At 42.7% G+C, this 144,179-nt stretch overlaps 1 protein-coding gene and 1 pseudogene across 1 annotated transcript; both read left to right on the forward strand.

Moving 5' to 3' along the window:
- Nucleotides 1-19,950: 19,950 nt before the first annotated feature.
- LOC124788003 (probable ATP-dependent RNA helicase pitchoune) lies at nt 19,951-73,601 on the forward strand. The gene is made up of 12 exons (XM_047255049.1): nt 19,951-20,190; nt 20,784-20,891; nt 29,066-29,215; nt 34,337-34,597; nt 40,601-40,750; nt 40,850-41,014; nt 41,153-41,293; nt 58,533-58,693; nt 67,411-67,563; nt 67,649-67,819; nt 70,371-70,548; nt 73,314-73,601. The coding sequence occupies exons 1-12, from the start codon at nt 20,091-20,093 to the stop codon at nt 73,481-73,483; spliced, it is 1,908 nt and encodes a 635-aa protein (XP_047111005.1). The 5' UTR covers nt 19,951-20,090; the 3' UTR covers nt 73,484-73,601.
- A 31,592-nt stretch (nt 73,602-105,193) lies between these two features.
- On the forward strand, nt 105,194-105,311 carry LOC124721890 (annotated as a pseudogene).
- Nucleotides 105,312-144,179: the final 38,868 nt, after the last annotated feature.

The raw sequence follows: 144,179 nt of genomic DNA on the forward strand, positions 1-144,179 counted from the left end.
AACATATTCCACAGTTATGGTTGCAATATGCAAGCTATTGCCGTCAGCCCTGATGAATACAGCTCGTTTCACTCCATATTTCGTCCGCTGTTTCATTTCGGAAAATGTAGACTGGCTGTTCTACAACACTCGTTACCTCTCAGAAAGGAATGTCCTGTGTTAAAGGTGCGAAATTAAGTCATTTCTTAAATGCAAACATTGCACCCATGCCTATATCTCTAACCATCAAGATTTTAATGAAGATCAAAAGCAGTTTTAAATATCTAAAGACACAAATAAATTTCCATTTCACCATAATATTTACACTGAATGACTAAAGCAAAAAAACTATTATCATTATGGTATATTGAAATAAAAAATTGCTTTGCAGTATCGAAGTAACGACTGATCTGCAGTAATATGAACCTTGGCAAATGCACACTCTCAGTCACAATACGTTTTAATCCATTTCGTCACTTCAAACGATTGTGTGTTACTCTATGACAAATAAATGATTATAAGGTACCAATATTACAAAAAGGATAGTTGCTACTCACCATATAGCACAGATGCTGGGTCGAAGATAGGCGCAACAAAAAGGCTCTAGGAAAGCTAATTTTCTGTCAACAAGGCCTTTCCTAAAATAAACAACATACAGACACACACTCATGCAAACACCACTCGCACACACATGACCACAGTCTCTGGCAACCCAACCCAGGCTGCGAGCAGCAGTGCTTGATGGAAGAGGCACCTGGATGAGAGTAAGGAGGCTGGGGCGGGGAGAAGGAGGAATAGCAGAGTAGGGGTGGGGGACGGTAAAGTGCTGGTATTGGAAGTATGCAGGGACAAGATGGAGAGAGGTGAGGCCCTAGGTGTAGTTGGGAGGTTAGACAGGGCTCGGGGGCGAGAGGGAGGGTAGGGGGAAAGGAGATAAATAAAAAGATTGGGTGCATTGGTGGAATAGAAGGCTGTATATGTTCCAGTCCACGTTGTCCCTGCATGCTCCGACTAGCAACACTGTAGCGTCCCCCACTCCTACCCTGCAATACCTCCCCCTCGCCATCCCAACCTCCTCCTTATCCCCACCCAGTTGCACTGCAGCTTGCAGTCTGGCTTCCACTCCGAGAGACTGTGTTTGCACACACGCGCATGCATTTGTGTATTTGTGTGTTATCTATTTTCGAAAAGACCTTGTTGGCTGAAAGCTCACTTGCTGACAGCCGTTTTGTTGTGCCAGTCTGCAACTCATCATCTCAGCTATATGGCGAGTAGTGACCATCCTTTTCATATTATTGTTAAATTCCATCCTGGATTTTCCATTCTGTTCTGGTGAAGGAACCACAGCAGAATGAGACAAGATCCACCTATTGTCGGTTGCTGAAGTTTGTAGGCGATGGTGGCAAAGCTACATCATGCAAGAAAGTTAAACGCTTTTTAACTCCGTAACTTACATTTAAGTTGGCTGATAGTGTGCAAGTAGGGTGTTTGCGTGCAAGTACGGTGTTTGCACTTGGCCGACTTATCAAAAGGGTGGTGAGTGAATGAATGTGTAAATCATGGCTGTGGAGAACAGGCTGTAGATGATACATGTGCTAATTTCCCAAGCTTCAAAACCTTTTTGGGCAAAGATACATGCTGTTGTTATGTGCCAAAGAACTAAAACTGGCTGAATCTCAATTTTAGGGATTCCTTTTCCCAGACGAAGATACTCATTAGGAGGAAAGATTTTGAAATATTTTTCGACCTGACATAGTGGTAAAGACAGACTACACTGTTCTGAGTATACATGTTTGCAACAGAAATTTAATCAGTCCTCTTAGATTCCTGGCATATGAGGAAATAAATAGCCAAATATTTATGACAAGCAATAAACATCTGCCTAACTACATTCTCAGTATCTGTTGTATATTCAGAAATAACTACCGAAATATCTGTGATAAGCAAGAAATATACCTGTCATTCCTGTGCATTTCAGTGGCAGCAATTTAATCTGTCTTAAGTTTCTACCTAACCTTACCCTCAGAAATCGTAAGATATTAGGAAAAAACCACCAAATATTTACGAGAAGCACAAACAGGAATGCCATTCCTGGTCGTTTCATCCAGAGGAATTTCATCCTTCATTTTCTAATCGGACAGAAGTCAGAAAATCGAAGAAATTCATTCCTGAGAGAGTGCATAAATATGTGTGTGTGTTTTATATGTAAAGAACATAGCATATTGCAGAACATACTTCTATTACATAAATAAAAAAATTCCAGCATGCGTTAAAAGCCAAAAATATCAGCACACAGTAGGACAGGAACATTCACTCTAACTGCTCGTAATTTAGATACCTTGAATATTACCCCCAAGCTGGGTTCGCAAACGCAACAAAAGTGTCGTCACAGCTAGTGGCATAGTGCAGTTGGATGGGCGAACACCCAGTTTTTAGTGGCACAACTTAAGAGACGCCACTTGTGTCATGCAACACAAAGTTCAATTTCGTTGCGCCACTTTCCTTCCCTCACTGCGCCCTGGCGGCTTTATTTCGAAACACAAGCATTCAGTAGCAGTTATCGTGGAGTAATAGCTGCTGCCCTCCATTCGGTTTCAGGATGTTTTCATTTTATTACTGAATAAAGTGAAAACAACGATCGACAGGTGCACTTTCGCGGCTTCTGGAAGTACATGAACTTTGTGATTTGTGAGATAGAAAATTGTATAAATTGTGGTTTATATTGTGGATGAAATAGCTACAGAGTGTTATGTGGCAGCTGTTAAACTAAACATGAGTTATTCGAAATGCATGTAGAAACAAATACAATAAGATTCTAAAATCTTGAAAGAGTGGTATTTCTGCAATGATATTTACATTGCAGCTGTCCGTTAGTTTGCGACTGCAGACAACGTTTTCGTGTCTGAGTGTTAATTCTGTTATAAATGTGTCTGTAGCCCTTGACTTATCCATGTGCGAAATCTATTTACGGATTCAACATTTGGGTTTTGTCTTCCTTGTACGTACCTCTTGTCACAGCTCTAATGCCACAACCTGCACTATAAAATTCATACCCTCCCACAACATTTCAACTGACGCCATATTGTAAGCTGTGCAACTATGTAAAACTTGTAGCATCATGTGTGAACGGTATCGCACAATGGAACTACAGAAAGCCACAAGCTGTAGCGCAACATTATTTGCGCTACCTCTGATACTTCGTATTGTTCAAAATGTTTCAAATGGCTCTGAGCACTATGGAACTTAACTTCTGAGGACATCAGACCATTAGAACTTAGAACTACTTAAACCTAACTAACCTAAGGACATCACACACATCCATGCCCTAGGCAGGATTCGAACCTGCGACCGTAGCGGTCGCGCGGTCCACACTGAAGCCCCTAGAACCGCTCGGCCACTATGGCCAGCCCGTATTATTCATCTTGCAGTGGCTTGCGTCGCTGATGTGTCATTATTGATATCTAATTATAAGAAATCGAGCCAAGCTTGACGTTTGTGAATAATCTCCAGTATGCTGTTGCCTTGAAACAGTTTACAAGTCTGTCTGCGAAACATGACAAAAGAAATTCGTCAAATAAATATGGCACCTGTTACAGGGTCGCATCGTGTACACATCATTTTGACCACAGTCTAACATAACAGTCGCGACACTTCGCCTCGATTTTGTTGCCTACCACACCAGCAGCGCCTCAAGCGGCTAGTAACTTAAACTGTGAATTCGATGCTATCGTGAAACCGAATAGTGGTTGTTTATTTTGATTTATACAATGGTTTTTACAAGCGGGAGCGTTTGTTGCGCAATAAATTGCAGCAACAATAGGTAGAAGACACCACAGCTGTCTTTTTTTTAGGTTTCCTAAGGATCCTGAGAGATATATAGTATTATGTTACTAAACTGTATCGTCAGGAATCACTTGCAAAATACATGTGTGTAATGATTAATGTTTCGTTTTAGGAGCAGAAAATGGCTCGTTAATAAGGGACGAGAAAGCCTTTTGAAAAAAGACTGAGTTTACCTGTATAAAAATATTAGGTTTTGTTCGCTACTTAGCGAACAAAACCAGTTCATGAACACAGACAATAATAAACTCGTGTATAATGCAGTACCCACACTGTTTGACATCCCTAATAAGCCACCTCAACTGACGATGAAGGGGAAACTGCCACAAAGATTCGACAATCCATCTAAAGCTGTAAAACAGTCCTACGACACAGAAGCAGCTAGTTCAACTCACCATGTAGCAGTGCCAGATTCGTGTGAATCGTCAACACAGACCTGCTTTGACGATAAAGTGGTTACATTAAGTGCAGTTACTTGTGTCTTACAAAAGTGTAATGTTTAGTATGTATTTCATTCACGTCTGTTGTTGTTGTTGTAGTCTTCAGTCCTGAGACTGGTTTGATGCAGCTCTCCATGCTACTCTATCCTGTGCAAGCTTCTTCATCTCCCAGTACTTACTGCAACCTACATCCTTCTGAATCTGCTTAGTGTATTCATCTCTTGATCTCCCTCTACGACTTTTACCCTCCACGCTGCCCTCCAATGTTAAATTTATGATCCCTTGATGCCTCAGAACATGTTCTACCAACCGGTCCCTTCTTCTTGTCAAGTTGTGCCACAAACTTCTCTTCTCCCCAATTCTATTCAATACCTCCTCATTAGTTATGTGATCTACCCATCTAATCTTCAGCATTCTTCTGTAGCACCACATTTCGAAAGCTTCTATTCTCTGCTTGTCCAAACTAGTTATCGTCCATGTTTCACTTCCATACATGGCTACACTCCATACAAATACTTTCAGAAATGACTTCCTGACACTTAAATCTATACTCAATGTTAACAAATTTCTCTTCTTCAGAAACGCTTTCCTTGCCATTGCCAGTCTACATTTTATATCCTCTCTACTTCAACCATCATCAGTTATTTTGCTCCCCAAATAGCAAAACTCCTTTACTACTTTAAGTGTCTCATTTCCTAATCTAATTCACTCAGCATCACCCGACTTAATTCGACTACATTCCATTATCCTCGTTTTGCTTTTGTTGATGTTCATCTTGTATCCTCCTTTCAAGACACTGTCCATTCCGTTCAACTGCTCTTCCAAGTCCTTTGCTGTCTCTGACAGAATTACAATGTCGGCGGCGAACCTCAAAGTTTTTATTTCTTCTCCATGGATTTTAATTCGTACTCCTAATTTTTCTTTTGTTTCCTTTACTGCTTGCTCAATATACAGATTGAATAACATTGGGAACAGGCTACAACCCTGTCTCGCTCCCTTCCCAACCACTGCTTCCCTTTCATGCCCCTCGACTCTTATAACTGCCATCTGGTTTCTGTACAAATTGTAAATAGCCTTTCGCTCCCTGTATTTTACCCCTGACACCTTCAGAATTTGAAAGAGAGTATTCCAGTCAACATTGTCAAAAGATTTCTCTAAGTCTACAAATGCTAGAAATGTAGGTTTGCTTTTCCTTAATCTATTTTCTAAGACAAGTCGTAGGGTCAGTATTGCCTCACGTGTTCCAACATTTCTGCGGAATCCAAACTGATCTTCGTCGAGGTTGGCTTCTACCAGTTTTTCCATTCGTCTGTAAATAATTCGTGTTAATATTTTGCAGCTGTGACTTATTAAACTGATAGTTCAGTAATTTTCACATCTGTCAACACGTGCCTTCTTTGGGATTGGAATTATTATATTCTTCCAAGTCTGAGGGTATTTCGCCTGTCTCATACATCTTGCTCACCAGATGGTAGAGTTTTGTCAGGACTGGCTCTCCCAAGGCTGTCAGTAGTTCCAATGGAATGTTGTCTACTCGCGGGGCCTTGTTTCGACTCAGGTCTTTCAGTGCTCTGTCAAACTCTTCACGCAGTATTGTATCTCCCATTTCATCTTCATCTACATTCTCTTCCATTTCCATAATATAGTCCTCAAGTACATCGCCCTTGTATAGACCCTCTATATACTCTTTCCACCTTTCTGCTTTCCCTTCTTTGCGTAGAACTGGGTTTCCATCTGAGCTCTTGATATTCATGCAAGTGGCTCTCTTTTCTCCAAAGGTGTCTTTAATTTTCCTGTAGGCAGTATCTATCTTATCGCTAGTGAGATAAGTCTCTACATCTCTACATTTGTCCTCTAGCCATCCCTGCTTAGCCATATTGCACTTCCTGTCGATGTCATTTTTGAGACGTTTGTATTTCCTTTTGCCTGCTTCATTTACTGCGTTTTTATATTTCCTCCTTTCATCAATTAAATTCAATATATCTTCTGTTACCCAAGGATTTCTACTAGCCCGCGTCTATTTACCTACTTGATCCTCTGCTGCCTTCACTACTTCATCCCTCAGAGCTACCCATCCTTCTTCTACTGTATTTCTTTCCCCCATTCCTGTCTATTGTTCCCTTATGCTCTCCCTGAAACTCTGTACAACCTCTGGTTTAGTCAGTTTATCCAGGTCCCATCTCCTTAAATTCCCACCTTTTTGAAGTTTCTTCAATTTTAATCTACAGTTCATAACCAATAGATTGTGTTCAGAGTCCACATCTGCCCCTGGAAATGTCTTACGATTTAGAACATGGTTCCTAAATCTCTGTCTTACCATTATATATTCTATCTGATACCTTCTAGTATCTCCAGGATTCTTCCATGTATACAACCTTCTTTTATGATTCTTGAACCAAGTGTTAGCTATGAAACTTCCTGGCAGATTAAAACTGTGTGCCCGACCGAGACTCGAACTCGGGACCTTTGCCTTTCGCGGGCAAGTGCTCTACCATCTGAGCTACCGAAGCACGACTCACGCCAGGTCCTCACAGCTTTACCACTGTCAGTATCTCGTCTCCTACCTTTCTTTCAGGAGTGCTAGTTCTGCAAGGTTCGCAGGAGAGCTTCTGTAAACTTTGGAAGGTAGGAGACGAGATACTGGCAGAAGTAAAGCTGTGAGGACCGGGCGTGAGTCGTGCTTCGGTAGCTCAGATGATAGAGCACTTGCCCGCGAAAGGCAAAGGTCCCGAGTTCGAGTCTCGGTCGGGCACACAGTTTTAATCTGCCAGGAAGTTTCATATCCGCGCACACTCCGCTGCAGAGTGAAAATCTCATTATGGAAGTGTTAGCTATGATTAAGTTATGCTCTGTGCAAAATTCTACCAGATGGCTTCCTCTTTCATTTATCTCCCCCAATCCATAAAGGACAAGGACAGTGTTCTGCTCATGGGTGATTTTAACGCCAGGATTGGAAATCGAACAGAAGGGTATGAAAAGGTTATGGGTAAATTTGGAGAGGATATGGAGGCCAACAGGAACGGGCAGCAACTCTTGGATTTCTGTGCCAGTTTGGGCTTAGTAATCGCAAACTCCTTTTTTAAACATAAGAACATTCACCGGTATACTTGGGAAAGCAGGGGAACCAGATCTGTCATTGACTATATAATAACAGATCAGGAATTCAGGAAGGTTGTGAGGGACACACGTGTATTCAGGGGATTCTTTGATGACACTGATCATTATTTAATCTGCAGTGAAATTGGGATTGCGAGGCCGAAAGTGCAGGAGGTCAGGTCCATATGTAGGAGGATAAGAGTGGAGAAACTTCAGGATAGGGAAATCAGGCACAAGTACATAACAGCGATCTCAGAAAGGTACCAGTTAGTTGAATGTAGTCAATTACAGTCATTGGAAAAGGAATGGACAAGGTACAGGGACACAGTACTAGAAGTGGCTAAAGAATGTCATGGAACAGTAGTGTGTAAAAGTAGGAGGAAGCAAACAGCTTGGTGGAATGACACAGTCAAGGCAGCCTGTAAAAGGAAAAAGAAGGCGTATAGAAAATGGCTACATACTAGAACTCAGGTAGACAGAGAAAGTTATGTTGAAGAAAGAAACAAAGCCAAACAGATAATTGCAGCATCCAAGAAGAAATCTTGGGAAGACTTTGGAAACAGGTTGGAGACATTGGGTCAAGCTGCTGGAAAACCATTCTGGAGTGTAATTAGCACAGTCTTCGAAAGGGAGGTAAGAAGGAAATGACAAGTATTTTGGACAGGTCAGGAAAACTGCTGATGAATCCTGTGGATGCCTTGGGCAGATGGAGGGAATATTTTGAAGAGTTGCTCAATGTAGGTGAAAATACGATCAGTAATGTTTCAGATTTCGAGGTAGAATGGGATAGGAATGATGATGGAAATAGGATCACGTTTGAGGAAGTGGAGAAAATGGTCAATAGATTGCAGTGCAATAAAGCAGCTGGGGTGGATGAAATTAAGTCGGAACTCATCAAGTACAGTGGAATGTCAGGTCTTAAATGGCTACACAGGATAATTGAAATGGCCTGGGAGTCGGGACAGGTTCCATCAGACTGGACAAAAGCAGTAATCACACCAATCTTTAAACATGGAAACAGAAAAGATTGTAACAACTACAGAGGTATCTCTTTAATCAGCGTTGTGGGTAAAATCTTCTCAGGTATTGTTGAAAGGAAAGTGCGAGTATTAGTTGAGGAGCAATTGGATGAAAATCAGTGTGGGTTTAGGCCTCTTAGACGTTGTCAGGACCAGATCTTTAGCTTACGACAAATAATGGAGAAGTGTTATGAGTGGAACAGGGAATTGTATCTATGCTTTATAGATTTAGAAAAGGCATATGACCGGGTTCCTAGGAGGAAGTTATTGTCTGTTCTACGAGATTATGGAATAGGAGGCAAACTTTTGCAAGCAATTAAAGGTCTTTACATGGATAGTCAGGCAGCAGTTAGAGTTGACGGTAAACTGAGTTCATGGTTCAGAGTAGTTTCAGGGGTAAGACAAGGCTGCAACCTGTCTCCACTGTTGTTCATATTATTTATGGATCATATGTTGAAAACAATAGACTGGCTGAGTGAGATTAAGATATGTGAACACAAAATAAGCAGTCTTGCATATGCGGATGACTTAGTTGTGATGACAGATTCGATTGAAAGTTTGCAGAGTAATATTTCAGAGCTAGATCAGAAACATAAGGACTATGGTATGAAGATTAGCATCTCCAAAACGAAAGTAACGTCAGTGGGAAAGAAATATAAACGGATTGAGTGCCAAATAGGAGGAACAAAGTTAGAACAGGTGGACGGTTTCAAGTACTTAGGATGCATATTCTCACAGGATGGCAACATAGTGAAAGAACTGGAAGCGAGGTGTAGCAAGGCTAATGCAGTGAGCACTCAGCTACGATCTACTCTCTTCTGCAAGAAGGAAGTCAGTACCAAGACTAAGTTATCTGTGCACTGTTCAATCTTTCGACCAACTTTGTTGTATGGGAGCGAAAGCTGGGTGGATTCAGGTTACCTTATCAATAAGGTTGAGGTTACAGATATGAAAGTAGCTAGGATGATTGCAGGTACTAGTAGATGGGAACAATGGCAGGAGGGTGTCCACAATGAGGAAATCAAAGAAAAACTGGGAATGAACTCTACAGATGTAGCAGTCAGGGCGAACAGGCTTAGATGGTGGGGTCATGTTACACGCATGGGAGAAGCAAGGTTACCCAAGAGACTCATGGGTTCAGCAGTAGAGGGTAGGAGGAGTCGGGGCAGACCAAGGAGAAGGTACCTGGATTCGGTTAAGAATGATTTTGAAGAAATAGGTTTAACATCAGAAGAGGCACCAATGTTAGCACTGAATAGGGGATCATGGAGGAATTTTATAAGGGGGGCTATGCTCCAGACTGAACACTGAAAGGCATAATCAGTCTTAAATGATGATGATGATGATCCATTTTCACCCACTATGTTTCCTTCTCTCCCTCTTCCTACTCTCGAATTCCAGTCACCCATGACTATTAAATTTTCGTCTCCCTTCACTACCTGAATAATTTCTTTTATCTCATCATACATTTCATCAATTTCTTCATCATCTGCACGGCTAGTTGGCATATAAATTTGTACTACTGTAGTAGGCATGGGCTTCATGTCTATCTTGGCCACAATAATGCGTTCACTATGCTGTTGGTAGTAGCTTACCCGCACTCCTATTTTTTTTATTCATTATTAAACCTGCTCCTGCATTACCCCTATTTGATTTTGTATTTATAACCCTGTATTCACCTGACCAGAAGTCTTGTTCCTCCTGCCACCAAACTTCACTAATTTCCACCATATCTAACTTCAACCTATCCATTTCCCTTTTTAAATTTTCTAATCTACCTGCCCGATTAAGGGATCTGACATTTCACACTCCGATCCGTAGAACGCCAGTTTTCTTCTCCTGATAACGACGTCCTCCTGAGTAGTCCCCGCCCGGAGATCTGAATGGGGGACTATTTTACCTCCGGAATATTTTACCCAAGAGGACGCCATCATCATTTAACCATACAGTAAAGTTGCATGCCCTCAGGAAAAATTACGGCTGTAGTTTCCCCTTGCTTTAAACCGTTCGCAGTACCAGCACAGCAAGGCCGTTTTGGTTAGTGTTACAAGGCCAGATCAGTCAATCATCCAGACTGTTGCCCGTGCTACTACTGAAAAGGCTGCTGCCCCTCTTCAGGAACCACAGGTTTGTCCGGCCTCTCAACAGATACCCCTCCGTTGTGGTTGCACCTACGGTACGGCCATCTGTATCGCTGAGGCACGCAAGCCTCCCCACCAATGGCAAGGTCCATGGTTCATGGGGGTAGGTGTCTGTTGTTAGTCACCTAATTTTCCTTGCTTCCTTCGTGTGATGACATTATTTTGTTTGCACCTGGTTCACTGACAGATTGTTTGAAAATTATTCAAGTATTTGGTATTGCGTGAAATGTAATGTAATCAGCTTATTATAATGCTTTCAACATATTTCTCCCCCTGTTTGGCAGTTGCTTGTCCCACTTATAATAATATAAAGATGAAGGTCGTACTTGTGGCAACAAGCGACAATGACAAACACAGTAGGCCTACAGAACGATAAATGAGCTGTCGATCGCTTTTGCATATAGAGGAACATGTCTGCACTTCTTATGTGCGAATCTGTGTGTTTATATTCTTTTGATATCAATGTAGTAAGCTGCAACTCTATCCAACGTCACAAGTGTTTCTTCACGAATGTGTTGTAGCTTGCCACTCGATTCATGGTTTTTGTCCATACTTGCGCTTATTTTAGAATCATTTTGAGAAACATATATGCCTTCTGATACTACACAAACCATTGGAGGCAACAAATAACTCAAATATTTCGTAAATTACATAGTAAATGGTTGGAAAACAAACATTATGCTTACGACGTGTATGATGTTCACCTTACTCGTCGCTTGGAGCGCTAGTGTCGCTCCATCTGACAAGCTGTTGGGGATATGTGAACAAACATTTTCCAGCGTCCATATGATGTGCAGAGTGCATTAGACTCTATGGAATATACATGTTCCGTGTTTGTTGATGGGGCAACGCAATATAATTTGGTAGTCAGATGCATTAGTATGTGTTGTGCGAATAAAGCATAAGTTTATTTTGTCCCTTAAGTCGTGTTACCTGTCATTTAGCTGCGTTAACCTGCATAAACTACAACAAGTTATGGGCCCAGGTACTGGATTAAAGAAATAATAAGCTTTAAGGTGACGTGTATTTGCGTAAAAGGTGCGCAGAAGTTCGTATAAACTTGGATGGTGTACGCTATACAAAGAAGAAAATAATTTTAAAATGTGTACAACACAGATACCGCAAATAGAGCCTGGAAATTTGCCGTTGAGGCGTATTTGCACCTGGATGACTTTGGGACTTCGTAAACGGTAAATTTGCACCTACGGAATCAAGTTTTGCTACTAAGGATCGGAAGGCGAAATCAAAACTAATCCTTTTGATTGAGCAAGTGAATTATGTTCACATAGAAAAGGATATGTCAGCTAAGGAGGTATGGGACAAACTGAAAAACGGATTTGAACGTGGTGGTTTAACCAGAAAAGTAGGATTACTCCATGAGCTGATAACCACAAGACTGAATAAGTGTAAAAGCGTCGATGAATATGTGAATAAAATAATTTCAATCTCCAATCGTCTGAGGAATACTGGTTTTGAAATGGCAGATAAATGGATTGGAATTTTATTGTTAGCTGGACTACCTGAGAAATATTCGCCAGTGATTATGGGTTTGGAAAGTTCAGGAATATCCATTACAGCGGACAGTGTGACGGTAAAGATTCTACAGGACGTGAAGAATGAACCAGATTCTAATGCTTCAGAAAAAGAAACAGCGTCGGGTTTATACTCTAAGTACAAGAAGAAGAAGCCAATAAGATGTTTCAGATGCCAGAAAATTGGACATATTGCTTCAAAGTGTAACGAAAAGTTAAGTATAAAAGAAAAGAAGCATGTTAATTCCAGTAGTCCTGAGAGAAAGACTATTGATAAAGGTAAGGCATTTTCTGTTTTTTACTCTTTTAATGAAGCGAGTGACGATCATGCTGAATGGTTTCTAGATTCAGGAGCATCTGTGCACATTAACAAAGCTCCGTCTGATTTGTATGATGTTCAGTCAAGGACTGACGTTGGAATTTCTACAGTTGAGGGATCTAAGGTAAGGTGTGAACTCGCAGGAAAAGTGGAACTTAATTTGCTTGTGAATGGGGAAAAGGAAATTGTTACTGCTCATTATCTACATTATGTAAAGAATATTGCAACTAATTTGTTGTCAGTAAGCGAAATAGTAAAGAAGGGTAATAAAGTTATCTTTGATATAGAGGGAGCCAAAGTGATAGACCCTTGTGGTGACATTGCAGCTGCTGCAAGTAATGTTAGAGGTATTTACAAAGTGAATACAGTTCAAAATACTGCTGAAACAGGAAATCACTCTGTTTATGCTGCAAAAGGTTTTTTGTGGCATAGGTGACTTGGACATTTGAATAGGAAAAGTATGACTTTACTCAAGAATATGGCAGCTGGGGTGGAAAATTATAGAACGAATAATGTTCAAGGTGATGTGTGTTTGTAAGGGAAGCAGGCTAGATTGCCATTTAAATCGAGTCAGAGCAGATCTACCGAAGTCTTGCAACTCACACATTCAGATCTCTGTGGACCTACAGAGAATGAATCCTTAGGGGGTAGCTTTTATTTCCTGACATTCATAGATGATTTTTCTAGATACATGCATGTTTATTTTATAATTAGCAAGGATCAAGTGAATGATGTATTTGTTGTTTATTGCAAAATGGTCGAAAGACAGACTGGGAAGAAAATTAAAATCATTAGATCACACAATGGATCAGAATATGTAAACAGACAGTTTAAGGACCAGTTGAATGGAATGGGTATTAGACATCAGACTGCCATTCGCTACAGTCATTCTCAGAATGGAGTTGCAGAACGAGCCAGAGTTGCAGAAAAGGCAAGAAATATGTTAAGCGATGCTGAACTACCTAAGTGTTTTTGGGCAGAGGCTTTGTCAACAGCAGTGTATTTAATTAACAGATCACCTACCAAAGCTGTGAGACACAAGACACCTTATGAAGTATGGACTGGGAGGAAGCCACATCTAAGTCTTTGGATGTGAAGCCATAGTTCAGATTGCAAAACCAGTAAGAGGAAAGTGGGATGCAAAATCTCAAAAATATATTTTTGTTGGCTACTGTGAGGATTCAAAAGGCTACAGATTTTATAATCCTGTGAATAAGAAGGTAATAAGTAGTAGAGATGTAGTATTTTTGGAGGATTATAGACCTAAAATAAAGGAAAGTAGTCAAAATGACACAGTAATACAACCAAGCATAATGTGTGATAGTGCTGAAACGGAGATGGAAACTGAAACAGAGGAAGACGAGAATAAAGAGGAACCTGATGTGCCACCTGAGAATCAAATTGAGGAAGAAGATTCAACAGAGGAAGTCAGTTTAAGGCGGTCTTCACATATAGCAAAACCAAAAGAATATCCAAATTATGAAATGTATGCTGCCCAAATAATCAACAATGAACCAATCACAGTTGATGAAGCTTTAGCAAGTTCAAATGGTCAAGATTGGAAAAAGGCTATTGAAAAGGAGCTGCAATCTTTTGTGGATAATGATACATATGAATGGGTTGACATGCCTGAAAATAAAAAGCCACTAAGAACAAGATGGGTGTTTGGTGTTAAAATTCCTGAGAGAGCAATACCAAAATTCAAAGCCAGATTAGTAGTTAAAGGATGTTTCCAGAAAGAAGGAATAGATTACAATGAAACTTTCTCACCAGTGGTGAAGTATTTATCATTAAGATACCTTTTAGCTCTGGCTGTAAAGGAAGACTTATTAATCCATCAAGTGGATGTGAAAACAGCCTACCTGAATGGAAGATTGGAAGAGGAAATATATGTGATTCCACCTGATGCTGTTAAGCGACCTTATTAAGGGAAAAGGAGAATTTGGCGTTTGAAGAAAGGCATATATGGATTAAAGCAGTGTGGCCATTGCTGGAATAAAAGTTTGCACAAAAGTTTGATAAAACTAAGCATGTTACAGTCAAAGGCAGATCCCAGTATATATCATAAAAGGAGCAATGAAGAAATTGCAATCATGGCCATATGGGTAGACGATTTTTTAAATTTTAACCAATAGTGAAAGCCAGATGGACTTTTTTAAAGAACAGTTATGGTCAGAATTTAATATGCATGAAGATTCTAAGAAGATCACAGTTGATGAAGGTGGAATCACATATATTTCCTCTTCCAGTCTTCCATTCAGGTAGGCTGTTTTCACATCCACTTGATGGATTAATAAGTCTTCCTTTACATGAAGATTCATATGCATGAAGATTCTAAGAAGTGCCAACAGAGGAGAATTATGGATTGATCAATCTCTGTACACAAGGAAGATCTTAGAAAAGTTCAACATGGAAAATTGTAAACCTGTTTCTTCTCCTATGGAAAACAATGCAAAACTGCTAATAACTGATGATGACAAGAAATGTAAGGAAAGTGTACCCTATTTTGAAGCTGTAGGAAGTCTACTGTACTTAAGCCCGGTCCACACGCAACGATCTGTCTGCGCAGACATCGGCGCAGATGTGTGTACATGCAAAAGATTGCTGCAAATGTGGTGTGTTCACACGACACAAACCCCAATCTACTGCTCGCCCGTCATCTGTCGGTGTAGAAATGAAATATCAGTGGCAAGCGACTACGCTCCCCGTAAACGTCAAAATTTAATTAAGTTATTTTGAAATATAGAAATGGAGGAAGTTCTGTTGTGGTCTGTGGTCGCAATTTGTGTTGCAAAAAACATTCAGACCAACCGCAGGAAACAGAGAAAGCGGTCAAAATGGTGTAGACAGTGGCTGCTAAAGCGAAAGCAGTTTTCTTACGTAAATTTACTGCGAGAGTTGCAGGGCGAACCAGTTTTGTGTTACATTACCTCATGTTCCATTTCCTCGCACATTGGCAATCCAATTTCATCTTCAATTGTACTCCTGCTTGGTCTTGGCGTTTCTTGATCACTAAGAAAGACACGCAGATCAAAATACCATGACGTTGGCTGGTATACTTGATCTACTCCTACACCAGATCTTCTAGATTTCTCAACTTTGGATAACTCTTTTCGGTAAACAATTCGCTGAGAGACTTAATTTACTTGACTTGCCTTCATGAACTCATCCTTCAGGAAAGCGTAAATAGCTTCACATCTGTTGGGTATTATTTCACTCAATGCTTGTTTCGACATTGCAGATGAAAATTCCAAATACTTGTAGCTCCTTCCTGTTGCTAGGAATCTTAATGTTATCGCCAGCCGTTCATGAGGAGAAATTGCCCTTCTCATACAAGTATTTTTTCTTATAATATGAGGGGTTACAAGCTTTAAGAGATAATTTTAAATTTCGACATCCATCCGCAAATAATTTCGCCAGTTCTTAACGAATTTTTTGATTTTTTATTACCGTTTCTCTGTTTGCCGAGACGTCAACTGCCCGCAATTTTTCAATTAGAGCATTGTATGCGGCTGTCTTTTTGTCTCGGTCACTATGTTCTTTACTTTTAATCTTCCACAAACATGGGTGGTTTCTATATATTTCAATGAATTCACTTACAAACTATCGAGAACACTGACGAGTACCAGCCATTTTAATGCCCTGTGCGCACAAATATAAACACTAGACTGAGCAAACAGCTGTTTGTCGCCAGATTTGCGGCGATCTCCTGTCCACACGCTCCAACTTGTCTGCGCAGATGTGGTTTGAACCCACAGATTTGAGAGGTTTCGCTCAAACCTCCAACTCCAACTTCCAGGTTTGCACACACCTCAGTTTGCTGCAAATCTTCTGTCCACACGCAACGATCTGTCTGCGCACATGTGATGTGCGCAGACATTTGCGCAGACAGATCGTTGCGTGTGGACCAGCCTTTAGCACAGACTTCGAGACCAGACATTACATTATCCACAAGTGCAGTAAGCAAGTTTTGCAGTGATCCGAGAGAAAAGCACTGGATGGCAGTTAAGAGAATATTCAGATATTTAAATGGAATTGCTGATTATAAGTTAAAATATTCTAAAACTGGAAATGTAAAGTTGGAAGGATATAGTGATGCTGACTGGGGAAATGAGTTGGAAAGCAGACACTCCATCACTATAAGTTGTTTCAGACTAATGGGAGGATTGATATCATGGTCTTGTAAGAGACAAATAACTGTTGCTTTGAGTACTGTAGAAGCTGAATAGGAAATACAGAAGCGTCCGATCTTACCCGTCGGCTTTGACCCATGACGTCACAAATACCGCGGAAACGACTATAAACAATTCCAATATGGCGGATATAAAAACATTGCATACGTATTGTAAACACTGAAATACACAAGTTTCACAAAAAGCCTAATGACTGTAACGGGACAAGCGTGGGAAATTAGGGGTTTTTGGGTGCGGAGAAACTAAATATACAGAAATGTAGCCACCGACCGCCATTCAAAACCACGCAAAACAACGAAATAAATCAACATCACAAAACTGACCAAATACCAAAAAACACATTCCTATCCATAATCGGACACTTCCCTTAACCTATATAGCTCAACAGAACCTACCGATCACATCCCCCAATAGAAAACTAAGAAACGAAAGCTTCCCTTACACCTACATACATCGGCGCTTATGCAGTTTAGCAGGTACGGAAAAAATTTTTCATTTTTTTTCAAAATTTGATCATCATGTGTCGTTATGCGGTGGGGGGAGTCTGCAGTGCCCCCCCATCCCCCCACAGGCTTCATTAGTGTCAAATCAATATTTTCGAATCATAGGCGGCCGCTGCCGCGGCCGCATTCCAAAAAAAAACTCCCAACCTAACCTCAAGTGGGCTACGCTACAGATCAATATGTTCATCAAATTGCTTCATATTACGTATACATGTTCATTAGTGTCAAATCAATATTTTCGAATCATAGGCGGCCGCTGCCGCGGCCGCATTCCAAAAAAAAAACTCCCAACCTAACCTCAAGTGGGCTACGCTACAGATCAATATGTTCATCAAATTGCTTCATATTACGTATACATGTTCATTAGTGTCAAATCAATATTTTCGAATCATAGGCGGCTGCTGCCGCGGTCGCATTCCAAAAAAAAACTCCCAACCTAACCTCGTATTCAGGGCTACGCTACAGATCAATGTGTAGGTCCCTTACGTCACGGGTCAAAGCCGACGCGTGAGATCGGATGTTTCCAACCTATACCCAATACACAAAACATACATAAATAACCAAAAAAAAAAAAACGGAACTTACCTCAAAAAAGTTCCAGCTCCACAAACTAGATTGGCGACCACAATCACACACAAATGCACACACGCACGCACGCACACACACACACACACACACACACACATACAAAAACACACACACACACACCAACGAAAAAATACTGAACTAAAATAAAAACCCAACCCACCCAAACGTCAACCCCCTCCCCCACAACTCCAAAATACAACACACAAACACTATACAACAAAATAAACCACCCACCCACCTACCCAGCCCACCCTAACTAACCACTTTCGGTCTATACATTTTACCCACAGCCCTTAAAAAAAACCCGAAGAATGCAATAGCCCTCTGGGACACTCTTCCGCCAACAGTACTCATCTAAATGAGACTGAAGGTTGGAAGAGCGCCTCTTCCCCCTCCCAAGAACTGACTTAACCGCTCCCCACATCCCCTCAATTGTGTTAGTGCAAGCCCCAGTATCATAATTCTTAAACTCTAGACTGTGGTTCACTACTAAATGATTAAATCCCCTCTCACCCAACCCCCTATATGAAGAAAACGCATCTGAAACTACTGTGGACCCCGGCTCTACATACTCCTCTATTAACCCCACTAATTCAGGCTTCGACCTCCCCTCCACAACCCTAAAAACACATTCAGTACCCCCACCCCCCTGAACAACAGCCCCCCACACCCAAAGACCAGCCACAGACTTCCCCCTCCCATACTTCCTTTTACCAAACTGCGACTCATCCACCTCCACAAGCACCCCATGCCCACCCAACTTACCCCTGTACTTAATAAATTCGGAACACACCTCACGACAAAAGGAATACCAGTCTAAAACAGTCCTCTCACTCACACCAGTCTCAAACGCGCAAAAACTCTGCCCGCAACTATAACAAAAATAATACGTAATAAGCACAATCTCACGCATGGCCAATCTAGACTTCTCGAACCAGGTACCACGCCTTACAGAACGCCATACGCCATCTTTCCGGCAACACCACATGTATCCGTCCCTGGTCCGAGAGTCCGGAACTTTAACCAATTTCATAGGTTCACGGCACACACCGCACTTCACGACCTCGGCAATTAAGCCAAATAGCTGAAGAAATTTAATCAGCTCTAAAGCTGTCTCCCCCATCATCGCCCTCAACCGAACACTGTTAAGGCGGTCTTTCATATCCATTCCTGAACAAAAAACCACAACCAAATACACTCAATAACAAACTCACCCGACGTACAGCAATGAGCATTAAATTAACCATTAACTCACTAATAGAAATTCCGCTTCAAATCCAACACCTGAGCAACAGAAAACTGACCCCACCACACGAAACAAACGAAACAAACGAAAACCATGAACACACCACCAGAGAGCACGACAAACAAAAACAAGACATCTACAAACACGCCACAATCGCAAATCAAACTCCGCGCCGTAATGACGTCACACACCACAACACGCTTACGTCACGGGTCAAAGCCGACGGGTAAGATCAGACGCTTCTGTTGACCTGCTGAATATATGGCCTTGTCCTACACTATCCAAGAAGCTCTTTGGATCTGTATACTGATGAGTGAAATAGAATCTCCTCCAACATTAAAGCCAACTATGATATTTTGTGACAATATGGGAGCTATTAAACTTGCAAAAAATAGTGTCACCAGCGTAAGATCCAAACATATTGATATAAGGCAACACTTTATAAGACATCATGTGGAACAGGGGAATATAATCCTCAGTTATCTATGCACGGAAGAAGTGTTATCTGATCTCCTAACCAAGCCTCTCAGTAAGGAAAAATTTCAGAAGCTGGTGAAACATTATGGTTTAATCTGGGATGTATAGTGTTGAGAACCTGAAAAATATTTGTTCAAGGGGGAGTGTTGGGGATATGTGAACAAACATTTTCCATCGTGTATAGTGGCGCACAAGATATGATGTGCAGAGTGCATTAGACTCTATGGAATATACATGTTCCGTGTTTGTTAATGGGGCAACGTAATATAATTTGGTAGTCAGATGTATTAATATGTATTGTGCGAATAAAGGATAAGTTTATTTTTTCCCTTAAATCGTGTTACCTGTCATTTGGCTGCGTTAACCTACATAAACTACAACACAAACGGTAACAACTTTTACAGCAGTGAGTGTCGCGACCGTTATGTTAGTGTGTGATTTTGACGTCACTTTCTATTAAGCCGAACGTTATGGAACCTCTTGCTGCTGAAGCTCTTTGGACTTGGAGCCGCTCGTTCTCGTTGGCTAGTAGGACAATAGCATGCGCAGAACCATGGATTCTTACCTCCATGCGCAGAACTCTGCAGCTAACATATCTTTGGTGTAACTTTAAAAAACGTGTGTTCGTGTAGTGGACGTTGCGTGTGTGTGGACTGTGGAGGTTATGTTGTGATTGCGTTGCAGTGTTTAAGTATAAAACCTTACTCAGCAGTCAACATGCCTTTGCCAGAGAAAGTTTTGATGCGTAAGATAAAAAAGCGTGAGAAGAAGAAGAAGCTTAAACTTCTGCAGACGAAGGCACAGGACACCGAAGAAAGTAAGGCGTCGTGTTTACATTCATATCGCGTTTGTTGCTTATGTGCATTTCAAGTTAGGAACTAATTGAAAAGTAAAATATATTTTAGTACTAGGATGTATATTTGATTTTCATGCTGTTTGCATCAGTTAGCCTAACAATTTTTGACATTTGTTGATTGAAAGGTAGTAGTGGAAATACCACACTTACCTTATGTTATTTATTGAACGTACTGTCTGCGTATAACTTTACAGTCAATCTGCGGATTAATAGTACGTTTGTGATATTCAAGACTCCTCATCTTTACTGTATTGTATCCGAAATTATTGTAAAATCAAACGTGTAAATATTGACTTGCCTTTTACTATAAAGTGGAGTACAGTTCCGAATATCATCGGTGAAATAAATCTGTCCAACCCTCATGTTCTCCTTTACATCTGCTACTGGTGAAGTAACTGACAGAAACTACATTTGTTTGTGGAGATGGTTTTATGTGATGTGTGTAATAATGTGAAGGAGTGTGTACAAGAGAGTTCTATATTTGTTGCTTGATGTTCACACCCTACATGATCAGGCCTACTGGAAAAACTATAGTTGTGTAATTACCATTTCAGGCATAGATGAAAGTGCAGAAGATACGTTGCCCACGCTTGTGACAAAAGAATCTCTCCAGAATGATACAGCCAAAAGGAAACACGAAAACGATGAAGAATCCAACAAACGTATGTATTCAACAAGTAGTTTTTTTGCATGATACCGAATGTGTCTATTTTGCGGTATAGTACACACTTATCAGTGAGAAGCATGGCTATGTACTGATCTTTTACATTATCGCTTAAGCTACTTTAAGATGGTTTGAGTCTGCGTTATCACTGTGGTAACTTGGGTTTATTTGACTGTGGGTAGTAAGGTCTGTAATGTGGATTTGGAAGTGTTTTCAGTGAGTTGTTACCTCTTTTTTCTGTTGTTTATGTGTTTAGTCTGAGTAGTTTGGAGGCTTTTGTTGCTAGTTAATTTTTGTTTTGGTTTTATTGTATAGTAATTGTGATGTTCCGTCTGTTTTACATTTCTTGTATTGCAGTTGGATTGTAATTGCTCTAGTGAATACGGGGGTTTTTAGTTTTGGAGTTATTGGGGTTATGGTTTCAGTGGTGTGTTGTGGTTGTGGTTTTTTGTTTGTGGATTGTCATTAGGTGTTGAGAGCTGGTGCTATGCTATATTGGTCAAGGGTAATGTCTGATCCCACTTTTCAGAGTGAAGGTGCCAATTTCCTGGTATTGAGGGCTTCATTTGTGCTATATTGGTCAAAGGAAATAGCAGATTATACTTTTCAGAATTGCTGATATTGATTTTTCGGTATCGTGGGCTTTGTTTGAGCTATAAGCCTACAGGTAGAGTGAAGTGTTCGATTCTGGTTTTGAGTGAAGTGTTCGATTCTGGTTTTGAGTGAAGTGTTCGATTCTGGTTTTGGGATGATGTGATGTTTTGTGTTGTTGTATACTTAGCATGTCCCCACCATCAACTCCCTATTTTCGTAGTTATCTGGTTAGTTTCGTTTTATTGTTGAAGTGAGATGTTCTTGTTTCATTTTTATTTTTGTTGAAGTTTGTTGGAATGGGCATGTAGCGACATCATAATCACCATTTTGTATGGCCTGGAAGTAGGCATTTCCACCATAATAGGTCAAAGCAGATGGGTGGAATTGGACACTTCCCTAATACCTTTGTTGCTTCAAGTCAAATAATTGCAAACTACCCCGTCCAATACAGGGCACTAGGACTCACTACGAATACATGATTTGGTTCTAGACTGAAGTTGCAGAGTTCAGTATGCACTACTTTCATTTCTATGATTTGTTTTTCATTAATACACTTATGAAACTAAATTTAGCACAGTTATTAATGTTGTTGGAATAATTTTTATTATTTAGGATCTCGTAATTCATTTATTTAAATGAGAGTTCCAGTTAACCCTGATATATAGTTCAGTTAACCCAGCCATTTGGGTTAAATGGTCCAAAAGTAGGGTCAAAGTTCTTCTCTAGTTCTGTAAAACCTGTGTGGGGTGATGCAAAAATCACCCCACACTGTCTTCTTCAGTTTCACATCCTGGCGATGATGATCATACAGGTACATTATCACTAAATTTCTTGTTGTAGCGAGTACAGCAATTGCTCCACAATCAGTGTGTTGGTAACACAGCTACTTGAGGGCCAAGATATTTCTGCAATACCTCTGACAGTTTTCCAACAATTGTGAAGTGTGTTCCACTTTTCTTAAACACCACATTCTTATGTCTTTTTTTCATGTCCACACCCCTCACCAAACCAAGCTTTTGGTTTATTAGTTATATTTTTTAGTTCTCTACTGTTTTAAGAGTTACTTACAAAATATACATTTTCAAGTGACTGTATCATTTACAAAAATTAAGATAAAATGAAAATATTTTATTTTTTTAATGCATATGATACAGAGAGGGCTAACATATATTTTTTTCCAGATAAATTCATGATAGTGAATTGACATGCATTGTACGATTTGAGATGAAATTGTGCGATAATCAATTTCTTCACACACTTGATGCAGCATATCAGGCTTATCTTGTGCAACAGCAGCATAGATTCAGTTTTTGCGGTTGGCTAAGTTGTTTGGAGGGGAGGCACATACACACAGTCTTCAATGAAATCCCAGAGAAAGGAATCCAGTGGTGTCAAGTCTGGGGAGCGAGGTGGCCATGCAATCGGACCTTCACAGCAAGTCCACTGACCTGGGAAGCAATTTTTGAGGAAACCTTGAACTTTTGTGAGAAGATGAGGTGATGCACCATCTAGCTGGTGGCAAACCATTCCATCTCAGTCATCTTCATGTTACTGTGTTTCCTCACCAACATTGTATCCGAAGAAGAGTTCAAACCGAGCACAAAACTCATTGCCGTCATGCTTATTTTACACTAGAAATTCGGTGCTATGAAATATGCAGAATGTTGAACACTTTACACAGATAAATATAGCCCACTTTGATTGTAGTAAGTACTAACAAGTACTAACCAGAACAATAAAACAGTTTTCAAACATATCCAGATACACAATACCAGCAACAGTTTTTTCCATGAAGAAGAAAGGACTGTACAGCTTAGATTTGCTAAGGGCACAAAACACATAGACTTCAGGGCTGTCATAAACATATATTTGATGCAAAATTTACACCAAATTTGTTGCAGAGTTTGTTTCCTGAAACCAATAAACACAGGTAGCGTGCACTATGCTGGTGCTCCGGGTGGCAGAGTGGGATACTGAAGCACTATGTGAATCAAGCTTGAGGTTGTTTACTACAAAATGACAAATCTACGGATTCTGTACGCTATCTCAATAAATTTCTGTATCATTCTAAAGTTGTAAAGTCCTTTTTGATTCCCCCTATATTACATCTAAGGGCGACAAATAGACCTGACATCCTTGGGGATGTGCATGTGAGAACTGGTATCAGTTACCATGAGGCAGCTGTAGCAGTAATGATTACCCAAGTACAGAGGGCTCTAAAACAAGTCAAAAGATATATACGCTCAATGACCTAGATAAAAAAGCGGTAGTGTGTAGTGTCGTATCTCAATGAAGGACTTGAAACTTTACAGGATAGAAGTATGTGGAGGAACTGTTGATGAAGTTTCCCAGAACAATTCATAGTGGTAGGGGCCCTCCATAGTATGCAGTCACTGTAAAGAAACTTCTAAAGACAGAGGCAAATGCATAATATGAGGAAAACAAAGCATATGGCTATAGATAGATAGATGCTAAATGAGACACATTTAGCTGTCAAGACAGCAATGCGGCCAACATTCAGTGACCACCATAGCAGAATATTGCCAAATGATCTTTCATAAAAGCTGAATAAGGCTGTTGGTGGCACTAAAGTTAGTGTCCACTCTCTCATGGATGAGGCAAGAACTGAAATGGAGGATAGGAAAGCAGAACTGCTTAACTCCATTTCAAATGTTCCTTTACGAAGGGAAACCCGGGAGAACTGCCTCAATTTAGTCCTCAAATCACTGAAAAGATGTGTGGAATAAGTGTTCATGTCAGTGTGATTGAGAAACATCTGAAGTTGTTAAAACTGAACAAAGCTCCAGGGCCTGCATGCCCCGTAGCTGGAAGAAAGTGCAGGGCACACCTATTTACAAGTGGGCAAGTAACAAGGATTTATTGTAGAATGTTACAACACATTCTGAACACAAATATAATGAGATACCTCGATAAGAATGACCTCCTCCATGGGTTCCAAAAACATCGATCTTGTGAAACCCAACTTTCACATTTCTTGTATGATATACTGAAAGCTTTCTATCAAGGCAGTATTATCAAAATTACAGTCATATATAGTATCAAGTGAAATTTGTGACTGTATTGAGAATTTTTTTTGATAGGGAGGATGCACGAAGTTATCTTGGATGGGGATGTAGAAGTCACTTTGAATGTGCCCCAGATGAGTGTGTTAAGATCTTTGCTGTTCAGGTTTTAAGTTAATGACCTTGCAGACAACATTAATAGTTACCTCAGACATTTTGCAGATGACGTAGTTATCTACAATGAAGTTCTTTCTGAAACAAGTGGCATATTGTAACAGGAGACATTGAAATATCTCAAAAACCATACATCAAATGGAAAAAAAAGTTATAATTCTAATTTGTTTGTCTCTGAGGAGGACATCCAGTGATACCACACTGCCCCCCCCCCCCCCCCACCCACCCACCCACCTTATGTGTGGGTGATGGGAGGCAAATTTGAAATCTTCATTGGGAACCTCTGTTTTTTATTGCAGGAAATGATTCTATGGCAAAATTACACACATTTCGTCTCGAGCATTTTCTTCGTTTTGGTAGAGATGGCGCTCTAGTTGGAGGAATAGAAGTGGGTACACAATCGTAATTTACAATGTGCTACTCAATGGCCCTTGAATATCCAATGGCATGTGGGACCTCATCTCCATGCTGAGAGGGTATGACAGGTCAGTATTTTACAACTTGTAATTGGAAACTCCAATTGCAGTGTTGTATTCCTCTGATATACTGAACAGGGGATTACTCAGTGTGCAATTGTGTCCATGGCTCGAGGTGAATGCTACTCTACTTTATCAATTAGACTAAGTGTCCAAACGTAATACCGCCAGCTGCAATACATTTAGTGAACAGCTTTTCAAATGACTGTACACAGGAAGTGTCTGCACAAGCTTTTGTGATGTGGTTGCCCATGTCTTCATGGCACTTTGGCGCTTGTTGGTACACCTTATCTTTTAAACAACCCACAGAAAGAAATCCGGCGACCTAGTGGGCCAAGTAATACGACCAACTCTGCTGATTCACCGACCTGTGTAAAGACAATCTAATACCGCCCATGCTTCAGTTGCGTAATGCACTGTCAGCCATCATGCTGAAACCATGTATGTTGTTGAATGTCCAGGGTAACTTCCTGCAGTAACAATAGTAGTTCCTGTTCCAAAAATTTTGATATTTGTGTCCATTCAAAGTGCCCTCAATAAAATACCGACCAATGAGTTTGCTCCCCATGATGCCATCCATACGTTAACCAACCAAGGACGTTGATCAACTATGGGGGATTGTCTACAGTCCAGTAATGCATTTTATACCAGTTAACTCTACCATGGTTTGTGAATGCAGAGTCATTGGAAAGTAGTAATTCAGCAAAGAATGTGCAGGTCATTGGCATTTTTTGATATGCCCATTCGCAAAACACTACTCGGTTATGGAAATCAGTGCCATGAAGTTCTTGATGCAGTGACACATGATATGGATGATACTTATGGTGATGCAGTATTGTGACAGTATTATCTACAGGCACATTGGAATTGTGGTTTAATTGCCTGGTACTCATTAGCTTCTGCTATAACATGTTTGCTTTGTACCCTTTTGTTGGTCTGTATGCTTTCATCAGACATAAGATGTTCACAACCTTTTAAAAGAACAAATGAGAGTGAGCTTCCTCTAGAAAACACTCAGTGTACAGCAGCTTCAACATTCTCCATAAATCAGGATCATTATTTCATTTTTTTAATTTTTTTTTTCTGAGGCTGCAACATTAATGTCCAGTTACATGTCTGTTCACCGAATGATAGGTAAATGTACTGGCAGCAAACTCTGTTGGAGAGTACAACATTATGAATGTGGTTTCCAATTACGAGTTATAAAATATGGACTCATCCAATCCTCGAACATGGATGTGGGGTCCCACATGCCTTTAGGTATTCAAGGGCCATTGGTAGCATGTCGTAAATTATGATAAAGTACCCATTTCTATTCCTCTGATTACAGCACCATCTGTGACAAAACAAAGAAAACGCTTCAGACAAAACCTATGTAGATTTTGCCCTAGAATCATGATCTGCAATAAAAAACTGGGGTTCTCATTAAAGATTTCGTAGTACCCCTCCCTGCCACCCACGCGTGTGGTTTGGTGGCGGTTTCAGTGTGGTATCTTTGGGTGTTCCCCTCTCAGACATCCAAATTGGATTTACAGTGTTTTTTGTTCTGATGTGTAGTTTTAGAGATATTTGAAGGTCTTTAGTGAAAATGAGCAGCCTCTGTGTCATTCAGTACATGATAAGATTTCAAAGTGGTGCAGAGATTGGCACCTTGGTTTAAATGTCCAGAAAGTTAAAGTTGCGCTCTTTTCAAAATGGAAAAAGATAGTAGTTTATGACTATAATGTGTGTGAGTGACAGTTGTAATTGGTTAACTCACACATGTGCTTGGGTGTAACACTTCGTAGGCATACAAAATGGAATGAGCACATAGTCCCAGTCATGGGTAAAGCAGGTGATAGACTTCTGTTTATAGGACCAACAGGGGGTATTGAACATATACAGAGAAGGACAAAATGAATGGTCACAGTATGTTTGATCCATGGGAGAGTGTTACAAAAATGCTGAAGAAAGTGATCTGGAAGACATCTTTGAATATAGATGTAAGCTATCCTGAGGGAGCGTAGTGACAAAGTTTCAAGAACCAGCTTTAAATGACGACTACTCTGTACTACAACCCCTACACTTTTGTAGGGGTTGTAAGGACAAGATTTGCTTAATTAAAGCTCACATGGAGGCATTTAAACAGTCATTCTTCGCACACTCCATATATGAGTGCAGTGGAAAAAAAAAAAAAATAAATAAAAGCCCTACAGGTGCAATGGGACGTACACTCTGCCAAGCAATTCACAGATGTAGGCTCCATTCACAGAACATCTTCCCATGTGACATGCACCCCTCAACACGGAGTGCATCACACCTTGTGTTGGGAACTTAAGGGAGGTGGGAAGGACTGCGGAAGTGGTTATGGGAAGAGATGCGTGCAGTTGAAGTGTTCCTCTGTGTTCTTCATGAAAGTGGCTTTTATTCCCAGTTGTAACATTTTAAACTAGTTTCGGAGTGGGGGCGTGGTGGTTGAAGTTGAAGTCTCTCTTCTGCCACATGGTGGGTCTGGTTGACCCTTGAACCTACCTCTGTTGCTGGCTGCTAGGGCCATCCCTCTTTTACTATGTTTCAATGGATTTTGGATGTGGTTAGCACATCTCTCTGCCACACCCTATTTTCTTTTTAGGGGTAACCCTCTGATGAATATTGATACTATTCCACTCTTTAAAACTTTTCCTGTAATGGATTGAGGATGGGATGGCTGTGGCAAGCACAACCGCCATTGTTTGCAGAGCCATGGGTAGCCTAGCCACCTACTGACCTGATTATTCCTCTCACTTTAATGTCCCATTATGTTTTTAGCCTCCTCACTTTCACTATTATAAATCTCCTAGTTAGAAGGAATTCTGTATTGTATGACTGCCTTAGCCTTTAATTGGGTTGGGAGGAGGAGGGGGTCAGGTAAAAGTGATGCCTCTGTTGCTGCAGATGAGTCCTGGGAGATCCTTTGTCTGCTGTGACTGATATTGTCCTGAACCATGCACTTTCACTTGTCTTCAAATTGTTCCTCGGCCCTAGCATAAACATTGTTTCGGTGCCTCCTTTGGCCACTCCTATGTAATTTCATAATTGATGAAGTTTCTGGGTGATGTCGCTTTGCCAGATGAACAATCTTTTGACTGAGGAGGGACTGATGACTCTCTATTTAGTCCCACAATCCCAATAGTCAACCAGTCAAGACTGAGTGCAGCAGAGACAACACAGACTGGCAACATCTGTGACGGTGTACACTGCCTTATTTGCTGGGGAAAGACCGGTAGTGGATATTGATCCAAAGTTTTGAACTTCTATTCATTCTACTGCTTTCATCAGCCACTGCACCAAGTGTCTTCTTGAAGTTTATGATTAATAACAAGTTTTCAGATGTTCTGTATTTAGCAGTGAATGGTGAACAAAGTAGCAAGAGTGTAAAAGTTGCTAACTCACTAGCTGCTTTGTAAAGTCCTTATGTGTGTAGATAAAAATGTCAGTTGTGTTCCAGTGCTGCATCCCAGAAATCCAGTCTGTGGAAAATGTTTGCCACTACACCTATCAAGCATTAATTCACACCAAGTGAGGTGGCACATTGGTAGCACACTGGACTCGCATTCGGGAGGACGATGGTTCAAACCTGCATCTGGCCATCCTGATTTAGGTTTTCGATGATTTCCCTAAATCGCTTCAGGCAAATACTGGGATGGTTCCTTTGACAGGGCATGGCTGACTTATTTTCCCATCCTTCCCTTATCCAATTAGACCGATGACCTCGATGTTTGGTCTCTTCCCCCAAATCAACCCAACCCAACGGCCATTAATTCACTACAACTAAATCAGATTTAGTTATCTAGTACATTAGTACATGTTTGACTTGCTTCGTCTTTATAGCATATAAGTTCAAGTCTTTGTTAATATTGTTGACAAACTAAATTTTTTCATTGCAGATGAGAAGAAAAAGAAAAAAAAGAAAAAGAAAATTGATGAAGAGGAAGAAGATAGTGAAGAACAAGCAGAGAATGCAGATGTAGAGAGAGAATCTGGAAATGAAGCTATGGAGAATGCAGAAAATGATAGCCAGGACATTGGGAAAAAACGTATGTATATTTTGTTGTAAATGTGTCGTGTATTATGTTTTGTGGGTTGTTGAAGTAGAATGGATAGTTTGTTAGTGCTACCATGTATTACTGAATAAAAGAGTAGAGCCAGCAGTGAAAGTCAACATTTAATGAGAAAATCATTTGTACACATTCACAGCATAAACTGAAAATGGAGCACATTGGTACAGAAAATTGAAGAATCTAGAACAACTCGGAAGTTTGTTAGTAATACTGTCTTAAAATTTTCTAGAACTCAAATTGCAAATCTTTGTGGGAGGTGAGAAACAAAGCTGGAACCTGAGTAAGGACAACCAAAGACTCCAGCCACCACAATCACAACGTGTTTGCAACACATGCACTGGTGTGGTCAAGCCTATCCGGTCTGCAGTGTGCTTGTGGCATTTTAAGGCCACAGGCTGGTACATACGTCAGAAGAATGGGTAGATGAACTAGTGTGAAAGGCATGTTCCACAGCTGTCAGGTGAAAAAGGTTGTGGATGCAAATAGATTCCCGCACTGTGTTTCTGAATATAAATACAGCTTAGTGCATAAAAAGAAGAGAGACAGAACTATTTATATGAATTCGTGAAGTATATAGCAGGTGATATGTCTGTCATCTTTTACCACTGTGGAAGCATCCTGAAGAAATGCCTGGGCATGCGAAAAATTGCACCATGATGAGTTCTGCATGACTTGACGGAAATGCAGAAATAGATGTATTACAGCACTGCTCAGATGCACTTGGAGCGCTATGAGTGCGAAGGAGAGGCTTTCTTATGCCGTATTGTAACACTGGATGACATGGGCCACATCGTACGAGCCAAAACTGAAACACCAATGGGGTCATTATGTGTCGCCGCGATAGTTGAAAGTGCATCAGAGTCCCAGTATGGTGAAAGTTATGGAGACTCTCGTGTACGACTGTGATGGTGTTAGCCTAACATATTACGTTCCTACACGGCAGACCGTCAATGCACAGTATTACTGTTCATTTTTGGAGCATCACCTGTGACCAGCTTTGAGAAAGAAGTGGTGACACTTTCTGCGCAACCCACCGATCATTTTGCATGACAGTGCACAGGCGCATACAGCACAAGTTGTGGCTGCTCTGTTCAGTTAGTGGGACTGCGAATTACTGTACCATCCACCATGTGCCCTGGACTTAACTCCTTGTGACTTCGATTTGCTTCCGAAGATGAAGGAACCACTTTGTGGCATTTGCATCAGAACTGTTTCAGAAATTTGACAGGCAGTAGATTGCTCCATTCGCACCATCAACAGAACAGGCTCTGCTAACAGTTTACAATGCCTTCCACATCACTGGAAATGGGTTCGACACAATGCTGGTGACTACTTTGAAGGACAGTATCAGGTGCAAGCATGAAACTCTTTTGTATCGGTTGTGAGTAAATAGTTACCACTATTTAAGTTCCAACCCTCGTATATAGAATTCAGTAAACACATGGTTTTGGGCCCCATCTCATCTTTTGTTGTACCTAATTGGGCAAGTGTTTTTGGAGGTGGACGGAAAACACATTTAATGTTGCATCAAGTCAGGACTGTGGTAATTTTGCTGTCTTATGGCTGATATGCCATTATCATTGTATGCAGCGGACTCCATGAAGTACGAAGAAACAGACCTTGCCGTTTTGGGGCTGTGTTCTGGAAGAGGCTATTGATGTGCAAGTGGCTGATGGGATTATCAACAGAGACACTGGGTTCACTCTCAGCAATGCTTGGCACGCAACATTCAGCCAACTAAAATTATAGCATTGGCTGAGTGTGACTTCCGCATCTGTCACAGGCCACATGAGTGCTGAGGGACCAGAGTTCGCGCTCAGCATCCAGCGGCACTACCTCCTTCCCTCCCCCCCACCGCTGCCACCCCACCCCACCGCTGCCACCCCACCCCACCGCTGCCACCACCACCACCACCACCACCACCATACACACATTCCACCTGTCGCAGTGTGCAACTGGCAGTGAAAGAAAGGTGGGGGGGGGGGGGAGGAGGGGGTGATAAAAGTAGAAGGGAGGTGGGATGTAGCAAAGACATTGAATCTACAGATATAACCTGAAGCTGATGGTGAGGTACGCTGTCGAAATATTGTTTCAAAAACAATTGCACCCGGCTGGACCCTGAGGAGGTGCTCAGCGAATCAGTGAGGAAAGAAGTATGTGGAAAAAGCTGACAGGAAGAAGGGAAAGAATGATAGAAAATGTATTAAGACATAAGGGAATAACTTCCTTGGTTCTAGATGAAACTGTGGAGAGTAGAAACAGTAGAAGGAGATAGAGATTGGAATATATATAACAAGCAGTCGAGGCCGTCAGATATAAGTGTTCCTCAGAGATGAAGAGATTGGCACAAGAGTAGAGGTTGTAGTGGAGTGAATCAGACCAGTCTGGTGGCTGATGGGGGGGATTGTGGTAAGCATTCGTGTAAGACCCGAAGCAATGATCCCCACAGGCGACAGGATCAAAATCCAGCTGATCACTTGTCAGAGCGTTCACAGCAAAGTTCCAGAATTTGAGACAATCCTAAAAAAGACAGTGATGCTTATATAAGACTATGTACAGAAATTGGGCTAGAGTCCAAAATTGACAACAGTGAGATTTTTGGGGAAAATGGAAGTGTATATTGAAAGGATAGGCTAATTGGAAATGAAATTGGAGCATATGTCGCTGTGCACTAGAAACTCGGACCCACCGAGATAGAAATTGAAACTGAATGGAGATTGATTGGGCAAGACTCAGTGTCAAGGATGAGCATAAACTTATCATTTAATCATACTATTGACCACAGAAATCACCCCAGATGAAAACAGAAACTTCATAAAAAAAGCCTCAACTCACCATTACGTGTTTCCCAACCATATTGTCATTATTGGAGGAGACTTTCATCATCCAACAATTGATGGTGATAATTTTAATTATGTAAGGGGTGGGTGTGACAAAACATCCTGTGGAATAATACTAAATATTTTCCTGAAAACTACTTGGAACATATAGTTCAGATTCCTACTCATTGTGGAAATAAATTAACTAAGATCTAAAGACAATAGGTAGATCATATGTTTTTGATGGAGTCTGCATTGAAATTGGTATTATTAGCCATGTGGCAGTTGTAGAAGCAATGATTACTAAAATGCGAAGGGCAACTAAAACAAATAGAAAGATGTAATGTTCAATAAACTAGATAAAGATGCTGTAGTGTCCTATCCCAGTTAGGAACTCTTAGCTTTGTCTGGACAAGAGCATTTAGACATACTGTGGGTTCAATTTAAATAGTAGTTCATCAGACATTAGAACAGTTCGTAATGGAAGAGACTGTTGGAGTTAAACATTCACTATAAAGAAACTTCCAAAGAAGCGGTGATTACAGCATAATAGATGTATAAGAAAGCATACAGCTGTAGATGAAAGGATGCTGAAAGAAATTTGTCTGTCAAAACAACTGTGTGAAACCTTCAATGACTATCGTAGCAGACTTTTATCAAAATCCATTGATTACACAGAAAAACCATACACTATTGACTGTATTTAACTATGGGAAGCATGAAGGATCACAGATTTCTTTCTCTCATGAGAGAGCATCACAGAAATGAATAAAAAGCTTAACTAACAGACGGTCGAAGATTGCAGCCAATTATCCTGCAAAGGATTATTTACAAAGTCTCAAGAGCGTATGTCCAAGCTCATGGTCTAGTAGTTAGCATTGCTGCCTGTGGATCACTGGGTCCCGCGTTCAATTCCCGGCCTGGTTGGGGATTTTCTCCTCCCGGGGACTGGGTGTTTGTGTTGTCATCATAATCATCATTCGTGACAATGGCTAGATTGGACTGTGTAAAAAATTAGACTGTGTAAAAATTGGGCGCTGCGCTGATGACCGCGCAGTTGAGTGCTCCGCAAATCTAACATCATCATCAAGAGATGGAATGGAGAGAATCAAGAGATTGAATGGAGAGTGTACAAAAAATACTTCAGCATCTTACATATTACTCTGCAGTGACTGTGAAGACAAGATTAGTACAAAGGCATTAAGCATTTGTTTTCCTGTGCTCTGTACACAGCTGGGCCAGGAAGAAACCATAAAATGTGATGCAGTGGTAAGAACCCTCTGGCATGCTTTTCACAGTGGTTTAGATTATGTACGTAGATGTAAATTGGTGTTCAGAGATGCTAATATTAAACCTCAATAAATGCCAGAGATAGACATTGGCTCCACATCATCTTTCCCTGCGCTGACTACATAATAGAAGGTGCATAAAATGTGAAACTTTAGAAAGGAACAAGGATCCTTTTCTGTCATACAGTAGCTTATAACACGTTGACTGACATGAGGCAGCCGCTGGCCACAGCACAGTCTCATGCCCGGCTCCATGCACTCACCGGTGGCCACAGCAGAGCCTCACGCCTGAAGCCGTGGCCTGACCTGTCGGTGAAACATACATCACAATGTGTGGCAGCAGATGGGGTAAAAGTGGCCGATTCTAAGAAAAGTGATGCAGGAACTAATCACTTGAATAGTAGATGCTATTAACACTTAGCACAAATTTTCTGTCTTGCCGCATCACCCTTGCACAATGGTAACAGCAGTTCCCTTCTGATAACCAAAGTTAAGCTCTTTCAGGCTGGGCTAGCACTTAGATGGGTGACTGTCCGGGCCTGCTGCACACTGTTAGCAAGTGGGGTGCACTCAGCCTCTGTACAGCCAATTGAGGAGTTACTTGACTGAGAAGCAGTGGCTCCGGCCATGGAAACTGACAACAGCCAGGAGAGCAGTGTGCTGACCACACGCCCCTCTACATCTGCTTCCTGTCAGCTGAGGATGACATGACGGTTGGTCAGTGCCGGAGGCCTGTTCGGGTGGAATTTAGTTTAGGTTTTATGTATGTAACTTGTGATGATGCAACTTTGCTGATATCTACATTTGTTCATAAACCATATAGCAATTGTATAAACTGAGAAATGAATTTTGCCTTTGAAACTATATTGTCTCTTGGATTTTATTGAGTGCCATGCAAAAATAAAGAAAAAAGTATTGTACTGGCTGTTGTTGTTCTATAAGGAACTTTCTTGATAGTTAATTCTAACAAATGTGTTCTTTCCCTACAGTACCAGGTTCAGGGATTGCGTTGGAGATACTGAGCAACAGAACATTTGAGTCATTGGCTGACAAGGTCTGTGAGAACACCTTGAAAGCAATTGCTGACATGGGATTCACTACAATGACAGAGATCCAGTCACGAGCAATTCCTCCTCTCTTGGAGGGCAGGGACATGGTTGGTTCAGCTAAAACTGGTTCTGGAAAAACTCTCGCCTTTCTTGTGCCAGCAGTGGAACTTATATACAAATTGCACTTCATGCCCCGGAATGGTAAGAATATGTGACATTTAATATGGTCCAGGTAACATGTAGCAGAGCATTTTCCTTGCCTTTCTTCTTTCAGTTTTCCTCATTAGTTTTATCCAGTTGTTGTCACTATGAGGAAATATAGGTAAAGGTTTCTTCCCTATTAAATCATCACTAACACAGCAAATTGGCTATGTACAGGGTGACAATTATTGAACTATATGAAATAAAATCATCGTAACTTCTGTATGGTATGCATTAGGATGTTCAAACTGTATGGTTGGCAACTGGGCATGATGGGAATTGGTGTGCACAGTGTGGTATGGTTTAGTAACAAAGCCCACTGCCATTAGAATGAGTTAATCATAAGCAAAATTTGCCCCATTGATGGACTGAGAATCCACATTTCATGATCAAGAAGTTTCTTCACCCCCAACGGGTGTATGATGTGTAAGTCCAGCCACAGAATAAATGGTGCAATATTCCTTGATGGCATGGTGACTATCGAACGGTTTGAAGGTTTTGGAAGATGTTTGCATCCTCATTATCCAAAGTGACCCTGATTTTGACAAGGTGTGGTTCATACGAGACTGAGCTCTACACCATTGAAGCAGGAGTGTGTTTGATGTCCTGGAGAAGCATTCTGATTCTGCGGTACCTGGAGGCCACTGGCATGGGCGTTGATTAGTCTCCATAATCTCTGGATCTGAACACTTGTGACTTCATTTTGTGGGGCTATATTAAAGATGAGGGGTACAGCAATAATGCCAAAACCATTGTCGAACTGAAAACAGCCATACAGGAGGTCATCAACAGCATTGATGTTCCAACACTTCAGTGGGACATGCAGAATTTTGCTATTCATCAGCGCCACATCATCGCCAATGATGGCAGGTGTATCAAGCATATTATAACATAAATCCCAATATCTGTAGTGATGTTTATATGTTGAATAAAGTGTGTACATGCCGTTGTTTGTAACTAATTTGAGTTTCTTTTCATATAGTTCAATAATTGTCACTCTGTATGAAGAGCATATGTAATTAATGGAAGGAATTGCCATTTAATATAAAGAAAAATTATTTTATCAGAGTTGAGCAAACTCATTTAGAAGGGTTGTGATAACAGTGTTGGCCTGAATAATTTGGCTTATCTTTGTTGTTTTCTCTTTGTATAGAGGTACAGAAGAGTTAGACAAGATAGAGACAAAATACAATGCAAGACAATATTGATGATTATACCTTCCTTAATTTTGCTGATTGCTTTGTCCTTTTATTTTAGAATTATTTTTTCCCCATGTGCTATGACTACCCTCTAGCCTGTATTGTCAGAGTTGTGGTGGTGCTGTAAGCTAACTCTCATCTGCCCATAATGTCATGACCCATCAGTTGTAACACACTGCAACTAGAGTTTTCATGGAACTGTTAAACTGGTTAGTAGTGTCTGTTACTTTTGGCATGAAATAATTATGACTATCAAAATATGAGGATCTGTACTTCAGCTGGATAGATAAAAAACTTGAGTAGATTTTTTATTTATCTAGTTAAATTGTCAAAAATTGATTGTTTTCATTGTTATAGAATCTGTACTTCCCTTCGTTGCTGTCGTAAAGAATGATATTTTGGGTTAACTCCTTATACACAGTCAAATATTGAATTGTCCAAGAGAAAAGTAATTTTGGGTTTCATACATGTTATTTCATTCTATTTAAAAAGCTTTAAATACAACAACAACATAATAGTTGCATTTATTCTCTGAGGATATAAAATCATTCATACAGTAGTGATGTTCACAATTACAATACAAGAGGGAATAGTCTATTACTGAATCAAATTTTGGCCCATAAATGAATAAAGGGTTAGGCCATGAACTTCTGTAATAATATATTCATCAAAATATAATGGCGTATCGTTCAATAATATAAAATTCTTTGATTGAAATTATTAGCCGAATATCTGGCATGTAGTTACACAGAATGTTGTTGTAAGTGTGTTTATCAACTGTACTTTCTGTACTACTACATTTACCATGACTTTTGTCTAAAAAAATTGTAAATAGCAAAGTAACCATCCTTACTTTTGTTTTCACTGTAGTTTCCTTACAGCTTACTATGTCCAACCCCTAATCCCACAAAAAATAAGTTTTTGGCCAAAGCCACCTTCAGAAACACACACACACACACACACACACACACACACACACACACACTAGCACACAATGATTGTCAGTGGTTGCTGAGGTCGAACTGTGCATAGAAGCTGTGATTGATGGGAAAGCAATCTGTGTGTGGTGAGGGTATAGACGAGACTGGGGCAAGGAGAGGGAGGGATAGCAGGATCATGGCAGGAAAAGGTGCAGTGCTGCTTGTGGGAGCATGCAGTGTCGTGGCGGCGACAGGGTAGGATGTAAGGGGTTTGAGAGGGGGAAGCAGAAAAGGAGAGATAAGTAGAGGACGGGAAAAAGGACTAGTGGACATGTTGATGAAATAGTGGTTGTTGTTGTTTTTTTTTGTGCTGGAGTGGGAGCAAGGAAGGGCATAAGTAAGCGAAGGACAGGGACTAGTGATGGTCGAGGCCAGGTTGGTTATGAGAACATAGGATATGTTGCAGGGAGAGATCGCACAGGTTGCTTTAGCAATCTATCCTTTCCATAACACTATGATTAGTCTATCCTGGATTTTCCGCTGTTTGGTAACTGCATCATGGATACATATGTTATACCTGGATCTGAATAACAAAGTGATTGACAGCGAAAAACAGCTGAGCCTGGAAGGACAAAATTTTGTCGATTCACCAGTGTGTGCGCGTACAATATGACTCTAGCAGCAACAGCTGTGCAGGTCCGTACTGACGATTTTCTCAAGCTCTGTGTTAATGCGCAGTGACTTTGCTTTACAGGACACAAATCCTTCTCACTTAACAAATGCAATTCTTTGTACAAAATTATGCTGTTTTCCTATTATTTTTATGTCTCAACAAAAGTAACAGGACTTGCATTGTCTTTTACAATAATCATGATTTATGTTTGGTTGGCATATTCAATACGAAAGGTGAGCTCAAATGAATCTCAATCCTTTATGCGAGTTCAAGAACTAACAACATTAACAATGTGCACTGCAATTGAAGCCCTACAACGTATGTCTCGACAAGGTGATCAGGGCTTTACTTGTAAAGCTGTTTCATCAAAAACAACTGCAATATCAGGAAAACAACAAATTGCTACTCACTGTAAAGATAACATGGTGAGTTGCAGACAGGCACAATGAAATACAATGATGTATCCTTCAATAATATAAAATTCTTTGATTGAAATTAATAGCCAAATATCTGGCATGTAGTTACACAGAATGTTGTAGTAAGTGTGTTTATCAACTGCACTTTCCATACTACTACGTTTACCATGAATTTGGACTAAAAATTGTAAATAGCAAAGTAACCGTCCCTACTTTTGTTTTCACTGTAGTTTCCTTACAGTTTACTATTTCCAACCCCTAACCTCAAATAAATAAATAAATAAATCACAACCCCCCCTCCCTCCCCCTCTCTCACACACACACACACACACACACACACACACTGGATCTTGTAACCCAATACTCGGCCACTGTCAGGTATTCCAACTCTGTTGCCCTCACCTTTATACTTTACGACCTCCATGTTTCTTCTTGAATCATGTGATCAGAGAACTCCTTCTGCCTTAGCAGTGCAATAAACATGAAAGTTTAGATAAATGTGACATGACCGAGCATAACTGTGAACAACATTGCTACAGTCCCTGTCATAACACTGAATTTACAAATTTGTTCAATGTGAACATGTTAGCTGTGTGTAAAATAGGGTGATCGAATGAGGTAATGCAGTGGTTAGCACACCAGATTCGCATTCGAACAATGGTCCAGATACCAATGTGGACTTCCTGATTTGTGTTTCTGCGATTTCCCTAAATCACTTGTAGCAAGTTCCAGGATGGCTCCTTTGAAAGGGCACAGGTGATTCCTTTCCACATCCTTTTATAATCAGTCAAAGCCCATGTTCGCTATCTAATGACTACGTTGTTGACTGGACATTAAAATCTGATCTTCCTTCTTCCTTTTTACATCTGTTGTTGTATGAAAGAAGAAAACTACAGCTTTAGTTGGAATAGATTGTAATGTTATACTATCAGTTCCATGCTTGAACACAGGTGGGAGAAGACTGTTGTGTGAGAATGTGTGCAGCAAACTACTGTTCTGCAAGTAACTATTTTGATGACCTTACTATTCCATAAGCCATGTGTCAAGCCCACCTCTCTCTCTCTCTCTCTCTCTCTCTCTCTCTCTCTCTCTCTCTCTCTCTCTCTCTCTCTCTCTCCCTCTCTCCCACCACACTCATCCATCCATTGAATGTAGAACATTTTGAATGTATGTTGATCAGCCAGAACATTAAGACCACCAACCTACTATCGATACAAACCCGTCCAGACAATAGCAATGTCACCTGGTGAGGAATGACTGCTAGTCAGGCAGGTGCATGGTATCAGTGAGCATGCTGGAAATTATGTAGAGTGGGGAAGGCGCACAATCTGTCCGAGTTCGACCGAGGGCAGAATGTGATGGCCTGGAGACTCAACAAGACCATTTTGGAAACTGCACAACTTTTCAGGTATTCGAGAAGTGCTGTGTTGAGTAAAACCACATCCAGACATTGTGGGGTTGGGCAGCCACCCCCTCATTACAGATATCAGACACAACATAGGTTGGGCAGGACTGGCTAAACAGGATAGGTGGCAAGCTGACACAACTAACATCACACTTTAGTGCTGGGCAGAGCACAAGTGTGTCTGAACACAAAGTGCACTGCACTCCTGATGATGGGCCTCTGCAGCTGATGACCCATGCATGTGCCAATGTCAACACCACAACAACGGCAACAACAACTGAAATGAGCACATGACCATCAGCACTGAATGCTGGGGCAGTGGCCGAGCATTGCATGGTCTTGTAATCCCAATACCTTCCTCACCATGCCAATTGGAGGACACAAATCTGTCATGTTCCAGGGAAACAGCTTCTTGACACGTGTACTGCAGGACAGAGACTAGCTGGTGGATGCTCCTTTATGCTCTGGGGAACATTCATGTGAGCCTCTGAGGGTCCAACGGATTTTCCAACGGCAATGGCATTTTTCAACAAGATAATTTGCCATGTCATAAAACCAAGAGTGTGATGGAGTGGTTCGAGGAACACAGTGGTGATTTCCAATTGATGTGCTGCCCCCACCCCCTGACTCACCACATCTGCACCTGATCAAACACATCTGGATGAGATTGAATGTGGCATCAGAGCTCATCGTCCCTCTCCCTAGAATTTATGGGAATTAGGTGACCTACATGTGCAGATGTGGTGCCAACTCCCAAGCGACCTACCAAGGGCTCATTGCTTCCATGCCACAATGTGTTGCTGCTGTTATCCATGCCAAAGGTGGACATACTGGCTATTAAGTAGGTGTTCATAATGTTCTGGCTGATCACTGTAACTTAATTTGCAAATGTTTGCCAGTTTGCATTGGAAGTGTCACAGCTGAATACTGACATTGATTTTATTTTCGATTTAACATCTGAGTTGCCCAGTAGCTGGATCAGAATAACAAAGTGATTGAAGTCTAATTGTTTACAGGGATGCTACTATAGCAACAACTAAACAAAGAGCGTGCTTGGTCATGCCTTTTGTTCTGTTTGTTTAACGAAGCTTGCAATGGAAGTGTGCAGAAAAACGTGGTAGCTAGCCAGAAAATGTAGCAATCTGTTCATGTTTTGTGTGGTTAGAAGAAGAGAGAGAATTTTGTGAATCTGTGTGTGTGTGTGTGTGTGTGTGTGTGTGTGTGTGTGTGTGTGTGTGTGTGTGTGTGCGCGTGCGTGCGTGCGTGCGTGCGTGCGTGCGCGCGCGCGCGCGCGCGCAACTCTCTGTGCTGTCTACATGATGCGGTTATGTTACACTAAGGTTTTAGAGTGTATGAACATCTCAGTTTTGTTTTATTTGAATCATTCTAGGCACAGGTTGCATAATCATATCTCCAACAAGGGAACTGTCCATGCAGACATTTGGTGTCTTAAAGGAACTTATGAAGTACCACCACCATACCTATGGTTTGTTAATGGGTGGTGCCAACAGGCAGACTGAAGCCCAAAAACTTGCAAAAGGTGAAGTACTTACTATGCATGTAAATTTGTGTTTTTTGTTTTTGAGGCTATATTGTGTCTGTGGAATTTATTTTTGGAAACTATTACTGGCTCTTTTAGGTATCAACATCATTGTGGCAACACCTGGGAGACTATTGGACCATCTTCAAAATACTGCAGATTTCTTGTATAAAAATCTACAGTGCCTCGTAATAGATGAGGCTGATAGAATATTGGACATTGGATTTGAGGAAGAAATGAAGCAGATTATTAATCTATTGCCAAGTAAGCAAATCCTTTGTTTTCATAATCTGTAGAGTTTGTATGCAATAGTTGACAATCTGTATATTAAAATACTTATATTTGTGTGACTAGTAGTTACTGTTCGGAGATCAAAGAAAATGTCTTAACTTTTTTCAACAGAGCGCAGACAGACTATGCTTTTCAGTGCTACAACAACTGCAAAGACAGAAGCACTCACAAAATTAGCCTTAAAGAAAGAACCAGTCTATGTTGGAGTAGATGACGAGAAAGATAAGGCCACAGTGGAAGGCTTAGATCAAGGTTAGTATTTTGTAATACTTTGCAGATTATTGTCAGTTATTATGTGTGTGTTACAAGTACTTTAACCCAGATAGTCCTGAAATAAAATTTTAAAAATTTTTGGTTTATATTCTAATACTTTATTAGCATTTGTTGTTACAAACACAAAAAAAAAAAAAAACAGATTTTACAACAGCTACATTGTAGTCTAGTCACAATAGGTTTTCCTTCTGGAAGGATGGCAGGATAATATGACTACATTTTCAACAATATTACATCAACTACAATTTTTTAGTATGGAAAGGCAGAAAACATGAAACATGGAGAGCCAAATCACACTTGAGGCACTTACTGGTGGTCTTCTTCTTGCACATTCTACAGTGCAGTTGTAATATTTATTTATTTATTTATTTTATTTTATTTTATTTTTTTTTTTTTTGCCATGTACTGGTTAATCACCAACATAATGTTCTTTCCCATCACAGCGTGATTCAATTTCATTTACTCTGGAATGTCGTTCTCTGCTTTGGACAATACTCTTATTTCCATTAAGTATTGCAGTGGCAATACGGCACCTAAATGTGAGATGATCAATTGGCCCCTCATTACACCTGTACAGATTCCAAGCATTTTGTTCAGCAACATCGATTAGACGTGCTATTATAGGAAAACACCACTTTTTTCTTCTTGTGTATGTTCAGTATAAGGATCTATTCCACCCATATGATTATTATATGCTTGGAACAGTCTAGGTTGAGGCATTAACACTTTCTGTTTATTGTCGCTGGAGAATTGGCGTACCTGTCTCAGTGGCAGAGCCTGGTCATAATTGGTAGCCAAAGTAATGACGTTGTTATCATTCCACATGACAATTGATATTCATGAAACAAAAGAAAGTTAATTAACATGTTGACTTATTTCAGAGTATGACATTTGAAGTATATGTTCAGACTTTTACCGAAATTTTTATCTGAACATGACTCGTATGTTCCTCTGTTCTCCTCCTCGAATTTTTCTGGTGGAAACGAAATGCAGATTTTAGGTATTCTGTTATGGTGGATTGTCCCAGTAGCTTCAATGCCTCTTTTCTTGAGATCTTGCAGAAGCTGAACGCTGGTAAACAGGCTGTCAAAGAAAAATCAGTATGGAATATTGTGCAGCAGCTGACCAGCATATGTACACATAACTCCATACCCCAGACCCTTGCCCTTATAGGTTTATCTGCAAGTTCCAGCTCTCTGATAAGGTTCCAGCCATATTAGATATCCATCGCTGGTACCTCCACACCAGAACTTATATCCATATCAAATTGGTTTTCCTGAAATACACTCCTGGAAATTGAAATAAGAACACCGTGAATTCATTGTCCCAGGAAGGGGAAACTTTATTGACACATTCCTGGGGTCAGATACATCACATGATCACACTGACAGAACCACAGGCACATAGACACAGGCAACAGAGCATGCACAATGTCGGCACTAGTACAGTGTATATCCACCTTTCGCAGCAATGCAGGCTGCTATTCTCCCATGGAGACGATCGTAGAGATGCTGGATATAAGGCCTGTGGAACGGCTTGCCATGCCATTTCCACCTGGCGCCTCAGTTGGACCAGCGTTCGTGCTGGACGTGCAGACCGCGTGAGACGACGCTTCATCCAGTCCCAAACATGCTCAATGGGGGACAGATCCGGAGATCTTGCTGGCCAGGGTAGTTGACTTACACCTTCTAGAGCACGTTGGGTGGCACGGGATACATGCGGACGTGCATTGTCCTGTTGGAACAGCAAGTTCCCTTGCCGGTCTAGGAATGGTGGAACGGTGGGTTCGATGACGGTTTGGATGTACCGTGCACTATTCAGTGTCCCCTCGACGATCACCAGTGGTGTAGGGCCAGTGTAGGAGATCGCTCCCCACACCATGATGCCGGGTGTTGGCCCTGTGTGCCTCGGTCGTATGCAGTCCTGATTGTGGCGCTCACCTGCACGGCGCCAAACACGCATACGACCAACATTGGCACCAAGGCAGAAGCGACTCTCATCGCTGAAGACGACACGTCTCCATTCGTCCCTCCATTCATGCCTGTCGCGACACCACTGGAGGCGGGCTGCACGATGTTGGGGCGTGAGCGGAAGATGGCTTAACGGTGTGCGGGACCGTAGCCCAGCTTCATGGAGACGGTTGCGAATGGTCCTCGCCGATACCCCAGGAGCAACAGTGTCCCTAATTTGCTGGGAAGTGGCGGTGCGGTCCCCTACGGCACTGCGTAGGATCCTACGGTCTTGGCGTGCATCCGTGCGTCGCTGCGGTCCGGTGCCAGGTCGACGGGCATGTGCACCTTCCGCCGACCACTGGCGACAACATCGATGTACTGTGGAGACCTCACGCCCCACGTGTTGAGCAATTCGGCGGTACGTCCACCCGGCCTCCCGCATGCCCACTATACGCCCTCGCTCAAAGTCCGTCAACTGCACATACGGTTCACGTCCACGCTGTCGCGGCATGCTACCAGTGTTAAAGACTGCGATGGAGCTCCGTATGCCACGGCAAACTGGCTGACACTGACGGCGGCGGTGCACAAATGCTGCGCAGCTAGCGCCATTCGACGGCCAACACCGCGGTTCCTGGTGTGTCCGCTGTGCCGTGCGTGTGATCATTGCTTGTACAGCCCTCTCGCAGTGTCCGGAGCAAGTATGGTGGGTCTGACACACCGGTGTCAATGTGTTCTTTTTTCCATTTCCAGGAGTGTATATACCATTATGTAAACACTTGAAATTATTTGGACATAATGTAATTTTTTAAAATGAATTATACACCTTTGATGAACTGTTTACATCCATGTTGTCCAAAATATGGCACCATCGACTCATCAGCTGAATGGGGGTGCTCATGTGGTGCAAGAGCTACAAATCTCTCATTGAGCATGGCTAACTATCTTCTGATTTTTGCAAATCTATCATTTGGATCCAGTTCATCATTGTTGCAAACGTGAAGATTGTTCATAATAAAATTGAATCAGTCTCTTGATATGGCATTGGAGACAAATTCATTATGGCTGTCAGTTTCTCCTTGCCATTACATTTTCTTCCTCTGAGCCACAAACCCACTAAGGAGAAAAACAGCTATAAAAACCCACACTTCATTTTCAGTGCAGTCTCCAAATCTGTTTCTTTTCACTGCGTACTTATTGGCATATGTAACCATCAGGCTAATAACCTCTTTATCAAATAATTTTTAATAGTATGCTAGAGGACTCGTACTGTTCTTATTAAGTGCAGTATTCATTAGAGGCCGTTCTACAGTTGATTCAGGAATTCTGTCTTTTGTTCAGTTAAAACTTTCTTCTTTCCTAGACTTGCATTTTGAAACAGAATCCCATTTCTATTTTTTTTTGAGGAAGGAGGAATAGCTGACTGAGATATCTGATGCTTATTACCAGTATCATTTCTGTTGTTGCTACTCACTGAAGGTGTACAAGGTATTTGTTCTTTCTGAAAAGAATTTGTTTCCATTGGTAAATCTAGAGTCAAAGTCTGAATATGTGGGTCAGTAATCAAAACATTTGCATTTATCTGACTTGCAGGTAAGTTATCTCTACAAGAGTTATCCCCAGAACCTGAATCTTTTTCAGTGGTGTCACCTGTGGCATGCAGAGGAGGAGTTAGGGCCACATCTACACCATTATTTGTTAAGAATATAATAGAGGGAAACATTCCACGTGGGAAAAATATATCTAAAAGCAAAGATGATGTGACTTACCAAACGAAAGTGCTGGCAGGTCGATAGACACACAAACATACACACAAAATTCAAGCTTTCGGAACCAACGGTTGCTTCGTCAGGAAGGAGGGAAGGAGAGGGAAAGACGAGAGGATGTGGGTTTTAAGGGAGAGGGTAAGGAGTCATTCCGATCCCGGGAGCGGAAAGACTTACCTTAGGGGGAAAAAAGGACAGGTATACACTCGCCCGCGCGCACACACACACACACACACACACACACACACACACACACACACATCCATCTGCACATACACAGACACAAGCAGACATTTGTAAAAGCAAAGAGTTAGATGTCAGTCGAGGCAGAAGTACAGAGGCAAAGATGTTGTTGAAAGACAGGTGAGGTATGAGCAGCGGCAAATTGAAATTAGCGGAGATTGAGGCCTGGTGGATAACGAGAAGAGAGGATATGCTGAAGGGCAAGTTCCCATCTCCGGAGTTCTGACAGGTTGGTGTTAGTGGGAAGTATCCAGATTACCCGGATGGTATAACACTGTGCCAAGATGTGCTGGCTGTGCACCAAGGCATGTTTAGCCACAGGGTGATCCTCATTACCAACAAACACTGTCTGCCTGTGTCCATTCATGCAAATGGAATGTTTGTTGCTGGTCATTCCCACATAGAAAGCTTCACAGTGTAGGCAGGTCAGTTGGTAAATCACATGGGTGCTTTCACACGTGGCTCTGCCTTTGATCGTGTACACCTTCCAGGTTACAGGACTGGAGTAGGTGGTGGTGGGAGGGTGCATGGGACAGGTTTTACACCGGGGGCGGTTACAAGGGTAGGAGCCAGGGGGTAGGGAAGGTGGTTTGGGGATTTCATAGGGATGAACTAAGAGGTTACGAAGGTTAGGTGGATGGCGGAAAGACACTCTTGGTGGAGTGGGGAGGATTTCATGAAGGATGGATTTCATTTCAGGGCAGGATTTGAGGAAGTCATATCCCTGCTGGAGAGCCACATTCAGAGTCTGATCCAGTCCCGGAAAGTATCCTGTCACAAGTGGGCACTTTTGGGGTTCTTCTGTGGGAGGTTCTGGGTTTGAGGAGATGAGGAAGTGGCTCTGGTTATTTGCTTCTTCGGGAGGGTAGTTGCGGGATGCGAAAGCTGTACATGTACAGTGGCAGGTAGACAGGACTTCTGATCAGGTGAGTACAGATTTAAAAAAGCAAAATTAAATAGAATCAATGCAGAAATAGATCTAATAATGGGCAAGAAAAGAGGAGTGTGGGTAAGCTATTACGAGCAGTGCAGTGAACACATTATTTTGAGAAGGATGTACACCCACCATCGTAGTACAAGTTTACATGCCAGCTGGCTTCATGGATGGTGAAGATACTGAAACCATTTATGTTGAGATAAGAAGAAATTATTCAGATAACTAAGAAAGATGAAGATTTAATCTTGATAGGCGACTCAAATTCAGTGGTAAGGAAAGAAATAGAAAGAAAAACTGTAGGAGAACTTGGACGGGGGGAAAGAAATGAGAGGAAGCTACCTACTAGAATTTTACACAGAAAGAAATTTAATCATTGCTATCATGAAAGAATGTTGTACGTATGGAAGAAACTCAGACACTGGAAGAGGTTATTAGGTTGGTGCATACGTTTGTAGTGTTTTTCTGTAAGTTTAGTAAACGCAACAGATACACACAACAGATTTGAGTAATCAATAATATATTCTCTTTCTCTATTTGCAACAGTCTGTCAAAGTTGAGGTACCTTTTCAATTCCACGACTGTAGAGATCATGTGGTTTTGAGGTGAAGAATTCGCCGTGCTGTGTTGGGAGCGCATTTTCATCCGGAAGGGAAGTCCCTTGAAGATTGTTTGATAGTGTGTGGTAAAGGTGAAAATCTGAAAGTGCAAGGACAGGTGAATAAGGTGGATTTGGAATGACTTCCCAACTCATGTATGGTGTTTTTTTTCTGTGTAACAAAATACAAATGGGTGTTATTGTGGAGTAGCATCACTTTATGCAGCTTTCCTGGTTTTTGTTCTTGAATTGTGAATGCAAGATGTCTTAGTTATTGACAGTAAATGTCATCAGTGATGGTTATACACCTCAGAGAAGCAATTCATAGTACACCACCATTGCTGGTCCATCAGATGCATAACATTATCTTCTGTATATGTTGCTGCTTTGTTTGGTCTCAGTCATTCCCATATTTTCATTATGTTGACTTAAAGACACCATTTGTCATCCCCATTAACGATATGACATAGGAATGGTCGGTGCTGTTTATGAGCCAGCTGATAATTAGCAAGCAGAGCTGCACATGTGACCATCCTTTGAGTTTTGTGATTTGAAGCATGTGGTACCCTTACACCCGATTTTTGAAACTTCCCCATTGCATGCAGAAGTCACACGATCGTGGAATGACTGCAGTTCATCACATTTGCCAGTTCTTGAGTCCACTGAAGTGGATCATCACGGATCATTGGGTAAAAACGGTCTTCATCAGATCCCAAAGGTCTTCCAGAATGTGGAGTCTCAATGTCAAAACAATCGTTAAAAATAAGAAAACTGTTTTCTTGCCATTCTCTGACCAGTGATATTATCCGCATACACAGTGCACGTGTTTCTGGTTGCCTGTGCTGCCATCACCCAACTGTTGAACTCAAGAAGATTGATATATCGGAAATATTCAGATTTCTCCACTTCATACTCCAATTTCTACTGCCCACAGTGCCACTCAGTATCTCCAAATGATAAAACGACTATATATAAACTCAAATAACAACAGTTACGTACAAATAAAAAATGACGGCTGATAAATAAGCCCATAGCAACTGGAATACCAACTTGCAAAACAGAAGTGCTACAAATTTGTGCATCAACCTAATATAATGGTAAGATAGAGATTTTGATACCAGATTTTAAACAGCAAAACTTTTCGAGGTGCAGAAGTGGGCTCTGATCACAAATTATTGGTTATGAACTGCAGAAGGAAACTGAAGAAAATGCATGAAGGTTGAAAATTAGAGATGGGACCTGAATAAACTGAAAGAACCAAAGGTTGTTCAAAGTTTGAGGAAGCATTAGACAACATTGGACTGAAAGTAGGGAAATGGATAGCTTTGACAGATGAAACAGTGAAGGCAGCAAAGACTGAAGAGGCAAGTAGACAAGACCCAGTAGAAATTCTTGGATAACATATGAAGCATTAAGTTAATTTGACAAAATGGGAAAATACAAAATATGCAGCAAATTAAATGGGCAACATATGTTTAAGGTAATGGTGAGATAGGTTAAATGATTAAACAGGTATTATGGTTAGAGGATAAAAGCAAGACAGTAAAGTCATGCATGAGGATAAAGATAGATGTTGCCTGTAAGCAAATGAGAGAGACTTTATGAGAAAAGAGAAGTAGCTGTATGAATGTTAAGCACCCATGACAGCACAAAACATAGAAGGGAAGGCTGAAAGGTGGAAGGACTATATAGAAAGTGTACACCAGGGAAATTAACTTGATGACAATGTAATATAAAGGGAAGAGGAAGTAAATGGAGATAAGATGGCTGATGTGACAGTGAGGAGTAAATTATTCCATCAGTCTTGTAAATTATTCCATCAGTCTTCAAGATATGAGACAGGCAAAATACTCTCAGGATAAGGAAAAAAGTGATGATTCCAGTTCCAAAGAGTGACAGTGCTGGCAGGTATGAATATTATTGAATTATCAGTTTAATAAATCATGGTTGCAAAATACTGACTTGCATTATTTTCAACTTTTACAGGAACTAGACTGCAGTTAAAGGACAAGAAAGGGAAGCAGGTAACTGAGAAGAGAATTAGACAGTTTAGTAGCTTCTTCATGAACAAAGGAAATATTTGTAAAGGGATTTATGGTTCATGGAGAAGAAGAAAAACATTCAGGTTTACTGATGACTTTGAAATTCTGTCAGGTGGCAAAGGACTCAAAACAGTAGTTGAACAGAAAGGGTAGTGCCTAAAAAGAGATTATTAAATGAACATTAGTATAACAAAGGACAAAATGTTGTGTTATTTCACTGATGATGAAGGAATTGGGTTAGAAGATGAAGACACTGAAAGTAGTAAATGAGTTTTGCTGTTTTTACAGCAAAGTAATTACAAAGCAGAGAGAGTACACAGAGCAGACTGGCAATAAAAAGAAAATCAATTTTGAAAAAGAGATATTTCAGTGTTTTCTGACGGGATTTGTATGGAGTAGCCAAAAGCTCTCTGGACAAAAAATTATTCACTTCACTGAGCACATACAGATGAATCAGCCTTTATAGGTGGGATGGAGACCTTAGAGCATTGCCTTTATGTGAGCATAAGGTAGAAGCAGTCGGTGAGACATTTACGTTTCAAGCTGATATTGTACAAGTGGCATTCCATAAGTAATACATTTTTTATGATATAAGGTTAAGTTTTTTTCAGGATTCCAATATGCCATGTTATTCCTCACACTTTTTGCTTCAAAACCTTCCCTTTTAACACAGTATCTGTTCAAGGTGACGGTCCTACGCCACCTTACTAGAAGTGCATGTAAGCTTGCATACTACCTTTCTACCATTAGATGTCGAAACCAATGTCTTGCTGCATTAATAATCTCCACATTGTCCACGTACTGCTTCCCATGGAGTGCATCTTTCATTGGGCCAAACAGATGTAGTAAGTCTTTATGGTTGAGGAAACCAGTGGGCACAGACGTGGGAATACCCCAACTGCTGGAAGAGTGTGTCAGCACTTCAAGCAGAATAGTCCAGTTGTGCAATGAGGTGTTTGATTGTGATCAACGTCTGCACATCCCAACATTGTAGTAGTCCTGTCTGTGTACAGCCAGCCAGCCCACTGCCCACTGGAGATTGAACAGGTTTGCGTGACCAAGGCTCGAATAAAATCAGTTGGTTCAGAGGGATGTAGGATGCAGTAGTTATGGCAGAAATGAAGAGACTTCCACTGGATCGACTAACTGTGGTATTCAGTGTGAAGACTGGTGTGCTGCAACTCTCCAAACAACAACAACAACAACACACACACACACACACACACACACACACACACACACACACACACACACACACACACACACAAAACTTTGCCACTGTATTCAATGCATCTTTATTTTTCTTTATGTTTTTGTGAGAACTACGAGGGCGGTTCAGAAAGTAACCTCCGATTGGTCACAGTGCGGGTTGTGGGGGGAGTAGCGACGCCATCTATGCGTTCACGCACTCAACAGGTCAGTCGGCATCAAGCCGTGGTCGAGTGAACGTCGTACCTGCGCTAGTTTAGTTTTTGTGGCAGTTTGAAATGTGTGCTGCAATAGAAAACCCCGCCAAATGTGAAGTACGTGCTGTCATAAGGATTTTTACAGCCAAAGGATATTCTGCAGCAGCTATTCATCGTGAGCTTTGTGCCGTGTACGGACCAAGAGTTATGAGTGAAGGAGTTGTCCGTGAATGGGTACGTTTATTTAAAAGTGGACGAGAAAACGTTCATGATGAAGAGAGGAGTGGTAGACCATCATTGTTGACTGACGAACTCGTTCAGACAGTTGATGCAAAAGTTCGTGAAAATCGACGTTTCTCAATGTCGGAGTTGTCTACTGGTTTTCCACAGATTTCTAAGACTCTCTTGTACGAGATAGTGACAGCAAGATTGGGTTACCGTAAGTTCTGTGCACGATGGGTGCCCAAAATTCTTACCGACCACCACAAAACTCGAAGAATGGCCTCTGCATTAGACTTTCTGTCACGTTATGAGGACGAAGGAGAACCATTGTTAAACAGAATCGTGACCGGTGGCAAAACCTGGATTAAGTACGTGAACCCTGAGACAAAAGAACAATCAAAGATGTGGGCACATTCAAATTCGCCTACCAAACCAAGAAAAGCCTCGCAAGATTTTTCTGTCAGAAAACTGATGGCAACGGTGTTTTGGGATGCCAAAGGGGTGTTGTTGGTTGAATTCATGGAACGTGGTACGACCATTAATCAAGACGTGTACTGTGAAACAATAAAAAAGTTACGACGGGCTATACAGAACAAACGCCGTGGTATGCTGACTTCTGGTATCGTTTTTTTGCACGATAACGCCCGTCCTCACTCTGCTCGCAGAACAACGGCCCTTCTTGAGTCCTTCAAGTGGGACGTTATCAACCATCCACCTTACAGCCCAGACCTGGCGCCAAGTGATTATCACCTCTTCATGCATTTGAAGAAATGGCTCGGGTCACAGCGGTTTGATGACGACGAAGAGCTCAAAGATGCAGTCACAGGCTGGCTCCAGGCACAAGCGGGTGATTTTTATGCAGAAGGAATTTCAAAGCTTGTGAAGAGATACGATAAGTGCCTCAATCGCTATGGAGACTATGTAGAAAAATAGTGCAAAGATGTAGTTGTAAGATGTATATATTAAAATATTTTTATTTAACTTGGTGTATTTTTTTAAATCAACCGGAGGTTTCTTTCTGAACGGCCCTCGTACATTTAATCTCCATTCCTGCAACCTATATCTTGCTTATTCCTCCTTTTTTAACTGTCATGCGACACTGTAGCCCATTTAATGAAATATCTTCCCTACATCTTTCTTTACGATGTCCCTCTATAATTTCAATAATACGCAGTTGTAGCTATTGTTGTAATTTATAATCTAAATATAGTTCCTAGATGACTGAATATCACCAACATAGAAATATTTAAATAGTTGCATTCTATAACGATGATTCCAGTCCTGCATCACTATTAAATTATCTTGTATCTTCACAATCTGCACAGTTCTTTATCCCATTGTACATTCTTTCAGTCTCTACATTAAGCTCTGAGTTATATGCATACAGTGAATGCTTTGTCTCTTTCTTGGATATGAGACTATGTTCATTTTGCTGTTCATAGTGGTTCAATTGCATTCCTGTTTTCTTATTCATTATTATATCTACTCCTGCATTACCCCTATTTGATGTTGTGTTTATTACCTTGTACTCAGCTAAACCGCTCATATCAAATCTGCATTGAATCTAACTTCAGTATATCAGTTTCTCTTTTTAAATCATCTAACGTATCCACCGGATTAAGTGATCCCATGCTGCAGTCTCAAGAAACCCAAATTTGTTTATCTTCATGATATATTTGTGAATAGTCCCCATGTGGAGGTCTGAATGGGGGAAATATTGTATCCAAGAGGATGCTGTCATCATCAAACCATACAATAGAGCTGCATGCCCTTGAGAAATATAACAATAATAGTTTCCCCTTTGCTTTCAGTCATTTGCTGTACCAACACGACAGTGCCATGGTTGATGTTACAAGGTCGGTTCTCCCATTCAGACTGTTGCCCCAGCTGTTACTGAAAATACTACTCTTCATCTAGGAACCATATGGTGGTGTCAAGTGGGACGCATAGCGGTAGGGGTTGGGTGGCTAGTGGCTCAGAGGGAGGCAGTCAGTTTACCAGCTAGGAATGCGAGAGTGGGTGTTTCAGGTGGATGTGCTAGGCACATGATGAACAGTTGTACATGAGTTGAGAGGGAAGGGGGGCAACAAGAGGGAGGAAGTGGAAAATATTGGGTAGGGGCTGCGGGGACAGTGGGCTACCAGATGTAGAGGTAGAGGCCAGGAAGATTATGGCAGTGAAGGATGCGTTGCAAGGGTAGCTGTGCAGTGTTTGCAACGGAGTTGGTATTAGACATGGCTGCTTTCATGGGTTGCCTGGCCTCTGATTGGTTAGGATAAGCACGTGACCAGAAGTGCTCGATGAGTGGATTTGGCAGGCCTGGCACCTTAGTCTTACATAGGGATATGAGCCCTGTGGGGATGGGTTGGGAGTGTGAGTGGCATAGATATGAAATAGGATGTTGTATGGGTTGGGTGGGAAACTGAACACCACATTAGGAAGGGTGGGAAGCAGTTTTGGTAAGATGTACATTTCAGGGCATGATGGGAGATTATCAAAACTCTGAAAAAGGATGTGGCAACCTCTGTCTAGTTCCGGTTCATTGACGATATCTTCATGATCCGGACTGAGGGCCAAGATACCCTATCCTGATACCTTGTCGACCTTAGTATCCTCTCTCATATTCACTTCACCTGGTTGTCCTAAACACAATGGTGCTGCCTTCCTGGATGTTGACCTCCACCTCTTGATGGCTCCATCCACAGTTTTGTCCACATTAAACCCAGTAATCACCAACAGTATCTGCATTTCAATAGCTGCCATCCCCTCCACACTAAAACATCCCTCCCATACAGTCTGTGGATGATATATCTTCAGTGATGAGATCTCCCTTGCCCAGTATACTAGAGGTCTCATGAAGGCCTTCACAGACAGACACTCTGCCCCTAACCTTGTGCACAAAAAGATTTCCTGTGCTATATCCAAATACACCTCCAATCCTCCCACCACCCTCAACAATAAGCTAGAAAGGAGTGCTGTCCCTAGTCATCCAGTGTCACCCTGGACTGGATCAACTGAACTATGTCCTTTGCCAGGGCCTTTTCTTTCATCATGCCCTGAAATGAGGAACATATCACTCAAGATCCTTCCTACCCCTCTTAAAGTGGTGTTCCATTGCCCACTCAACCTACACAACTTCCTCATCCATCCCTATGCCACTCCCACTCCCCAGCCACTTGCCACAGGGATCATATCCCAGTGGAAGACCAAGGTGCAAGACCTGCCCCATTCTCTTGTCCTGTCACTGGCTTATCCTGTCTCATCCCATCAGAGCCCAGGCTACTGGTAAAAGGAGCCATGTCAGATACCAGCTCTGCTGCAAACACTGCACAGCTTTTTATGTCAATCTGAATACCAACCAGCTGTCCACCAGGATGAATGGTCAAACAGTTGCCACGGACAATATGGGCCATCTGGATTCTTTCCTCCGCCATCAGTTACACTGAACTATGCAGGTGGGAGTTATCCTTCACAACACATTCTTCTCTGCCATAATTGTGCTGGCCTCAATCTCTGGTAACCCACTGTCCCCACACCCACCTCCAAACAGTTTTTCCTACCACCTTCCTTCGTCTTGTCACCTTCTCCCAAATCATGTCTCTATTGGCTCTGTCAACTGTGTATCACATACCAGGGTTATACAGCTAGAGATGGGCAAACTCATTCATCCTTGGGAATTAGTTCACTGGTGCTCACTCTTTTTTTGGGAACCATTCATTTTTACTCATTCACTGTTCATTTGTGCATGGTATATGGTGCTTATGAAAAACTGAAAATTAGTAGCATAGGTGACTGAAGGATGGAAGGTGCCAAGAGGGGGCACTTGCCTCCCCCCTGGAGTACAGAGTATTTATTCAGTACAGGAGTCTCACAGACTTGTAGAAGTAATTTCCGCAATTCTGCATAATCTATCGTTTAGCCAACTGTAGCGTTATGTGGCTGATAGCAGTGAAATAATATAAGGTAGCATACGAAAAACCAGCCCCGAGTACAGACAGCTTGCCAGTTACGCATAATTTGTTGACCACTATGAGCAGAATAGCGAAACATGTAATAATTAGGCAGTAAAGAAATAGCAAATAAGCTAATGCAAGTAACTTCAAAACAATAGATAATGATTGATGTGCGACAGTGAGCAGTCTAGTACTAGGGTCGATTTTTTTTGTTTGCCACCCTGTGCCCCTGAATTAATGTTGTAGAAGTTATTATATTCTCTTTATGAAATATGAGACCAGACACTCAATTATGGAGTGCAGGCTTCATTCGTTTTTTAAGCCTGTCTGCTTTCCATAACAATGAACATGCTGTTTTACATTGGGTCAAAAAAAGACTGAAAATGGCCACTCGTGTATGCCATACCGAATTCCTTTGCATGTGTAATAACAAAAAAGGTTGCCTTTTTGTAAGTATGTCTTGTGCTGTTTACCGAAATAATGAAGTAAGCTGATATGCCCTATTGTTACGTGAAAAGATGTATGTGTTACATACAATGAATGTTCATGTGATTTATGTAAATATAAAATACATTTTAATTATCAGTCGTGGATGCTGAGTAAAATACAAAAGAACCAGAAGTTCAGAGTTCAAGAAAGGTTTGAAACAGATCTAGAACGGGCGTGCGCAGCAAACGAAACGAACAACTACTCTGATACTGAACTAACTAGGAGCAGTTGCCAGTGGAATTGCAAAAAGTAGCCATGTGAAGGAGGACGAGTCTGGCCGAGGGAGACCGAGACAGAGACGGGAATGGGACCAAGGCTGGAATGAGACCGCCTGATGTGCTGCTGTGGGAACAAGACCGACCATTTCTCGTTCCTGGGTACTATAAGTAGAAAGCTGCAACCAAAGTGAATTATGAAAGACCGTTCCTTAGAATTTGTTCCTCACTCCTTCCGTTCATCTTGGTGAATCGTTGTTTGGACCCGTTAGTTCGCGAACAACCCATCTCTACTACACACCTACCACCTTTCCCTCCTGCAGACTGGCTGCCCTCCTCCTAGGTGCTAACCACCAACCCCCAACCCCTTTCCCTGCCTCCTGCCTCTCTCTCCCTCTACCCATCCTACCTGACACAACCGCCACCCCAACATAGTCCACCTGCTGAAATGCAGCACTGGCATTGTTCATCAAGCTGGAGCATGTAGGGACGTAGGTGCATGTGTTTTCTGTGTGTAGTTGTAGTGTAGCTAAAATAAATACTCTGAAAGGTAGCAAGTTTTCTTTCTTCTTTTTTTGTGTGCACCTGTGCTTGTTGCCTGTCAAAGAGTCAGTGCTTACGCTTTACAGCGAGTATCCTTTACTTCTATTTACATTATACCAGAACCTTTCTACGAAATCACAGTCCACACATACTTCTCTGATAGGGTTGCACTTATGGTACAGCACAAGCTACCTTATCGTGGTAAGGTCTGTGGTTCATTGCTGGACTTAGATTTGCAAGAAAAAATATAGAAATCAGTATTAGATGTTTGGTAAAATGAATTACCTATCAGCAGTCATAAAGCAGATGGAATGACAGATCAACAGGAAGAAAAGAGTACAAGGCTTGTCCGGAACATAATGTCACTAATTCCATAAAAAATAATTTATTGATCAGAGTGGTATAATGCACAAGAATTATTCAATTATTCAATTATTATTGTGTCATATGTATTTGCCGGTGAGATTTCAGAGTCTTGTAGGCACTCAGGAAGATGTGGGTTGTAATGTCCTTTATAGACCCTTTCAAGTTGTTATTTATTGCAATTTGGTATCTGTTCAAGAGTGTATTGAACCAGGAAAACAGTTAAAAAAACTGTAGGAGTAGGGGTGTGGCTGCATTGCCAAGTTGTTTTTGACCAGATTGAGTGACTGGGTGCATTGTCATGGTGGAGCTTCCAGGAACTGGCTATTGCTAATCTGATGCTCATGATTACCCTCCCCCCCCCCCCCCCCCCCCCCCAAAAGAAAAGCACCTTTTCAGCACTCTCACATAAAAGGCAGCATTGACAGTCTGTCCAGCAGCTACAAACTCATGAAGGACAATATCACTTCTAGCATTAAAAAAGACAGTCACATTGCCTTCACTTTATATCTGCTAAGGCATGCCTTCTTGGGGCATGTTGACTGTGAAGTGTGTCACTTAGAACTCTTGTCTTTTTTACTCCGGGCCATATTTGAAAACCTAACTATTGCCCCATTATGACGTCGTCCAGACAAGCAGCATCACTTTTAACAATTCTAGAAGTTCACAAATGAGCACTCTGTTGGCTTTGCGGTTGTTCCTCAAAATATTTGGAACCAGAGTTTGCACACACTTCAGTTTACAATTGTTTGGTTACAGTTTCATGGGACAATGGTTTTGGGTACATACAGAGAGTGAGCTATCAGATAAGTGCTGAGTTGGCATGCCTTCACCTTTCAATGCTGAAGGGCTTACAGAGTGAATTTGATTGTGGATGTCAATCCAGCTTTCCAAAAATGCCTTGTGCCACTGGAACATCTGCTGCAATGATAGATATTCATCCCAATTGCCTGCTGAATCAAAAAAAATATTTTGTCAACAGACTCCCCAAGTTTCATTATGAACCTGTACAGAAAATTGGAATACAGGTAACATAAACTTCATTTCTACCATTTTTATTGCTCATGGAAACCACACATTGTATGTTGTACCATCATACAGCAAGACCTTCAGAGGTTGTGATAGAGATTGCTGTACACACCGGTACCTCTAATACCCAGTAGCACATCCGCTTGCATTGATGCATGTCTATATTCGTTGTGGCATGCTATCCACAAGTTCATCAAGGCACTGTTGGTCCAGATTGTCCCACTCCTCAATGGCGATTCAGCGTAGGTCCCTCAGAGTGGTTGGTGGTCACGTTGTCCATAAACAGCCCTTTTCAATCTATAGCAGGCATTTTTGATAGGGTTTATGTCTGGAGAACATGCTGGCCACTCTAGTCGAGCGATGTCGTTATTCTGAAGGAAGTTATTCACAAGATGTGCACAATGGGGACACAAAGTGTCGTACGTGAAGACGAATGTCTTGCCAATATGCTGCCTATATTGTTGCACAATCGGTCGGAGGATGGCAGTCGCATATCATACAGCCGTTATGGCGCTTTCCGTAACTACCATTGGTGTACGTCGGCCCCATGTAATGCCGCCCCAAAACATCAGGGAACCTCCACCTTCCTGCACTAGCTGGACATTGTGTCTAAGGCGTTCAGCCTGACTGGGTTGCCTCCAAACACATCTCCAACGATTGTCTATGCGACACTCGCCGGTGAAGAGAACGTGATGCCAATCCTGAGTGGTTCATTTGGCATGTTGTTGGGCCCATCTGTACTGTGTTGCATGGTGTCGTAGTTGCAAAGCTGGACCTCACCATGGACGTTGGGAGTGAAGTTGCCCATCATGCAGCCTATTGCGCACAGTTTGAGTCCTAACTTGACATCCTGTGGCTACACAAAAAACATTAGTCAACATGGTGGCGTTGCTGTCTGGGTTCTTCAGAGTCATAATCCTTAGGTAGCGGTCATCCACTGCAGTAGTAGTCCTTGGACAGCCTGAGCGAGGTGTATCGTCGAGAGTTCCTGCCACTCTGTAATCTCCTCCATGCCCGAACAACACCACTTTCGTTCAGTCAGAGATGCCTCGACACTTCCCTTGTTAAGAGCCCTTCCTGGCACAAAGTAACAATGTGGATGTGATTGAATGTCGTTATTGACCATCTAGGCATGGTTGAACTACAGATAACATGAGCCATGTACCTCCTTCCTGGTGGAGTGACTGTAACTGATCTGCTGTCGGATCCCCTCCAACTAATAGGTATTGCTCGTGGAAGGTTGTTTACATGTTTGGGCTGGTTTAGTGACATCTCTGAACAGTCAAAGGGACTGTGTCTGTGATACAATATTCACAGTCAACACCCATCTTCAGGAGTTCTGGGAACCGGGGTGATGCAAAACTTTTTTTAATATGTGTAGATTGCAAAATAGAAACCACAGTGTATCAACTTTTAATAAATTGTAGTGTAAGTTTAATTAATGTTACCTTTCCTCATTTTTACAGGTTATGTTGTGTGTCCTTCAGAGAAGAGGTTTCTGTTGCTATTTACATTCCTTAAGAAGAACAGAAAGAAGAAAGTTATGGTTTTCTTCAGCTCATGTATGTCGGTGAAATACCATCATGAGTTACTCAACTACATTGACCTACCTGTTATGTGTATACATGTAAGTATATGGCTAAGTGTATTATATTGTATTTGATTTGCAGTGCGTAGATACCCTCTTCGTGGGTGTAATAACTTATTCATCAACATTGATCACTGCACAGCTCACTCTAGGCATTTGCGTGCTGTGTGCTACTACCCCCGGTGCCCCTTTTGTTAGCAGTACGTCTATAAAGTAGCTTTTCAAATTGGCTGTTAATTTGCAGCATTGCTCAAAATAACATATAATTCAATTTAATACAACTGGTATTTAAAACAACATAATGCAGCTCTGAATAATTGAAGACTGTGCCCGTAATCTGTTGCTAACACTTCCTGAACAAGTAATCAAGCTAGTTCCATCCTCACCCCTAATTTGAGCATCCTTGTTTTTACTGCCACCTTATGGCACTTAAAATAAAAACTTTTGCTTTACTGCATAATTTCCAATCATTCTTCCTAATGGAAATTTATGTATGTATTTCTGTCTTTATTTCTAACCAGTATTGTGCAATTTCTATACATGGTGCTGTCTTGGATAAGTGAAGAGGGCACTTCATGTTCTGCAAGGCAGTGTAGAATGAGTGACTTGTGCACTGCAGATGAATGACTTTCTGCAATGTCTGACCTTCTAAATTAGGACTAGAGATACAGTTTGTGCATGAGTAAAATTACTAATGAAATTAAAGGAATCAAAAAGGTGGAAATCTGTTATAATGAGATATTAGCTGCACATCAGTTTCCTGCCCCACATTATTAATCTAATTCACAGTAGGAAGTAAAGCATTAGAATTCCCACTTTTTGAGACAGCATTTGGCAAAGAATTTACAAGTGGAAAATAAAGGACAGGAGCACAAATAAATAATGCACAAAACTTTTAAGTGTTTCCTTTGTCAAGCAAAAGGAGAAGGTAGAAAATAAGAAAATGTAAAAAGGCCATGTACTGTATAAAGTGTATGGTACTAGAGGAAGGAAAATGTTCATTAATATTCAGAAGGTGCAGGAAAAGAGTGAAAAGTAACAGTGGACTAATAAGAGACCAGGTACAAAATTAAGAAAATTATAGTGATCTGTTAGCAGATAAAAGGTCCAGGAAGAGACATAAAATAAAAATAGTTGCACAATGCAAATGAAAACAGTGCAAAGGAAGGTGGTATAAAAGGAGATGAGCCAAAATGGGATGACAGTGTCGGAAAATAAGCCAAGCTGTTAGTGCGTGGGGTTGCCACAGGTTCTGGAAATCAGCAGCTGCTGGTAAGAGGCAGGGAGGCATGAGAGTTGTTTGTTTTGATCTGATTCCCAGAGATTGTAGATGCAGTGGCTGGAGACAGTGATCGTGTTTGCATGAGTTGTGCCTGAGTGACTGCTCTTGTTTTCTGACAAAAGCTGTGGCTAGCTTTGAGGGTGTGATGGTCTTTCCTACGTGCCTGTCTGCAGTTCAGTAGTCATCTTTACGGTGAGTTGCTACTTACCCTCATTATTATTGATTCTGAGAGTATTTGAGCAAGTTACCTGTTGCATGGGTTGATCACTGTGGTCTTATCTCATCAACATGCTGTCTGTGGCTCATGAATAACTGGCCACATGAGTGGATTTCCATGACAGACCAAAACTGTAGGCCGTTTCTGCAGGTACCCATAAAGGATTGGGCCTGCCAATGTTTAATTTGTCAGGGAAAAATGCCAAAACTTGTCTAGAAATCAAGGAAATATCAGAGAATTTCACTTGGGGAAATTTGTGGCAGCCCCTGGTGCCGCAATATGTGAACAGGGTGAAATGAAGGCTGTTTAATAGCATGGAAAGGGACAAAGGAGGGATTAAAGTAGCATATGAGTGGCCTAGTATATTGGTCTCTCCATTTCATTGAGTGTTCAGCAACAGGATGTGTGTTGCAGAGTAGGCTGTTGGATGAACTGTGATCATTTATTCTGACTGAGAGCTGAGTGGAGGTCATGCAGGTACAGAGTGCTACACAGAATTGCGAGTAAGTTAATTCGCTTTATACTCTCTCATGCCACCCTTCCACTGGTTTGTAAGTTTTTGCCAGTTTTGGGGTTCTGGGATTTGAGTTGGTTAGTGGGCATTGAGTACGGCTTTGAACTTGTGTACTTAGTAAATATGATCCACTGCAGTCTGCCTAGAGTGCTGTAAGCCCAGATGTTATATGGCCATTGTGTTCATAGTGTGTGTTGGGAGAAATTTGACAATGGTGTTTGATACTGTGTCAGTCTCACTTTACAGCATGTCTCAAGGAAGATATATCCTTGGAATTGCTGTAGATTGATTAGTTCTAGCCCATGGTGATACAATATTGTTATAGTATGAATGCCATTTCTTGCTTTGCTGAAGTGTCATTTTTAAATAATTTTGAGATTTGAAACCACTTAAAGGATAGCTAATATCTTCAATGTTTCATCAGAGGGGACTGCCTATAGTCTAAGGCTGTTAAAGAAAGAATGTTTGTGATGTAGACTTTATGACAGGTGTGAAACCATAGATACTGCTTTTGTTGTTACACTTGATGTGAACACAAGTGATGTGGTTGACTACCTGACAGGAGGTTGAGTTGAAGGATCAATTTAGTGTTAATCATAAGGAATTTTACAGTTTCATAAAATAAAATGTTCAGCCATTGGACTCCAAGAAAACCAGTAATAGATGGCCCTCGAAGAGACCCTTTAAGAGGGAGGCATGGGATGCATTAAATTTTTTCTGTATTTCATCCATTTTGTCTTGTAACAGTATTATATGCTTTGAATGGCTGATCAGGAGACAAAGTATGCCCAAAATGGCTAAGGGGGCATACATTATAGCCTGCGTACAACATTTTGTACTTGTTGTACTACACTAACACATCGTTCACACCAGTTTGTTGGTAAAAACTGGCATGGAATTCCTGGTATTTTCTTCTGGCTTTTACCTGCCAGCAAAAACCACATTGTTTCTTTCATTTGTCATGACCATTATCATCAGATCATTCCAACATGTGCTTTTGATATGAGGTTGAAAGTTAATGGTTTCATTAAATACATACTACTTCCCTGGTTATATGGCTATCATGTCTGATTTCTCTTATTTCCCTTTGGAAATGGAGTACCCGTTAGCTACCTATTACAAGCAGTGAACAGAGTTTAACATAATGCAGTTCCTCCTGGTAGTTCTGTGTTAGATTCCTTTTCATCATATTATCTGGTATCACCCTATACCAACAGCAGCATATTGTTCCCATAAACAATCACTCCTTAACTCCTTTTAGCTGCAGCACAAAGCTGTAGTGTGGTGTCACAAACTTAGAAATGTCTCCTTTGTGTTAGGCAGAAATGTGTATTGTTATGAAAGTAATTCAGTTGTTGCTGCTTGAGAGTTCTAGTCTGGACTGTCTAGTGTCTCTGCTATTCAGCATTGAATTTAACCATGGATTTTATCAAGCCGTCAGAGTCCTGCCTGTTGTGTATCTCTAGGTAGTCATTTCTTCTATCACACACACACACACACACACACACACACACACACACACACCAAGTAACTGGCACCTCTGCTACTAAAGCAAAATTTGAAAGTGAAGTGCATGGAATTCGCCAGTCTGTCAGTAACTAGGTGGTGTAATGGTTAGCATTTCCGCCTAGCAAACAAGAAGACCCAGGTTCGAGTCCCGGCTGCATTACAAATTTTAATTTATTTCTTCTCCTTCGATCATTTTGTATATAAATTAGAGACTTAAACATCTTGGGGAAACATTTTATTATAAGTTCTACTACATAGTTACACATGTAGCAACATTATTTGTATCACTTCAGATATTTTTGAGACTGTTTTTGCTCCTCCTGTAACGTTTGACAAAATGGTGTTACGAGGTTTTCATTGCTACCATCGAGATATAACATACATCACTTTTTTTTAAGAACTCATTGTTTTTTTCTTTTTTTTTAATCAAGAAGAGCTGTTTATTTTGCTGTACCAGTGTGAGAAGTTGTTGCATTAAGAGTAGTAGTTCCTGGTGATATCGAGTCCTTGCAAAGCAGCTGCAAGACTAGGTGTAATGTTGTTGTCCTCGTTTTTGCTTTCTTCTTCTTCTTCTTCTTCTTCTTCTTCTTCAAGATGGTTGTCACCACTAGTTTGTATTCACTGTTTGTTCACTAGAATTTCACTTACATTAATCTCAGATGTGAAAGTACAAATGTCATCATCACAAGAAACAAACTTCTGGAAACTCACATTGCCAGGAAAATCTGTGACTCCACTCATTTCTTCTTGTGGAACAATTTCATCTTAGTCAGCAACTGATATACCACAACTAGCCTTTACAAAACAATTCACCACAGTTTGTTGTGGTAACTGAAGAAAACGTCACAATCTAAGGTTGCTAAAAAGCATTTTATTTGATGACTGGCTCTTTGGATCTTATGCTTTAAAAGATTGCAAAGTATTGTCCATCACTTTTGCAAGTCGCTTCACATTGTACATATACCTATCTCATCATCATAATCATGGCAGCGTTTGAAGTGTATATGCAGTGTGAAATGACCTGCAACACTGATAGACAGTATGTTGTAATATTTTAAAGCATAAGATCCAGTGATGAATCTGGTCATCCAGTAAAATGATTTTTTAGCAATCTTGGCTTGTGAAGTTTCCTTCGGTTATCATATATTGCAGATCACCCTTGTAGTGACAGTGTTAGGAATAGAAAGTCTTTTGTGTTACACAAAGCCAGCAGCAACAAATGTGTATGAAGCCTGTAAAATGTTGAGCCTCTATTTGTACAGTTTGGTGGAAGCAGCACAACATGTACATTCCTTAAGATGTACAGAGCATCAGTTACTCATAAGAACTGTTTTTGTATCTGCTGCACCCATCTTGGCATATAAATGCCTGAGAAATCTTCTAAAGATTTCCAGTGTTATCCAGGCATTGCTTTTGTACTTGTAAGTACATGGTAGCATTCTTGTATTTTTAAAACACCTGGGAATTTTAAATTTCTCTGTTATCATTGGAGGCAACTTCTCACTTCCATCAATATTTATATACAATAGCGCAGTCATTCTTTTTTTACCTTTTGTTACCTCCATGGCATTCTTCTCCCGTGACAGAATGAGTTCTCATAGGAAGTAAAAAGAGGTGTTTCATCTGTGTTAAAAATGTCTCTTGGCTCAAATTCTGTATTAGTCCTAGTAATGTAAGGTACTTCCAATGGTTTAGTTTTTACATGCTCAGCCTCACTCTCTCCACTTACACTATGAAATGAGAGATTATGATATTTTTTTGAGAAATTATCTAAGCAGCTGTTTGATGCACTGAAATTTTTAACACACATACACGGGGCGATTTTGTCATATGTTTCCACTTATGGGAATGCTGCCACTTATCATTCCTTGAAACCATTTTAAAAGAATTAGTTTTCGCGTCACTGAATGTTGACATGTGAATGTTCTTTCTTTACATCCAGAGAAACCACTAGCTTTGGCATTTAGCAATGCTTCCTTGTTTTTGAGAATGCCATACAATGACGGCTGTGCCAATTCGTACTTCTTCGTCATGTCAGAATGTTTTATGTTGTAAATGTCTTCGACATTGTGAATAATCATCAGCTTTTGCTGAATTGTAAGCTTTCTACATTTGGAAACCATAACCCCACAAAAGCAAACAGGTAAATTCGACAGCAACAGTGACAACACTTCGTGGCTTGCACTTCGTAAATCAGAATTTGGCAACAGTGATGTCAGGTCATGTGACCATAGTCACTTGGGAGGCAGGGCTGAAATCGCTACCTTATTCATTAAATGCTTTTTCTGGTATCGCTACAATGGAATTCGATCTAGATATGTGTTGACCGAAAGAATCCGTTGATAACCATATAAAGCCATCATATGACACAAAGTGTGACGTGTGTGAAACTAAAAGAAATCAAAAGCCCACTTAGACATTTTAGAAATTGTATAAAAACTGGATTTTAATTGGCAGAATGTTTTATGTTTAGCCCTTAAAAGCAGAGGTTTTTCTTAAACTAGAGGGAAACAACATTGTTCTTTCGGGGCTGTTGTTGGGACCGACAGAAATATTTGTGAAAAGAGGTATTTCCTTAAAAGCAGGTTTGTTAATTTGAAGGTTTTAATTTACTAACAGTCCTGTTACAGCAAAATCTACAGTGCTTAGAATTAACATATGAGCTGACACAAGAAACATTTTTTTCAATTTCCTCAACCCATTTGCAATAGGCCATGTACAGTCATGGCCCCATTGTTTTAAAATTCTTATTTTGGGCGCTAACCTTACAAAATTGTTGAATGTCACTGAAATGGTTTACATAATTTTATTTTTCAATTTGTTCCATTCATGAACATTCCCTTGTCTCTTTTTGGAATTATTTCTGCTACCAATCTACTAGTTACATTAGTTCAAACATTTGGTAATCCGTCCGTGCTGCAGCCACTGCCAAAATACCACAAGCTGCCATGACTGTGTAGGCTTTGCAGGCATAACAATTCTTGCTGGTCTTCTAGGGTTTGCAGCAGGACTGTGCTATCTTCAGGAGAGAGAGAGAGAGAGAGAGAGAGAGAGAGAGAGAGAGAGAGGCTGCTGCTGCTGTTGCTGCCATCGGCACTGGCAAGTCCTGCTGAAAACTTGATGCCATGATTGGAAACTGTCATCCTATACAGTACACCATGCATGTACCAGACACCTCTGGTGATGCCCCATGACTGGGCTTTTAGTGCTGGCACCACAAGTTGCCAGATTCCGTTTCTTGTTGTACCATCTCTCTGTGATTGGGCATTAAGTTCAGTTGTTAGTCATTGAGGATCTCATTAATGAGGCCTCGTTGTGTCACTCTCTAAATCACTTCTGAGAAGAGGCACCCAGTGTACTCTCAGGATGTAAAAGTGAAATCTGATATCTGATCTGTTTGTTACATTCATTTGCAAAGTTCCTACTTCCCATTCCTCCACTCTACCTTCCTTTTTGCAGTTTGAGATCTGACTGGCTAATAATGGAAATCAACATTAAAATTACAGTATAGATTTGTTTTGTTTCTTAGGAAAATTAACACTTACGCTAAATGCTTGACATTTGTTTACTACAGTGATGCAGCAGAATGTCCCTATTGGCTGGTGTGTTACATGATTCACATAGTCTCGCTACTGCACATTGCTGCAATTGATGTCTTGTTACATGCATGTTAGTGTAGTGTATTGCTGGGTTTCCACAGAAATGAATTACATGCACATCACCCACCACCACTTGTGTAAGTCAACTTACATGTGGAAACACCATACTTGGTCACTGTCATGCCATCTTACGCATAAGTTATGAAAGCTGAAAGGCCTACTTTCTTCCACAATTTGCTTCATCCATCGTCACCTCCAGGCTTCAGCGACTACCGATAAGTGGATATGCTCTCATTTTGCTCTAGTTTGTTTGATAGCACAGATCTAAAATTGTTTATGAATGTGGAAAGTTAATGTTATGCCAAAAATAAATAAATAAAAATATTGGGCTTAGTCTTCAACTACATGAACAAACACTTTCTAAAGTTGCAAAATGTTAAACGGTGCCATGGAAATATCATTTTAGCTTTCAGCAACACGTTGTAATCACTTACACATAAAAGAATAACACACTTATGTTTGAAGTGATGAAATGAGTTAAAAAGTATTGAAACTGAGAGTGAACTTGCTGAGTTTCGTATTACTGCAGAAAAATGAATACTGTAAAGGAGTTTTTTATTTTATTTTATTTTGTTTTTATTTTAGTATAATAATAATTTTTTGCTTTAGTCTGTGGGTGTAAATATTACCATGAAACTGAAATTTATTTGTGGCTTTAGAGATTTAAAACTGCTCTTAACCCCATTAAAAGCCTATGTAAATATAACAGTGTTCGTATTGGCACTTTAATTGAGTGGTCACCATTCAGCACAGTAGTACAGTGTTTGGTTACAAAATTAAGTAACATACCAGTAAAATAAATGCATATTTACTGCACATCTGACCTATCAGAACCTTGACAAACTCTGAAAATAAAGACAAAGCTGAGGTGTTGAGACAGCAACCTTCCTCTCTAATGTACCTTCCGTATATTGTAGGTTACATAAAAATTTGGATATAATACTCTTCAGAATGCAATAGTATATTGTAGTGACTACAATTGTCAGATATTCAGAGTTACTTGTAATTTAATGCAAGCTGGCATGTCACATACTTGCTTTAGACTTTTGTGCAGAGCTAGAAGTATGGTTCAGAATGATTTTACTCATTTGAAAATTATTTTCAAACAAAATGTTGACTGCACAGTATAACTCTCTTATTAGTGTACTTGATGTTCCGAAATGATTGCTATGATATACCCATTTCCATATCCAACATCTACGGGTCCGATTTTTTCTTTGTGTATATCACTATAAGCACTTCATATAAAAGCTACGCAACTCTCCATACAAATAATTTCAGTTGTTGCCATCTCGAAAGTCACATAAATAGCGTTTCCAACTCGGGGCATATGGAAATGCTAATGTGCATGTAAGGGGATGGTGGTGGTGGTGGTGGTGGTGGTGGTGGTGGTGGTGGTGGTGGGTGGTGGAGGGGCTTGGGGGGGGGGTGGAGGGTATGCACATGTAAGAAATTCATGCCTGTGGAAATATGGCTTACAACTCCAGTGAACGCGCTAAATATTGCTCTAAGGACAACAGTGGCTTGAGAGAAATATAATAAACATTTGACATTTGTTTTTTTTCTTTGTTTCAGGGAAAACAAAAACAGACAAAACGTACCACCACTTTCTTCCAGTTCTGTAATGCTGAGACAGGTATACTCCTCTGTACAGACGTTGCTGCTCGAGGTTTAGACATTCCTGCTGTGGACTGGATAGTTCAATATGATCCACCAGATGACCCAAAGGTTAGTAATAATTAGGTGCTGTTATATTTAAATAGCTTAAATCTGAGGCAATTGAAGTAAAAATTGTTTTGTTGTTGACACGCAGGAATACATTCATCGAGTTGGTAGGACAGCAAGAGGAGAAGGTGGTAGAGGACATGCCCTCTTGATCCTTCGACCAGAAGAGCTAGGTTTTCTGCGATATTTGAAGCAAGCCAAAGTCCCTCTCAATGAATTTGAGTTCAGCTGGAATAAAATAGCTGATATTCAGTTACAGGTAATTAACTTTCAACAGAGCTGTGTAAAATGTTGGTGTTTGTGCGTGTCAGGATTACTGAACACAGATATGTTGAGTTGATTCTTTCTTTTCAGCGGCTTATCGAATTTTAAAATTGCCTTTATTTCATTTGAGACAGTTTTTGTAGACATTGTTTCATTGTAATTCCAGTCGTGAAATTTGATGGAAATAGAAGGGAAGTCAACAAGGTTTCATAATATTACACAATATTTTGTCACCTTATTGACTGAATCTTTACTTTTTAAGCAATTATTAAATTATATTTTAGCATGTTAAGAATATGTATTTCTGAATATATTGCAAATTATATTAATCAAGCACAGAAGAAATTATATTACATACTGATTAGCTAGTAATTTATTGTAGTGTCAAAGACAACAGTACAATCACACCATTTTTTAAAAAAATTGCTTATTTCCTTTTGGCCTTTGTTATTAAAATAAAATGGTGGGAACAGAAACTGTGAGAACATGATCATATATAGAAATAAATTGGTGATGTTTTTGTGTTCATACTAGAGAAGTGAACTTCGTGTATTTCCAATTATATTTCCCTCATTGATTTCTTTTGGTTTCATCAATTTTATGCTCTCAGTATAACCAATATGAGTAAATGTAAAGCCCAGATTTGTTAACAAGAAATGAACCAATATTGTGTTGAAGACAATAGTTATGTACAAACAATGAACCGTCCTCAGCATCTGGCATCATACCCTCATTCATCCAATCGAAAGTGAACAGATCTGTAGTGGTTGGACTGATTATAATATTATTTATGGTTTGAAAATATCTAAAATTGAAAGCAATAAGGGCAGATGAATGAACTATACTGCCAAAAAAACATAATATCTCATCTGCTTGTGCTATTAAAAATAATGTAGAGTCTCAAGTTTTTGGACCTGTCTGGAGTTATTTCTGGATTCACAACATAAGAAAACATAAGTGTTTGAAAGAAGCAAGAAGTAGTGCAAACAGAAAAGCATGTATTTCCCAGCAAATTATATCATGACTTTATTTTAGTTTGCAATAACTTTCCCTTGTCCCTCAGTCCCATGTGCCAACTGGTGTTCACCCATATGATACAAAATTCCAGAATATTTTATTTTTTTTCTCCTCGCTACATATTTTTTTGTTGAAGGAATGAGTCCCAAAGTTTGAAATTTCTTCCTTGCTTTTTGTTATTTTCTAATTTCCTTCTATCAATCTCTAGTTGATACAGCTAATTTACAGAAGCATTGAGTCATTGACAGGCCTACAAAAAAGAATGAAAACTTGCTGCCCTTTCAGAAGAAGTTGTTTGATGAGCTAGAGCACAAATGGGCTGGATAGCTAGCAGCTCAGGAGGAGGCAGCTGGTGTGCAGGATGAGAATGTGGGAGGAGGGGTATCAGGTGCACATACTAGGTTTGTGACAATCAAGCACAAGAGCTGGTGAATTGGAAGAGGATGTGGAGGCACTGATTAGAAAGGGGGTGAAAAGATGTGAGCATGGGAAACAGTTGGATAGAGGGCATGGGTTAGCAGAGATTACGGAAGCAAGAGGATGTGTTGCAATGTAACTCCCATCTTCATACTTCATAAAAACTGGTTTTGGATGGAAGGATTCAGATGGCTTGGGTTGTGAAGCAGCCACTGAACTCTAGCATGTGGTGCTCAGCAGTATGTTGTGCCACTAGGTGGTAACTCTCTTCTTGATCACAGCTGAGTGGTGGTTATTCATTCTGATTGATAGCTGGTTGGTGGTTGTCATGTCCACATAAAATACTGTGCAAATATTCCAGCATATGATATGGCTGCTTTCACAGGTGGCTGTGCATTTGATGGGTTAGGACAAACCTGTGACAGGGCTGTAATAAGATATGTTTGGTTGGCGTATTTGGCAGGTCTTGCACCTGGATGAGATACAATGGGTTGAGAGTGGGAATGTTGTAGGGATGGACCGGAATGTTGTGCAGGTTGGGTAGGCAACAGAATAGCACTTTGGGAGGGTGAGATGGATTATGGGTTGGATGTCACTCATCTCAGGACATGACGATAGATAAATCAAAGCCCTGGTGAAGGACAGGGTTCAGTTGCTCCAATCCAGGATCCAGGATCCAGGGTGATATTGGGTAATGAGGGGGAGGGGTGCTCCTTTGCTGTGAATTGTTGGGGACAGCGCGAGGACTAGGGATATGTGATATAAGTAGTATGGTATTAATGTCTGTTCCCAGTGTATCAGATCTACATTAGGTCCAAATTTTCTCTCTCTCTCTCTCTCTCTCTCTCTCTCTCTCTCTCTCTCTCTCTCTCTCTCTCTCTCGCACCCCCCCCCCCCCCGCCCCCCCCCCCCCCCCCCCCCACACACACACACACCCCCCTCACCCTCCATTCTCGAAAATAGTTAACAATTTTCATAATCTGATTTTATCTTCCCCAGCCATTGGTCTCCTGCAAAATATATATATATATATGTGAATTTTTGAATTTTTTGTATAATGCAGACTGCAGGTACTTCTAAGAACTGGATCTTTACTTTATGTATTGTTTCAGCTGGAAAAACTGATTGGTAAAAATTACTTCTTGAATATGTCGGCAAAAGAAGCATACAAGGCATATGTAAGAGCATACGATTCTCACCATTTGAAGCAGATATTTAATGTGGAGACATTAGACCTGCAAAAGGTCGCTCTGTCATTTGGACTTAAAATACCACCAAGCGTTGATCTCCGTATCCTTTTTTGCAATTAGGTGATTGTAGATAGTAGTATGTTAAGATTACTGTTTTACCTCTCCTTCCCTACCACTATACTTCCATCTCCCTCCCCTCCATTCTCCTTTCCCCAGTTCAAGCAAAATTGTGTCCTTTCAAACAGCAGTTAAGTTGCTACTGAGTACACTCAAAGAAGTGGCTGTTCTTGTTTTTGTGTCTTCCAAATCTCCTGTCTGTTATCAGTGAGCAGATGAGAAGAAGCCAGACATAGTGATAGAAGAATGATCACACTCACCATGCAGTAGAATGGTTTTTTTCTGTTTAAAATATCATAAGATTCCCCATCAACAAGCAGTTACCATCACATCAACTTTTCATGTGCTTTTTTCCATTACTGCACCTTGAATTTCTTTTCTTCCATTTCAACCATTTGAGATTTTATTATATTCAACCGGAATTTAGATTTTTATTCTGATGTTTCTTCTCTCCTAGCATTCATTTACACACATCTTATCTTGCTTTCAATCCAAGTGTGTAAAATCAATTGTTTGAATAATTTTTAACTAAAATTATCCTGGGAACTGAAGTACGAAATGTTGGGGGAAACTAGATGGTGTTAAGTATAAAGATTTCTAAAGTAGTAGTAAGCAATATCTCTCTGTCTGTAATGCACAATCCACTACTGGTTTATATTGAAAAAATACCATTGTTGCTCTTTTCTCAGTTTTGGTTTTAATATTTCTTATTGCTGAATACATCATGGCGTTGGTTATGCTGGTTCTTAGTGCCTCATTATGAATCTGTGTTGTACTAAAATCTTACTGAAAGGTGTTATGCTGGCAGATTGTGAGTGTATTACATAAGATAGTTGTTGAATCCAGGAACAGAATGATTGTCAGATGCCAAACATTATCATCGTCAGCCATTTGATGTATCTATTGCTGGGTATAGGCCACCTCAAGACTGTATGCATGAGTCTTTTGTTGTATACAACCATGTGTCTCCCACATTTTTTCTTCTATCATTTGCTCACCTTACATTAGGTCACTGTGTTGATCTTCTTTTATATAGTGTAACTCTACTTGTTCTGTGATTTATTTATTTGTTTTACTGCTGCCACTTTCCCCTCAAATGAATCCCATCATACATCTCTCAGTTGCTTGCTGGGAACACACAGTTTTTGACTGGTGTTTGCATTGTAAGTCCTGTCTCGCTGCCATAAATTAAAACTAGTAATTCATGTGGATCGAAAATTTTGTTACCCACTTATTGAAAACCACATTCAGGAAATTATTTTTAGATCATCAATGGCACTCTGAGCCGTTGTTGCTTTTCAGTTTTTTTTTTCCTGTTCATCTAGATGCTGTCTTTAGCTGCTGTACACATAAAAATTAGTCAGTCGCATTGATGATTTTTGCAATATTATTATCTTTGTGTTGATTATACAGGGATACTGAATCGTTGGCCAATACTTACCTTAAGAAACGCTGATTCCTAGTACCGCTGATAGGAATATGTACAACTAGAAAGCGTGGTACTTGCCTGTCATAACATTTATTTTTCTTCCCTCAGGGAGGAAAAGGGACTGGGGGGAAAATAAGTGGCCCAACTAGAATTTGCCCCTCTCAACATAGAACTGAGTGACCTGTCCCTTGTTTCCAACTCATCTTTCCTTCCTGAGGAAGGAACATACAGTTTCTGAAAGCTAGGAGTAGTATTCTCTGCTTGTAGCTATTTCTGTTGGGAGAACCTAGAAATTTCATCTCCTGAAAGTAAATAATAGCCACATAATTTAACGTTTTGGGAAACTGAATTTTGTGATTGATAGTTTTGTTATAATTGATTTTAAAGCCTGTTTTCCAATAGGATCTGTGAAGTTTCTTCATCTGTTGTTGAAATTTATCAGCATTAAAGACAAACAGTTTATCATCAGTTAATCCATATTACTTCTTTCTTTTCCCAGTTTAAGGATAAAAAAGTTTGTTTAGGACTTCTGAGAATAGTTTTACTGAACTAGAGCCACCTGACATGTATGTGCCTCTTTCAATCATGAGTTTTGCACAATCCTCATTACTTCTATTGACAGCTGTTAAATTAATGCATGTATTTTTTAGTACTGTATTATAGGTTGTTTCTCAAGAACTGTCGTGTCTGGTTTGATTGCAACTGAGCTGGTTTGATTGCAACTGAGCCAAATCTTTCGTAAAAATCTGTGCATCGTTGGCAGAGTGGTAATTTGTATTCATTGCTCCATCAGTAATATCATTAACAACTTTTGAATGATGCCTTGTGTTATATCCACTTACAAAACCTTCTAATTTCATAAAGCATACAAATTAATTCATTTTGGCTTATGCCAATCTTTGAATCATATTTTAAAGGACATAGATACATACATCTTGTCAGATTCTTAAATATCTTAAGTAGTTTATGGTATGTGTTTGGAAATAGGAATCTGACCAGATACTGCATATTGATGCCATATTACAAATGATCCAGAGATGGCTTAAGCTGAAGTGCATTACATTGTATGTGTTATGAATCTAATATTGATAAAATGCACATTATATTAATTATGCCGTTTACACTAATAAAGTCAGTGTTATGTGTGTGATTTATGCTGATATGAACTTATCATCCCATCCTCCATCATTGCATGTGAATTGTTTCAAGAACTTTTGTAGTACTTAGCCTTCTACAACTAAAGGTTATGCCTTTTCAGTGATATAAAAGTTGCTCAAATCTGTTATCCTCTGTTGTACCTTCCTTAATAGATTTTTCAGATGTCAACAGTAGCAAAGGGAACCGTCCGAGGAAGAGACTTGGTGGTGGTGGTTTTGGATATTTTAATACTATGAATAAGCCTGGAGGAGGCAAGATGGAACACAAAGCAATGATCTTCAGGCAACCACATAAAAATAAACCTGGTGATAAGAGACAGTTTGTTCGGTAGTGGCAGAAGGACACATTATCTCATATTGGGAAAGGACAATGATGATGAAGTGTACAATTCAGTGTAGATATTATGTGAAAAAAGAGAAACAAATAAAGTCCCATGTTAAGTTTCTTAATTACAGTTTTTCTGTGCTGTCCAGATTAATATTTACAGTATGTTGCTGTTACATTCTCTTAGCAGTATAGAACTCATCATTTGCCCAAAAGTTGTGTGGCAGTCTTTAATGAAAATCCTTTAAGTACTGTTTTCGTCTCACTCTGATGTTCAGTTTTGTGAATGTCTTGGTGACTGATTTACTTACTTGTGTTGCAACAACACAGTTTGTATACAAAATACTACATGCAGTGCCGATAAAGTATGTACTCATCTATGATTTCAGCTAACATTTCACATGCCTCATCTCCTTTCATCTTATACTTAGTGGAGAGCATTAAATGTTTTAGTATATTTTACTGCACTGATAGGTGCATTTGTTGCGGCATTTCTTTGCTACCTGCATTTGAGTACTGCATGAACAGTACTGTTTGCCATATTTAAAATTGCTTGCAGTAACAAATCTGAATTACATCGATTCTGTAGTATAATACAGTCCTTGTTTTAAAATTACTGTGCGTATATAACTTTCCTCTCTGTTGACATGAATAACATTTAGTATATACTGCTAAGGTACTTTAAGTAAAGTTTATGGCTTGCTTGTGTTACTTTTGATGGAGTATGCTTTTTTGGAGTATGCTTTTCACTCCATTGCATATTTTTTTTTTAATTTATTAACTCGTCAAGTTCCGTAGGACCAAATTGAGGAGCAAATCTCCAAGGTCATGGAACATGTCAGTACATGAAATACAACATAAACATAGTAACAGATAAAAACGAATGTTCATGAACCTAAAAAAAGTCAGTCCATAAGTTTAAGTAAATGCTATCAGCAGCACAATAAAAATTAGCTTAATTTGTCAAGGAACTCCTTGACAGAATAGAAGGCGTGACTCATGAGGAAACTCTTCAGTTTCGATTTGAAAGCGCATGGATTACTGCTAAGATTTTTGAATTAGAGTGGCAACTTATTGAAAATGGATGCAGCGATATACTGCACATCTCTTTGCACAAGAGTTAAGGAAGTCCGATCCAAACGCAGGTTTGATTTCTGCTGAGTATTAACCGAGTGAAAGTTGCTTATTCTTGGGAATAAACTAATATTGGTAACAAGAAACGTAAATAAGGAATATATGTATTGAGAAGCCAATGTCAAAATACCCAGACTCGTGAACAAAGGTCGACAAGAGGTTCGTGAACTAACACCACTTATTGCCCGAACCGCCTGTTTCTGAGCCAAAAATATCCTTTTAGAATGGGAAGAGTTACCCAAAAATATAATACCATACGACAATAGCAAATGAAAATAAGCAAAGTAGACTAATTTTCGGGTCGAACAATCACTCAGCTCTGATACTGTTCAAATAGCAAAAATGACCGTATTAAGTCTTTGAACAAGATCCTGAACGTGGGCTTTCCACGACAGCTTACTATCTATCTGAACACCTAGAAATTTGAACTGTTCAGTTTCACTAATCATATGTCCGTTCTGTGAAATTAAAATGTCAGGTTTTGTTGAATTGTGTGTTAGAAACTGTAAAAAATGAGTCTTACTGTGATTTAGCATTAGTTTAGTTTATTTTCTACAAGCCATGAACTGAGGTAATGTACTGCACTATTTGAAACAGAGCCAATGTTGCTTACTACCAAGCTAGTGTCATCAGCAAACAGAAATATTTTTAGAGTTACCCGTAATACTAGAGGCCATATCAAAATAAGGAACAGGAGTGGCCCCAAAACTGAACCCTGGGGCACCCCCACTTGACAGTAATCCTCTCAGACCCCACATCACAGCCGTTGTCAACATTGTGAATAATGACCTTTTGCTGCCTGTTGCTAAAGTAAGAGGTGAACCAATTGTGAGCTACTGCCCGTATTCCGTAATGGTCCAACTTCTGGAGCAATATTTTGTGATCAACACAATAAAATGCCTTAGTTAAATCAAAAAATATGCCAAGCGTTCAAAACCTTTTGTTTAACCCATCCAGTACCTCACAGAGAAAAGAGAATATAGCATTTTCAGTTGTTAAACGACTTCTAAAGCTGAACTGTACATTTGATAGCAAATTGTGTGATATAAAATGATCAATTATCCTTACATACATAGCCTTTTCAATAACTTTTGCGAACACTGATGGTATAGAAATAGGTCTAAAATTATCTACATTATCCCTTTCTCCCTTTTTATAAAGCGGCTTTAGTACTGAGTACTTTAACCGCTCAGGAAACTGACCATTCCTAAAGGGAAAAATTACAAATATGGCTAAATATAGGGGTAACATATGCAGCACAGTACTTTAACATTCTGCTAGACACTCCATCATAACCATGAGAGTCCTTAGTCTTCAGTGATTTAATTATTGACTCTATCTCCCTCTTGTCTGTACCACAGAGGAGTATTTCAGACATCAATCTCAGAAAGGCATTTGCAAGAAAGTTATATGATTTCCTGTAGAAACCAAATTTTTATTTAATTCAACAGCAATGCTCAGAAAATGATTGTTAAATAGTGTACATATATCTGAGTTATCAGTAACAGAAATATTTTTACTATGAAGTGACTGTATATCGTCGACCTTGTGCTGCTGACCAGACATTTCCTTCACAACAGACCACATGGTTTTAATTTTATCCTGTGAATTAGCTATTCTATTTTCATACCACATACTCTTTGCCTTTCTGATAACATTTTTAAGCACCTTACAATACTGTTTATAATGTGCTACTGTAGCTTGATTGTGACTACTTCTAAAATTTTGATATAATAGCTACTGCTATTCTGGAAACAAATGCATGCCAGTGACTTTGACAGCAGCTGATGTGAAGTAGGGATATCCAGTGCTGTTTCCATTATAAAGTTCAACAATACACAACACAATGTGCTCATGTCTATTAAAAATATTTGGTTTAGGACACCTGTCCCAGTCTTACGATTTAGCAGGTCATTGTGCAATATTGGTGAGTAAGCATTGTGCCTCATTGGTAAGACGTCTTCTGTTTGGGTTTTACAGATTTTTGTAATCAGTATCCAACATCCAGTTTGCTTAAAAATATTCAATAGGTTTTGTTGCCATACTGATTTATTGTTCATAATTTATCGTGTAAATAAGACAAAAAATATGCAGTGCTTCAGAATTTGCATCCCCAACAGCAGATAACTCTTGAGGTCTTTCCATATCACTGAAGACCCACTCTATTATCTCTGTCATTGCACACAAGGCCAAGTAGGCACCCCCCTCCCCCCCCCCCCCCCCCACACCTCCCCAATCGTTTTCCCAACGCTTCTGGTGTGCAATACTTCAGTCATATTTTGGATTCTCCTTGCTGTGCACTGTTTTATTTTTCATATCCTCCAACTCTTATCGTGTTGAGACAATTTATGCCGATAATTCAGTAAGGCTCTACATATAAGAGGTAAACTTCTTTATATTATCTGTTTCATAGATTTCATATGAATAGTCCTTCCTAGATATCGTATACAGGAAGCTATGCACAATTTTATCACTAGCCTTTAATGCTTTTGTCTTCCTTGTCAATGTCTGCTTGACTTCTTTCATCTTCTCTTCAAATGTCACAACACTTTGAGGTGAGAAACCAATAGTGTCCTGTATGCTGCTACCTGTTTCCTTATAAAACAGTATTAATGCTGGGGAATTTACTGTAAATTTCTGAGACATGCAGCCAATTATTTCAAACTGGCTTATAAATGGACCCCCCTTTTTCTGTGTTTAAAGTGTTTGTTCCTGATTCTTTGCTTTGTGGAATGCTCTGCCAGACTAGACACAGATCAATAGTGTTAGGTAATCCTCTCTCTTTCATGTTAGAGTCCACATCTTTTCTCCGATTTGGCTCCTATTGTGTCCAATTATTCTCTTCAGAATGTTCAAGTTCCTGAAATAATTCTTCGGCTTTTTGTGCCTCCTATGGTCACTAGCTTTGTGAGAGCCAGTTAAAAAATAAATAATGCTATGGCCACTAATATTTGGATAGCTACTCTAGTAAGTTTGGGAGACTAGTATGTTAACTGCAACAGTTTCTTTTATTGTTTTAGCAATACTGGGCAAATAAACAATTTTTATGTAACTATTATGGTTTTTGCCTCCTAATACTATTCCATCTTTGTTTGAGAAGTTCTAACATTAATCACTGATAGGGAGGATAACGGCCCCCTAGCAACTTTTTTTACAGGAAACATTTGTGGTGTAAAAGTTGTATATAGTAAACTAAAAGGAAAATTTGACCAAGTGGAACTGATGTTAGTGTGTATACAGCATCTGTAGTGTCATGCTTGACACAGACACTTTGTTTAAATATCTGGGCATAATATAGGGTGTACATAAAGTCAGGGAATACTTTCAATTATTTATTGCACATGAACTAAACAGTGTACAGATGTCTTACATATTTCATTTTGAAGAGAAACTCAGATTTTTTTACAAACATTTGATATGCAAACCATGAGTGACCAGGGATATAGCATTACGGTAATAGAATTCTTGCCATACCCGTCCCAGCATGGCATCCTTGACTGTGGCAGCTGCTTCCCGTATTCTCTCCCAGAGCTCTGCTACATCAAATGGTAGAGGCAGATCTTTAATGTGGCCCCACAGAAAAAAGTCACACGGAGTGAGATCTGGTGATCGGGGAGGCCATTTCATGAAACAGCTGTCTCCACACTTGCCATGTTTGCGACTGGTGCTGACTATCAGCAAATTACCAAACTATGCTGTGGCGGTATACATGGAAAAAAACTCTTTCAGGGGTTCTCTTCAAAATGACATACGTATGATATCTGTACAATGTTTGGTTCGTGCATTAAATAATTAAAAGTGTTACCAGACTTAATGTACATCGTGTGTTATTGAGCAACGTGAAATTGAACTGGCATTTAAGGATTGTGGTAGGGAAGGCAAATGGTGTACCTCTGTTTGTTGGGAGAACTTTAGGTAAGTCTGGCTGATCTGTAAAGGAGATCGCATGTAGGGTGCGACTTTTCTTGAGTATTGCTAGAGTGTTTTGGATCTGAATCAGGTCGAATTAAAGGAAAACATCAAACCAATTCAGAGGGAGACTGCTGGATTTGTTCCCAGTAAGTTTGAAGAGCACGCAAGTATTACGATAGTTCATTGGGAACTCAAGTGGGAGTTTCTGAAGGTAAGATGACTTTTTTTTTTTTAAGGAACACTACTGAGAAAATATAAAGAAACGGCGTTTCTAAGCTGACTGCAGAACAACTCTACTCCAGCCAATATAACATTTTGTGTAAAAACTAACAAGGATAAGAGGTGAGAAATTAGTGATCATAGAGAGGCATTTTTTCCACACACTATTTCTGAGTGGAACAGGAAAGGAAATGATTCTTCAGTTTCTCCCGGCGTATTTGTTGCTCGAACAGTCCACGGGTATACTGCCGGTTCATAGTGTCCAACGGGCACAATATTTCGGCGATCAGACATGTCGCCATCGTCAGGTGCGCTGACGAACTGAGCTCCTAAGGGCGGGTGGCCGATTGAAATCCCTTCCCTCCGCGGGCCGCTCTCTTTGCCATCCACGCCCGCGCGCCAGCGGACGCGAAGATGTGGGCGTCGGAATCTGTCTATGTGCTTGCTATGTCCGCCCTGGTCGCCAGTTTGTACTTCTTGCTGAGAGTCTTCTTAATTACATTCAGTGCCGGGTCCCAAGCCTTCCTGAGACTGTAGCCGCCATCTCGGTTGATAAGATCTTCCCTGGTGCGAATATCGATAGCCTCCCTTATAACGCTGTCCCATTATGTAGAGGTCTGAGCCAGGATCAGGGTACGCTCATAATCCATCTCATGTTTCTCGGACGAATAGTGCTCTGCTACCGCCGACTTATTTGGATATTTCAGTTGAGTGTGCCTTTGATGTTCTCGGCAACGATCTTCGATGGTGCATACTGTTTGTCCAATATAAGTCTTCCCACACTCACAGGGAATTTGGTATATGCCGGCCTTCCTCAAACCGAGGTCATCTTTCACACTTCCCAGTAACGCCTGCGTTTTATTGGGTGGGCAAAAGACAGTTTTAACTCAGTGTTTCCTTAATATACGGCCAATTTTCACTATTCACCAGGGTGCCTCTATGAGAGTCAGTCGAGCTTATTGGGCTGAGATTTGACGAGATGACCACCGAACTCTTTAGGCATGTCTTGACCACAACGTATTTTCTGTTTAATGGGGAATACTATGAGAAAACGGATGGAGTCGCAATGGGCAGCCCACTCTCGCCGGTGGTCGCGAATTTGTACATGGAGTACTTCGAGGAGGAAGCCTCGGCGTCATCCAATTGGAAACCTACTTGTTTCTTCCGTTATGTCTGACATGTTCGTCATCTGGCCCCATGGTAGGGACAAGCTCCTGGATTTCCTTACACACCTACACTCCATACATCCAAACATCAAATTCACTATGGAGACCAAAGCAGAAGGAAGATTACCATTCCTGGACATCATGGTCAAGAGAAGAGCTGATGGTTCCCTGAGCCACGGTTGTGTACAGGAAGAAAACGCACACTGACCTGTAACTGCATGTAGACAGCTGCCACCACCCTTCTCAGAGGAATGGAGTGCTAAAAACACTAGTACACAGCGCACACAGCATTTGAGACGCAGAGAATCTGCCCCAGGAATTGGAACACCTCAAAACCGTGTTTCGAAAAAATGGGTACTCTGAATGGCAGATCAGACGCGCTCTCCGTCCCATCACTACAGCACAACCTGTGGAGACGGATGAAGTCATGGAAGATGAGGTAGCCACTGCCTTTATTCCATACAGTGGCGTACTATCAGGGAAAATCGGACGTATATTAAAGAAACACCGAGTTAAAACCGTCTTTTGCCCACCCAATAAAACGGGCATTACTGGGAAGTATGAAAGATGACCTTGGTTTGAGGAAGGCTGGCATATACCAAATTCCCTATGAGTGTGGGAAGACTTATATCGGACAAACAGTATGCACCATCGAAGATCGTTGCCGAGAACATCAAAAGCACACTTGACTGAAATATCCAAATAAGTCGGCGGTAGCAGAGCACTGTTTGTCTGAGAAAGACAGGCTGGATTATGAGCGTACCAAGATCCTGGCTCAGACCTGTAAATATTGAGACAGCGTTATAAGGGAGGTTATCGAAATTCGCACCAGGGAAGATCTTATCAACCAAGATTGCGGCTACAATCTCAGCAAGGCTTGGGACCCGGCACTGAATGTAATTAAGAAGACTCTCAGCAAGAAGTACGAACTGGCGACCAGGGCGGATGTAGCAAGCACATCGACGCTGCGACAGATCTGACGCCCGTGTCTTCGCGACTGCCGGCGCGCGGTTGTCAGCGCACCTGACGATGGCGACATGTCTGATTGCCGAAATATTGTGCCCGTTGGGCACTATGAACCGGCAGTATACCTGTGGACTGTTAGAGCAGGAAAGGAAATGTCTAGAAGTGGTTCAGGTGGTGTAGTATCCTCCATTCTCAATCGATTGCTTCTTGGCGTCGTAATTCAGGTGGTGGGATGTTGCTGATGGTGTGCACTCAGGGAATCGAGGTGAATTTTTCTGTGCCCATAATAATCCTCATTCAGGTGAACGTCCAGCTTCCTTGTGTGGGCACTATGTTGCCACACTGGAGCTCAGTATTCGGCAACTGTGTACACCAACGTAAGTACTGTGGTATGTAGAGTCGATGTGTCGGCACCCGATGTTGTACCAGCTAGTTTCTTTCCTTTTCTCCACCATGCACTGTATGCTTGTTTGCAGGGTATGTATGTAGATATGGGGATGTGGCGTGTAGACAACCTCAGAGATGGTGTACAACGGACTACAAAGGCAGGACGGCGAAAATTCTGCACTTCCGGCAGCCATACTAGATCAGTCTCTCATGGGTACTCAAGACAACAGCACAAGAAAACAAACTACATGAAAGGCTCTTCTCAGAGCCAGTCAAAGAGTACGAAGAATTTTGGACAGAGTATTAGTATTTTACAAATCAATGTAGGACTGACAAAAGACAAATGTGACTACTTCAGCAAACTGGCCACAGACCATGGCACTGATATCATAGCCCTCCAGGAATCCCATATAAATGAAGACAATATAGCAAGGGGAAAGGTTACAGGTTACAAAATGATAGGATACTTGCCATCATCTACACATGACTCTATCATGTACACCAGAAACAGAGTTTCTGATATTAAAGGAGTGTGCTGCCAGGTGATCAGTGATACATGAGTGATAACTCTTGAGCTGAGTGGCCTAACTGTTGTCTCAGTCTACAAACCACCGAACGTCCAGTGGCCCACTGCAGTCTTGCCATCTGTACCCCAGCCATGCATATATCTAGGTGATTTCAACAGCGGCCACACAACCTGGGGCTATACAAACAGTGACATAAATGGAGAAAAATTATTGGAATGGTCAGAAGGAGAAAAACTATATCTCAGCTACGATACCAAAGAACCAAAAACTGTTCACTCTGATAGGTGGGACACTGACTAATCCTGACTTGTGTTTCCACTCCACCAATGAAAACACACTCCCTTGAGTCATACAAGGAAAGTTCTAAACGGCTTCCCAAGAAGCCACCACCGCCCAACAATAATCAAAACTGGGCTGGAGATACCTATAATAAATTCCATGTATGCAGAATACCAACAAACTGAAAACCCTGATACTGGTAAAATAATATTAGAATGACTAAATGAAGCAAGAAAGCAGAAATGGATGGACCTGATGTGCAGTTTAAATTTCACTCATTCAAGCAGAAAGGCATGGGGATTATTAACAAAACTTGGCACTGCAAACAACATCTGCAATCAGCAACTGAAGATAACACCATCAGAACTGGCACTGCACATAAAATCAAGAGCTGAGAAGGTACCTATAGACATGAAAGAAAAGGTCAAGAACGAACTGAATGAAGTGAATAGGCACCTCCTTGATAATACCACACTATCAACCCCCTTTTCTGAAATAGATATAAATGAGGCCATCCAAACACTGAAAATGAGAAAAGCCATAGGACTGGATGGCATATTCCCTGAATTTATAAAACACACAGGGGAACATGAAGGAACTTGACTGAAGTAGTTCTACAATGATATACTCAAGACCGGAAGGGTGCCTCAACAGTTCAAGATCACACACACACACACACACACACACACACATTGGCAATCCTCAGATCTGGAAAGCCAGTACATGACCCCTCAAGTTACCAGTCAATTGCACTGCTGAGCATGTGCTTCAAACTACTGGAACTACTCATCCATAACAGAATACAAGGAATAACACACAACATAACCCCACCATATCAGGCTGGGTTCAGAAGCAAGCGGAGCTGTTGTGAAAAGATCCTAGCCTTTATATCCTACATTGAGGCTGGATTTCAAAAGAAATTAAAGACATCAGTGGCCTTTGTTGATCGGTCAGCAGCATATGATACAGTGTGGCTAGATGGACTCCTGCTGAAGTTAAAAAAGCATGTCCCAAGTAAGAAACTGACACTTGTGGGAAATATGTTAACCAAGTGCTACTTCAAGGTTAGCATTGGACAAAAACAGAACAAGTCATTTACCTTGAAAAATGGGCTCCCGCAAGGGTCCATCCTAGCATACCTACTTTTCAATGTGTGCACCAGTGACATGCCAAACACTGTTAGCGCAAAGTTTCGTTATGCCGACGGTCTTGCCATAGCCGTACAAACTTGAGGAAGGAGAAGCTATGTTATCTAGAGACTTAGACACTCTCAACACATATAACAAAACATGGAGAATCCATCAAAATGCAGCAAAGACAGAAGTCTGCGCATTCCCTCTAAACAACAGAATTGCAAACCAGCAGTTGAATGTGAACTTCTGCCAACAAAAGGTTAGACATAATTTCCAACCTAAATACCTTGGTGTCACACTAGATCGGTCTCTGATGCATAAAAAACATGTGCAAAAACAAGCCAAAAACTAAAGAACTGAAACATCACCATAAAGAAACTAGCTGGTACAACATGGGGTGCCGACACATCGACTCTACGTGCCACAGTACTTATGCTGGTGTACCAAATTGCCGAATACTGTGCTCCAGTGTGGCCACATAGTGCCCACACAAGGAAGCTGGACCTTCACCTGAATGAGTCAATGAGGATTATTATGGGCACAGAAAAATCCACCTCGATCCCCTGGATGCACACCATCAGCAACATCCCACCACCTGAATTACGACGCCAAGAAGCAATCGATCGAGAATGGAGGAAACTACACCACCCCAAGTACCCACAAGACCTCCCAGTTCATACAGTCTTAAACAACACTTCCTCAGACCGCTTAAAATCTCGCAGTCCACTGTGGCATAATGGAAGTAATGATAAGAAGTTCGACATTAAAGAAGAGTGTTGCAAGAGGCGGAATGCTGCAATGATAGCACATCGAGGTATCCAAGACCCAACTGCCAGTTTTATACACATTTTTAAATTGTGAAAATTGTAAATTATATCAGTCAAAGTAGTCAGTAATATTAAGTTAGTGATTTTACATGTATATGTAGTTACGTATTTACATATACTTTAGTTTTACTTTTTGGCACAAAGTTTGGAACATCCAAGTTCGTGCCAACCAAGTATAAAATTTACTATGGAGCTAGAGAAGGATGGACAGCGCCCATTCTTGGATGTCCTGGTCAAGAGGAAGGCAGATGGCACGCTGGGGCACAGTGTGTATCGTAAGCCCACCCACACTGACATACCTTCAAGCCAGTAGCAGCCACCACCTGGCACAGAAGAATGGAGTCTTGAAAACCTTAGTTCACAGGGTTCGGGCTCTGTTGGATACGGAAAGTCTGGCCACAGAGATAGAACATCTGCAGCTGGTGTTCAGCAGAAATGACTACTCCTCCACAGGCATCCAAAGGGCACTTCGTGCTACCAGCCAACCACAGGGTACAGAAGAGGTGCCAGAGGAGGCGAAGAAGGTGGCATACCTGCCATATGCTGGACCTATTTCTGCAAAGATCAGTAGAATTCTTTAAAAATATGATATAAAGAGTATTTTCTTTCTACCCTCCAAAATTGGGACAATGCTAGGGAGTGTGAAGGACGATCTGGGGCTACGTAAACCTGGCATTTACAACATCCTGTGCCAGTGTGGAAAGTCATACATTGGCCAGACAACCAGGACGGTGGACGTCAGGTGCAAAGAACACCAGAGGCACACCAGACTCGGACAGGCAACCAAATCTGCCATAGTGGAGTACTGTCTGGAGCCCGGTCACTCAATGGACTACAACAACACCAAAATTGTGACACAGATGCCAAGATTTTGGGACAGTGTCATAAAGGGGGCCATCGAGATCAAAGTTACAAACAACCTAATAAACCGAGACAGTGGTTACCAGCTCAGCTCGGCGTGGAGTCCGGCTCTGGAGCTTATCAGGGCCCAACGAAAGGAACCAAGAAACTCCTCAAGAAGCAGCAACACCACAGGAGCAACGCCAGCTGGGCGCGAACCGCGAACGCAACTCCCGACGTGGGACGGGCCTCTGACAGCCGCCACGACCGCAGATGATGGAAGAGCCAGGCGAGGACAACCGCCGGAGTACCAGGGAAGTGCCAACACCTCAGGAGCAGCGCCAGGCGGCGGCGGACCGCGAACGGAGCGCCCAACGCGGAACGGGCCTCAGAGAGCTGCCACAGATGGCGACAAAGTCGGGCACGGACGTCCGAGGGAGCACAGGGGAAGAGGCAACACGTTACAAACAGCGCCGGCCGGGCGCGGACGGCAAACAGAGCGCCCAGCGCCCTCTGGGCATTAATACTGGACAAGATCCTCCAATACGGCAGTCTCAGGTAGCACCTGAAGAAGGCAACGAGTTACGTGACCGAAATATTGTGCCAGAGCGACACAAACATCCCGCAGGAGACCCGATTATTCCACATGTCAAGACATTTCGTTTTTGCCTCCATTTTCATATCCTTCCTTTTAACATGTCTGAAACCTTTCAGAACGTTTTGGAAAAAAAAACGATAAAGATACGTCGAGTAACACTTATTATACCACAATCCATAAAACGGAGCAAAATTTACTTTTTTTACAAAATTTTACCTTTATCATCTTTTGATCCTATCTTACTCCATGAATAATTTTCGATTTGTCCTTTCTTATCTCATGTGTGTACTTGTATCTGTATTACATTCATCTCCTACCATCTGAAGTCTGGAAGGTAGTAGACGAGGTACTGCCGAAAGTACAGCTGTGAAGACGAATCATGAGTCACGCTTGGGTAGCTCAGTCGGACGCCGGCACGGTAGCTCAGCGTGTTCGGTCAGAGGATTAGCTGCCCTCTGTAAAAAAAAAAAAAAAACTAAGTTAATCGATGAATGATGAACTTCAACGGGTGTCTTACGACGTCCGCCCCTAGCAGATGCAACGAACGAAAGCAAACAAAATGAGATTAGGAAAAAAAAAAAAATAAATAAAAGTCGGTAGAGCACTTGCCCGCAGAAGGCAAAAGTACCGAGTTCGAGTCTGGATGCCCCAAATAGTTTTAATCAGTCAGGAAGTTTCATATCAGCGCACACTCCGCTGCAGAGTGAGAATTTCAGTCTCGGTATTTTATAATTTAACCATTGCAAACATGATTCTGTTCATTGTAGTGTGAATTGCGCTATTCGGGATTATATGTTTGTGATATTTTAAGCTGCGTCACTTTACACGAATTATTTTCCAACGTTCTCAGTCGTATCGGCTTTGAAGTTGTAGTTTAGGATATATCACTTCTCAAGAATATATTCTTACATGTCTTCTTTTGTTCCCTGTTACTGCAGAATAATGATGTTTTCATCAGGTAGTTCGCCTGACATACTACACGATAATACGGGGATCAACATTCTGTTCATCAGAAATGCCTTCAAGGACACAAAGCCCATGAAACAAATCCTCGGGCTGAGGTGGCAGAGGACAGCCATAATAAAATACTACATGAGCGAAATGGTCATAGAAATGCACCATCCATAATGACATCCTGTAATGAAACAGGAGCAGTTGTTGCTGCTATCTATTCTGAAGATCATATAAGTAACATCTATGCTGTTGCATGTAGGTCAGAGTTCCATCCGTATGCGTCTGAGAAAAGTGAAAGAATAACAACATTTTAGTCCGCAGCTCGTGGTCGTGCGGTAGCGTTCTCGCTTCCCGCGCCCGGGTTCGATTCCCGGCGGGGTCAGGGATTTTCTCTGCCTCGTGATGACTGGGTGTTGTGTGCTGTCCTTAGGTTAGTTAGGTTTAAGTAGTTCTAAGTTCTAGGGGACTGATGACCATAGATGTTAAGTCCCACAGTGCTCAGAGCCATTTGAACCAAAAACAACATTTTAGCCAAAAACAAAAAAAAAAAAAAGGATTTCCAGCAAGAAAGATGCGTCCACTATGTGGGCTGGGTTGTCGACTACGGTGTTAGGACAAAATCAGTGACGAAGTTTAGCAGGAAATGTTTCATAGTTATTGGAATCTTGCGGATTTACAGTGGCAACAGGAATTTATAATTGCACACACCGAGCCTGTAAAAACCAAATATTGCTACTCCACTATACAAGATTTCAGGGGATTGAATTCAGCATTTTAGGATGCGAAGACAATTTTCAAGGCGATTCTTGATACAAACGACCGACCCATCCGAACGGCTTTGGCGTTGAAATAGGAAACCGGATTTGTTGAGCCTAACAACACGGGCAACCATGACAAACACTGCACACTAGATCCTTAAATGGAAGAAAGTGTCATGAGTTTCTTTAACGCCATACCCATAATTGAATCACACTATTTAAGGGCTCAGACCACTCGTGAATTCATTGAGAGCAGTAAGAGTTTGTCTGCTCTCTCGGGACTACAAAGAAAGTCATGAGCAGCAGTTTTTACCTTTTGTTAATGCAGTAATGTTTAAACGCTTATTCAGTAAAGAACATAGCATATCGTTTCACGTACCAAAAAAAAAAAAAAAAAAAAAAAAAAAAAAAAAAAAAAAAAAAAAAAAAAAAAAAAAAAAAGATCAGTGCAATGTATGTGAATCCTTTAAAAATGCAGATGAGTGCAAGCAAACGTTTGCTTGACTCTTAACGGTCAGCTTCAGAAGAGAAAGGACTGTCCCATAGAGAGAAAGACGCCGATAAGAAAAAACTTCATGTTGCTGTGTATGGCCTTTAGGGTGTGATGCCGCTACCAAAAGGCATGGCGTCAATATTTTATTATAAGAGCAAAAGAACTGTTATAGTTTGACAGTTAGTGATCCATACACAAAACATGTCGAATGCTTTTTTTGGCCCGAAACAGAAGGGAGGCGTGGAGTTGTGGAAATTGGAAGTTGCGCACTATACTAGATAGATATCCATACTGATACAGCTGGTAACTCTGAGGATAAAGAACTCATCTTCTATTTATATAACTTCTGTGGACAGCAGAAGAGTAATGTTGTGCTATACGTAACACAATATTCAGAGTATACAGTATTCAGAATATATATTACACCAATTTGGTGCAAATTAGCTGGTTTCCTGCCTCTCTCAAAACGAAGCCATTGCGGCGACCTGAAGACCGACCGGGAAATGATAAGAAAAAATTGACTTTTCCAACAAGATATATTTTGTTGCTGTATTCTGTTAGCTAAAATTCACGGAGAAGAAATAAAAACTTTGAAATCTGCCAACGACATTACGATTTTGTCAGAGACGGTAAAGGACTTGGAAGGACAGACGTTGTGCTAGTGTAGGGAATGTGTTTCATCCTGAAGATGAGCATCAACAACAATAACAGACGTATAATGGATTGTAGCCGTATTATACCAAGGATTGTTGAGGGGAGTAGATTAGGAAATGAGACGTTAAAACTAGTCGATGACTTTTGTTGCTTGGTTAAAAAATGAATGACAATGGTCAAAGTATAGAGGTTATAAAACTTAAACTGGGAATATCAAGAAAACCGTTTCTGAAAAAGAGAAATTTGTTAACTTCGAATACAAATTTTAATGTTAGCAAGTTTTTGCTGAAGGTATTCGTCTGGTGTATAGGCCTGTACAGAAGCGAAACATGGCTACTAAGATGGTCAGAGAAGAAATAAGTAGAAGCTTTTGAAATATGGTACTATCGAAGAACTTTGTAAATTAGATGGATACATCAAATAACAAATGATGTTGTACCGAATCTAACTCGAGAAAAAAGAAATTTGTGGCCTAATTTGAGTAAAACAAGGGATCGATTGATAGGACACATCCTGAGGCACCAATGAGTACTCAGTTTGGTAGACCAGGGCTTGAGTACAGGAAACAGGTTGAGATGAATGTAAGGTTGGAGTAGTTATTCAGAGATGATGAGACTTGCACACAATATTGTGGAGAGGCTAATCAAAGCAATCTTCAGACTGAAGACAACAACAACAATAACAACAACGACCCCGACCACAAGGACAATAAGAGAATACACATAGCAGATTAGAAAGTGATTTTTTTTTTATTGCAGGCATGACATTTCGTACAACAATGTTAACTTCAATCCTCTACTGCATGACGTTTTTTAGTAAACCTATTTCAGTATCAAAAACGTCTACGGGTAGGGTCTGACCCACAAAGTACTGTGGAACAGGCTGAACAAAGAAATTTTGATTTAGTTTTAATTTATTCAATACTTTAGATTTGTTGCCATATGACAAAAAGCCGAAAATATTGATTGATTATTAATCGTTCCGTTACAGAGACATGGAAACGTAATCTATGCTGTCATTAAGCATCATTTTTACTAACCTTAAAAATATAACTTGATGCAATCTAAGTGGTAGAAATAATTCACTCTTCCATCTGCTTTTGCTTGTGTTTACGTATACTCGATCTTCAGCAAAAACTGACTGACAGCTGTCACACAGACACTTCCATGTTCCTGATATAGGCGTTAGAAAATGATATCTTATTTACAACCTGTCATGGGCGATGCAACTATCATTGCTGTCGACCGTTTGAACGTATGTGTGGCAAAATGGTCACTGCAACAACATTTGATTAGCGATTAACATTTCAATTTACATAACCAACTAAGATTTTCACTTCAGGATTTTATTTAATTAGGACGACTTCACTCCAAAAAATAAAATGATGTGTAATGAGTGTCACACGCTGAACAAGATTTTAGATTGATCTGAAGATGGCTCAATAATGAGCCCAAACCGATAATCAATGAAGAACATTTGCAATCTTGACGTAGGATTTTTATCCACACAGATCCAACAGATCGCTCATTTCTCGCAGCTGACACGGTCAAATGGTTCTGAGCACTATGGGACTTAACATCTGAGGTCATCAGCCCCCTAGAACTTAGAACTACTTGTTGTTGTTGTTGGTGTGGTCTTCAGTCCTGAGACAGCTTTGTTGCAGCTCTCTATGCTACTCTATCCTGTGAAAGCTTCTTCATTTCCCAGTACTTACTGCAACCTACATCCTTCTGAGTCTGCTTAGTGTATTCATCCCTTGGTCTCCCTCTACGATTTTTACCCTCCACGCTGCCCTCCAATGCTAAATTTGTGATCCCCTGATGCCTCAGAACATGTCCTACTAACCGGTCCCTTCTTCTTGTCAAGTTGTGCCACAAACTCTTCTTCTCCCCAATTCTATTCAATACCTCCTCTTTAGTTATGTGATCTACCCATCTAATCTTCAGCATTCTTCTGTAGCTCCACATTTCGAAAGCTTCTATTCTCTTGTTGTCCAAACTATTTATCGTCCACGTTTCACTTCCATACATGGCTACACTCCATACAAATACTTTCAGAAACGACTTCCTGACACTTAAATCTATACTCGATGTTAACAAATTTCTCTTCTTCTTAAACGCTTTCCTTGCCATTGCCAGTCTACATTTTATATCCTCTCTACTTCGACCATCATCAGTTATTTTGCTCCCCAAATAGCAAAATTCCTTTACTATTTTAAGTGTCTCATTTCCAAATCTAATTACCTCAGCATCATCCCAGTTGACTCGAATACATTCCATTATCCTCATTGCTTTTGTTGATATTCATCTTATATCCTCCTTTCAAGACACTGTCCATTCCGTTCAGCTGTTCTTCCAGGTCCTTTGCTGTCTCTGACAGAATTACAATGTCATCGGCGAACCTCAAAGTTTTTATTTCTTCTCCATGGATTTTAATTCCTACTCGAAATTTTTCTTTTGTTTCCTTTACTGCTTGCTCAATATACAGATTGAATAACATCGGGGAGAGGCTACAACCCTGTCTCACTCCCTTTCCAACCACTGTTTCCCTTTCGTGCCCCTCGACTCTTAAACCTATCCAATCTAAGGACATCACACACATCCATGCCCGAGGCAGGATTCGAACCCGCGACTGTAGAGGTCGCGCGGTTCCAGACTGAAGCGCCTAGAACCGCTCGGCTACTGCGGCCGAGTGTCAAAGAATAGCACAAAGATTATCGATTTTCAACTCTTCCTGCCGCGCGGGATTAGTCGGGCGGTCTAAGGCGCTGCAGTCATGGACCGTGCGGCTGGTCCCGGTGAAGGTTCGAGTCCTCCCTCGGGCATGTGTGTGTGTGTGTGTGTGTGTGTGCGTTTTTCCTTAGGATAATTTAGGTTAAATAGTGTGTAAGCTCAGGGACTGAGACCTTAGCAGTTAAGTCCCATAAGATTTCACACAAATTTGATCATTTCAACTGTTTCTACCTACATAATAACGCTAAACACAGTGTATCTCGATGAAGCCAGGCTGTATGTGTTACAAGACGGCAACGTCATGGGTATACCAGTGGTTTCCTTAACATTACACGTAAATTTTCCGGTTTGTTGCTAAATGGCAACACCATGCAACGGAAGGTTAAAGTAAGATGTTACCGTTAAAGATGGAGCTTATTTGTTTTGTGGTACTGATAAATATTTTTGCTAGATGTGCAGAGAAGTTGTGCCTTACATGACGTAATCGTGTTGGCTTTGCCGGCTGCGGAGTGCACAGCTTTAAAAAGTGTGTCTCCAGCGTCGGCAGCCTTTCTGACCTTAGAGGCAACCGGAAAGAAGCGCCGGTGTCCTGGATACAGGTCTGGCGTGAGTCCTGGGAGGACCATAACGGGGAGATTTATAAGAGAAAGTGCCGGCGCGACTCCTGCCGGCCGCCGGCGCCTGCGCGACGGACGGCGGTGTCACACACAGGCCCCGCATTCTCGGCGCTGCTTCTTCCGCCCAGCCACCTCAACACACAGTTTTAATCACATATGGCCTCCCCCAAGGAAGCGTACTGGCCCCAACACTTTTTAATATATATATACTAATGACCAGCCCCTCCCCCAAGGCACCGAAAGCTTCATATATGCAGATGATTGCGCCATTACCGCTCAGGCAGACAGCTTTGAAACTGTTGAACAGAATCTGTCAGAAGCCCTCGAACAGCTTGCCACCTACTATTAGGGGAACCATCTTAAACCCAACCCAGGGGAAAGCCAAACCTGCGCCTTCCACCTAAAGAACAGACAATCTGCAAAAAGACTACAACTTAACTGGGAAGGAGTGCCCCTAGAACATTGCGAAACACCAAAATGCTTAGGCGTCACCTTGGATAGAGCACTCACCTATAAAAAGCACTGCATGAACACTAAACACAAAATAGCCGCGAGAAACAACATCGTGCGCAAACTAACGGGCATTACATGGGGGCACAGCCTGGAATAGTGAGAACCACAGGTCTTGCTTTGTGCTATTCAACAGCGGAGTACGCGTGCCCAGTGTGGAACAACTCTAGCCACGCCAAGCAAGTGGACATACCGCTTAATGAATCCTGCCGCATCATCACAGGCTGTCTGAGACCAACCCCGACTGATAAATTGTACTGCCTGGCAGGCGTGGCTCCACCAGATATTACGAGTAGAAGAAAGTAGCGGCCAGGAAGGAAAAGACAAAGGCGTTGACCTCACCTGCCCACGCGCTGTACAAACACCAGCCAGGCCGCCGTCGATTAAAATCTAGAAAAAGCTTCCTGCACACGGCAGAAAACATCGTCGGGACACCGCAGCAAGTGAGGCTGGCAATGTGGCGAGAAGGAAACGCGCACCTTGGGGAATGGTTAGTCCCAAACGAAGAACTCCCTCCCGGAAATATGGAAGGATGGACGATACGGAAATCTCTTAATAGGCTGCGCTCTGGTGTCACACGATCCAAAGAGAATATGCGCAAATGGGGCGTCTCAAATGAACCGGCGCTGTGTGACTGTGGTCACACTCAAACCACCATCCACCTCACGCAGTGTCTGCTGTGCCCAAGCACCTGCACCGTGAAGGATTTGATGAATGCCACCCCGGAAGCGCTGGACGTGGCCAGGTTCTGGTCCAAGACTTCATTAAATAAAAAACTACTTGACGCTACTTGTATATCTGTACACTTTTATACTCTTTTTGTATTTGTTATATACTTGATATGTATGTGTTACACACTCTGATTTTATGTACGAAGCTTCTGATACGATTAAATAAATAAATGTGTTGAATAATGAAGAATATGTTGGAAAAACATAACAGCATGGTAGTGAATGCAAAGTGGAGATTACGACATACTCGCGATCTGAGTTAAAATTTTTTTCACTGAACTCGCACTCACTCGGTGGCACTTCACAGCACACATGTTGAATACACATGATCTTCAAACAGCACCAGCGTAGACTGCTACTCACAATCTTCAGCTACTGCATTACCTGATTTTTTAGAAGACTGTTATCTGAGTCACTTCTTTTTGCACGTACGCACAAATCTCGTCTTCCTGTTGTTACTGAAACCTTGCTGTTCTTCTGTTTCGAGGTGTCTTGAATGTGCTACGTCTTTGCTTATGCAGGGCTTTCTCACAGAAGAAAACACACGTTTTTGTCATTTTCAGCAGATTTTTCACGCATCATCATCATCATCAGTGTTCTGCCAAAAGGCAGGTTTTTCACATGGTAGTTCTCCAGGCTGTCCGCAGCTACACAGTGTTTCAGACAACAGAATTACGGAAGTCTATGGCCTTCAAAGATTAATTTATGAAAAAAATAATTTGTTCGTGTCCTGTGGAATCTTTCACATGGAGAGACATACCATGTACTGCTTGGGAATGTACGAGTAATGTGACAGTTTCCCGTTACCTGTCACATAGGCAGTAGGATGCCCAGCCTAAAGTCAGCCGCTCACCATAATTCAGACGCTGTCTGTAGCCACCCCTGTGGGTTTCAGTCGCTACTTGTACTCTTTTTGTACCCAAAGAGAAAAGGTACCTCTTCCGCCAGCTCTGCCGTACCGAAGTCCATTTTCTCCGCCTTCGCTGCCGTTGAGGTCTTCACCGTATCCCTGGCAAGGGGCCCTCACGAGGTACTATCACCCGGGCCAGGTGAACCAAGGTTTTTTTAACGAGGTGTTACTGCCCCCCTCCTCCTTTCTCAACCGAGCTTATGAACGGCTATGGCGTAGTTGGCTGGATAGAGGGATTGCAGAGGAGCAGTTCGGATTTAGAAGAGGAAAAGGAACAAGAGAAGCTATTAGCCTGTTGAGAACTATAGGGGAAAGATATATGGAAAAAGGTAGAGACATCTTTGCTGTTTTTATAGAATTAGAAAAGGCTTTTGATAGAGTTCAGTGGAACAAGCTGATGGATATTTTGAAGAGGAAAGGAGTAGATTGGAAAGAGAGACGACTGATACAGAATCTATATTTACACCAGAAAGTAAGGATAAGGATTGGAAATGAAATGTCAGAAGGAAGCACCTCGTTAAAAAAACCTTGGTTCACCTGGCCCGGGTGATAGTACCTCGTGAGGGCCCCTTGCCAGAGATAAGGTGAAAACCTCAACGGCAGCGAAGGCGGAGAAAATGGACTTCGGTGCGGCAGAGCTGGCGGAAGAGGTACCTTTTCTCTTTGGGTACAAAAAGAGTACAAGTAGCGACTGAAACCCACAGCGGCGGCTACAGACAGCGTCTGAATCATGGTGAGCGGCTTACTTTAGGCTGGGCATCCTATTGCCTATGTGGAAAGTAACGGGAAACTACCACATTATATTCCCAAGCAGTACATAGTATGTCTCTCCATGTGAAAGATTCCACAGGACAGAAGAAATTATTTTTTTCATAAATTAATCTTTGAAGTCCATAGACTTCTGTAATACTATTGTCTGAAACACTGTGTAGCTGCGACACACTACTGTCGAAATCGCAACATAAGACATTAAAATGACATTACGTATATTTTTATGTAAGCAAAAAGAGTGAACTCAGCAGCTCTGGAACTGGTAAAGATCTATTTAGAAAGAAGGAATCGACTGTAATATAATGCTGAACAGACGTTGTTGACACAGGAACAATTATTCCTGTCTATTCCAATACACAAAGGGCGTTCAATAAGTAACGCCACACATTTCTTTCCTGAAAGCAGTTTTGCTTTATTGAGGATTCCAACAGACCATGTTATTCCCCATAGTTTTGGCTACAGAACCTTACTTTTCAACATAATCTCCGTTCAATGCGACGGCCTCACTCTGCCTTACTGGGACGGTCTGTGCGCCCACATAGTGCCACTCTAGAGCATGGTGTCGGAGCCAACGTCTTGCTGCGTCAATAATCAGTCATCTACGTACTGCTTCGTGCAGAGTACATCCTTCACTGGGCCAAACAGATGCAAGTCGGCAGGGATGAGACCCGCGCTGTACGATGGATGAGGAAGAAATGGCCAATGAAGTTTTGTGAGCTCTCTCGCGTGCACAATCTTGTGTGAGACCTTGCGTTGTTACAGAGAAGGAGAAGTACGTCAGCATTTTTGAGGTGACGAAGTCATTTGTTCAGTTTCCTGAGGACAGCATAACACACTTCAGAGTTAATCGTGAGACCATGAGGGAGGGAAGACATCAAACAGAATAACACCTTCGCAGTCGCGTAAGACCGTCGCCATGGCTTTATCGGCTGAGGGTGCGGCTTTGAACTTTTTCTTCCGAGTGGAGGAGTTGTGGTGCCACTCCATGGATTGCCGTTTTGTTTCCGGCGCAAACTCGTGTTCCATCACTTGTGACAATGTTCGACAAAAATCTGTCACGATCAGCCTCGCAACACACAAGCAGTTCCGTATAGATGGTCCTTCGTTGCCCTTTATGGTCTTCTGTTAGGCGAAGAGGAAGCCAGCAGACACACATCTTTGAGTACTCCAACTGGTAGACAATGGTGTCAGCACCACCAACAATGACTTCCAGCTGAGCAGTGAGGTGGCTATGATCCGACGATCACCGCCAATGAGAGTGTCCGCACGTTCCAACAATGCAGGACTCACAACATGTGCGGTACGCGAGAGATCGGACAGGTTTGCGAGGCCTTGTTGTATTGATGACAAACGCCTCCAACGATTCGCCGTGCCTTTATTCACTACCATGTCTCCATAGAATTTCCGCAGGCGCCTATAAATATCTGCGATGCCCCGCATTTCGTGATTTCCCCCAAAAGGAAGTCAATGACAGCTCACTGTTGTAACGCACCTCCGTTACACAAGCCATTTTGAAGGCTACGTACAGCGCCGCTACCTGTCGAAACTAGAGATGGACAAAGTCGTTCATCCTTGGGAACTAGTTCACTGGTGATCGCTCCTTTTTAGCTGCCGTTCATTTGTACTCTTTCACCGTTCATTGCGCTTGGCATATAGTTCTTATGAAAAATTAAAAGTCGGTAGCATAGGTGACTGAAGATGGAAGGCGCCAAGAGGGTGACTTGCCTCCCCCATGGAGTACAGAGCTTTTATTCACAACAGAATTCTCACACACACGTAATTTTCGTGATTGTGCAAAACATCTCGTTTAGCCAGTTGTAGCGTTATGTGGCTGTTCCCAGTGAAATAATATAAGGTGGAGCACGAAAACCGGCCCCGAGTACGGATTGCTCGCCAATTACGCACGATTTGTTGACCGCTACGAGCAGAATAGATAAACATGTAATAATTAGCCAGTGAAGAAAAAAAAACTAAAGCAAACAACTTCGAAACATGACGACTGGTAAGCGACAATGAGCAGTCTAGTACTCGGGGCCGATTTTTCGTGTGCCACCCTGTGCCACTGAAATAATATTGTAGGAGTTATCATATTCTCTTTAGAAAATGTGACGCCATACACTCGATTACGAAGGGCGGGCTTCATTCGGTTTTAAGTCGGTCTGCCTCCCATAAGAATGAACATGCTCTTTTACCTTGGATCAAAAAGAGACAGAAAGTGGCCACTCGTGTGCGCCGTGCCGACGTCATTTGGACGTGTAATAACAAAAACTCTTGCCTTTTTACAAGTATTTCTTCTGCTGTTTATTGAAATAGTGAAGTAAGCTAATACGACGTTTTGTTACCTGAAAAGATATATATATATATATATATATATATATATATATATATATATATATTACATACCACGTAATTTTTATGTAGTTTACGTAATTATAAAATACATTTTAATTACTGGTCGTGGACGCTGAATAGAATACGAAAAGAACGAGAAGTTCAGAGTTCAAAAAAGGTATGAAACAGATCTAGAATGGGCGTGCGAAACGAACGAAACGAACAATTCAATACTGAACGAACTATGAGCAGTCGGCAGTAGAACTGCGACGAGTGGCCACGCGAAGGACGAGTCCGGCCGAGCGAGACCGAGACAGACGGGAACGGAACGGAGGCTGGAACGAGACCGGCCGACATGCCGTTCGCGAACGAGACTTACTGTTACCCATTCCCGGGAACTATGAACTACCCATCTTTAGTCGGAACTCCGACCGCTATGGTCGCAGGTTCGAATCCTGCCTCGGGACATGGATGTGTGTGATGTCCTTAGGTTAGTTAGGTTTAAGTAGTTCTAAGTTCTAGGCGATTGATGACCTCAGATGTTAAGTCCCATAGTGCTCAGAAACAAAATGTGTTGCATTGCTTGTTGAACGCCCCTTGTAAAAATCGCTTGAAGCAACTGATTGGCGCTACCGATTATCACCATTACATTGAACTAATTTTCACTCTGCGGCGAGTTGTGCCTCGCTTTGAAACTCCTTGGCATTTAAAACTATGTGCCGGACTGGGACTCGAACCCGGGACCTTTGTCTTGTCGTGCTTAGATAGATTAGACGGTAGAGTACTCGGCCGCGAAAGGAAAGAGTCATAGGTTCGAATGCCGGTCTGACACACAGTTTTAATCTGCCAGGGAGTTTAAAATCGGCGCACATCCCTCAGCAGAGTGAAAATTCGTTCTCGAAACAATCCCCCAAGTTGTGGCTGAGCCATGACTCTGCAGTATCCTTTCTTCCACGAATGCTAATTCCTGATTTTCATAACTTCGTCCATATTATAAAATCCGCACCTTAACCCACGACCGAAACCCTCCCATATCCGTCTCCTTACTTACACCGGATCCCCTCCCCCCCCCCCCCCCCCCCAACATAAGAGAATTAGCGACTTTGACGTTCTCTCTTACAATTCATTCCGTTGCAATATTCCTTTTGTCTATGAGAAACGAGAGTGACTCAGTCAGCAATAGGAGTGCTAAGCACATTCAAAAATTCAACCTAATCAGATACATAACTGTTACTCTGTTTAATTTTAAGAGAAGATTCAATTTCAACAACTTCAACTCACGTCGCCAAGGACTCCCGTCGACACTGGTGGAAACCCATCCGTGCGGGTGCCGGATGTACTTTTCAACAACCTACATGGAATGACAAAGAAATATCTAGAATGGCAGAAGAAACTGACGAACCTACATGGAATAACAAAGAAGCCGACGCCGATGAAAGCGATTTCCGCGAGCGAAGGATGGCCTATAGCAAAAAAGCAAATAAAAAAAGAAATATAGTTCAGTCGGTACAGCATTTTCCAGCGGAAGCAAAGCTCCTTGGTTCGAGCCCGGTCCGACATACAGTTTTAACCTGGCAGGATATTTCAACATTATCTTGTTGGCCATATCTGTCGGTCCAATGTGCATGATACGCTATATTATCGTATGTAGGTGACCGGTTTAGAGTATTCGCTCCTCATAAAGTGTGACAAAAGTGAGTAATAATGACGATAATGAACGGTACTGTACAACAGAGATGTCACATTTCAAAAGAATTTTTACCATAAAATGTAGTACAAACGTAATTAGTTAATATGAACTACGTATGCTCGTCCCCAGATATTGTAGGAAAATTAGGAGAGAATTCACGTGTTATACACACAATAAGCTAAAGCGATGTCACGGTCAATCATACGTAGCTAGAACGCCTGAACCTCCAACTACATACCCTATAATACTGCATTTAATGGGTGTGCATATGTAGGTCTTAGAGACTCATTATGTTCGTAGCTGCATCGTTTTTATAAAAATGTTTTACTAATTTTATGGTGTCTTTGCATACTCACTATTACTGCTCATGTTTAATAGATCTGATGGCGAGTGAATAGTCGAAACTGGTGATCTATGTGTAAAGTTATGCAGATTGTGATGAAAAATAACATGATTACATGATCTTGTTCTCCATCTGTTCCAATACCAATTTCTTAAATAGTCTTAAGACGACGTCGGCCACCAGTATGGAAGTAGAGTTGCCGACGCCTCAGCGGCGGCCATGTTTCGTTTACGTTACAGCGGAATGAAAGAGCGCATGATAGGAGAGTACAAAGTCCATTGAATTACTGCAAAGTCCTCTGAATTAACTCTATCATTGAGACAGATACGCAAGAAGAAATCGCAAAAAATACACCAGTAAACTTTTTTGAAGTACTGGATAGTTTCTACAATATTACTACACTCCTGGAAATTGAAATAAGAACACCGTGAATTCATTGTCCCAGGAAGGGGAAACTTTATTGACACATTCCTGGGGTCAGATACATCACATGATCACACTGACAGAACCACAGGCACATAGACACAGGCAACAGAGCATGCACAATGTCGGCACTAGTACAGTGTATATCCACCTTTCGCAGCAATGCAGGCTGCTATTCTCCCATGGAGACGATCGTAGAGATGCTGGATATAAGGCCTGTGGAACGGCTTGCCATGCCATTTCCACCTGGCGCCTCAGTTGGACCAGCGTTCGTGCTGGACGTGCAGATCGCGTGAGACGACGCTTCATCCAGTCCCAAACATGCTCAATGGGGGACAGATCCGGAGATCTTGCTGGCCAGGGTAGTTGACTTACACCTTCTAGAGCACGTCTGGTGGCACGGGATACATGCGGACGTGCATTGTCCTGTTGGAACAGCAAGTTCCCTTGCCGGTCTAGGAATGGTGGAACGGTGGGTTCGATGACGGTTTGGATGTACCGTGCACTATTCAGTGTCCCCTCGACGATCACCAGTGGTGTACGGCCAGTGTAGGAGATCGCTCCCCACACCATGATGCCGGGTGTTGGCCCTGTGTGCCTCGGTCGTATGCAGTCCTGATTGTGGCGCTCACCTGCACGGCGCCAAACACGCATACGACCAACATTGGCACCAAGGCAGAAGCGACTCTCATCGCTGAAGACGACACGTCTCCATTCGTCCCTCCATTCACGCCTGTCGCGACACCACTGGAGGCGGGCTGCACGATGTTGGGGCGTGAGCGGAAGATGGCCTAACGGTGTGCGGGACCGTAGCCCAGCTTCATGGAGACGGTTGCGAATGGTCCTCGCCGATACCCCAGGAGCAACAGTGTCCCTAATTTGCTGGGAAGTGGCGGTGCGGTCCCCTACGGCACTGCGTAGGATCCTACGGTCTTGGCGTGCATCCGTGCGTCGCTGCGGTCCGGTCCCAGGTCGACGGGCACGTGCACCTTCCGCCGACCACTGGCGACAACATCGATGTACTGTGGAGACCTCACGCCCCACGTGTTGAGCAATTCGGCGGTACGTCCACCCGGCCTCCCGCATGCCCACTATACGCCCTCGCTCAAAGTCCGTCAACTGCACATACGATTCACGTCCACGCTGTCGCGGCATGCTACCAGTGTTAAAGACTGCGATGGAGCTCCGTATGCCACGGCAAACTGGCTGACACTGACGGCGGCGGTGCACAAATGCTGCGCAGCTAGCGCCATTCGACGGCCAACACCGCGGTTCCTGGTGTGTCCGCTGTGCCGTGCGTGTGATCATTGCTTGTACAGCCCTCTCGCAGTGTCCGGAGCAAGTATGGTGGGTCTGACACACCGGTGTCAATGTGTTCTTTTTTCCATTTCCAGGAGTGTATATCTCTTTAGAGCTATTTACACTTGCAATACATGGAATGCGTAAAGTGAATATAAAAACTTTTTAGCCGCTTAGTATTTCTGTTTTGAAGCTCGTTTGGGAGTCAAACCACTGCACTAAAAAGAAACAAACTGCATCTTTTAGGTGTTGTAATATTTTTTTTCCATGTCGGAAGCAAACAGTTGAAAACGAAACACAGATTTCATCACATAAGATAAAATCGTAAGCAGTCGTTCGTTTCAGTCAATAAATGTTTGAAGGCATAGCAAAAAGTTATGATACGTCGTTTCTGCAGAATCTTCATGGATTCAGGCCGAATGCCGTTCATGGGTAATTTTACCAATAGCAAGTACTTCTGAGATACCAGAGACACCATAATGTTAAATCATACAGCAAAAAAGAGAACAAATGTAACAAGGAAACAGTCTTGTTATGCCGACACCATTCCAGTGGACTTCGCGACCCAAGGGCAAACAGAACAACTGGCTTCCTGCGTAATCTCAATGCACTGGGGAGAAAAGCACTGGCCGACATCGCGAAATCCTACTCTCTGGCATTCAGACAGTCGTGGTTACAACATGTTGTACTCTAATGCTTGCTGCCCATGGCCGTACTTGATGAGAAATGGCACCTTTCATAACAACACCAGGGAAAGTCTGTATAAATAATGATCCATCCAGCTATACCATATCTGTTGTCGACTGCTGCCTACACCAAGAATGCCTCCACACTAGCCGACGACCCATTGTGGGTCGTCCAGCCTCAACTATAATTACCTTCTGCCACTGCAAGCGGCTGACCTAAAAGTCATATCTAGGACTGATGCTTCTGGATCTTGTACTGACACCTTCCAGCTGTGGGTTGCTGTGGGATACCTAAACCATCTCCTGGGCACCTCCAGTGGGTCCTTGGTTTGAAGTCTCCATCTGTGTGTCTCCTTCACTAGGCCCATTGCATGCTGCTGGTTGATCATTGCATTTGCATAGGATGGCGTGACTGGCCTGCACCAGATTTGCAGGCACTACATGACTGATGACTGCAGGCCTGACAGCTTCGCACCCTCAGACGCCCTGACTCTGTTTATTCACTGTGGCCATCTGCCCAGTCAGGCATTCTTGTGCTGGTGGTCATCTCCCATTGCCATGTGCTGAGGAAAGTAAGCACTGCCATCCATAACCTGCAGGGCATTGACTACTTTAGGTGTATAAATTCTGTTAAATAAACATGCTGATGTTACTACCGGCTTTATGATTCCACAAATACTGAGGAACTGTTTCTTTGTACCTGCTGTCCAGTCAACCATCCTGCACCAACATCTCGACTTATTGTGGGGTCTTCAACGTTTGGACCTGTAAGGGACCAGTGATATCAGCAGCTTCTTGAGCCAGCATACGATATCATGATCATAGGGGCGGGGGGGGGGGGGGGGGGGGGAGGAGTGAAAATAAATTATCTTTTATGACTGTGTTTCCTTCAAGTATCATAAAATGGCAGACTAAATGGATTAGTAGACTCATTTTAAATTGAAATTTGTAAAGGTTAACGAGGGCATAAATAAGAATGAGTACTGATATAATGCAAGAAAAACTTATGCCAATATGTGTACTGTTAGATGTAATCAGTGTAGTTTGTTAGATCATAGTGTCTGCAGTACACATTCATCCCCTGTAACACGCCCCACATGTAGAAGATATGGACGTTACACCAAGCAATCTGATGTGTACGCATGGTTATTGTGTTACAATGAAGCTAAAATTAAGTGTCCTTGCATTTATCCTATTGTTTGACTACGGGGGTTGTATATAAAGTAATGCACCACATTCTATTTCTCAGCCGTAAACAATGTTACGAATGCTAAACGTTACGTATGTATCATCTGAAGTGTCCTGAGTGAGTGCGCCGAGTTTCCCTCACTTCAGACAGCTAGCATAGCTGCAGGACAGTTTCAAAATGCGTCTGTAGGTGATGTCGTGACTGAATTTCTCACTGAAGAGAATGAAACTGTGGGGAATATTCACAAGCGTTTGTGCAAAGTCTATGAAGCATCTGCTGTCGACAGTTACTCGCTGGGCACGGAGGGTGAGGTCTTCAGAAGGCGGTCCGTCGGAGCTCCACGATTTGCAGCGGTCTGGGAGGCTGTCACACCTGAGATGTTGCAGCGAGCTTCCATATGTTTGGGCCATTAAAGGATGTCATTCGTGGAAGACATTCTGAGGATGATGAGGAGGTGATTCACACAGTGAAGTACTGGCTCTGCCACCAGGAAAAGGATTAGTACCGACAGGGCATACCCGCTCTTGTTATGCGATGGAGGAAGGCCGTAGAACGGGATGGAGGTTATAGGGTGCGTAGATAAAACACCATTCTTTCGTGTGTGTAATTCTCATTACGTTCAATAAAGAATTGTTAAAAAGAATGCGATGCATTACTTTTTGGGCAACCTTCGTAGTGTGTTAGACAGAGGCTTTACAATGAGCAAATCTAATTCGCAGGTGGTTACCACTCAGGAATTGGTTCAGTCTTTATTGGATCAAGTAGCTCAACTGAAAGTAGATAATACTGATCTGCATATGCAGTTAAATGCTATGAGAGAGGAAAGAATTGCGTCCCGTTTATCAGTAGCCATCCCTGGATGGTTCTACTGCTAACCATCCTTTCCCAGGCAGAGCAGGAGACAATGTATTATCATTTATGGATAACTTGTTGGAGAGATGAACAGTTATTTCTATATTTATTAGGGGATGCAAAAACTCATGTAATATACCATGAGAACCTGAAAAATGCTGAGACATTTGATGTGCTGTGGAGACATGGATGATATGGACGACAGAATAGCTGTAGGTACTGTCCAAGCAGTTAAATGGTATGTCACAAAAGCAGGGCGAATCCATCGAAAGTTCCATAGATAGAATAAGAAAAATCAGTCTTAGTACATACGAGTTAATGGACAGAGACAATGTGAGAAAGGTTCTTCCAGAAGAAACAGAGCAGAGGGCATTAGACGCATTTTTGCAGGGATTACCACTCGACGTGTTGCGCAAGATGCGCACATAATTTCCAAAGTATTTCACTGGAACCACGTGCACAGCAAAAACTTTAGAAGAAACTGATGAAGTAACTAGAATCTGTGATATAATAAATATCTTTTCTGCTAACATAATGTGTTAACGTCTCTGATAGTTTGACCATATAACATGGGGTTGTCGTCAACTGCAGTGTAGGAGGTTTGAAAAGTTGGACATCGAGTTGCAAGAAAAGGAGCAGACAGTGCCACAGAGCCACTGAGCTGCACTCCCCATAGATTTTAATGCAACAGAAACATATATAGCAGTGGAATTTTACTTGATTACTGTAGTAGGTAGTAAGGAACACAAGTTTTTGCTAGTCACAGGCGCATGCGTATCTGTGGCAAGTTTGGACCTAATGGGAAAGAGGTGGTTAAACCCTCCACAGTGTACTTTATGTGGAGTTAGAAGTGATGGGACCAGTCACATTGTGAGAAGAAGTGTTAAAGCAGATAAATGACCATGTATTATATTGTCATGGGGGTGGGGAGTCGAACAAGAGACAAAATGCAGAGCCACTATGTGAACAGCCATCAAAATGGTTGTGATGCTTTATTGCCACAAGCTGTAATTGCTTACAATTCGAAGCTCCACAGAAGTACAGGCGTATTGCCATACGAGGTACTGTATAGTCGCCAAATGCTGTCACTATTTGAGATAGTCAAACCTAGGGTGGGGAGAAATGGTGAGATTGTGCGAAACTTCGTGAAGACATTATAAGAGGCATGGAAGTGGGTACAGAAAGCCAACACTAACGCCCTTGAATGGCAAGAACAGATGAGCCAGTGCAATGTTAAGCTACTGGAATATGTTTCTGGTCAGTGGGTAATGCTAACAAACTAATACACTCCAAGCAGGAAAATGAAGAAACTCGTCGCCCAGTATCAAGATCCATACCAGGTTATTGAGATGAAATTGCCAGTGAACTGCATCTTTAAAAGCTTACATGTCGAATGTATATGTCATTTTTGGTTCACACAAGCTTCATTGCTGCTGGTACCGGTGGCGCCACTCCCAGCAGAAGTGGAAAAATGTTAAGAAGAAGAGACAGACTGAACCCTCGCAAGTTACATGCACATTACCATATGGAGTGAGATCCTAGAACTACTAGTATATTGAGATTTTGGTGTTTTTTGTGTGTATTTGTTGTTTTATGCGCCTTGGTGACAATGATAGGAGAATTTTGTGCAAATAATGAAGGATGTCATTGTGGTATTTTGAGATATTTGTTGCAGATGTTGATATATAGGGAGATTTCAGTCTGTGACAGGTTAGCAGTTATTTTAGGGAGTATTTTGTGTTGTTGCTTACCTGAATTGATTTTTCATGTTCTTATATAAGGTTTGGGCAACGGCCTTGCCGCAGTGGATACACCGGTTCCCGTGAGATCACCGAAGTTAAGCACTGTCGGGCGTGGTCGGCACTTGGATGGGTGACCATCCAGGCGGACATGCGCTGTTGCCATTTTTCGGGGTGCACTCAGCCTTGTGATGCCAACTGAGGAGCTACTCGACCGAATAGTAGCGGATTCGGTCAAGAATACCATAATAACGACCGGGAGAGCGGTGTGCTGATCCCATGCCCCTCCTAGCCGCATCCTCCACTGAGGATGACACGGATGTCGGATAGTCCCGGTAGGCCACTCGTGGCCTGAAGACGGAGTGTATAAGGTTTGGAAAGGAACTTCAGATGATGAGAATTAACGTTATGTATTTTATTGGGTGTGTATTGGGCGTGGGGCATGTAGATTCGGGTACTTCTAGACATCAGACTTCAGTTGCAGAGGAGAGAGTGACGATGACTGCCTGAGCCCTCTGCAGGAACAACCTCTGAGGATTGGGGTACTTTTCACCAAGCAGGGGGACATTATCTTTACCAATTACCAGAGGACTATGAGATTAATTTACAACACATGGGGAGTAAGATACGAGGTGCGAAGGCTGAACGACACATTTTCGGAATTACACCTAGAAGCTGGTAAAAAGGGAGTGTTAAATGAGATACGAGGGGAGTATTGGGTGCTGTGTCTCTTGTATGAGTGACCTCAGAACCAAATACAGCAAGCTGTGGACTTGGTGCTGCAGACATTGAAGCAGCAGAAGCAAGTATGGGTGGATGCAGTAGGAAAACGGCTGAAAACCGTATTTGTAATGGCAGATGTGCCTGGTATATGGAGACTAAATAACATACTAGTAGTGGTGCAGAGCGAAGTGGAAGCTACTAGAAACCTGATGGAATGGCTGACGACTCAAGTAGCGTATCTGGAATAAGAAGTATTGAATAACACTACAATGGTGTGGGGCTTAACAGCCTAGCTGAGGAGTTTCATGAGAACGACAATCAGTTCTGTGAACCAGGATTTAGGTATAATATAGGCTGGTTTGTTCTATTAGACACACAGGTGGCTGTAGTAAGGCTTTTGCACACACTTACTGATAGTGCAGAGGGTGCCCGAATCGAGATACCAGAGAGGTCGAATACCATGCTGTGCAAGGTCAGTTAACCCTCTGGTGTGCCTGATGGGAATGTCATACCATTCCTTATGGTCAAAGTATACATAAACGACATTATGGAGACTATGAGAAGCCCCACGAAGCTGTTCGCAGACAAGTTGATTCTGTGATGACGTTATAAACTTTCATGCATGATGGAGAAGAGTAGAGACATCCGTTGGAGGTAAGTGACCCTGATGCGTAAACGACCGAGTCGAAAGTTATAAGCGAAAATCGTTCTGATATCACTGACAGTGGAATACGTGTGGCAGTACTGTAGTTCCTAAGATTTTAGGGTAGGCAACGTTCGGAGGTGGTAGTATAGATCAAAACAAGAAAAAAAGTCTATGGGCTCTAAAATGCATACCGTAAGAGATATGTTCTTCTTCACTACTGTGAAACACATCTCATCTACTGAACAAGTGCCTATAGTGCTCATACTTACTGGACATTTTTTTTCCTTAATTTGGTTCATACTATCTCCTCCAAAAACATGGAAGCCAAACAGCTTTCATTAGAAGAGACGTGTTGCACAGTATCGAAGATGAACAAATGTTCATAGCTCCAAGGTAAGGTTCTTAGAGCCCATGTTAGCTAGACATTTTTTTCTTGTTGTGGTCCGTACTACCAGTGTTGTCCACACTACATTGTTAGCAACAACAGAGACGGTATATGTGTTCACTGTCAGAGGTATCAGTACGGTTTTCGGACCAGACTACCTTACCTCAAACTGATAGAGGATACGTATGTTTATCAACCACTAAAACTTCCACACAACATTACAGAACCCAGAAAATTTGTCTTTTTCCTGGACAACATTTGGCAGGTACCGCTCACCACGAGTCTGCGCACACAAACACAGCCGTCACCTTGCGTCGGTGGATATGTGGACTCGTCTGTGAATAACACGATTCGCCAGTGACGATGTTACCAGTTGACATGTGATGGCAGAACTGAAGGCGAGCTGCTAGATGTTGTGTGAAGCGCGGGCCTCGAACAGGACTTCTCGGTCGTAAGATCCTTTCTTGTAACCCGTTCATTACAGTCTGATCGGAGACAGTGTCTCCAGTAAGTCTTCTGAGATCGTCAAACAGCGCTCTCGCCGTATCTGTACAACACCACAACACAGAGATGCCCAGATATCGTCCTTTACATGGGGTTTAATGCGTCGACTGCCTTGTCCAACTCGCCTTGTGTATTGACCTGTTTCCTTGTAGCGTGTCCACAACCTGTGGATGGCACATGGAGGGGCTTCGATATCTGCAGCAACACGACCGCCCTTGCAATTTGCATAGCACTAAGATTTAGCCGAGCGGTCTAAGGCGCTGCAGTCATGGACTGTTGGTTGGTTGGTTGGTTTGGGGAAGGAGACCAGAGAGCGTGGTCATCGGTCTCATCGGATTAGGGAAGCATGGGGAAGGAAGTCGGCCGTGCCCTTTCAGAGGAACCATCCCGGCATTTGCCTGGAGTGATTTAGGGAAATCACGGAAAACCTCAATCAGGATGGCCGGACGCGGGATTGAACCGTCGTCCTTCCGAATGCGAGTCCAGTGTGTAACTACTGCGCCACCTCGCTCGGTCATGGACTGTGCGGCTGGTCCCGGCGGAGGTTCGAGTCCTCCCTCGGGCATGGGTGTGTGTGTTTGTCCTTAGGATAATTTAGGTTAAGTAGTGTGTAAGCTTATGGACTGATGACCTTAGCAGTTAAGTCCTATAAGATTTCACACACATTCCCAGCACTAAGATGTCGCATTGCATGTGCTCTGTTGAATGCAACGTCTACAAACAACTGCCACGTCTGTACCTTACTAGAAAACACTGGGACACCGATACTCACTTCCTTCTGAGGGCACACCTGACACCGTAATGCATAACACAGCCAGTAGGTGGCGAATTACTTTAATTGTTGCCAACACTGAAAGTGAAGGTCTCAAGCCATGCAATAAGACCACATGTACCGCCTATATCAAAATAAATTTAACATCCCGGACGTTAATACACGTGATCCTCTAATTCTTTTAACAGTGTATCTGCCATTTCATTGTTACTGTGGTACACGATGCATCCTCCTCCACACGTTTCGAGTTAGGTTGTGGACTATGTATGAAGTTGCAGATGTAAGCTCGTGTTTTGCTTTGAGTGTAGGTTCGAAGTGTTTTGCAAACGTGTACTTGAATATCACGTTTGTGACTCAGGTGCACGAAACGTCTGACACCACACGAAAAGTTGACGGAGTGCGTTAGGTGTGTGGTGCGGCCGCAGCAGGCGTGACGCGGCGGCCGGGGCGGTGGGCCGCGGCCGTGGGCGGCGAGCGGTGGGCGGCTGTACCGACTGCCGGCCTTACCGGGACACGCCGCGCCGCCCACGCCCACACCTGGCCCGGCGGACGCCGCCAACGCGGCAGCTGCTGGCCGCCGCACGGCTTCCCACTTCACAGTACGCGAGGCAGCCAGTGTGAGAGTGGGAGGGGAGCTTTCAGGAACTGCACTGAGGTGACAAAAGTCATGGGGTACCTCCTAATATCGTTTCGGACCGCCATTCGCCCGACGTGGTGCAGCAACTCGACGTGGTATAGACTCAACAAATCGTTGGCAGTCTCCTGCAGAAATATTTAGCCACATTGCTCTACAGCCTTCCATACCCGCGAAAGCGTTGCAGGTGCAGGATTTTGTGCACGAACTGGCCGTCGATTATGTCCCATATATGTTCGATGGGATTCATGTCGGGCGATTTGAGTGGCCAAATCGTTCGCTCGAATTGTTCGGAATGTTCCTCGAAATAGTAACGAACAACTGTGGCCCGGCTACGTGGCGCATTGTCTTTCATAATAAGAAGCCTATGAATGTGTGAATACGGTCTCCAAGTTGCCGAAAATAATTATTTCTCGTCAATGATTTCAGTTGGACCAGAGGATCCAGTCCATTGCACGTAAACACAGCCCACATAATTATGGAGCCACCACCAGCTTCCACAGTGCCTTGTTGACAACGTGGGTCCATGGCTTGGTGGGGTTCGCACCACAATCGGAAACTACTATCAGCTCTTACCAAATGAAATAGGGACTCATCTGAGGAGACCACGGTTTTATAGTCGTCAAGGGTCCAATCGATATGGTCACGAGCCTAGGCTAGGTGCTGTAAGCGACGTCGTGCTGTTAGGAAAGGTCCTCCTGTCGGTCGTCTACTACCTTAGCCCACTAACGCCAAATTTCACCGCATTGTCTTAACACAAACGTTCGTCGTACGTCCTACATTAATTTCTCCTGTTATTTCACGCAGTGTTGCTTGTCTCTTAGCATTGACAACTCTATGCCACTGCTCTCGGTCGTGAAGTGAAGTCCACCAGCCATTGCGTGGTGAGAGTTAATGCATGACATTTGCTATTATCAGCACGCTCTTGACACTGTGGATCTCGTAATATTGGATTTCCTAACGATTTCCGCAAATGAATGCCCCATGCGTCTTGCTCCAACTATCATTCTGCGTTCAAAGTCTGTTAATTCCCGTTGTGCGGCCATAATCTCGTCGGACTCCTTTTCACACAAATCGCTCGAGTAGAACTGACAGCTCCGCAAATACGCCGCGCTATTATACAATGCCGGCCGGGGTGGTCGAGCGGTTCTAGGTGCTTCAGTGTGGAACCGCGCGAGCGCTACGGTCGCAGGTTCGAATCCTGCCTCGGGCATGAATGTGTGCGATGTCCTTAGGTTAGTTAGGTTTAAGTAGTTCTAAGTTCTAGGGGACTGATGACCTCAGATGTTAAGTCCCATAGTGCTCAGAGCCATTTGAACCATATTATACATTGTGTACACGATACTAGCGCCATCTGTATATGTTCATATCGCTACCCCATGACTTTATCCACCTCAGTGTATTCTTACGACATAATCAGAGCAGCATCTCCAATTGCAGTAAACGGTTGCGATCAGTCTGTTGCATCTTCGGACTGGTAGTAAACTTGAGAGTATCAAGCTGGATTTAAGAGTAAAAAATCTTGTCCAGTGCAAACCCTAAATCTTAAACATGTAATTAGGAATATGAGAATATCAAATAAAAGGTAGTCCTAATACTTGTTAATTTTAAAAAGTCTTATGATTCGACTGACAGCAACTCCCCCCGAGCCACAAAATCTGTAGGAAACTTGCAGTAGATAGGAAAGACCTGGAAATAACTAATCAAACTCTTACAAAGACACTATCGAAAGTTGAATTTCTTGGAACAGCTTTAGCCCCTTCCAGTCTCTATCAGAAAACTGAGAAAGAGATGGTTTGTCTCCATTGTTTGCTGTAAAAAGTTATAAGGCAATGGAAAACAGAGGAAGAAAAATAAGAAGTTAAAACCACATAAAACTAGATAGATGGAAAGAAGGAATATCATGCTTGGCCTTAAGAGACGACCTTGTGAGAATAGGTGGAACGTTAGTGAATGCAAAGAAAAGAGTAGAACTTCCTACAGAAACAGCTGAAAATTTAGGTTTACAAATACAGACTGAAAAAACAGATTGCTTGACCAGTGAAGGCAGCTCGCCAAGAATTAAAAAAAAAAAAAAGTTGGGAACGAAGAGTAAACAGACTACTTCACATATACGTTGAAAATAGAAGCACAAAAAGTGATAAAGAAGCAATAAAAATCAGAACTGAAAAACTGAAAGGAGCATACACGAATGTGAGAAATCTATACAGTAAAAGATATTTTTCTACGCATGGTAAATTAAGGCATTGTAATATGGAACCGTACATCCCCTTCTGGCCGTAAACACACTTCTATCTGGACGCAACAAGGCATTAGAAGATTTAGAATACATGGAAAGAAGAACCTTAGAAAAATGTTTGGTCCAATCAAGAACAAAGATGGGAACTGGGTTTTAATGCCAAATAAGGAAATACATTCATTTGTCCTAAAATAACATGATATCAGGAAAAGACATGTTACACTCTATGGAGATTTAGAGCGACTGTAGAAAGACAGGCTGACAAAGAAGATCCCCATATTCTTCTAAAACAGGATAAAAGACAAAGAAAAGGGCTGGGGAGACAAGACAAAAAAGGACTTGATAAAGCATCTTCCACTCCATCTGCCCGACTAGTACGGTACAGCAACAGTATAAAGAGTACTCTTGCAAAAAGTCTTGTTTGCGAAAATATTGCTTTAATGACTCGTTTCGCCTTTGTAGGGCACCATCGGATTATCATGGATTTAGAGACATTCGTAGAACTATTATTTGTGGAATAAGCGCTCGCCCAGATCGAGCTAACCGTGGCACGTGTCTCCGTCATATATGCCTCCGTCATGGCTATATCGAAGGCACATGCCCTGATTAGCTCGATCTGGACAATTGCTTATTCCACAGCACATAGGTTCTACGAATGTCTCTCAACCCTCAACCAATGTTCATCTTACAATGCCCTACAAAGGCGAAACGGATCATTAAAGCAATATTTTCGTACCGAAGACTCTTTTATCTAAGAATAAAAAAAGACTTCGAAGAAATGCAGATTGAACAGCAGATCTAACTCTACAGAGACAAAATCCAACTATAAGTCAAGAAATTCAAAGGTTTAACAGTCAGAGAACCAACTGGAGTCAAATGGTCAGTTGAGGAGAGAACAGCTCATTCTGAGACAAAAATTAAACAAAAAAAGAGGAAACAGAGAATCACTGTATAATCTATAAAATCTGCCATACAACTACCTTTTTTCGAGTCATCAGCCTGCTGACTGGTTTGATGCTTCCAGCAGCGAATTTTTCTCCTGTGTCAACTTTATCTCAGAGTAGCACTTGCGTCCTACATCCTCATTTTTTTATATTTTCCAATTTCTGTCTTCCTCTATAGTTTTTACCTTCTACAACTCCGTCTAATACCACGTAAATTATTCCATGACGTCCACGCATAAGTCCTATCATTCTGTCCCTCCTTCTTGTCACTTTTTTCCTCATATTTATTTACACCTAATTTTCATCATTCTTCAGTAGCAACACGTCCCAAGAGCTTCTATTCAGTTCTTTTTCGGTATTTCACTTTGTCCATGTTTCTACCCACACAATTTTGTGCTCCAAACGTACATTCTCAGAAATGAAGGCATATAGTTGATACTAGTAGACTTCTTTTGGCCAGGAGGGCCCTGCTTATCAGCGCTAGTCAGCTTTTCATTTCCTCCTTGTTCCGGGCGACATATGTTATCTTCCTTCCAAAGTAGCAGTATTCGTTTACTTCGGCTATTTCGTGATAATGTTTTGATGTTAAACTTCTCGCTATTCTCATTTTTGCTACTTCTCATTATTTTCGTCATCCTTCGATTTACTCTCAATCGGTAAGCAGGCGACAGCATGTGTTACCAATATGTTCGGAAACACCATGCATAGGAACCGGATTTTTCTGTAGCTCATACCTCGGGCTCTGTTAGTGATAGAAAGGTAGGATCAAGCGTTTTAGATAGGCATTGGGCTAAGGACCATTTGTATACCCAGCAGAAGTATCATCTTACTGTTACTATCCTACGGCACATGGTCAGAGTTTGAATATTACGCACTTCCTCTTGCTTAAGCAAATGGAACAAATCTGTTAGTTCTTTTTGCATTAGATGTCTATGGTGGGTCATAAGGGGCTTATCGAGGCACGATTTAGATCCTGGGCGGTTCCTCAGAAAACCCGAAAAAAGCGTTCTGGGCCAATTTTTCGCCGTCATGAGCGGGTTTCTAAATAACTAAGAGCAGCCAATCGCTCAAACTTTAGCGGTGTGTTCTCTAGCCATTTACCTAGAAGTATCATCACACTGTTTTAAAAAAAATTATGTCATAGAGAAACACCAAGACCGTGCCACATATTCCAAGACGGCTATGCACAGCGTATGGGTGTAATTTTTACGAAATATTTCTAATATGTCGAACAACGTTAAAATTTTTCTTGATATCTTCATCCGTTTCCGATGTTCAGAGGTTCAAATTTACCCTACTTGTACATGTAAAATCCGCTGTGAGCCGAAAACGTAATGTGAAGAGTGACGTAGCACAGAAAAATATGCTGCAAAGTTCTCTGTTACCATCGGAAGAGTTCTAGGAAACAAATGTTGTAGTACTGAAGCACGTCCCAAATCACTGTGCAAGTAAAATCAGATCTGAAGTGTAAAATTAGTTTTGCGTTATTTCAGTTTCACATAAGTACATGTGGGATTTTAAGCTGATTGTACGGTAGTGTCACATTTATCCACGTGATGATAAAAAGGTATAAAATTTTACCCAATGGTACTTGCTATAGGTGGTTTCCGTTGCGTTGTTGGCAAAGGTAAAGGCAGCGGGATTACACGTCGAGGTTTTGAACGCGGAATGAAGTCTTCTCTTTGTCTGTTCATACAAGTCTATAATCGTGAAAAGGAATACCTACTTCGGCTGATTTTATAATTAAATTCATTTGACTACTGTGATATGATTTTTAAACAGTTTGAAAAACTGTTTTGAATACTCGCTAACTGTGAGCACTTACAATGATGAGGGAGGAAGAGCGGTGAAGTGGTTGCAATTGTCTTAGTTAACAAAAAAGAATATGAGGCAGTCTTTGACGTCTAGGTGGCGCTGCATTTCTCATAATGCTAATAGTTGCTAGGGCACTTTCCGCGTATCATGGAGGGCTGCAGATGACACAGCAGTCAAATGCTGCAACTGCCAGGCACTACCCGGGTGTCGGGAAGAAAAACAGTTCGTCGTAGATTTTGGAGTAGGAATCGATGGAGAACTCTTTTTGATCGTGCAGCAGTTTATCGGCTTCCTATCTTCTAGAAGCATAAATCACCTTTTTTTTAAATATGTCTAAGTGTCTACCTCTTTCATTTACATGTAGGATCTTTAATTGTTCTTAAATTGTGTCAATGTTGTGGTTCTGATTTGGAACAAGTGCGCCTAAAGCAGTTTTAGTACTTCGTAAGGAGTGTCTTTTAAATCGATCTCAAATATCCTACTCGTCTGGCCTGTATGTAACATATCAGAGTTATGACATGAAATCTTATAATCCCATACCCCTCCACCACCACAACAAGTGCGCCTAAAGCAGTTTTAGTACTTCGTAAGGAGTGTCTTTTAAATCGTATCTTAAATATCCTACTCGTCTGGCCTGTATGTAACATATCAGAGTTATGACATGAAATCTTATAACCCCATCCCCCTCCACCACCACCATCCCGACAGTTAATATTTGTTCTCCTTCTAGGGTAATTTGTGTTTCAGATCCTAAAATTAATACAGCGTGGACACAAAAGTGAGAGAACAGTTGTGGCCGCCCGTTGTGGACGAGCGGCTCTAGGCGCTTAAATCCGGAACCGCGCTGCTGCCACGGTCGCAGGTTCGAATCCTGCCTCGGGGGTGGATGTGCGTGATGTCCTTAGGTTAGTTAGGTTTAAGTAGTTCTGAGTTTAGGGGACTGATGACTTCAGATGTTAAGTCCCATAGTGCTTAGAGCCATTCGAACTATTTGAACAGTTGTGACTGAGACATGTTGCAAAAAAAATGGCTCTGAGCACTATGGGACTTAACTTCTGAGGTCATGAGTCTCCTAGAAGTTAGAACTACTTAAACCTAACTAACCTAAGGACATCACACACATCCATGCCCGAGGCAGGATTCGAACCTGCGACCGTAGCGGTCGCGCGGTTCCAGACTATAGCGCCTAGAACCGCTCGGTCACTCCGGCCGGCGAGATGCTGCAGACTGGTAAGGAAGGTGCGAATATTCAGAGGATCTGATGAATGCAGGAGACACAAGAGTCTCCCACATTTGGAGCACGATCTCACAAAATCCTGTCGCTGATACTGTGAAGAACTAAAGACTTTTTTATTGAAACGTCATCATACACGCTTTTGATTAGAGAGATCAACTACAGATTCCTACTTTATAGTCTCTGACGATATCTCCAGCATTCAAAGTCGAAACGTTAGGTTAAGAAATATGTCTTGGACCATGGCCTAGTCTCCAAAAACGAAAAATAATTATTTAAATAAAAAGATTTTTAATATTACACATTTTTAAAACGCACTAATTATTTCTAGACCCATATAGATTCCTGCCCCCATAGAAATAGTTTCGAAATCTGTGCTTGTGAATTTTTGTTAGGTATGATAATACTCGTAAAATTTAAAACGAAAAACGTGGGGCACGTGCAATAGATAACTGATGCATAAATATTTCGACTAACTCACTAACAATTCTATTGCACTGCAAATTAAATGAACTGTTATGTGAATTTTCTCAAAGATAGCTAGTCTCTAAACTGTACTATTGCGGGCAACATAGGTTCTTCGTTTTAAATTTTAGAAAATATTGTGATAATCACCAAAAATTTACAAGCACAAATTTCAGGACTAGAATAATTTATTTTATACTTTTTAGTCCTTTTTAAAAAAGGTATTACGTTAAAAAGCTGTTTATTTAAACAAATATTGTCTACTTTTTAGTCCTGCACGTGTGAGTTCAAACATTTTCATGTGATTACAGCAGAGAGATACGGTCAATTTCAGGCCTTAGTTTCTTTTCACCGGAATCAACCAATATTTTACTTCTTTCTGCGTATATCTCGCGAAAAGATCATGAAGGTAAAAATGAGAGAGAATCGAGCTCACACGGAGGTTTACCAGCAATTGTTCTTACCGAGAAACATTCGCGCCTGGAACAGGAAAAAGAGGGAAATAGCAGTGGTACATAAAGTACTTTCAGCCACACACCAAACAAGAAAGCTAGTTAATGTAGCACTGTCATCCAGTTCTGAGCTATGATGAAAGATTCAGGTCACTAGTTCAACGAGAACTTGATTTCAAAACGATTGCGATATTTGTACCGAACACGCGAACGGACAGAAAAAGTAGCCTAAGCGGCACACACCAGACAGGAAAGCGACTGAATATTGCGTTGTCACCAAGTTCTGAGCTATGATGGAAGTTTCAAGTCTGTATGTAGCTCATTGACGAATTAGCTTAAAAGCAATTGCAAAATTTGTACCGAACTGACACACAAGAAATCGCCAGTGATGTAAATGCAGGCCATCGAAGCCTGTGCTGTATAATTATTCAAATTGTGGCCAGTCGTGACAACGAATGGTGACGGCACGTCCTGCTCACGTGTCGCTTCAGCTTTGTTGTGACAGCAGCAGACCCTGACAGCAACGCGTGGGGTTTGTTTGCGTGGAGCGGCGGCTAACTGTAAACTCGCTCATTTGCATGCTGGGCCTTCTCGCTGTGATTAATTCTGGCAGTAATGACGCGAAAGACGCAAGGACGACGCGTCGTGCTCTTTTCTGTGCAGCTGACTACTAACATTCTGGTGCACTGATTGAAGTTCTAGTCACCGGTGACTGATGAATCGTTAATGTGCCAAACTGGCGAATTCAGAACTAATCGAGATTACTCCGCACTTCCGACAGTAAACACTTCGCAACACGTGGTTGTAATTAAGGTGCAACTACTCACAGAGGTCAAGTGTGGGCTGTAATTATCATATGACAGCGAAACTTGGGAGTATTCTAAGGCGTTAATGCGGAACTGATTTACGCCGGAAAAAATTAGGTACATTTTTGGCCACTAGGTGCAAATCTGGTGCTGTGAATGCAAAAAAGCGTATGGAAACGTTTCCATATGTAGTGGGTTAGAAATAGGACTTGGGGAGGTAAGGTCAAACATGTGAGAAAGGCACGCCGTTTACACACGTTGTTAAGTATGAACACTGGAGACGTCGATGAGATGCTACATCCATAAAATGTGACCAACAGTTGCTTGCAGCGCTTCCGGGGGTATCTGAGCTGCGTGTTCCTGTATACTGGCCTTCAGATCAAGTACAGACCAAACGTGTCCCTGGTAAACGCGTTATTTTAGATATCCCCAGAGTAAAAAATCACATGGAATCAGATCAGATCATCTGGCAGGCCATGCATCTGGGACACTTCAGGAGATGACGCGTTCATGGAAGGTTGCATGAAACAGATCTTTCACTGGGTGAGCGACAAGAGGTATTTCCCCTTGTTACATGAAAACAGTGATTTTCACACAGTTTCTCTCTTCCATAGGGGGAATCACACGATGTCCAAGGAGGTCTCACTAACTGGCAGTGAAACATCCCCTTGGAAAAATTTATGAATTACTGTGCTGGTAAACCCCTTACGTTATTTGAGCAAAACTGAACGTACTCAAACATTCTCCAAACTGACACACAATATTTTTTTAGCGCAATGCAATCTGGCATTCAATAATCCCTACAAAAGAATGGCCGTGACTAACAATAACCTATACATTTCATGAAACACTTACCTCACAAAAATCTTCGTTACTCCAACTACTGCAATACAGCGTGCGCCAATACTGCCAGCTGAATAAAGGATTCTAACTACTGAAGGTACTAACTGCTGATAGGCATAGTTAGCAAATGAAAGATTTTGATAGAGAACAATGTATTTACCTTAATAATGTTCAAAAGTCATCATATATATATCAGTTCAAGATATACAGTATTACAAACTTACTCTTTCTGATGGATACACGTCCAGATCATCCGCTCTCAAAACTCTGCCATCTCTCTCCCCACATCCACCACTGCTGACCGCTCACCTCCAACTGCGCAACGCTACGCGCTGTTCACATCCAAGTACCAAACACTACAATAGCAAATATTCCAACAATGCCAACCAGCCACAGACTGCCCACAGCACAGCCAGTGATTTTCATACAGAGCGCTACCTGACGTTACCAACATAAAAACCTAAACAGCCTACTTACAGCAGATGTCACGGTACAGCTGATAGGCTCTTTGGGTGTATTCTCTTCGAAGGAGAACGGACCGAGAATAAAGGTGCTTGTGAATCGACAACACACAATCACATACGGTCAGTGCAGTGGCTCTTCGTGCACAACACTCGGTGTAACAGTACCCGATATTCGGCAGAGCCGTGTATTCACTGCATCCTGTAGTGCGAAATGTGTCTTGTCACTCCACAGAATATTTCCTGGCCACCAGTCATCAACTTCGATCTCTGCAAGAAACCGAAGATCAAACTTAGAACGTTGCTCTGCATCATGAGATTTCAGTTGCTGCACCGCCCGGATCTTGTACGGCTACCACTGTAAAATAGATCAGAAAACTTTCTGTACTCTGGGATGGGATGGATAATTCTCGTGATGCACTGTCAGTTACAGCAACACCAACCTTGTCAACAATTTTCACCAGGGTAGGACGCCTTCCTCTTCCGGGGACACAGTAAGCTCGCCCGTGTTTTCAATTTCATTATCATCTTCTTTGAACTATTTAATGACACTGGACCTCTCCTCTGGCCTTTGAGTCGGTAGTACTCTCTCCATACAGCACCGTAATTGCTGCCGTTCATATAAAAGTGTCTCTCTCCTCGATAGCAATATTATTCACTCTCGTTATGGCTTGTCAAATGACAGCGTGGATGTCATACCGGTATACAAACAATGGTGGTCACAATAAGAACTAATTTTTCCAGCGTGAATCGCTTCCGCATTAACGTATTACGATATATGTCAAGTTTCGCTTACATACCATAATTACAGCCCTAAGGTGGAGTACCGTAGGTTGCTGCACTTTGATTATAACCACCCGGCATTTGTGACAGACGAGCTATTGCCAATGTTTTCTCCTTGCAATGCTCACTAAATAACTGCTCAGTCAAGAATTGTGCAACTGGCACGCAAGTAACCGGAGTGGTTCCTCGTAGATCTTTGAAATCTCCTTAACAAAGTGAGGCACGTCGATGATGTGCATTTATTCGGCATACAATGTGACTCATGGCATGCTAGGTGACTAGGTTATAGGTACTTCAGAAAACTGGCCGTGACTCTTGGGTGTCACTTATGAAATGATACTAGCTTGTACCTGAGTAATGTCTGCCCCCGGTAGCTGAGTGGTCCGCCCCCCTCCCCCCTCTCTACCCACCTGTATGCCATTGCCCTTGAGCCCCTTATTGGGGGCTTGACGACCAAGCTCTCTGGCCTCACCCTAGGCCAATACCATCTTCGCTGTCGGGCATAATGCCGATGACCTCCTCCTCATTCGCTCCGACTCTGAGGTTCGAGCAGTCCTCAAATTGATTACCCGTTATGGGGCTGCCGGCCGGTGTGGCCGTGCGGTTCTAGGCGCTTCAGTCTGGAAACGCATGACCTCTCCGGTCGCAGGTTCGAATCCTGCCTCGGGCATGGATGTGTGTGATGTCCTTAGGTTAGTTAGGTTTAAGTAGTTCTAAATTCTAGGGGACTGATGACCACAGATGTTGAGTCCCATGGTGCTCAGAGCCATTTGAATCATTCGTTATGGGGCTGCCGCTGGCAGTGTCATGAATGTCGCCAAATCTTCGGCACCCCTGCGCTTGTGCGGACTTTCCGGTACCCCCACGCTCACACGCACAGCGGCAACGAATTTCCGTCGCCTGTTACACGTCATCCGCAACGACGTCCGCCAGAACCTCTTGCGCCGCCAGGACACACTTCAACGGGTTGAGTTTCTTAATATTTATGTGGCATCAAAATTGGTCCACATCGCGCAGCTGCAGTCTGCGTCCCGTGCAAAAACCGAGGGAAGAAGTCGTGCGGAGCCTCGGGGCGAAGCTGCCCAACATACAGAATGTTGGAACAACGACTTATCTCGAAAATCGATTATGGCTGATCAAAGCCCACCAAATAGGATGCCAAAACATAAATCCCCAAGTAAGAGGAGGCGGGACGCTATGAGGGCATCTAAGTTCAAGAACTTCCTAGTGGCGCTTTCAAGTGCAACTAAGATAGAAATAGTAGACAAGGCCATACAAACGGAGCCCTATATGATAGATAAAAATATACAAACAGATCCTCCAGTAATGAACATAGATCCCGCCCCTCGACGACGGGAAACAAAGCCGACATTCCATCCAAAGCGGCAAGAGCATCCTAGGACAGAAATATCCGACATAAAATCTAGAGAAAAACCCGTTCAAGACAGTGCTGTCACTAGCACAAGCTCGAAGCCCACATTGCAGGACACTCCCGTGGTCAGATTGCCACCCGTGGACCCGGTAAGGGTATATCCCAATATCGAGTACACGATGCAACTGGCCAGATTGGAAGAGCCGATTATCCTGGCCACTGCCTTACGGCATGTGGTCCGTGTAGGACACGAAGAGGGAAGAAAGGTAACCTTCTCAGTAATGGAGGCTGTAGATAGAATACAGCTCAAGTCAGTGAATCTCCCCACTGATTTCGGAGCCCTGCGGGACTTACTGAAAAAAGTTTTTGAGCGACGTGGGGAAAAGTTTGACCTTCAGGACATTTACGTACAGGCCGTACTGGCAAATGGACGAATTGCTTTCGACTGGAGTAGGACCTGGCCGGACGACCATATGCACACATATTTTCCATGACGACAGAAATAACAATTGGACAACTGAACACGCATAACAGCCGACTTGTTATGCAGGAGCTCCGTAAAGAGGTGGAGGAGAGGAGACTAGACGTGCTCTGTCTGCAGGAGCCGTACTCCCAAGCTGGAAAAATAGCTTTTGCTGCTACAACTTGGCAGATTGTCAGCGGAAATGAGGATCCCAGAGCAGCGATAGTAATAACAAATAAACTCCTGAGGACAACTACGCTTGCACAATTCGCAACTCGTCACTGCAACGTCGTGGAGCTCCAATCACCAATGGGAGTAATTATACTCATAAACATGTATTTTCAATATGGAGATGAAATAGAAGAACACCTGCAACATCTGACAAGAGTCACCACGGCGTTGCGGGGACGAAAAATAATAATAACAGCTGACATCAACGCAAAATCCCCCCTATGGTACAGCGGCACCAGAGACGCGAATGGTGATAAAGTGGAGGACTTTCTAATGGCCTCACAGCTCGTGGTAGCAAACAAGCCGGGTAATCCTCCTACCTACACAGCAGGGGGAGGACAAGGCACGAATATAGACGTTACCCTTACGTCACACAATGCAGCCAATCTAATAAGGAATTGGACAGTTATAAGTAATGCCACCACGAGCGACCACAACTTAATAACCTTTACCTTAAGTGAAAGAGAGTGCCGCTGGGCCATGGGGTGGGAGGTGCAGTATAATTATAATAAAGCAAACTGGGAACTTTTAGCGAGGGAGTGCGACATTCCTGCATTACCAGAAGGTGATGGACATGAAGACATAGACATAGACAAAAGAGCCGAGGAACTGGTGGCCGCAGTACATAGAGCGGTGAGGGCTGCCGTACCAACCAGGAGGAAGGCCGTGGCGGCCTCGCCAGCACCATGGTCGCCCGAACTAGAGGAGTTACGTCAGTCTGTTAGAAGGCTAAGAAGAAACTACCAGCGCAGTGTCGTCTGGCTGGAGAGACAAAGATGGCAGTTACGATACAGGGAGGCAAAGCAAAGTTTCCAGAAGGAATTACGCGAGGTGAGACTACGTAGCTGGGAAAGCTATGTGCTGAACCAGTTAGCCTTAGATCCGTGGGGTCTCCCTTATAAATTGGTACGGGAAAAAATCCGCTCTCCCCTGGAGCTATCAACCGTCAGGCGAGGGGACGGGATGACGGAGTCTTGGCAGGAAACTGCTGAGGTCCTTCTCCAGTCCCTGTTGCCTGACGACAATGCGGATGGGGAAACTGAAGACCAAAAGCAACTGCGTGATGCATATTTAATGGATTACAACAACAACACGGCAGTCTACCCATTCTCGGAAGAGGAGGTGGCTGCGCAAATAAAATCCCTCAAAAGAGGGAAAGCTCCAGGACCAGACGGCATTGTGGCTGAGGTGGTGCAATTTCTGGCACCCCAGTTGGTCGCACCGCTAACTCACCTCTTCAATGAATGCCTCCAACAAAGAAAGTTTCCCAAGAAGTGGAAAACCGCTAACGTAATTATAATTAAAAAAGGACCAGAGAAAGATCCAACTGAAGTCAAATCCTACAGACCAATATGTCTATTAGACCTATTTGGGAAGCTCTTGGAGAAACTGCTGGCTGACAGATTGACGGCTCACCGGATACTGTGGGGGATGAGCAGCAGGCAGTTCGGCTTCAGGCCGGGGCGGTCGGCATCTGATGCCATCGCTCTGGCGGCCGAGGTCTGCGGTTCGACCCCGCATAAGTATGTCGTCGGCATCATGGTGGACATCAGTGGCGCCTTTGACAACCTGTGGTGGCCTTCGCTCTTCTCCTGTTTACGGGAGAAAGAGTGTCCAGGGCCGCTATATGGGTGTCTGAGGAGCTATTGTAAGGATAGGGAGGTTTGGCTATCATCCCCTAGCGGAAGGATCGGAAAAGTAATCACTAAGGGGTGTCCCCAAGGTTCCGTATTGGGGCCCCTGTTCTGGGACGTGCATATGGAATCCTTACTAGACGAACTGCAACAGAGTGAAGAAGTGCTAGAGGTGATAGCCTACGCAGATGACCTCCTCCTGCTGGTCGGCGGTCGTAGCCGAGAGGACATAGAACCGAAAATTGAAAGGGCAATTGACAGACTGCACCAATGGTGCCTCAAAACGAAAATGAAGGTTTCTCCGACTAAGTCTACTTATCTATTACTAAAAGGTCAGCTTATTAGAAATCCTACAGTGAGAATTGATGGCTCACCAGTTCTTCGGCGACGTGAGGCGCGATATTTGGGAGTCATAATTGACGAGAGATGGAACTTTGGAAAACACATAGAAACCGTAACACAGAAAGCCTTACAGTTATTAAACAATCTCATTTCCATTGGTCATAAACGATTTCATCTCCCCCCTCACCTCATCAAACTTTATCATAATAGCATCCTGACATCAGTAGTGGGTTACGGCTCGGGAGTCTGGGCGCACAGGCTCACGCGGGTCGTGCCCGCCATGATAGTGAGAAGAGTCCAGAGAAATATGATATTAAGATCAGTAGGGGCCTACAGGACATCACCAGGGGGAGCTCTGTTAGTTATAATGGGGCTCTGCCCGTTAGATATCAAAATAAGAGAACAAGCCGCATGGTATTGGGCGAAAAAGGGAGATGGAGGAAAAATAACAGATATTATGGGTGTGAGAGTAGAGGATAAGAGGGAGATAAGAAACAGAGGGGAGGAACTGTGGCAGAGGAACTGGGAGGAAGATGAAACGGGGAGAAGAACATTCCAGTTTCTACCTAATGTTAAAGAACGCGGGACCATGGATTATTTCGAACCTACACGAGGACTCATCCACTTTCTCACTGGTCATGGACCCTATCCGACATACTTATGTCGGTTTGGGAAAAGGGCAACCCCCGAGTGCGACTGTGGCGCAGCGGAAGGAACTCCCGAACATGTGGTTTTCGAGTGCCCTCTCTTTAACGACGTGGCGACAACATATAGAGATAGACTTCCACACAACGTGACATACGACCTTCTAAGACAGGAAGACACTTTTCAGACCTTGAATGCTCTGGCAGAAGAGGTATCACGGAAAGTTCTAATAGAGTACCTTAGGGATCAAGAGTAAATATCAAATTTTCAACCAACCAACTGATTAAGACCTGATCCTAATCCCATACCGCCTGTGCGTGGAATGGCCGACTGCATCAGTTGGAAACCGCCACGTACGGGATTAGGGGGATGGGATCAATCACACCAACTATGACAATGCACCAATTATGACGTAGGTTAAGTTAGTAGAGTAGGACGTAGACTAGAATACTAACATAGGAAACTGCAGCGATTACTAACCTTGGCCAGCCCAGTGCCAGGGGCACGCTCCTCGGGGTTAGCTAGGGGAGCCAGGCCTTTCAAAGTAGGTTTGTACTTACTGGCACACCTGTGACGCTGCAGTTAGTAGTCATTCTTAGTTTAGAAGTAGGTTAAATTAACTGCCCATTGCTACCATAGGAAATTAACACTAGATCAGGAACTTAACAAGTAGTAGTTCACTAACACAAATTGTAGAAAATTATAGTGTCCATAGTTACTGTAGAAATTCAACACTAGCTTAGGAACTTAAATGTAGCGCACTAACACAAATTGTAATATTAGCTGCAAAAATATTCTTCTGATTCATGTAACAATTACGGCCCACTAATCATATCAGGAGGTGGGCTAAATATGTATAATTAATATTGTTGTTAATAAAGAATGTTTTTTTTAAAAAAAAAAAAAAAGTTCTCCCTCTGTCTGGCGTGAGGTCAGTCGTTTGACGGCGCGTTTCGGGGCGGGCCCGCCCGTTGCCGGCGCGCCGTAGGGCACGGAAGCTCGCACTGGGGCGTATCGCTTTCCAGTCGGGTGTGCCGCGGCAGTCCTCACAGGGGAAGTGAAGCGTCTATCATAGCCTCTCCTTCCCAAGTGGCTCTTTCCGCCTTCCCGTGGTGCCAGATGTTAAGCTTGGCGTTCTGCCTTGCAACAAAAGGGAGAGCTGCGACCCAACCCGATGCGAAAGCGAAGGGTGCGTGGCACAGGGGGAGCTGTGTCAAGGGACCGAACACCAGTCCCTTTCTGTTCGCAGGGCACAGACCAGCAGGTGCTCTGCATGCCGGCGACCTCGTTTGTCGGCGTGGGATCGCGGCGCGAGTCGGCAAGGGTGCTTCGCCGCGCCCCTGGGTAACCGGGGCGTGTTCTGCCAAACCCAGGAGGTGGTGACATCGCCTGGGCTAGGTTAGATGGGCCCAGACCGCCGAACGACTGGGGGACCGACCCACCACCTGAGTAGGAGTGGGTCCTTGGCCTTCTGGTGGAAGCTCGGGCTAGTAGGCGGCGAAGGGTGAGGGGTGCATCCGCCTCTCCGGAGTGCGGGGTGCACTTGCCGAGGAGCGTCGTGTGAAATCGTCGACGACGAGGCCTTCGACGGGGACCAGTGCGCTGGCAACGGCGCGTTGAACCCAGCAGCTCTGGAGTGCCCTTGACCTAGGGGCGAGGTCGGTGGGCGAGCTGCAATAGTCCCCCCCCATGCCAGAGGAGCCGGTCCGGGGCAAGAGACGGGCTCCCACCTTTTTTCTTCACTCGTCAAACATGGCTGAAACTGAGACGGGTGAATCTAGTGCGATCTCGAGGGCGTCGATAGCGACTGTTCCTGCCTCACAGGAGGAAGGGGAACAGAATGAGCAAACTACATTAGAAAGACACACAAAAATTAACCAAATTTTGGATTCAAGTGTGAAAAATGGCAAAATAAGCCAGGCTGCCGTCATAGCAATTAAAAACGAGCTCGCCGCTTGGGCCATTGCAAACGCAAAGCTTGAGGGGAGACTCGAAGAGCTTGAAAAAGAAAATAATAGACTAAGACAGCAACCAACTAAGACATGGGCAGCAGTAGCTGCACAAGCAGCCACAAAAACTCAGACCACTAAAGAAACAATAGCTAAGGTAACAAAAAGGCCGGACACGGCGGTCTTCCTAAGACCCCTGCCCGGACAAACAGTGAAGGAGGTGCAAGAGTTATTTACCACAATAATTGACCCAGCTAAAGAAAAAATCAAAATAAACAAAGTCAAGGCAACTAAAAATGTAGTAGTAGTGGATGTAGCAACAGAAGTAGACAGAGATAAAATCTTAAAAAACACCAAACTGAACACAGCAGTTAAGTGCGAACCACCAAAAAAGAGGAATCCGCTGGTAATCCTCTACGATGTACCAGTAGCTCTAACAGAACAAGACATTTATGAAACACTATACAATCAGAATTTTGATGATATGCAACGGGAGACATTCAAACAAGATTTCAAATTACGTTTCAAAACAGGGCCTCGGGATCGAGATGTAGTACATCACGTCGCCGAGGTCTCTGGAAACATGTGGCGTAAAATCACCACTATGGGAAGAATATATTTAGGCTTTCACGCCATAAATGTACGGGACTACTTAGTAGTACCCAGATGCCACAACTGTGGCGATTTAGATCACATCCATAAACACTGTGAAAGGAGGCCGGCCTGCTCCAGGTGTGGGGCCGAAGATCATACGAGAAAAAATTGTAACAAAGCCGGGCTTTGTATACCCTGCACAAAAAGAGGAAAAAAATCATGCAATACCACTGGCAGAAACTGCCCTACCTACAGGATGCTCGAGCAGAGACTTATAGCTCGAATTGATTATGGCTGAGTCCCCAAATGGGAACAAGAAGCCCAAAAGAAAGTCTCCGTGCAAGAGGTTGAGGGATGCAATAAGGGCCAATAAATTCAGAGAATTTATAGAAAAGACCACCAGGCCACAACACTTCATCATCATGAAAGACGCCTGCATTCAAACTGATCCTTGCGACGGGAATAATGCACCCTCCCCTCTGAATCGGGGACAAAGGTCGCTTAAAGATCAAGAACGACCACTTGGGCATCCTGTGGTGGGGAGGTTATCTATGCGGGAAGAGTTAGTGCAAGATAACACAATAAGTAGCACTAGTATACCGACAAATTATGGTACACCAACAAGTCCACACACTAAACGACAGCCGGGAACAGATCCCGCTAGGATTTACCCCAACCTGGAGCACGCATTACAGCTGTCTAGGCTGGAAGAGCCGGCCACCCTTACAACAGCCTTGAGGCACGTGGTGCGTGTCGGCCACGAATACAGTAGAGACGTTACCTTTCCAGTGATGGAGGCTGTTGACAGAATACAGCTCAAGACAATGAATCTCCCCACAGATTTCGGAGCCCTGCGAGACCTGGTCAAAAAAGTGTTTGAAAGGCGAAACGAAAAATTCGATCTTAATGAGTTATACAACCAATCTGTCATCACAAACGGCAGAATAACTCACGACTGGCGCAAAAACTGGCCAGAATCTCATATACATACATACTATCCACGTGAGCCAGTTAAGAGTGGGACAGATAAACACTCATAACAGCAGATTGGTCCTGCAGGAACTCCGGAAGGTGGTGGAGGAGAAGAGTCTGGACGTACTCTGCATACAGGAGCCGTACTCCCTGGCTGGTCGGATCCCGTTTATTGCAGTCAATTGGCAACAAATCTATAGTGGAGAGGAACCAAGAGCTGCGGTTATGATCATAAATAAAGCATTAAGAGCCACCACATTAGCACAATTTTCGGATGAGCACTGCAACGTCGTGGAGCTTCACTCACCCACTGGGTTATTATACCTAGTAAACATGTACTTCCAGTACGGAAGACAAATTGAAGAATTTTTGGAGAAGCTTGTCCAAATAGCCACGGCGTTGCGGGGGCAGAAAATTCTCGTGACCGCAGACATTAATGCAAAATCCCCCCTTTGGTTCAGTGGCACTCAGGATGAAAGAGGAGAAAAAGCTGTCGATACAATCATGTCACTACAACTCATAGTCGCTAATGAACAAGGAAACCCTCCCACCTACACTGGAGGGGGGGGACATGGCACAAACATTGATGTGACCTTGGTCACACCAAATCTTACAACAAAATTATCCAACTGGACAGTCTGGGATCAGATCACTACCAGTGATCACAACATGATAACATTTATCATAGGAGACAGCGAGTGCCACTGGGACATGGGGTGGGAAACGCAGTTCAATTATAATAAAACTGACTGGGACCGTCTGGCGAGGGAGTGTGACATTCCTGCATTGCTGGAGGGTGATGTCGACGTGGAGGAATACACCAAAGACCTTACAAAGGCGATAATCAGGGCAGTAAAGGCAGCTGTACCAACCAGGAGGAGGGCCGTCGCGGCTTCCCCCTCACCATGGTCAGCCGAACTGGGGCAAATGCGCCAAGCAGTACGGAGGGCGAGGAGGTATTACCAGCGGTGTGTCGTCTGGCATGAAAAGCAGCGCTGGCAGCAGATATACAGAGAAGCCAAAGAACAGTTCCAACAGGAACTCAAAGCTGTCAGGATGAGAAGCTGGGAGAAATACGTGCAAAGCCAATTGGCTACGGACCCCTGGGGACTTCCCTACAAAATAGTCAGAGAGAAAATAAAATCGCCTATGGTGTTATCTACCGTCAGGGATGGGGACCGGATGACGAGAACCTGGCAGGAAACTGCGGAGGCCCTACTCTGTGCCCTGTTACCTGACGATAGGGAAGAAGATGACTCGGAAGAACAGCAAAGAATAAGACTAGAGAACCAGCGGGTCTATGAAAACAATCGCGTGGTTTACCCCTTCTCTGAAGAAGAGGTAAGCTCTCAAATAAAAGATCTCAAAAAAGGGAAGGCTCCTGGCCCAGACGGCATCATTGCGGAGGTGATACAATACCTTGCCCCCCAGCTGGTAGCACCTCTCACTCAGCTGTACAATGAATGTCTACGGCTTCAGACATTCCCCTCAATTTGGAAAAAGGCAAATGTTATCATAATCAAAAAAGGCCCAGACAAAGATCCCAAAGAAGCAAAGTCTTACAGACCTATATGTCTACTGGACTTGCTGGGCAAGCTCTTTGAGAGGTTGCTGGCAGACAGGTTGGCCGCACACCGGGTCCTGTGCGGGATGAGTGACAGACAGTTCGGTTTTCGGACGGGGCGATCCGCGTCTGACGCAATCGCCCTGGCTGCGGATGTCTGTGACTCTGCCCCGCACAAGTACATAGTTGGCATCATGGTGGACATCAGTGGCGCCTTTGACAACCTGTGGTGGCCTTCGCTCTTCTCCTGCTTGCGGGAGAAAGAGTGCCCAGGGCCGCTATATGGCTGTCTGAGGAGCTATTGCGAAGACAGGGAGGTCTGGCTATCGGCCCCTAGTGGAAAAGTCAGTAAGAAAATCACCAAGGGGTGTCCTCAGGGATCCGTCCTGGGGCCACTCTTTTGGGACATAAATATGGAACCACTCTTGGAAGAACTCAAGATAAGTGAAGATGTACTAGAGGTCATAGCCTACGCAGATGACCTCCTTCTGCTGGTCGGCGGCCATAGTCGCGAAGAATTGGAGCCAAAGGTAGAAAGAGCTATTAAAATACTGACAACATGGTGTCATAAAACTAAGATGTCAATAGCACCCAATAAGTCTACCTACTTGCTGCTTAAAGGCCAACTTATAAGAAACCCTACCGTCAGAATAAATGGCCTACCAATCCTTAGGCGTAGAGAAGCTTGGTACCTTGGTGTCATCATCGACGAGAGGTGGAACTATGCATCACATATAGATACAGTAACACAGCGTGCACTCACAGTATTACACAACTTAATTGGAATAGGGCACAAAAGATTTCACCTCCCACCTGATCTCATTAAACTGTATCATAACAGCATTCTCACATCCATTGTAGGCTACGGATCAGCGGTCTGGGCACACAGGCTCACGAGGGTAATGCCCGCCGTGGCCGTAAGAAGAGTGCAGCGAAATATGCTCCTACGGTCAGTAGGCGCATACAGAACAACTCCAGGAGGGGCACTCTCAGTACTGATGGGGATATGTCCTTTGGACATAAAAATTAGGGAACAAGCTACCTGGTACTGGGTCAAGAAAAATAGAAGGGAGAAGATAGAAGAAATTATGGGGGTATATGTAGGGGATAAGCCAAGCATTAAAAGAAGGGGAATGGAGTTGTGACAGGAATTCTGGGACAGCGAGGAAACCGGCCGAAGAACGCATGAGCTGTTTCCAAGCATAAAGGAACGCCTAGAACTTACCTACATTAAACCATCAAGGGGGCTACTGCACTTTCTTACTGGCCACGGACCCTACCCGACATATCTTTGTCGGTTCGGGAAAAGGGCGGCATCAGCGTGTGACTGTGGAGCAGTGCTGGGCACTCCAGACCATGTGGTGTATGAGTGTCCCCTCTTCGACGATGTAGCACACCAACTTAGGGAACAACTACCGAATAACGACACGTACCACCTGCTCAGGCAAGAAAACACCTTCGAAATTCTGAACAAATTAACCAATGATATCTCAACTAAAGTCCTCAAAGAATATCTCCGTGATAATTATTAATTAAACACCGGATTTGTCGCGTACACCCCCTGTTCCGCCGGGACATGGAACAGGCCAGTCGCTTCACGGCTGGAATCCGCCAGGTCTACGGAATAGGTTGGGGGGGCAGTACATCATTACCGGATTTGACAGCACCGACTAAGACATTAGAACTAAGTTAGTTATAAGATCAATAATTAGGATAAGAGAAATAGTTTAAAACTGCAGCGACCAGGTTTCCGGCCAGCCCAGTGTCAGGGGCACTCCCACTGGGATTAGCTCAGTGGGAACGGCCAATAAAGTAGGTTTGTATCATAATCTGACACAGCTGTAACGCTGCAGGTAGAGTAGTTAGAATAGTTATAACAAGTAACCATTTTTTGACATTATCATCTTCCCAATAGAAGAAAAAATTAAAGTACAGTAGTAAAACAACAGAATAATGAAGCAGTAGTATAATACTCTCATAGTGGTGATGTATTGTAATAAATCCTGTAGTGTTAAACATAACATTAGCTGCAGATAGAAAATTAGAAATAGTTAATAATAGGACCTACTAATGTATTAGGTAGTAGGTTATTTTGTATAACAACAATAATGATGAATAAAGATTTTTTTTTTTAAAAAAAAAAAAAAAAAAAGTTCTCCCTCTGTCTGGCGTGAGGTCAGTCGTTTGACGGCGCGTTTCGGGGCGGGGCCGCCCGCTGCCGGTGCGTCGTAGGGCACGGAAGCTCGCACTGGGGCGTATCGCTTTCCAGTCGGGTGTGCCGCGGCAGTCCTCACAGGGGAAGTGAAGCGTGTATCATAGCCTCTCCTTCCCAAGTGGCTCTTTCCGCCTTCCCGTGGTGCCAGATGTTAAGCTTGGCGTTCTGCCTTGCAACAAAAGGGAGAGCTGCGACCCAACCCGATGCGAAAGCGAAGGGTGCGTGGCACAGGGGGAGCTGTGTCAAGGGACCGAACATCAGTCCCTTTCTGTTCGCAGGGCACAGACCAGCAGGTGCTCTGCATGCCGGCGACCTCGTTTGTCGGCGTGGGATCGCGGCGCGAGTCGGCAAGGGTGCTTCGCCGCGCCCCTGGGTAACCGGGGCGTGTTCTGCCAAACCCAGGAGGTGGTGACATCGCCTGGGCTAGGTTAGATGGGCCCAGACCGCCGAACGACTGGGGGACCGACCCACCACCTGAGTAGGAGTGGGTCCCTGGCCTTCTGGTGGAAACTCGGGCTAGTAGGCGGCGAAGGGTGAGGGGTGCATCCGCCTCTCCGGAGTGCGGGGTGCACTTGCCGAGGAGCGTCGAGTGAAATCGTCGACGACGAGGCCTTCGACGGGGACCAGTGCGCTGGCAACGGCGCGCTGAACCCTGCAGCTCAGGAGTGCCCTTGACCTAGGGGCGAGGTCGGTGGGCGAGCTGCAACAGTCCCCCCCCCATGCCAGAGGAGCCGGTCCGGGGTAAGAGACGGGCTCCCAACTTTCTTTCACTCGTCGACAACATGGCAGATCAAGAGACGAGTGACTCGAGTGCGCTTTCGAGGGCGAGTATGTCCGCTGTCCCTATCTCACAGGAGGAAGTGGGACACGAAGATGAAAACGTTTATGGAAGACACTGTCGCATCAGTCAAATTCTTGACTCAAGTGTCAAAAACGGAAAGATTAGTCAGGCTGCGGTCCTGGCAATAAAGAATGAGCTTGCTGCCTGGGCCATAGCACATGCAAAGCTAGAAGGGCGGCTTGAAGAATTGGAAAAAGAGAATACCAGACTTCGACAACAACCGATTAAGACATGGGCTGGAGTGGTGGCGCAAACCGCCACGAAGGCCCAGACAACCAAGGAAACGATTGCCAAGGTTTCGAAGAAACCAGACACGGCAGTCTTTCTAAGACCACTACCTGGACAGACCATTAAAAAAGTACAAGAAATTTTCACAACTACCATTGACCCGGCAAGAGATAAAATTAAAGTGAACAAAGTGAGAGCTACCAAGAATGTGGTAATCGTGGATCTTGCCACAGAAGAAGATAGAGACAAGATACTAAATAATTAGAGACAAGATACTAAATAATAATAAACTAAAGAAGGCAGTCAAATGTGAACCACTCAAAAAAAGAAATCCTTTAGTTATCTTATATGACGTACCTGTAGCCTTGACCGAAAGTGACATATATGAAACCCTTTACAACCAGAATTTCGATGACTGTGAGTGGGAAACGTTCAAAAATGAATTCAAGCTGCGTTTTAAAACCGGGCCTCGGGAACGAGATGTTGTCCATCACGTTGCCGAGGTTTCTGGTAAGATGTGGCGCAAACTAACCGCTATGGGCAAAGTATACATAGGGTTTCACGCAATTAATGTCAGAGACTACTTAGTAGTCCCCCGGTGCCACAGTTGCGGTGATCTGGACCATGTCCATAAGCACTGTGAAAGGAAGCCGGCCTGCTCCAGGTGTGGGGCAGAAGACCACACAAGGAAAAACTGCAACAAAAATGTAACCTGCATCCCATGCACAAAAAGAGGAAGAAAACCGTGCAACACCACCGGAAGGAACTGCCCAACGTACAGGATGTTGGAACAAAGACTAATTTCGCGAATTGACTATGGCTGAGGCCATAACTGAACTCAGGAAGCCTAAAAGGAAATCCCCAAGCAAGAGGTTGAGGGACGCTCTGAGAGCAAACAAATTCAAACAATTTCTACAAAAAGTCATGCAACCAAGATCTATGGTTATAATAATGAAAGATGTATGTGTACAAACAGATCCGTGTGAAGAAGAAGCTCCCTCTCCTCCCTGCTGGGGACCTGGGTCGAACCAAGAACCTTCTCGGCCACGAAGGCATCCTGTACCTGGGAGTTCACTTCCACATAGTAAAGAATCAGAAAATACCGCACAAGTCCAGTTTGATGAAGTGACTAGCACAAATTCATCCCCTGATTCACCAACCCAGAGAGGAATGGGAATAGACCCCCAACGAATATACCCCAACCTGGAGCATGCACTGCAACTCTCCAGATTGGAGGAGCCGGCAATCCTCACCACGGCACTAAGACATGTGGTACGTGTCGGCCATGAATATGGCAGAGATGTCACCTTCCCAGTAATGGAGGCTGTGGATAGAATCCAGCTTAAGACAATGAATCTCCCCACCGACTTCGGAGCCCTGCGAGATCTAGTTAAAAAGGTATTTGAAAGACGTAACGAGAATTTCAACATAGAAGAACTATATCATCAAGCAGTAATAACCAATGGTAGAGTAGCTCACGACTGGTCCAAAAACTGGCCAGAATCACATATTCATACCTACTACCCACGTGAACCAAATAAACGTGGGTCAGATAAACGCTCACAACAGTAAACTAGTCTTGCAGGAACTTCGGAGGGTGGTGGAAGAGAAGAGTCTAGATGTACTCTGTCTACAGGAACCGTACTCTCAAGCGGGACGAATCCCATACATGGCTGCCAATTGGCAAATGATATACACCGGAGTAGAACCAAAAGCCGCAATAATAATCACTAACAAATCATTTAGAACCACGGTCCTCGCGCAGTTCTCGAGCGAACACTGCAATGTCGTGGAACTCCAGACAACGAGAGGAGTGATCTACATCTCAAACATTTACTTCCAATATGGGCGAGAAATAGATGAGTTTTTGGAGATACTCACACAGGTTACCACGGCACTGCGGGGACGCAGGATGATAGTGACGGCAGACATAAATGCTAAGTCCCCCCTTTGGTTCAGTGGCACTCACGATGATCGAGGGCTAAAGGCCGAAGAGACGATAATGGCATTGCAACTGGTGGTTGCAAACCAACAAGGGAACCCCCCCACCTATACAGGCGGCGGGGGAGATGGCACAAATATAGATGTGACGTTGGTAACACCAAACCTCATCACAAAAGTCAACAACTGGAAAGTGTGGGACAGAGCAACCACCAGTGACCATAACTTAATTTCTTTCAACATTGGGGAAAGGGAGTGCCACAGGGACATGGGGTGGGAGCTGCAGTTCAATTATAACAAAGCCAACTGGGACCGTCTCGCGGAGGAGTGCAACATCCCGACATTGCTGGAGGGTGATGAAAACGTAGATGAATACGCCGAAGAGCTGGTACAGGCTATCACCAGGGCGGTGCGAGCCGCGGTACCAACCAGGAGGAGAGCCATCGCGGCCACCCCCACACCATGGTCGGCTGAATTAGAACAGATGCGCCAGGCTGTAAGGAGGGCGAGGAGGTACTACCAGCGGAGTGTCGTCTGGAGAGAGAAACAAAGATGGTTACAGATCTACAGAGAGAGCAAAGATCAATTCCAACAGGAGCTCAGGGCTGTCAGACTCAAAAGTTGGGAAAGTTACGTAAAAAGCCAATTGGCTACAGACCCTTGGGGAGTCCCATACAAGTTAGTAAGAGAGAAAATAAGATCACCTATGGTGCTTTCCACAGTCAGGGACGGGGACCGGATGACGGGCACGTGGCAGGAAACTGCCGAGGCCCTCCTCCGGGTCCTGTTGCCTGACGACGTGGAAGAAAATGAGACAGATGAACAGAAAGGAATAAGAAGAGAAGACCAAAGGGACTACAACAATAACACAAGAACTTACCCCTTCTCTGAAGAAGAAGTCGCTGCCCAAATAAAGGCCCTTAAAAAGGGCAAAGCTCCTGGCCCGGACGGCATTACTGCGGAAGTGGTGCAATTCCTTGCCCCCCAGCTTGTAGCTCCTCTCACTAAGTTGTACAACGAGTGCTTACAACTCGGGAAATTCCCAGCAATTTGGAAAAGAGCAAATGTAATAATAATCAAAAAGAGTCCAGACAAAGATCCTACAGAAATCAAGTCTTATAGACCTATCTGCTTGCTAGATGTACTGGGCAAACTTTTTGAGAGGCTACTAGCACACAGACTGACAGCACACCGCATGCTGTGTGGGATGAGCGACAGACAATTCGGTTTTCGGTCTGGGTGCTCTGCGTCTGACGCAATCGCCCTGGTTGCCGAGGTCTGTGGCTCTGCCCCGCACAAGTATGTTGTCGGCATCATGGTAGACATCAGTGGCGCCTTCGACAACCTGTGGTGGCCCTCACTCTATTCCCGCCTGCGGGAAAAGAACTGTCCAGGGCTACTATACGGCTGTCTGAGGAGCTATTGTGTAGACAGGGAGGTCTTGCTATCGGCCCCTAGCGGCACGGTCAGGAAGATTGTGACCAAAGGATGTCCTCAGGGCTCTGTCCTTGGACCTCTCTTTTGGGACATAAACATGGAGCCTCTACTTGAGGATCTAAAGAACTGTGACGATGTGCTAGAGGTCATAGCATACGCAGATGACCTCCTCTTGCTGGTCGGCGGCCGTAGCCGTGAGGATCTAGAACCGAAAGTGGAGAGAGCCGTAACTGTACTTACTTCGTGGTGCCAAAGAAGTAAAATGACTATTGCGCCCAACAAATCAACATACTTGCTTCTCAAAGGCCAATTGGTCAGAAATCCCACAGTTAGAATCAACGGCATGCCAGTTCTTCGGCGCCGTGAGGCCCGATATCTGGGTGTAATCATCGATGAGAGGTGGAACTTTGCATCACATATTGACACCGTATCCCAAAAGTCACTGGTCCTACTAAACAACCTCATTGGAATAGGTCACAAGCGATTCCACCTGCCACCAAATTTAATAAAACTATATCACAATAGTATTCTGACCTCCATAGTAGGATACGGATCAGGAGTCTGGGCACACAGACTCACGAGGGTCATGCCTGCCATGGCCGTAAGAAGAGTGCAGCGGAACATGCTTCTACGTTCAGCAGGAGCTTACAGAACTACACCAGGAGGAGCGCTATTAGTACTAATGGGGATTTGTCCATTAGACATAAAAATCAGGGAGCAAGCCGCCTGGTACTGGGTGAAGAAGGAAAACAGGGATAAAATCAGGGAAATACTTGGGGTCTACACGGGGGACAGGTATGCTATCAAAAAGAGGGGAATTGAACTTTGCCAGAATCAATGGAGTAGTGAGGAAACGGGACGCAGAACTTATGAACTGCTACCAGATATCGAGGAAAGGTTAAAATTTACATTTTTCACACCCACAAGAGGAATGCTGCACTTTCTTACTGGACATGGACCATACCCGACATATCTATGTCGGTTTGGGAAACAGGCTACACCAGCGTGCGCCTGTGGTGCTGTGCAAGGTACCCCAGAACATGTGGTGTATGAGTGCCACCTCTTCGATGATGTGGCCCATGATCTTCGACAACAGCTACCAAACATGGACACGTACCACATATTAAGAAGCGAAAGCACTTTTAACATCTTAAATACTCTCACTGATGTGATATCAAAGAAAGTAATTAAGAACTTTCTTAGGGACAACCACCAGTGAAGGACTAACACTTCCACCGAATTAGACTCGTACACCCTTCCTGTACCGCCAAGTGGGGACCTGGCCAGCCGTCATACGGCTGGAATCCGCCTTACCTTGGACTAGGAGGGAGGGGGGTACAAAACACCGGATTTGACCGCACACCAATTGTGACATGTAGTTAGGTTAGATTAGATGTAGAAGATAGAATAATACCTAGAGTAGACTGCAGCGACACCAACTTAAGGCCAGCCCAGTGCCAGGGGCACGCCCACTGGGATTAGCTCAGTGGGCCGTGGCCAACACCAGTAGGTTTATAGTAGTACTGGCACACCTGTAACGCTGCAGGTAGAATGTAGACTTAGATTAAGTAGCTTAGAATCCCATAGCGGTTAGATTAGAGTAAAACAATAGAAGTACCTGTAGTGTAGAAAAAGCTGCATTAATCGTATCATTTGTAAGACCCACTAATGTAGTTAGGTAGTGGGTTATATGAATAATGTAATATGATGTTATGAATAAAGAATTTAAAAAAAAAAAAAAAAAAAAAAAAAAAAAAAAGTTCTCCCTCTGCCAACTGCAATTGGGCGCAACCATCAGGCGGCTGGTTCCATGTTTAAAGTCTGTTATGAGACACTTACCCTGTCCCCACGGGATGGTGGCGTCGGGCTCGTCAATGTCCGTATGCGAGCTGCAGCCTTGTATACATGTACCATAAAACAGTGGACCGGCTGGGGTACATCTCTAACACTCAGCTTGCTTGAGGTCCTCCTGCCTGCTTCCACTTCACCACCGGTGTCTGTCGGCCATATCGTGCCTCATTTGTCTCATATTTCGACCTATTTCGTCGACTACAGTTACATACATACCAATCTCCCAGACACGCACCCACCCAGGACTAAGGATTTTTACAGCCTGCTGCTGCGCTGTGTTCCCCGGAATGTGATGGAGACCAAACATCCATCCATCCAGTGGCCCATAGTGTGGACTACCGTCCACCAGCCGTTCCTCCCTACGAACGTCCGGGCCCTGTGGTATCACATAGTCAACAGGAAATTTGCCACGAAGCAGCGACTGCACAACATTGGCTTGTCAGATTTCCCTCTTTGTCTCCTTTGCCAGCAACTGGACACTGATGAACACCGTCTGACATGCGCCTCTTCGCAGGACGTATGGCGCTTCGTACAGCAAATCATTGCCTACTATCTCCGGGTGTCACCAGACGCAATCGAACCTGGAACGTTTCTATACCTGGAGGACAAACATTTTCCCGCCGCCAAATGTCATGCTATTACGTGGGTCAAAGGGTGGGCGGTCGCTTATCTCTTTCATGCGGGACCTAAATCCCACCTCTACTTCTGGACCTATTTACGAACAGCCTATGCAGCTCTCGAAAACACCCCACGTTACCGAACATTATTTGCTAACTATCTTCAAGGGGTCTTTCTTAGACCTCCACTAAGGTGGGGGGTGCCTGGCCCAGAGGGCACCTACTCCTCCTCCCCCGACGGAGTCTGTTTAAACCGCCTACGATCGATTCTACTTCTGACTTCCGCGGATGGGAGAGCGCGTCGCAGATTGCGCGTATTTTATTTCTTTTTGCTTTTCCTTTTTCTTTCCTTTACCCAGTATATATATAGCCAATGTGTTCCACATAATTTCATGATAATAGTGAATATTAAAAAAACACAATGAAAATAAATAAATAACAACAACGCCTTCCGCTTCTGTTGATTCCTGTGTCGGCATGGGTGTGTGTGTTTGTCCTTAGGATAATTTAGGCTAAGTTGTATGTAAGCTTAGGGACTGATGAGCTTAGCAGTTAAGTCCCATAAGATTTCACACTCATTTGAACATTCCTGTGTCTCCCACTTCCCTAAGCACCACAGGCTCGGTGGTGGTGAGGGGTACACTGTGGCCAGGCCTCAGGGTTCGACCCCTGCCCACTTTGCCCCCCCCCCCCCCCCCCCCGAGTCCCCACCGGTCACTATAAAAAAAAAAGTGGTCAACGCGACAGAATGTCAATCCCAAGGGCCCAGGTTCGATTCCCGGCTGGGCCGGAGATTTTCTCCGTTCAGAGACTGAGTGTTGTGTTGTCCTAATCATCATCATTTCATCCCCATCGACGCGCAAGTCGCCGAAGTGGCGTCAAATCGAAAGACTTGCACCTGGCGAACGGTCTACCCAACTGGAGGCCCTAGTCGCACGACATTTACCGGAGTAATCTAGTCCCTCTGCTGTCTTCACAAAAGAAGACGAAGTAAATACTCCAGAATTCGAATCAAGAACAGCTGTCAACATGAGTAACGTAGAAGTTAACATCCTCGGAGTAGTGGAGCAACTAGTATCATTTAATAAAAGCAAGCTTTCTGGTCCAGACTGTATACCAATTGGGTTCCTTTCAGAGTATGCTGATGCAATAGATACTTAACAATCATATACAACCACTGGCTCGACAAAAGATCCGTACCCAAAGACTGAAAAGTTGCACAGATCACACCAATATTTAAGAAAGGTAGTAGGAGTAATCCACTACATTACAGGCCCAAATCATTAACGTCAATATGCAGCAGGATTTTGGAACATATATTGTGTTCGAACATTATGAATTACCTCGAAGAAAACGGTCTATTGACACACAGTCAACACGTATTTGGAAAACATCGTTCTTGTGAAATACAACTAGCTCTTTACTCGTATTAAGTGTTGAATGCTATTGACAAGGGATTTAAATTGATTCCGTATTTCTGCATTTCCGGAAGGCTTTTGACACTGTACCACACATGCGGCTTGTAGTGAAATTGCGTGCTTATCTGACTGAATTCTTGATTTCCTCTCAGAGAGGTCACAGTTCGTAGTAACTGACGGAAAGTCATCGAGTGAAACAGAAGTGATTTCTGGCGTTCCCCAAGAAAGTGTTATAGACCCTTTGCTGTTCCTTTCTATATAAACGATTTGGGAGACAATCTGAGCAGCCGTCTTAGGTTGTTTGCACACGACACTATAGTTAATCGACTAATAAAGTCATCAGAAGATCAAAACAAATTGCAAAACGATTTAGAAAAGATATCTGTATGGCGCGAAAGTTGGCAATTGAAACTAAATAACTAAAAGTGTGGGGTCATCCACAGGAGTACTAAAAGGAATCCGTCAAACTTCGGTTACACGATAAATCAGTCAAATCTAAAGGCCGTAAATTCAAGTAAATACGTAGGAATTACAATTACGAACAACTTAAATTGGAAGGAACACGTTGAAAATGTTGGAGGAAGGCTAACCAAAGACTGCGTTTTATTGGCAGGGCACTTAGAAAATGTAACAGACCTACTAAGGAGACTGCCTACACTACGCTGGCCCGTCCTCTTTTAGAATACTGTGCGCGGTGTGGCATCGTTACCAGGTAGGACTGACGGAGTACATCGAAAAAGTTCAAAGAAGGGCAGTATGTTTTGTATTATCGCGAAGTAGGGGAGAGAGTGTCACTGAAATGATACAGGATTTTGTGTGAACATCATTAAAACAAAGGCGTTTTTCGTTGCGGAGGAATATTCTCACGAAATTCCGATCAACAGCTTTCTCCTCCGAATGCGAAAATATTTTGTTGACACCGACCTTCATAGGGAGAAACGATCGCTATGATAAAATATGATAAAATAATGGAAATCAGAGCTCATACGGAAAGATATAGGAGTTCATTCTTTCTGCGCGCTATACGAGATTGGAATAATAGAGAATTGTGAAGGTGGTTCGATGAACCCTCTGCCAGGCACTTAAATGTGATTTGCAGAGTATCCATGTAGATGGAGATGTAGATATCTCACTACCAGCTCGGCTGTTATTTGACTGAAAAGACTCTTACTCCACACGGGCCATTACTCGAGCATCCCGCTCTGTCTTGTAAAAAGAAAACAGAAAAACAAAACAGATGCGCGAGCTAAGGAAATGAAGTTTTCTCCAGAGGTTCAGGTTACATCTGCAGCTGAGTCTGATGACCAGTAAAAGGATTAAATTACAACGTTTATCCTGGCCTTTGGTGGTTATGGTTGCACAGATAATTTCACACGGAGTAAAGGTGTACTTATGGAAGATACCGTTTGAAAGTCTATGTGGAATTTAGAAGGAAGGTCAGACAAAAGGCCGATGATCGTCGATAGTATGTGCATAACAGTAGATAACATGCTTGGACGTAAAACAGGGATCTGTTACAAATTATCACTTTATGAAACAGTCAAATGACGACTGGTTTCGACGTTTATGCTGGTATTCTTCATCTTTTTTTACATCAGTTTTTATTCTATTGCATTTCATGAATTTTTCTTATTTTTACAACTCCGTACCTCAATCGGTAACAACGGGTCCCACATGGGATCATCTCGTTGTCCGTCTGTCTGTCCGACTGTTAGAAAACCCTTTTTTTTTGAGGAATGGGTAGACACATCAGTTTGAAATTTATGTTACATATTGAGGTCTGTAGGTCCTTGGCGGTATAATAAATGTAAGCTTCTAAGTTAGTGCAACCAAAATATATGCTCATTTCGGTCACATATTTTGACACTCGCAAACTCACACATTAAAACCTATAGACTAATTCCTATTGGCCTAGAATCATGAAATTTGACAAGATGCAACGTTTCACAATACAACCGAAGGAAAAAATACGAAAACTGTAAATGTGTAATAATATCACACGAAATTATTTTTCTTAACTGACTCTCTGTCTGTCCGTCCGTCTGTTAATACCAGTTTTTTTATATCGCTCACTAAGGTCTACAGACCCTTGCTGGTGTAGTAAATGGAAGCTTTTAAGCCAATGCAACCGAAAGATATGGTCATATATTTTGATACTTGCGAACCCACTCATCAAAACATATAGGGTACTTACTATTGGCCTTAAGTCATGATATTTGGTAAGAAGCAAGAGTTCGCAGTACAAGTAAAGAAAAATGTGAGGGCTCTAAATTCCAAACCTGTAACTACACTGAAGAGCCAAAGAAACTGGTACATCTGTCGTGTAGAGTCCCCGCGAGCACGCAGAAACGCCGCAACACGACGTGGCATGGACTCGACTAATGTCTGAAGTAGAGATGGAGAGAAATGACACCATGAATCCTGTAGGTCTGTCCATAAATCAGTAAGAGTACGAGGGGGTGGAGATCTCTTCGGAACAGAACGTTGCAAGACATCCCAGATATGCTCAATAATGTTCATGTCTGGGGAATTTGGTGAACAGCAGAAGGGTTTAAACTCAGAAGAGTGTTCCTGCAGCCATTCTGTAGCAATTCTGGACATGTGGGGTGTCGCATTGTCTTGCTGGATTTGCTCAAGTCGGTCGGAATGCACAATAGACATGAATGGATGCAGACAGTCAGGGGTCCCATATCACTCCAACCGCACATGCCCCTCACCATTATAGGGCCCATACCAGTTTGAACAGGCCCCTGCTGACATTCAGGGTCCATGGATTCATGAGGCTGTCTCCATACCCGTACACGTCCATCCGCTCGATACAATTTGAAACGAGGCAACATGATTCCAGTCATCAACAGTCCAGTCGGTGTTGACGGGCCCAGGCGGGGCGTAAAGCTTTGTGCTGTGCAGTCATTAAGGGTGCATGAGTGGGCCTTCGGCTCCGAAAGCCCATATCGATGATGTTTCGTTGAAAGGTTCGCACGCCACAGCATCGTAGACGTTTTAGAAGACGATTACGCCAGCCCTATATAGAAAACACCATGTTCAAAGTCACTTAAATCTTGATAACCTACCATTGTACCAGCAATAACCGATGTATCAACTGTGCCGGGCACTTGATGTCTTATATAGGCGTTTCCGACAGCAGGACAGTATTCTGCATGTTTACATATTGTATTTGTATGTACATTTGTATGTACATATTGTATTTGTATGTGTATTTGTATACGCATGCCTATACCAGTTTGTTTGGCGCTTTAGTGTGTATACTGTCACACTGTCTTTTGTATTTAGAATGTTTTTTTAGCTTACATCGTTATTATCAACGAACTGATATTGCTATTGTTTATTCAAGGTTATATTGATACTTTCATGTCTTCTCTTATATTTTATCCATTCTTACGAACGTTTTTTCATGTAAGTCATTGTTCATTGGCTGAGGCTGACGTCGTGCAGCTTAAGCGCACGTTTTCCACTGTGTTTAGCCCTTGCTAGATTATCCGTCAGCAGCTGTAAACGACCGTGACGTCACAACTGTTCTGTGCAACGTCGACTTCACTCATATATATGGATAAACGTTATGTTGCTTTAACTTTTGGTAGTTCTGCTGTTTTCCACTCTATGTTATCCTGAGGGATATCGGGCAAAATTGTGTCCAATTGGAGCGACAGATCATCAGAATCTCGAGCTGGATGGAGGACCCTGCCCGTAATAATCCGAAAGTTCTCGATTGGGGATAGATGCGGCGATAATGCTGGCCCAGGTCGGCTTTGGCAAGCACGAACACACGCAGTAGAAACTTTCACCGGTTGCAAGCGGACATTATCTTGCGGGAATGTAAGCCCAAACGGTGCGTAGAATATTGTCGACGCGCCGCTATGCTGTAAATGTGCAGCGGATGACAACTATGAAAAGAAATGGTACCCCAGACGGTCTGTCCTGGTTGTCGGTCCATATGGCGGGCTACGGTTCAGTTGGTGTCCCTCCGCTGTCCGGAGCGTGTGCAGACCCATCTTCGCTTGTCGTCAGGCCTCACTCAGTTTGATGCGGAACTCATGACTGATGACAATTCTACTCCAGTCAATGAGATTACATGCCAAAAACGTGTCTGGAGAGGCACTGGACAGCGGTGTGATACCAATCTGTCACCACGACTGTCGGTCTGGGGAGGTGGTTCTCATCCGCGGCAACCTTGTGGCACAGTGGTACATCGACGACATTCTATGTGTAGTTTTGTTGCCATTCACGGCAAGTCATCCTGGGCTTACATTTCAGCAAGACAATATCCGCCCGAATATGGCGTGAGTTTCTACAGCTTGTCTTCCTGCTTGCCAAACCCTACCTTGGCCAGAAAGGTTACCGGATCTCTCCCCAATTGAGAACTTTTGAAGCGTTATGGAACCGATAGAGGTACTCAAAGTACCCTCCGCCACACACCGTCAGGTGGCTTGCGGAGTATGGATGTAGATGTAGATGTAGATGGACAAAGCTCTCCAACCAGCTCCGGATTTTGACGATCTAACGCGCAGTTGGACAGAATTGAGCACGATATCTCTCTGGTCGGACATCAAACAACTCTAGCAATCAGTGTCGATCTAAATAACTGCTTGCATAAGGACCAGAGGATCCGCGCAGGGTAGCCGCGCGGTCTTGGGCGTCTTGTAACGGTCCGCGCGGCTCCCCCCGTCTGAGGTTCGAGTCCTCCTTCGGGCATGGGCGTGTGTGTCGTCCTTAGCGTAAGTTAGTTTAAGTTAGATTAAGTAGCGTTAAGCTTAGGGACCGACGATCTCAGCAGTTTGGTCCCATAAGACCTTACCACAAATTTCCCATTTTTTCCCAAGGACCAGAGGTGCACCAACGCGTTATTAATTTACTCAATTTGTGAAGTTCATGTTGTTGAATAAATTATGCAGTTTTCCTGAAATTGTAATTATTTGTTTGTCTGTACGTGCACATCATATTTACCGATTTCCGAACCATTCGGATAATTCCTTGGTAGCCGACCGTGGTGGT

The sequence above is a fragment of the Schistocerca piceifrons genome, chromosome 1, assembly GCF_021461385.2.
Source record: "Schistocerca piceifrons isolate TAMUIC-IGC-003096 chromosome 1, iqSchPice1.1, whole genome shotgun sequence".
Classification (NCBI taxonomy): Eukaryota; Metazoa; Arthropoda; class Insecta; order Orthoptera; family Acrididae; genus Schistocerca; species Schistocerca piceifrons.

What these genes read in the sequence shown, in the direction of transcription:
- LOC124788003 (XM_047255049.1), top strand. Translation starts at nt 20,091, where the DNA reads ATGCCTTTGCCAGAGAAAGTTTTGATGCGTAAGATAAAAAAGCGTGAG. An exon ending in TACCTGTTATGTGTATACAT is followed by an intron (nt 58,694 to 67,410) that starts GTAAGTATATGG and finishes TCTTTGTTTCAG; the next exon opens with GGAAAACAAAAACAGACAAA. An exon ending in ACCACCAAGCGTTGATCTCC is followed by an intron (nt 70,549 to 73,313) that starts GTATCCTTTTTT and finishes TAGATTTTTCAG; the next exon opens with ATGTCAACAGTAGCAAAGGG.